Raw genomic sequence first — 144,179 nt, forward strand, 5'->3', positions numbered from 1 at the left:
TGAAGAAAGAGGAGAGGGAAGGAGAAAGAGGGGTAGGGGTGAGGAGGAGGGGGAGAGGGGAGGGGAGGGAGAAGGATGAGAAAAAGAGAGAAGCAAATTAGGGGGAAGGTAGAGGTGAGAATGAGGATTAGACGGAGAAGAAAGAGAAGTAGGAGGAGGAGGGGGTGACCTTGAGGAGGATGAAATGAGAAGAAGAGGGGGAGGACAGTAAAAGATGAAGAGAGGAAGGGAGGAGCAGGAAGGGAGGAGAAGAGAAAAGGGGATGAGGAAGTGAAGTAGTTGAACAGGGGAGAAGGGAAGAAGAAAGAGGAGGGGAGGAGAAAAGAGAGGGAAGGAGAAAGAAGGGTAGGGGTGAGGAGGAGGGGTAAAGGAAGGGAGGGGGAGGATGTGAGGAGGGAGAAGGATGACGAAAAAGAGAGAAGCAAAGTAATGGGAAGGTAGAGGTGAGAATGAGGATTAGAAGGGGAAGAGAAGAAGGAGAAAGAGGAGGAGGAAGAGGGATAAGGAGGAAGAGGGGTGAGATTGAGGAGGAGGAAATGAGAAGAGGATAGAGGGAGGATGGTCAAAGATGAAGAGAGGAAGGAAGGGGAAAGTAGGGAAAGGGAGGAGGGAGGAGAGCGGAAGAGATGAGGAAGTGAGGTGATTTGATTGGGGAGAAGAGGGATGAAGAAAGAGGAGAGGGAAGGAGAAAGAGGGGTAGGGGTGAGGAGGAGGGGTAAAGGAAGGGAGGGAGAAGGATGAGAAAAAGAGAGAAGCAAAGAAGGGGGAAGGTAGGGTAAGAATGAGGATTAGAAGGGGAAGGAGGAGAAAGAGGAGGAAGAGGGATAAGGAGGAAGAGGGGTGAGATTGAGGAGGAGGAAATGAGAAGAGGATAGAGGGAGGATGGCCAAAGATGAAGAGAGGAAGGAAGGGGAAAGTAGGGAAAGGGAGGAGGGAGGAGGAGAGCGGAAGAGATGAGGAAGTGAGGTGATTTGATTGGGGAGAAGGGGGATGAAGTAAGAGGAGGGGGAGGAGAAAAGAGAGGGAAAGAGAAAGAAGGGGTAGGATGTAGAGGAGGGAGAGGAAGAAATGAGTAGAGAAGGAGAGGGGGAGAAGGACAGAAAAATAGGAAAAGAGGAAGGGGAGGAAAAGGGAGGAAGGGGAGCAAAAGAGATGAAGAAGGGAGGTGGTCAAAAGGGGGAGAAGAATAAAGAAAGAGGAGGGCAAAGGAGGGAGCAGGATCTTTAAACAAAAACCTCTATTTTCTTATGTTGATTTCATAAAATCTATGCATAAGGACTCGGAAAATAATGAGTTTGTTTCTCCAACAACATCACTATAAGAGTGGAACTTTGTGCATGTATTATCAAATGCTTGAATCATCAAAACAATTTTCAAAATGGTAGTTAGGTAATTATGAAACTGAAACAACAAAAATATCTTACTGTGCCGTAAAATATGGACTCTTTCACACAAATACAAATGTAAGTCCGTATCTTATATACCAAACGAAAATATGTGTAATGTGAATGGTTTGTGTAATCCTGCTACTCCATACGGGCCTTGGAGCTGTTTAAAAAGCACATGCCATCATAAAAAACAAACAGTAGTTGAGGGGTGATAGAAGGATAATCCTCATGTTTGGATAATATGACATAGATGAAGAAATTTGGCTGTAGGGAGCGACACGAAGCAGGAAGTTGCCGCGGCATACATACATCTTTCGCTCATGATTTTTTCGCAAGATTTCCTTTCATGCCCTCCTCGACTTTTTGTTGAAGTGACAGAATAATAAATAGATGCTCTGAAAAATTATACCTTTTTATTGTGACGCAGATTCTACTTATCCCGTATTGATCATAAAACTTAATTTAAAAAAAAGTTATTTTGATGTGTAATTTAGTGCTCCTACCAATGACAAATCGTTTATTCACAATGCACAAAGATTCAAGGGAACCATTTTTTCATTATTCACTTTATTTTAAGGGCAATATTCTTGACTACTTACTCTGTTGCAAGGATAACATTCTTTACTATTACTCTGTTAAAGGGTAATACTCTAAACTATTTGCCCCGTTTTGAGGTTGATATTCTTGACTAATTATCATGTTTTCAACATTATATTCTTGACTTTAGACCTTCCTTTCAGGGAAATATTCTTGACTATTTACTCTGTTGTAAGGGGTTATAATGTTGAATATTTACCCTAAGGGTAACATCTTAACTATTCATCATGCTTTAATATACCTGACTATCTACTCTGATTTGAGGGTAATATTTTTGACTATTTACCCTCATTGAGGGTAATATTCATAACTATTTACCCTGTCGACTGTCTGTGAAGGAGACGTTTCTGAGACACTGTTTTGGATCCAGAAGAAGGCAACGCAGGAGCACCAGGCTAGAAGATAGGCTAAGATCTCAACTTCAATCTCCAACATGATCAGGGCCAGATAGCGAGCTGACATAACAACGATGGCGCTATTTTATATTTTCACTGCAATGCGAATCGAGTAATACGTTTTTGGAACAGTCTACCAGAAAATGTGGTTTCAACACCTTTCGTGAATTCTTTTAAGAATCGGCTTGATAATCACTGGAAGAACATTGCTTTTGTGTATGACTTTAAGTAATGGATTTTGTCTTGCCACACGCAACTAATAAAAAATAATAGTGTGGAGCATACAGTTTATTCCCTTGGACCGATGAACAGGCATAGTCCTACAAGCATCGTTGAATTAAATAAAGTAACTAAATAAGTATAGGGAATGATTTTCACAAAGTTCGAGTCCTTTTAATTGCATGAAGAACTAGTAAAGTTGAGGACTTCAAACATATGTATAAGAGCAGACATAACAATGACGACGCTATTTCAAATTCTCACTGTGAGAAAGTTTGCCACACACAAAGTCAGAGTCACTTTAATTCCATGAAGAACTTGTAAAGTTGAGGACTTCAAACAAATGTATAAGAGCAGACATACACAACAATGATGGTGCACTTTGAAGTTCTTACTGCGTTCACATATGTTCTTCACAAAGCCAGGGTCACTTTTATGATTCCCCTATTAAAAAGAGCATGATTGATGACTTAATCCATTGTATTCCCTCTGCACACTCTGATTTCGATGTCTTAGGATAAGTTCATAAAATGATCAATTGTGTTTGGTCTCTTACTGCAGCAGAGTTAACTCAGTGGTATATTCCAAAATAGAATTTCCAATGTTTTCTATTCCTATGGCACTGTCAAAACTAAAACAGCTGGAATGCTTATGTAGTAGACTAGCTTTCATCCAGGCCAAATCACCAGAATATTTGAAGCAATCTGTGCATGAGGTTTCTCACTTCGAAAATTTCAACAGAAGTTCAAGGAAGGAAGGCAGTCCGAATATATTTCACAATCTGAAATATGAGATGTCTAAACATAGTAGATCATACAGCACATCTCATCAAATTGCACTGGCTTCAGAGGTTTGTGGCATGTAAATGATGTATACTATTTCCAGTCAATGTGTTAAGATAAAGGTAGGATCCAGTCGCCGCTTCCAAATTCAATGTCACAAAATCATCAAAAATCTACCTCTAGCGATGAACCCGCACACGAATCTCGTATGCAGATTTATAGTATTTGTAAAGAAACAAATCAGATTTGTAATCAGTGAGAGCCGCAAATCACTCAACTTTAATCATGACATAGCTGACAGATGGAACTATGCTGGTGGGGCTCGGAAAAAATTAGTACACAAGTTGAAAATCAATTCAATTTGTTGTTTTCCATATGGATATTTGCGTCTTTCCAAACTATCCCGCCCCTGCGAGTTGAATAGATCCAAAATAGCATGATGAAAGGGAGAACTGTTGTAGGAAATACTGTTGTATTAGTACTGTACACATCTAGAATATAGCATCAATAAGCAAAGATTACTTCCAAAGTTCCAATTGTGCAATTCCATCAGTAATCCATGATTTCGAAGACGTTCAAATTGAGAGGGATATTCAGAGCTTCGCAAGTTTGGAGGAAGGATAAGCAAATGTTCGTTGAGTTTTCGAATATTTTATTTCAAGGTATATGTATTGTATCTATTGCTATCCTCAAGGTATATGAACTATATGTAGTTCATACAGAGATTGTGTGAGAGAGAGAGAGAGAGAGATAAAGTGGCACTGGTCTTGCTGTATACTGCCACTAAATAAAAAGATGGCCAGATTCATGACAAAGTAATGCAAAATTTGTGGTATAGATGTCCAGATTCATGATTCCGAAGTACTTTGCAGGCAATGTTACGTCTCAAAGAATAAGGGTTTCAACTGACAATCTGGAATGTGAACAGATTCACATATCCCTATAAGAGGAGAAAGCAATTATCGATCATGATCCTTTTGTATAATCTGATCTGTTCAGCGCAAATGAGAGAAGAGAGCGGGTAAAAGAATGAGTGAGAGAAAGAGAGAGACAGAGTGAGAGGGAGAAAGAATGACTGATAGAAAGAGAGACAGAGAGATAGAAAGAGAAAGAATAAGAGAAGGAAAAAGAGATAGAAATAGACAGACAGAGAAAAAATATAGAAAGAGACAGAAAAAGGAATGAGATGGAAAAGAAAACAGAGATAGATAGAGAGAGAGGGGGTAAAAATAAGAAGTGGGAGAGAGCTAAAAAGAGATGTGCAAAGATAGACCGGGATCAATTAAGATCAATTAGGCTTTTCCCCGGGGAACAGCCATTCCCATCATCCTAAACAATTAAACTTCGAAGGCAAACAACTGCAAAAAGCCTCATCGGGTTTTGTTTCACTTCTCACGTCCCATCAAAGCCATCGCACTTTATCAAGTTTAATTATTCCCAAATTGGCAACTATCGCAAACACCGCTCGATAGTAGCACACATCCAGCTATTGGGGTACTGGTAATGAGTACTGTCAAGAATTCAACATTTCAAAGACTCCACACTTATCACCTGACGATGATCAATGAAACTGACAGACTGTAAACAGTGTTAACAGGCATGGTGGATGTACTATTCTCATGATTTAAAACCAAAAAATGATCAACCTATAAATGCATATCTTCAAAGATTATCTATGGAGCAGCCTGTTAACCCATTGACTGCCAAATACAACAATTCCATTAGTCTTTGCACAGGGTTCATCTGGTTCCAATAGGCAATGGGTTAATACCACTAATGGGATGTCATCACTGTCCTTGATGGAAAACTAGTACCCACAATGCATTGTGTTCTTTACATCCCGTTCTCTGTACTTCTTGGGAGAGTTCATCAGCTATGCACAGTGTACAAAACAAATCTTCCAATACATGGTGCAGTCATAGTCCTCACTTTACTCGCAAAATTTTCTGTCATTTGGCTTACAGGACAATCGTGGATGGTATATTCCAAAACATCCTGTTCAACAGTTAGACTTCAGAGTGTACAGATCCAAACCGCAGAACAAGTTCTTCATGCTAGGCACCAGTCATGCAGCCTTTTACCCCAACTAACTCAACGGAGAGAAACTCTGAATCGAGTATTCAAATACAGTATTCCAATTCCATAAGTTTATCCCATCAGTCCAATGTGACGGTACTGTTGTTGTCTGGGGTTGTTATGGCTTTCTGGAACGGGCCATCAGATTCCGCCCTGTTAATCTGTACTCCAGTCATAATTCGCCAGTAGGAGAGAATAGAGGGCTTGTCCGGCACGCTTCTAACGTCGCTGAATCAGTGTCTCTATGGTGAGAATATAAACAGTAGACAGTCGTTCATGGTGCAGAAGATTTTCTAAAGCAGGAGCACTGCAGGACTATTCTTGCTTGGGTAAAATGATCCTTCATTCAAAGTTAAGCATCTTCCATTTCTTTTTCAGAGATATATTGAAAGGACTTTAAATTTGTGTTTTATTTCACAAGCAAACTTTTCTTAGTGATGTAATTCTAGGTACCGTGAAGCCTGGTGTTCACTTCTTACAGGTATTCGCACAGAATTATTGCACATACATGTACACGATGTGTTCATACGAGTCTGAACATCACAACAATGTTAAGCCGCACTATGTAATACTTCCTTGGGCAGTTCAGCTTACAGAAACGTTGGATAAACCGCTCACCGTTCCAATATATCTCTCGTCTGAAGATGCTTTTCGTTGTAGCTCTCTGACGTAATAACAAGTCTATCCTAGAGAATGGTCGTGATCACCATGGAGCAAGTGCAAGACAATATCGGTATGTTTACTCGATTGATCTTCATAGGCATTTATACATGAAGATGTCATTCAACAACCTAACAGAAGTCATTCATCATGAACTCCAAACAAAATATATATATACTGCCATCACTTTAGGCTTGGATCCAACCAAGGGCAGCAAATATGATCCCAATAAATAAAGTCTTGTCTTCTAACAAGGCATAGATGAACTTCTTGAAAAGTACCTTATAATAATTTTTTTTTTCACTAAGTCTCATTAACAACTTAAAAACAATTGATCCAGCGCAAAAAACAAGTCAACAGATCTGTTCCAACAAGATAATAGTATATATAAATAAATTGCATGACCTCAAATTGAAATTGCATTCCATTTCTGATGACAGAAGTCCTGTGGCAGTTTTGATGTTACATGCTCTCGGCAGCATTCAAACAGTATGGAACCCCTGAAGTTGGCGATGCCCCGGAGATATAATGTTAGCATCTAGAGAGAAGAATTTAACGTTCATTTGCCATCCCTGCTTGCCTAAATACATCCCAGAGTCTCCTCAGAAAGTATGCTCGAGTAGAGTTTCATTATTTTTGTATATAGCACAAGCCAGACAAATAAACTCAGTCAGAGATACATAAATTATTTTATGAATCCTTTGCATAGAAGAAGTTATCGACGGCGGCGAGAGGGAGAGATATGTTCTTGAGTTAACCTACAGAGAAAAAACCAACGGGACTACTGGACTTGTTTTCGAAGGAAGGAGAGACATGCTCGAGGCGGCGAGGGTGAGGAGCACATGTTTGCACCTCCTGGTATATCCCGCCTGAAGTGGCAGCAAAAATAATTGAAACATAATTTGATTTCAAAAATACCTAAAAACCCAATCAAGATATGAGCACCAAAACGGAGAGTGGAAAATAAAAAGACCTTTGAAAAGTGTGCCGCTTCGGGGCACATATCTCTGTGGATATGCTTCCTTTGTATTCCTTTATTAACATTTTTGTCAGGATGAGAGAAAGGAAACTTGCATTGCATGACTCCGAAGGAAAGCCAGTCAAACAAACTCCGAAGACAATTCTGGAACCAGCTGCCTAGCGCTTGTTTGCTGGTCACCTGAGCGGCTTGGTAGGGTTACTGTTGACAAAAGCATGCTTGGGAATCGCATGTCACCCCGGCCAGAAAGGTATACTTAGCAATTATAGTCGTAACCTCAAATTGGCAACAGAACAGAAGATTAGGCAAAAATTATAATCACCCCTAAACAACAGGAGAATGTTTCATGACTCGAATAGTCAGTGATTTTTACTGACAAACTAGCTCTCAGCCAATCAGATGCATGGATTTCAGTAGCTTATAACAATAGTCGGTGGAACTTTTTTTTCATGAAATTAAATCATCATAAGATATGAAGATAGAGCTCAGGTAATCGAAATATAGGACTATAAATGCTTGGCCCTACAACTTTCAGCTGACTTTTGTCATATTTTGAATGTAAGGGCATCTGACACAACACAATCTTGCAGTGACCCAGCTTCTTATCGTATCGTTTGTAAACAAAATAAAAATACTTGTGTTTTGGGTCTTTAGAAGAAGCTGGTGTGATGATCTCAGGCTATGAGCTGATGTAAAAGGCATGACAAGGTCTTGTAAATATAATGGTAGCATACCGTTTAATTATTTGATCAAACTGATGCTTTTGAAATGAACTAGTTAACATCATAAGATAGAATAAACCTGGTGACATAAAGGATCCTTGAGACACATCAAAAACAAAATGCAAGAACCACAATAACAAGAGATTGATACACAAGAAAGAAGAAAGAAAGACTGGAGAAAGGTCCATCCAATACTGCACACTGGACAGTATAATGTCACACACGAATCACAGATAGAGCAATTTGCTAATCCAACATAAGATTCCTGTCGGGGGGAAAAACTGGACTGGTAGAACAACCCTGTCGGCGTACTCCAATGTTATGGGTCTTCGTTGAAATAAGCTGCATGATATTTCAAGTTTTCAACTTCATTCTGTACACTCAAAACTGTCTCCAGTTTGTGTGGGTGCATGAGAAAAGTCCACTGGTTAACAACATGACAGGTCAAAGTCGGTATTAGTGCAAGAAGGGCATTTGTACTTGTTTTTATCGATTAGGATGTATATATAGTTAAATATTTCAAATTCTGTGACCAGCCACATATAAACTTTATTCATATTTGATCATGTTTGTACCTTGATAGAGGCATATGAGTTCGATTCTATTTCTAGCTCTTGTCACTTTTTATTGAAATCACTGCTTTTGTTCTTGTCTCTATGTCTCATAATGTCACTCTTTAATCTTTGCACACCCCCTCTCTCTCTTAATTTCTATTCTATTATCATATTCCTACTCCATTCACTTCTTCTCATATTCCTGCTCTTCCTTCATTCCATATTCTCCTCCCCTTCTTCATCTCCTCCTCACCCCCTTCTCCTTCCCTTCCTCCTTCTTTGTTTTCTTCTTCTCCTACTTCTTCTTCTTCTTCTCCTTCTCTTCTTTTTATCTTCCTCTCCCTAATTCTCTTCTTCTTCTTCTTCTTCTTCTTCTTCTTCTTCTTCTCTTCTTCTTATCCTCCTCCCCCTCATTCTCTTCTTCTTTTTCTTCTTCTGCTTATCCGCCTCTCCCTCATTCTTTTCTTCTTCTTCTTCTCCTCTTTCTCCTTCATGCAATTTTCAATTCTATAAGCCACACACAGAATTCACAGTAATCTGTCTCCAACCAGCAACATACTTCATCCATTTTTCCCCATGCATCTTCTCTTATGACTGTTTTATACAGAGGTTTTATATGTATCCTCTGCCTCCTTCTCCTCTTCCTCATCCTCATCCCCTTCCCCCTCCTCCTCCTCCTCCTGCTCATTCACCTCATATGTTTGTACAATTTTCAATCTCTCCAACATCCTAACTGAAGTCTGTAGTCTCAAACTGATCACATGCTTCTTATATCCATCCTTTCCAATATTCCTCTCCTACGACCCTTTCCTGCAGAGAAGGTCTGATTTTCTCTAACTCGATTTGGACTGATTGTTTTGGGAGGAGAGAGAGGGGGACTGGAATGGTAAATGGGTCAGTGACTCTGGAGTCATCAACATAGGGGGATGTCCATCACTCCCATACTAGGGGTACAGCCAAGGGGGTACAGACAGGGGCATGTTCCCCTTAAACTCTTTCATGAGTTATTAGGGGGGCACAGAAAGGGGCATGTTCCCCTTAAACTCTGTCAAGAGTTACTATGGGGGGGGGGGGGACAGGGGCGCGTTCCCCTTAAACTCTTTCAAGAGTTACTATGAAGGGGGCACAGAAAGGGGCATGTACCCCTTAAACTCTTTCAAGAGTTATTAAGGGGGGTACAGAAAGGGGCATATTCCCCTTAAACTCTGTCAAAAGTTATTAAGGGGGTACAGAAGGGGGCATGTTCCCCTTAAACTCTTTCAAGTGTTACTAATAGGGGGTACAGACAGGGGTGCATTCCCCCCTTAGACTGTGCACGTTTGCATTTAAGAATGACTCAAAGACAAACTTACTATTCATGAAACAACCCCCCCCCCCTGTTTACTATATGAACTTGAAGACTTTAAAGAGAATTTAAACAAATGCTTCAAAAAAATCAAACAGCGATGTTCAACTTTTAATTCATGAATATTAGAAACTGAACATTATTTGTTTTTTCATAGTTAACACCTTCGTTAAAATTCAAACAATATGTGTGATTAAAATGTATTTTACTGTGTGTGATATAGTGGACCACCCCACCCCACATATGAATGGGCCTTAAATAGCCACAACACAAGCGATGTTACTTCTTCTACACGTCTGGTTGTCCAGTAAAACTAGGCTTGCAGAGTAGGGCATGGATCGCCTCATGAATAGTTGAGTCCTTTTACACAAGTGACTCTGCAATCTCCAAGTACATATATACTTGTCCAAAAAGAGCCGCATCTCAAGTGAGGTTCCAAGAATATGAAATAAGTGGCATCATTAACTTTACCAAGATTTCAATTTTAATCTGAACAGCATTTCGTGAAAACAATATAGTCAGTGATTTTTACTGGCAATTTTGCCCTTATCCAACGAGGTGCAAGGAGTTTGGTAGCTTATGTTGTTTTGGATCATCACTTTATTGTATGAAAATCAATAAAGGAACAGCGTAAAAAGAACAATGAATTTCATACATTGAAAAATTATAATAATAAAAATAATATTCCACTTTTATATAGCCCTTAATACATCGAAACAATGTGTCAAAGCACTTTACAGATATATTATTACCCCGGTAATCGGATTCAATCAGTCATTCCAGCACACAATGTATGCACATCCTCCACTCCCTGGGGAGTATTCCAGTCATTCGCCGGTGAGGCGCACACAGTACTGGACAAGCTACAATGACTTCCACATCCTACCGGGTACCCATTTAGCACCTGGGTCTAGAGTGGCAAAGAATGGATTGATGCCTTGCCAAACCAAGCCAGACAGCAGTGGGATTAGAACACACGACCCTCTGTTTACAAGGCAAGAGTCAGAACCACTACACCACCGCTCCTCCAAGACAAAATAGATCCCAGGACATGCTCACATTACTGACGCAAGTAGGGCAGATTATCATTAAACGTAACGTAACAGTGACATTGAAGTACTAAAATAACACGATGAAAAAATATTTAAGATCAACTAAATAGTCAGTGTAGATCACTGACAATGTGCTACATGTAAATGTACGTGAAGTGCTCCCTAGCATTTAAAGGTCAAGTTCACCCCAATAAAATGTTGATTTGTATAAAACAAGAAAAATCAAACAAGCATAACACTGAAAATTTCACCAAAATCGGATGTAAAATAAGAAAGATATGATATGTTTATATGCACATCCTGGTCGGTGTGCAAATGAGGAGACTGATGACGCCATCCACTCACTATTTCTTTTGTATTCTATTATATGAAATATTCTAATTTTCTCCTCATTGTCAAGTAAAACGATTAATTCCTTCCTGAACATGTGGAATTAGCATTGTTTAATATTATATGGTTCAAACAAGTTGGACCTTATTGTCAAATCTTCAAAAAATTGAATATTGTATAAGTCAAACAATAAAAAACCAAAGTAAAAGTTAGTGAGGGACATCAGTGACTGTCTCATTTGCATGTCACTGAGTTGTGCATATCACTATTTTGTGAAAACTATTAAAGCGAAACATTAAAATGTCATAACTTTCTTATTTTACATCCGATTTTGATGAAATTGTCAGCGTTATACTAGTTTGATTTTTCTCTTTTTATTCCAATAAACATTTTTTTCTGGGGTGGACCTGACCTTTAACTATGAGTGACCAAAGTGCCAACAATGGTGTTATATTAAATATATTATTATCAACTGGAATATTTGTCTAGTAGTTTAATACTTAAGACTTGTTGTACTTAAATAGTTGTTCCCGGAAAACTTAGTTACAGTTTTGAATACCAAAAATGATAACACATATATCTTCTATTTCATAGTTGAGTCACTATTCCAACACTACAAAGATGCTGTTCATTCTTGCACTTCAATGAAAACATTTTATCCACATAGCGATGCTGGCAATAAATTATCCTCATAAACATTGGTAAAGGTTAGAGTAACATCTGAACTATAGTAGCACATGAAATATTGACATGCATCATTTATCATGATTTCAATGACACTATAAGATTCTATCCTCTGTAGTACATCCTTACATATGAAATGAAAAGATGTTGATATTTAAGGTCAAGTCCACCCCAGAAAAATGTTGATTTGAATCAACAGAGAAAAATCAAAGAAGCACAACGCTGAAAAATTCATGTAAGATAAGAAGGTTATGACATTTTACAGTTTTTTTTTTTTGTGGTGACCAATTTTTCTAGAATCGCCCCCAGATCTGCCAAACAGAATATTTAAGAACATTTTCATAAAAATTACTATTCTTTAAACTGTAGAATGATATTATCATTGACAGCACAACTGCTTGTTAGGCGAGAAGTAGCCCTTCGAATGGACTAAATAGCCCTGAAAATTCATCAATTGCCCCAACGTGATAGAACAGCCCCTTGAATTTTTCAATTAATTACTTGATACCCTAGTAAGGTGACTGATTTGGACGGGGAAAGAAAAAATAATTATTTGGAAAGAAATCTCCAGAAATCAAGAAAATCAGTGGAAAAGAAAAGGAAAGAATTTGATAGAGTCACAAGCCAATCAAGTCCAATCTCTAAACCAATATAGGTGGAGGTGCCGTGGCCGAGTGGTCTAAGGCGCTGGTTTGGTGATCCGAGGATCGGAGTTCAATTCCTGGCACGGCACTTATGCCCTTGAGCAAGGCATTTTATCCACATTGCTGTTTTACCGTACATGAAATAAATGAAAATTGTAATATGCATTATGAAAACCAATGTGTGGACTTGTTTTTTAAAAAATAAAAAAAATATAGGTGTCTAAGCAAAGAGGCTGATGATGAAGAAGATAGAGGGTAAAAAAAGTCCAATCATTAACCCATCCAGAAAAATATGAAAATAATGATTAATTCTAAAGATGGACTGCTGATATAAGCACTGGTTTACACAGTCCATGATATTGACTGACAACTGTTACAAGCTACTGAAATCCTTGCATCTGATTGGCTGAGAGCAAATCAGTCAGAGAAAACTCACTGACAAAACCATTCAATGAAATGCTCCACTTGTGACAAGAGCAAATTTAATAAAACCTCATAAATGTTACGTTCCTCCAATGCGATATCTATGCAAATATATTTAAAAAATCACATTTCTATTTTAAAAAAAAGGAAGACATCTGTGATCACCCTTTAAGCCAACTGAGATGCACACACCTGGGTAAACATATCATTGATCATCCAGCTACTATAGTAAGACCATGACAGCTGTATGGTCAGTGAACTGACCATTTAAAAGCAGCTGGATTTGGACTTGCCATCAAACGGGCTGGCTTTACGTCCACCCCTGCGGCGACGATGATCTACATGGTATTCATAGCAAGAGAGGCTTTCATACCAGCAACAAAAATGAATTAAACCCCTCTGCAAAATAAGATCAACTCACAAGTTGATATTAATTGCACGTGTGAATAGTTCACACTGATACAGCGTGTTTATATCTCAGGGTTTTCTATACTATGGTATTCACGTTTAAAGCTGGTTTCTTACGATTTATTTAGTCAAAAAGGTAAAACTAACCCCTAATCCACTTGCAAGTTGAAAAAATTCTGGTATGAATACGTCAAACTGACATATGATGTCTTCATATCTAAGGTTATCTCAATGGTATTCACGTTTAAAGCTACTTTCATACAATTTAATCAAAAAGATAAAACTATTATAACCCCTGAATCAACTTCCAAGTTCAAGAAATTTCTAGTGTGAACATGCCAAACTACCATACGATGTGCTCGTAATATCTAATGGTGAACAATAGGGCCTATGGTATTCATGGCTAAAAGTTCTTTCATACTATCAATAAAAAAATGGATCAAGCTATCCGCTTATCACCTCACAAGTTGATTAATTGCTCATGTGAACGTGCCAAACTGACATATGATGTGTTCATAACTAATGGTGAACTGTATGGCTTTCATGGCTAAAGCTACATGTACTTTCATACCATCAATCAAAATGAACAAAACGAACCCATAATCACCTCACAAGTTGATTAATTGCTCATGTGAACAGGTCATATTAACCTACGGATATAAGTTAAAAAAACAAGACCTATATCTACGTATATGGTATTCATTGCTAAAAAGATATCATGCCATCAATAAAAATGGATAAAACTAACCCCTATGCAAAAGAAAACCAACTCACAAATTGATAAGTTGCATGTGCGTACAGGGGGACATTCCATGAAACAATGATTAGTGAGTGATTTTCACTGATTAATTGTTATAAGCTACTGAAATCCTTGCATCTGATTGGCTCAGAGGAAATTTTTTCAGTGACAGTCAGTAACAAGGTGCTTCGTGAAACATTCTCCAATTCAAGCCAACCTGTGGTATGTTCACATCTAAGGAAGATGGTGAAATGAGAACACATTGGCCCAATTTCACAAAGGTGGTTTTTAAAACCATCTGTTGAACCCGTGGTTTATGCAGATTTCCTGTATAGCTTACAAATGATTTACAGCATATAGTAAAGAAAATGTCCAATACTGATGTGCGCTTTGTCACAGTGCGCCAAATTGATGCCTGTTGCCATGGTTGAGTACGCTATTTTATTCATGAGTCCACTGTGTTGAATTGATGAGTCTACTGTTCAAAACAATGGACTTACACTTCAAATGGTGTCAAGATCAACACAAGTCTGTGGTGACTGGTGACACGGCATTTGCTCCGGCAACAATTGCTACGGGCTTTATTTTATCTAAGATACAGGGTTTGGGTTAGGGTTGCAAACTTACAATAGGGTTTCATGTTTAGGATAGGGCATAGTGATAAATCCAGGGTTGAAGTTGGTCATTCTATTAATGAGTGGAATTTGCAGCAGAGCAATTGTCGCCAGAGCAACTGTCAAGGTACCTCTGTGTTCTGAAAGGACCATGTGTTAAAAATACACCAGGAGTTTGAATTTAAAACCAAAAAGTGTAAACAAAATAACAAACAGAACATGTGATAATCGCACTCATGATATCAAAGTAACATCATTTGTACACCATACTGTATGTGCTGTGCAGGTCACCGTTTTCTGAAACTAGTCAAATCTAAAATTGTCAAATTGTTCTTATTTTACAGATCTGATTTTGACAAAATTTCAGGTTCTTTTATATTTACAGAAATAAATGCGTTATTTACATGGGCTTGGCCTGTAAAGCAGCGTGACAATGCTTTTCGTCAGCAGAGCTAAATCTCAGTCTTACCCTTTTTCAAATTCAAATGATTCTTCCGATGGGGGGGGGGGGGGGGGAAGACAACTGATAATTCTTGCAAAGGAGGACCAAATCTATTCTGAGATTCTTTTCTTGAAAGTTGAGAAGGTTTTACATTTTTATCAATGTCTAGTGAAAGGATTGTCTTTTAAGAGGAGGGCTTTTGGAGGAAGATTATAACGCAAATGCTGAAAATATACATTAAAATGTCACCACTCCCTCTCTCTCTCTCTCTCTCTATTTCCTGCTGTTTCCCCCGAAAACCTTTTATCCTCAATTCCTCACTATGAGGTGCTCTCTCTCTTAAAGTAAAATGGCATCAGTTGAAACTAAAGTACAATTCAAAATTTTTGAAAGTACAACTGCAATTCCATCACCCTTCCTTGGTCTGTTACTCAATTACTGCTTTTATTTATCATTTCTTGTCAGGTTAAACTGTCTCATTTTGAAAACACTTTTTTTGTTCTTCCCAATCTTCATTTTCATTTCCGTTTGTGTGAGATGAATGAATGCTCATTTTCTACAAATCTCTCACTACAATCAAAGCAAGTGTACACAACATACCAATGACCAAATGCATTCTGTTTTATTTAAAGGGACTGAGTAATTTTGTGGAGGTTTTGGAAAAATCTAATGAGCTGTTGGGCCACACATGCAGTTAGTATACACAACAATGTGTCAAGAGGACACCCTGAAAATTTCAAATTCAATTCATAAATATCATTTCATGCTCCAAAATAAGTAAAAAGTGTGCATTTTCCACCTCCAAAGCCTTTAGTGTTAACGCAAGTGCCTATGTGAATGCTTATAACAGCAGTCATCATTGTTACAGCAACTAAGCGACCGATTAGCTGCAAAATCTCAGGTACATGTAACCTGAAGGTTTGCAATTATGATTACAACATTAACTGCAAGGTAAAAACATTTTTAGAATCTGAATGAAGTTAAAGCTGTTCGTATGTGACTTCAAGAACAACTGGTAATCTTTTTTTGTGGTAAATGATACTCACCGTTAAATGTTCATAGACGATTATCAAGCACAAAAGAAAGAATTGAGTTTTCAATCATGATTGATGTTGCTGTCTAAATTTGAAAATCGACATTGAACACACCCTTATTCACCAATTAAAAATCATTATTATCCTGCCGCAAAAAGTTGTCAAAAAATTCATTGAGAGTCATGAAATGGGAAGAGTATGAAAATACAAAAACATTAAGAATTTTAATTCTGAATTAATGGATACGTAATAATTTCCACAAATATGGAAGAAATATTATAAAGCCAGCATTCCATAGAAGTGTGGCTAGGGTTACACCGAGGTTTAATTATCAGAATACACCCTCTAGCCCGTATCCTGAACTCTGGTTTAGATCAAACCCTGGTTTCAAGTTGTGGTTAAACTATCAAGGGCCAATTGGGGCACAAATTCCTGACAGTACATTTGAAGTATTGAAAGCAACAGGAAACAAAATAGTAAACATAAAGAAATATACAATATAAACAGAATTTTTGAATTTTTGGGCTTCCCATAATTTAAACCCGACTTCAGAATACGGGCATCAGGGTTCAATCCAAGGGTGTAGCCTGGAAGGGCATCACTAATATGCATTCCACACTTAACCCTTAAAAAGAAATAACTTTTAGGTGAACACAGGGGACTGTCCACACCCAAACTTTCATAACGTACATCATTGCCACCTAGTGTGAATGCACCCCCTTGTATTAGCTCCCTACCTACACTGACATCTCACTATTGTGGTCCAATTAACTCGACAGGTGAGTCAACACTACCTGAGAATGTCTAGATACTTGATCCTGATCAAACCGACTAACTCTCACCTCACAACCCTTAACCAGGTGTGATGTGCATGAAAAACAGCGCGTTCACATCCAATGGGATGCTATGCAACGATCCCCAAATTCTCTCATTGCTGTACAGTAGCCACATAGTGCCATACACAATAATATAATACACTTGAAGGTTTAACATACAGTGTGAACACATCCTTGGTTTATCATACTATTCAGGTTAGTAGAACGAGGTGTGTTTAACCCAGTGACAATAATACGTGACAGCGCAGATCTCGCATAGGATAACTTTAGGCGTTTGGAATTGGCATCGTTATTGATTGAAATATTTCTACAAGTACATGTATATGCATTGGGTAGTACACAGGCTGAGAGCTCGTACATATCATAAAACATGCGTGCAGGTTAAGTTACGCCTTTATCATTAAGTCTTTCATTCGGATTTAACCAGAGAGAGTGTACTAGACGCAATGCATAATTGATCACTGTTTTATCTTTCAAATAATAATAATGATTATACTTGCTTGGATAGCAATTAACAGTTACTTGGAATGTTAAAGGCTTGCCGGGGGAAGTTTGTTGTAAATACAATTGATGGCTTTCAACCCAGTATCGCATTGATCGATCTATCTGATGAGTCAAAAAAAAAATCTAGGAACCAACAGGATTTTAACCTCTTATCAGGCGAACTGGGGGCTTTGTTCTTATTTCCTTGTGACTGTGCCATGGGACAGTGAAGGCCCGGTGGTACAGTCGCTGACTGGCAATCAGTAGATGAGAGGTTCAAATCCTGCTGGTTCCTAGATTTTTCTGACTTATCAGATATATCGATCAATGCGATATAATTAACCGGGCTGAAAGCCATAAATTGTATTCATAACAGTTACTTTATATTCAGATGTCTCTAAGCACTCTGCAACAATGCAAAGTGATAACAAACCTCACTCAAACACTACAATTTTGCTGCACTCAACCTAGGTCTACTACATAAATCTCCCAACCCCATGAATACAGAGCTGCCGACTCCAATATGAAAAAAATCCTATTCTTTATTTCTTTTTTATCCTATTTTCAAGCCTAAGATCCAATTTTTTTTTCAAATTTTGACAAAAATATATAATTCTTACAAGTTTAAAAATTCAATAATGATTCACAATGGGAAAAGTCCTATTCAGTATAACATTGTCCTAAAAGATCTCTTGGCAGCTCTATAAATAATATCTCATCTGTTTTATTAGAAACAGGTCAAATAAGGTACTGCTGTGTAAAATTGGGTGTTTATTCCAAGGGCAAGCACCAGAAATTTAAAGAAATGATAACAAGGAAGGTACAAGTAAAATTTGGGTTTCATGAACGAGAAGAGGAACATGCAATTACCCTTTGACTGAACTGTCTATCGTTTAGTGTTTGCATCTTTTAGGACACCATCTATACGTTCAGGTATAAGTCAGAAGGGCTATTCATCAAGCATGGTGTAAATGTCACCTGTACCCTCAAAGTATTTGTGTAAGGGATTTGCGAGCAGATGGACGTGAGAAATTTGTAATGAATCCTTCATTCACACCTAATGTATGCTTTCTATTGTGAGCCTCAGAACAGAAGTCTAGACACAGCTTTGTAATTTAATAATTGATATCAATATTTTTCACATCATGAATTCAAGACGTCTTTATCATTTAACTAGGACAGTTCATTTTTGTAAGAACTTGCTTCCATTACAATTCTGTTTTCATATTTGCCTATTCATATTGGTATTTTGAACGTTCAATCACATTTGCTCCAGCGACAATTGCTCCAATGGAAAGTCTGCATGTTAGGCCAAACATACAACCTTATTTCCAAAACTTAATAAATCCTAATCCTTTATTCTTACATTATTCTGAACCAAAAACTTTATTACAATCCTAATTCTAACCCCTATGCCCTCTGAGATATTAAGACCAGAGCAAATGTCGCAGGAGCATGATCGTGTCACCATTTAGAACTGGGTGCTCCCATTTGGAAAATGGCATTACTTCTTCTGACATCATATGCCAAGGTAAATTGCCACTTGGGCTACACCTGCTTGGTCTCATCCTAGTGTGACAACAACCAATTTGTCTACTAACCAAAAACATGGAGAAATCAAGAATAGTGTTTCTGACTTAAAGGTAAAAGAGAGTAGTGGCAGCAAACAATTATTTCATGAAAAAGTCTTTAATTTTCACCATATTATCATATATCTAGATCTGGTACATAAATGTTAAGTTATCTTTTTGAAATCAAGAAATCGTACCTCAAAACCGACAATTCTGATGATCAGTAACACAGAAAAGCATATGTGGGACAGTGTATTAATTTTGCTTGGACAAGTACCCGACATTTCACGGAATTCTGTGCTTTAATTATTTTGCTCATTTCTCAGTAATGACATTTCTTCTAGAGCAATTTGGCACAATTTTTTATTTATTTATACATACAAACACTTTGGTGGTTATTGGATTCTGTTCAAACTCATTTTGGGATCGTTACCACAACTGGCATTTATTATTCGGTTACACTTCGTAATTCCGAAGGTTCGTAATTCTGAAACACGCAAATTGCCTATACCTCGATGTTCGTTAATCCGAAAACGTAAAAGGGTTCGTTAATCCGAACATTTGTGGCGTTATTCCGAAGGTTCGATAATCCGAAAACGAAATAAGGTTCGATGTTCCGAAGGTTTGTTAATCCGAAAACGAAATAAGGTTCATTGTTCCGAAGGTTTGTTTATCCGAAAACGAAATAAGGTTCATTGTTCCGAAGGTTCGTTAGTCCGAAAACGAAATAAGGTTAGTTAATCATTTAGTTTTCGGACAAACGAACCTTCGGAATTACGAACCTCATTTCTTTTTCGGATTAACGAACCTTCGGAATTACGAACCTCACTTTGTTTTCGGACTAACGAACCTTCGGAATTACGAACCTCATTTCGTTTTCGGACCAACGAACCTTCGGAATTACGAACCTTCGGAAATACGAACCTTCGGAATAACGAACCTTCGGAATATCCGAACCTTCGGAATAACGAAGCTTCGGAATTACGAATGTATGCGTATTATTCAACTACTTTTACAATTAAACTGCAAAAGCTAGATCTGGAAATGAGAATGATTTTAAGCTGTGTGGGCAGTGCAAAAAGGACCCTTGAAGAAGAAATTAATCATCTGGTCTGAACTCTAATCCTTTGGTCAAAACTCTTCTACCAAGCCAAATGCAAGGTCGAGGGAAGTCGCAAAAGGTTCGCTGCGCTCAACAGCATGGTTACGAGCTAATATTTCAACTAATTTTACATTAATCCTAGGTTTAACTAGCAAGTATACATCTAGTTCGTAGATAAGTTCTAGAATCTTGTAAAAAAGAGCAAAACACAACACAAAAAAATAATCAATATTCATTTATCAGATGTATAATGTCAACAAAGAAAGAGGAAGTGTGCACGAATGCAGAGCCTTCCATACACCAAGGGAAAAGGGACCCCAGGTGGCAATGGCTTAAAGGTAAAAGCAGCAGTTGCAGCAAACAATTATTACATGAGAAAGTCTTTTAAGTCAAGGTTAATTGTCAAAATATTATCCTACATCTAGATCTGGTACATTAATGTAAACTTATATTTGTAAAATCATGAAGTCTTAGCTCAAAATCGATAATTCTGATGATCACCAACAAAGAAAGGCATATGTGGGGTAGTGTATTAATACTGCTTTAAAAAATATCCAACATTTGATGGAATTCCGTGCTTATTTTGCTAATTTCTCAGCAATTACGCATTTTCTTCCAGAGCTTTTTGGCACATATTTTTTATTTATACATACAAACACTTTGGTGGTAATTTCATTGGATTCTGTTTGAACTCATTTTGAGATTGTTACCACAACTAGTATTTATCCTTAAGATGTTATTTATACAGTTTAACAAACAGATCTATGTTTAGCATCCAAAATCTGGGTGAAATGAAATGATAATCAGATTCTTTGTTTTTATCCAAATTTGTACCTTTCTGGGGGGAAATAAGCCATTACCATGGCAACTGGGAAATTTTAACTATCTTGGTGACCTTAACTATTTGTAAATTTCATTTGTATTTAATTGGAAGCTTGAAATATCAATTTGGTAATTTATACCATGTTTATATACCATTTATAGGGGTGTATATGTCATTGTTCAGAAATTAATCTGTAGTCATGACAACGGCTGAAAACGGCTTTGAAAAATTTACCTCCCATCATTAAAATAAATCTTATATGAAAGTTTCATGCTTTAGTCATAGTTAGTAAAATTGTTTTGGTGATCCGATCTCATAAGAGAAAAGTACATGTAATACTGCTATTTGACAGTAGAGGGCAGTATATCATTTTGAACAAGAGACCTCATGAACTTCTTCTGTCACACACATTGAACACCATAGCAGATACCAGATATGTATTATCCTATCTATCTTCATTTTCACCTCGTCTTCTTTTCTGCCATCTTTCATGACCTACACTTTCTTTCCATATCTCCATCTTGTCCATCCTTTTATCTTTCATCAACCTGTCATCCACAGACACTGAATAGAATAGTAGCACCTACCTTCAGTTTTTCCTCATCCTCCATCCCATCTTTCATCCGTTCATCTACCCCTTCTATCCATCTCTCCATCTGGTCCACTTGTTCCTTGAAGTGACACCACCTTGGAACCACATCTTGGATGGTATCCTTTCTCCTCTCTGCGTCCCTCTTCAGCGTGGACCATCGCTCCTTGAGACCTGTGATCTTGAGCTCCAGCTCCTCGGCCTGGGCTGGATCCTTGGCCAGGGTCATCTGCAGGAGCTGCTCTCCTTGCTGGATCAAGGACTCCACGTCCGGTTCAAGGTTCTCCAAGGCTTCCTCGGTGTCCTGATGAGGAAGAAAGAAAAATATTGAAAAGAACGTGCATCAGATTAAGAATGGAGCTTTTAAAGAAAAATAATCTTTTTTTTTAAATTCTCAAATTCAATTACAAGTCTGGCAATTCATCCAAAGAGGGCACTTTCAAGTAGTCAAAAAATTATGCAAACGATTTTTTTTCTCAAGTACATGTACCCATCACCACCCCCTCCCTTTCTTCACCTCTTCCTCCTTGCCTATCCAAAACCCTACCTTGACATTGGCGTCAACCTCCATATCAAAGTCCTTCTCCCGCAGCTGGCCATCTCGCGTCAACCGATGATCGCAGAGGTCGATGGCGACGTTGGTCTGCTCCAGGATGTCGTTGAACTCCTGCAGGTAGCCCATGGCATTGACATCCATGGTGGGAGAGGGTGTGACATGTTTCTGCCTAACCTGATCCTTCATGTCCTGGAGCATATCCTCAAGGTCGACTGGAGCGGATGCAACGGTTGCTGCATCCCGCTTCTCGATCTGCTCATCAACCTAGGGGGAGTTATCATAATGGTTTTGTTGTACATGTATCTTGGTTTCCACTTTTAGTTCTTGTTTTATTTATCTCATTAATCTTTATGTCAACAAGGCTTTTTCTGACCAGGTTTTTACTCAACTGCCATGGAAAAAAAACAGCCAATCAGAATCAAGTATTCCATGAGAGTTACCATTTGGGATGGCCAAGTTATTTTGATATCTTCTTTTATGAATTGGCCCAAGAACACATTAAAGCCCATTTATGCTTTAAAAATAGTAGGCTATAGCCTGAAAAGGGAAAACTTAAGAATTTATCAAATAATATATTCATTGCAGTTTCCTATACCCATCAAGAATGCTTCAGCAACATCCTATTTCATAAAAATATTCAAGGACAATTAATAGCCTGAGCCTACCTCCATATTGCTAATAGAGGGCGCTGCTTCGTCAAGCTTTGTCAGTTGTACTGGTATGGTCTCTACGACAGCCACTCTCTCTTCTCGAAGCGGAGCCTCGTCGACGATTACATCCGCATTGTTGTTATTGAGGTTGGCGGTAGGTGATGCGGGTAAGATACTCTGATGTTCTGAGTCTATCGCTGTTTCTAGCGGTTGATGCTTGAGTCTTTGAGGTTTTGAGTCAATCACGGTTTCTTGGATCTTGGAGTCTAGGTCGGTTTCCAGCGGTTGCTGCACGAGTCTTTCCTGGAGCTCTTGTTGCCTTTGTTCCCTCTGCTTGGCCTCTGCCTGAGCCTGAAGACGGGATTCTTTGTCAAGCTCCTGAGCTATTTGCTTCTGCTTAACTTGCTGTTCCTGAAAATAAATTGATTGATCGATTGGTTGATTAATTGATGATTGATTGATGATTAACTGACTAACGACTGACTGACTGACTGACTGATTGATTGATTGATTGATTATTTGATTGATTGATTGATTGATCGATTGATTGATTTGCAAATTCTCCAAAACACAACAATGGATCTATATATTGAAGATTTTTCAAATAAATATAAGCATAACGTCGACTTCCCGCAAGAAGGGACTTAGTGCGCAAAACATAAATTTTCAAGAAAACACAAATTATGCTTTGACCTTATTTTTCAAACTTTCTGAAAAAGTAAGATATTTTATTCATCGATATTTTGGGATTTTATTTAAAACACTCTAAATGCTTTCTAATCTTAAGAATGAATACCGAACGCCTTTTTCCGGGAACAAAAATACGCAATCCACTGATCAAGTTCCCAGAGAAAAGAGGCCAATGTGAATGCACAATCCAGTTCCCGAAGAAAGGCGCGAATGGCTCTATGCACGTAAGCATGTTGAATGAAGAATTGTCTTTTTTTCCGGGAATGTAATGCGCAATCCAGTTCCCAGAGAAAGGACGCATCTATGAGCGTAAAGCACTTTGGAATGTTTTTGCTTATAAAATCATAATGCCATCACATTTAGGTTTGAGAATGGTAACAGAAGAAAGTTCATGACAAACTTTTTTCCATTTCAGCAATAAAAAAAAGAAGATTTTTAAAGAAAATGTTGATAAGTCCCTTCTTGCGGGAAGCCACAATATCAGACCACAACTTAATCAATCATCAATGAGAAAATAATCAAACACAAATACGTAAAGTAGAACTCATTATAATGAATTATTGATCAAACAACAAAACAAACAAATAAATGTAAGCGGGTCATTCCATGTCAAATCACCCAATGGGTTTAACCCGACCATTTCTGATTTTGATAAAAATTGGTATACTTGTTTAGTGTGATCCCACAGTACCAAATTTCAAATTTTAGGTCAATCGGGTCAGGGGTTTGCGAGATATGGCCCGTTGAATTTCGAGATTTTCGGCAAAAATGGGCGTGGCCGCCTACCTTTGAACCCTCATATCTAAAAAACACTGGGCCAATCTTCACATAATGGGTATTGATGGAAAGGGAATTAATTAAGGATTTCAAATCTGCCATCACTTTTAAGATTGAAACATTTTGAGGTGTTTTGACACTTTGACCTAAGTTTTGACCTTGAAATTGACCTTGTGGATCACGTGACCTTGACATTATTTGTCATGAACTGTAAGCCCCGACATGTTCTTTACAATATACAAAAGTTTCAGAGATTTGACATGGAATGACCCAAGCCCATAAGAACTCATCTTAATTAAATACTGCTCAAATGAAAAAACAAGCAAATAAAAGCCTCTCATGACTCATCTCAATTATTTATTGGTGATAAAGGTCTTTTAAAAAAGGACGTAAATCAGAAGTCAAATTGTTAAATCATTGATGAAAAGTAATCAAACATACATGAATGCCTATAAGCACTCATCTTAAAGAATTATTGATGAAAAAATAAGCAAACAAATCATATGCCAGTCCATCAGAAACCATAATGAAAACTTGCTGATGAAAAATAAACAAGCAAATAAATGTAAGCCTGCCAGAACTCACCTCACCCAATCATTGATGGAAAATAAACAAACAAACCTGCCAACCCTGAACTCATAATGAATTATTGATCAAGTAAATAAACAACTACATGTAAGAACTGACCTTGATTCCCTTACACACCAGTTCCCATGTCTGGTTGAGGGCGATGAGGTCGGGTTCGGTTGATCGACGGCAATCTCCTCCAAGTTTCATCAGCTCCAGAGCCTGGTCTCTCACTTCCTCGACCTTGTGGGTCAGATCGTCCACCTCGTCTTGTAATCTCTGACGGACGGATTAGATGGAAACAAAAATGATAATCATAATAATATTTCATCAAACTACCGGTAGTATAACTGCTCTACTAGTAGGCCCTGGATGACATGTTATTATCCCCTCTCTTTAATCTAAATGATGAGCCCTAGGCTACACCAGGAAGAATGTTCCATCTTTAAACTTCTCTGGTATGACTTGGCCTTGGATTGAACCTAGGACCTTCCATTCATGGGGCGCGTGCTCTACCACTGAGTAAACATGCCGCAGTGAAACATTGCCCTGAAATGAAATAGCCATAATCTGGAACATCATCACCATCACCACCACCATCATCATCATCATCACCATCATTACCACCATCACCAGCATCATCATTATCATCATCATCATCATCATCATCACCATCATTACCACCATCACCACCATCATCATCATCATCACCATCATCATAATCACCACCATCATCATCATCATCATCACCATCACCATCATTACCACCATAACCATCATCATCATCAACATCAATACCACCATCACTATCGTCATCACTATCGCTCTTAGGTAATATAGCTTATCTCGCAGCTAAAAAGATCTCGGATCTAGTAGCTCGAAATAGGCAGTGAGATGCATCGTTTGTAGAATCTGCCTGACACATTCATACACTCCTACTGTACAGGCACTCCAAAGTAGACTCCACCTCACGCATCATAACACCCAACAATGAAACGTCTGCAAGACTTTAACACCCTTTTTTGTTAGGATTGAGACCACCAACTTCTCAAACTTAAAACACTTTCTCACGGCTTATCCGAAACAGTTTAGGTGGAGGAGGATGAAGGGGAGGAGGAAAAGTGCATTAAGGGACAGAATGTCCTCAGGGTATTCCATTACCATGGTTACAGTGATATGGAATGCAGTAAGGTTTCAAGGTCAATATTTAGGAGCTGAAGTTTAAAACTGCATTCAGACTAACAATAACTTGCACAGACAATTGAAAGAAATGATTTGCTCCTGAATGTATATCTTACTCTCATCAAAGAAATGGAGACAATGACAGTGAAAAAATGCAAGCATTGGGTCACCAAAATAGGCTTTAGAAAAATATAAGTTAAAACTACAATAACTTATTCAAACTTAAGAAATTCCAAAAGATTCCCTGACATCTGGCCATGAATGTATGTCTTATTCTGAAGGAAATGAAGGCAGGGCAATCTTTACAGAATTTACAAGATAGGCTTTAGAATAGGACAGCACTGGGGTGTTAAGACTATGAATTGATATTTACATCATTTAACATAATCATTGTACATAACATAATGAGTGTTTGCCTGACAGTGTGACCGCAATGTTGCTACCACTTGAAAGTGAAATCACAGTGAGTTTACTGTGTCCGAACGATATCTTGCAGGTGGGAGGAAAAACGTTGTAACTGCCAAAAAAAAGACAATTCGGAATACCCCCACCTCAGCAATCACAGAGACATGGGTAAGTTTATAGATATCCTATATCTGTGAGTCACTGCCTTCTGTCACAAATGAGAACTGAGTGTAGTTAGACACTATTATCTTGCCCTTCTAATTATGTGGCTTGTGTATCATTTTATATATCATCGCCTATTTCTAAGGGCTACAAATGCAACTGGATGAAATCATGTTAGGTTTTGCAAAGACAGAGAAAATAGATACCTGTACAAGTACATGTACAAAATCTTGGAAATGAAGCAGATCTACAGTATTAATGTGATGATTTACATGTACATGTAATAATAATCAATTTGTCATTAGAATGAGTGAATTCAAGCGGGAAAGGGCTATTGATCTGCGATGCTGATTGACTTTTATATTGATTTGAGCTGTAGATATACACAAGCCATCCCGTTTTTTGGGGGGGGTGTGCAAAAAGCGTAAATTTGTTAAAGAAACTCGAAAGCGAGGGAGCGAGACGTCCAGCAACCAATTTTTCATGGGGGCACTTTTGTATTTTTGTTTTAAAAAAATTGAAGAATTGAAGTAAAAAAGGATTTCGTGAACATGAACATTTTAAGTAAAAAAATTAAGGTTTCCAAAATTTATGACAGGCAGGGGGGGGGGGGGGCAGTTGTATGTCATACAATTTGTTTAAAAAGGACACTAGTTTATGATGCAACCAGGGTGTTATTTCTAAAAATCCTGAACTTTTATCATTATTGTATTTAATATTGTTCATATGGATTTTTTTTTTTAAGAAACCTAGGAAGAGAAAAAATCAAATTCATGGAGATAGATGTACATGTACTTTCAAAATATCTGTGAATGACAAATCATCATTTAATAAATCTCCTAGGGAGATTTGATTTCAGATGTAAGTAAATAGAATGAAATTTGGAATGGAGTTTTGGGTCATTTTACTTTTCACTTTTTTAAGTACTTATCAGACATAATGGGATCTTGCAGCTCAGATATGTTTAAAACGTTAACCATTGCCCCTTTTTCCTCTTTCCCAATCCTTGCCGATCCTTCTTCCTTCAAATCAGACAAATACCGGAAAATATCCTCACATTTTCAGCTGAACAAGAATTTCACCTTTTTGCGGTTCTTTTCTCTAAATCGAAATCCTACCCTAAATATCATTGTGTCCCCTTACCTTCCTGAGAAACAAAACTAGTTTCAGTTCACTGCCATAAAATAGTCCACAAATTCAAAGTCATGGAGATTACAAGCCCCAAATCCTAATACAAATACATATCCCATGACCTTTGACCCTTGACCTCACAAAGGTCACTAAGTCTCTCAAGTGTGCCCCAATACCCAAGGGCCCAATGAAAATAGAGAGGCCTCAAAAGGTTGTACTCATTGGAAATTTGTCAGAAAGCGAGAGAGAGATTTACAAACTTTACCAATTTGATCTGACTTTGGGTAGATGATTGTACTAAAAAAATGTAGGAATGATTTATCATGTCAAATTAATTTTTATCATGATGATTAATCATTTCTTGAAACAATGGCTTGCATTCAATGCTGATCTAAATAATATGTTTCCTTTAAAGACAAAAACAGTTTAAAAGCAGCAGAGTCTGAAGAGGCGTACTGCCCAAAAATTGACAATTTCAGAGGACAATAAATATAATATCTGATATTGTTTATTAACAATATATCTAATGAATAATAACCACCATTTAAGATAACAATAACCATATGCAAATCATTTCTTCATAAGATACCAGAAATATTCAATTTGTTAGTGCATTATTGTACTCATCTACATGTACGATTCATGCAATAATTAGACCTAACTCTCGGATTATTATGTGGTATCCCGTTATAAACCGTCCAATATAATATGAATATTAAAGCACCTGCAGCAATTCATAAAAATGGATATTGGTGCTGAAAAATCCCTGGCAGTATTACCATAACTGTTAGAATAACAGTTCCATTAAGATCTGTTACAATAATAATAACTGTTATAATAAGTTTAATGCCAGTGGTAAGACTAATACTAATGCCTGATGAAGACGGATGTATGCATCAAAAAAACATGGAAAATGTATTTTCAGTAAGTTCAAAGATTGATTGATGGAGAATAAACTCATCACTAATAACGATCTTACACAAGGATTGTAATAATATTAATAATTCAGGCCCAGATAATAATACCTGATTCATATGGCTTAACTCTTACTTTCACAAGAAGTGCCGTACAGTGATGCACTTAATTACCCTCGCTTTGGCAGAACAGCCGCTGCGCACACTGCGTTTCAAGGAATAAATTCCTACCAGGTACCCATTACCTCACCTGGGACGAGTGCAGCACAATATGTATAAATTCCTTGCTAAAGGAAATCAACATCAGGGTCCCCTAATAAAAAGGTTAGTAATTAATCAGATGCTTGATTTTAAGATTAATTGTAGTCACTGTAGCCAATGCAATCAATTGTAAAAAATATTCTATGATGATTGCCAGGCTTTGTGTTACGAGCCCCAGGCCAGGGCGAGGATTTGAACCCCCAACTCTCTGCTTAAGAGAAACAAGTGCAATTCTTGCAATGCCCCCAAAGGCACAACAAAAACAAATGAACTATTTGTACACACCAATTATATGAACTTTTGTGATTTGATTTGAAACAACATATACATGTATATATATATATATATATATATAAATGTGATCAATCTTGGCGATGTACGTGTACGGGTCTCCTTCATAATTATATTTGAGATCAATTGTATGGAGAGGGCCGTAGCAAGGTCAATACCCGTCTTCTTCAAGCTTTCGGGCACATGCCCTTCATCATTATTTTTGGACTATAATTATATATTGTATTGCATTGTATTTACCATTGTTATTAGTAGGCCTATATTTTGTATTTTATATATTGGTTTAGATCCTGATGAAGGGCATGTGCCCGAAAGCTTGAAGAAGACGGGTATTGACCTTGCTACGGCCCTCTCCATACAATTGATCTCAAATATATATATATATATATATATATATATAAAAGAAGCAAAGAGGTAATGCATTTAATGCACTGTACTGGTTAAACTGAGTTTATTTCCAAATTCAAATTTTCGACGTAAATTTCACGTCTTCTTCAGGGATACAATAAAGCTCACAGTGACAAGATATTGAAATAATAGATGCATATATATATATATATATATACATATATATACATGTATATATATATATTTATATAATAGAAAATATTGTATTCTTACCTGGTAAGCTTGACGCTCCTGTTCACCGACTAGTTCCTCTCTCGATAGTCTCTGCGATTGTTCCAGCTTCGTCTGAGCCTCCCCCATCCATTCCTTGACCCCTGAAAGGTCACCACGGAATGCCATCAATTGATCCTGGTAGGTCTACATCCAAGAAGATGGAGGAGAAAACGTTTAGAGTTTAGGAAGGAATACTTTTAGTGCTCGATTTCTTTACCAGTAGAAAGAGTGTGACATAATGGAAAAATATCTTTTTTTCTTTCATGAAGTAATACTTTCCGATGCTCTCCTTGTTTCTTTAGCAGTAGAGCATCATGGAATAGAGCGTGTGTGCAGCATTGCATCAATAAACAGGCCTACTAAAAATGTGTAAGTAAATATGAAAGAAGATATGAGAAAGGAAATATGAATTATCAAGTATTATTGAGGGAAAGAAAAAAAATGTACAATGAAGGAATGATATCATGAAAGAGAAAAATAGGAGATGTGGGGGAGAGAGGGGGAGAAAGCCATTCAAAGGGAGGGGGGAGACATAGAAGAAGGAATAGAGGAGTGGGATGGAGAAAGAAAAAAAAGGGAGGGAGGGGAAGAAAGAAAGAAAGAAAAAAAGAAAGAAAGAAAAATAGGGAAGAGAGTAAAGAAGGATGGTCGACACAAAACTGAAAGAGCTAAAAAAAAAGAAAAAAAGGGCTGGAAATATTCAGGGAGATGGGGTAATAAGGAAGACTGAAAACAAAACCATACAGGCAGAGAGAGAGAGAGATGGAGTAAAGGAGAGAATGGGAAACATGATGAGATGACAGCATAAGAAGGGAAGAGGAAAAGAAAGAGAGCGAGAGAGAGACAGAGGGAGAGAGAAGAGTGGGGACTATAGGCAGACATTGTAAACACAGAATTTGTGAGAAAGCACCCATACTAGACATAATAATATGAATCCCTCTATGGTTCAAATATGGTATGCGACCTGTAAACAGATCTTGATGTCTCTATCAGACTACAATATTTCATAAAACATGCAAAGTTTCAATTACAATCACATGTTCGTTCCTCTATCAATCAATCTAGATTCTCTCTCTCTCCCCCTCCGCTTCTCTCTCTTTTTCTCTTTCTTTAGAAGGAAAAATGGAATTCAAGGAAAATTTCTAGGAATGCTGAAAAATAAGGTAAGATTTCACTTTTTTATTAAATTACTTTTTATATAAAGGGAGAAGTGGGTTCTAGGTAACATATCGATATCTCACAACCCATATTGTGTTTATCACCTCAAATCGCGCAAATATGTTAGAAATAAAACAGGGAAAGATAATCGCATATTCGTTTGTTGCTGCATTTGTGCTGCGCTGCGATGAACAGGCTAATTGTAACGCGATGATAAACATACCAAATATCAGTTCGCACAAGCGTTCTTTAAGGGGAAGGGGGGGGGATAGAATACTCCCCCTATCACAATTTTGATGACTTTTTTTTGGGGGGGGGAAGGGACAGTGCTTCCAGAAATGATGGTAACCTTACACTTTATTCTTTGTGCTTGTCATTAAGTCATAATTGTTTGTGCCTCTTAACGAGATCATCCAGGTCCGCCAGTCTGTTCCTAACATTATACTATCCTGTCGGACTTTTCTTTAATAATATGCCTTCGACGACATCATACATGCATGACTTCACCATCGAAACCCATTGCTTTCATCAAATACATTTCGGGCCTGCATCAAATGCATCTATTTTATGACTGAATGGTCTCGAGATGATGACAAACAGAGGATATTAGGTGCAACTTGTCATGGTGATGGGGATATAAATGGCATTATAATGGCGACTGTTTAGTCTGGAGGATGCATTATCAAGCCAAGGAGGACACATCTTGGTTTCAAACTGTCATCAGATGGTTATAATGAGGTGTAGATGGAGGGCGGTGGGGGGGGGGGGTACGTGCCCCCCCCCCCACCCCAACCTTCCCCTTACAAGAAACATTTTCATGTCGGAAAACTTTTGGACGGGGAAAGTGTCTTTGATGTTGGTAACTGTTGACATCTTTTGCTTTTGCTTATCAGAAAGCTGTTTTTGCCCCCCCCCCCCTTGGTAGATCGTGTGGATCTGTCCTCTGTCATAATGAGTAAGACTTGATTCTGTCAGCTGTAAGGGGGAATCTAACTGATAGTTCTTGCAAATCATTCCATGTTTGATGAATTCATGCATGCATCGTTTATTCAGTATCTGCCTCCGTCATCAAGGGCATGTTTCATAAATCATATTGTAACAAATTTGCAATAACAGTTCGAAGCTACTGAAATTATTCAATTTGATTGGCTGGTGGTAAAATTGTGGATTTGTAATTGTCACAAAATTGACCCACATCGAACAGAACCAGCATCATTTCTTAAACAAGTGGAATGCCTCTGGCCGTCTCACCTGCATCACGCGATTCAATATAGCAGCAGTGCTGATTTTGAAAACTACTATAACTCACACAAGATGTTCAGTGATACTTGGTTACTCTTATTTCCACGTTTTATGAACTAGACCAATACACTTATAGAGATATGATGGCAATGCAACAAATACCCCCAACGTGGCCAAAGTTCTTTGACCTTACATGACCTTTGACCTTGATCATGTGACCTGAAACTCGCACAGGATGTTCAGTGATACTTGATTACTATTATGTCCAAGTTTTATGAACTAGACCAACACACTTTCAAATTTATGGCTGTAATTCAACAAATACCCCAATTTGGCCAAAGTTCATTGACCCTAAATGACCTTTGACCTTGATCATGTGACCTGAAACTTGCACAGGATGTTCAGTAATACTTGATTACTATTATGTCCAAGTTTCATGAATCAGATCCATAAACTTTCAAAGTTATGATGGTAATTCAACAGATACCCCCAATTCGGCCAAAGTTCATTGACCCTAAATGACCTTTGACCTTGGTCATGTGATGTGAAACTCATGCACGATGTTCAGTGATACTTGATTAACCTTATGTATAAGTTTCATGAACTAGGTCCATATATTTTCTAAGTTATGATGACATTTCAAAAACTTAACCTTAGGTTAAGATTTTGATGTTGACTCCCCCAACATGGTCTAAGTTCATTGACCCTAAATGACCTTTGACCTTGGTCATGTGACATGAAACTCAGGCAGGATGTTCAGTAATACTTGATTAACCTTATGGCCAAGTTTCATGAACTAGGTCCATATACTTTCTAAGTTATGCTGTCATTTCAAAAACTTAACCTCAGGTTAAGATTTGGTGTTGACGCCGCCGCCGCCGCCGCCGCCGTCGCCGTCGCCGCCGCCGTCGGAAAAGCGGCGCCTATAGTCTCACTCTGCTATGCAGGTGAGACAAAAATGACTGTTGCCGTGTCGTGATGATGATCTTCATCGTTATCATCGTTATCACAATCATCGGGTCATTTTTCATCTTAACTATGAACGCATTAATTACATTTGTTTATTGTCACTATTACCATCATCACCATCATCATCACTATCATCATCATCATCATCATCATTACATCATCATCATCACCATCATCATCACTATCATCATCATCATCACCTCATCATCATCATCATCATCATCATCATCATCATCATCACCATCATCACCATCATCATCGTTGCATCACCATAATCATCGCCATCACTACCATCATCACCAGCACTATCACACTCACCTGCATTGCCACTCTGAATTTACTACTCCTACCTCTATTCCTCACCCTTCATCTTCTTCTCCTCCTCCTCATCACCACCACCACCATCAAAATCATCACCCTCATCGTCATCATCATCTTCGTCACCATAATGTTCATCATCATCACCAATACCACCACCATTACCATCATCATCTTCGCCATCACCATCATCATCACCACCTTCATCAAAATTATCATCGTCATTATCATCTTCAACATCAACATCACCATCATCAACACCATCATCAAAATCATCATCTTTAACACCATCATCATCATCTTCAACATCATCATCATCATCTTCAACATCATCATCATCATCTTCAACATCATCAGCATCATCATCATCATCTTCAACATCATCATCATATTCATCATCATCTTCAACATCATCAGCATCATCTTCATCACCATAATTTTCATCATCACTGCTACGAGAACAATCACCACCACCACCATCACCTTTACCATCATTATCACCACCACCACCACCACCATCATCATCATAATCACCACCATCATCATCATCAAAAAGCAAATTGTGATTAGAACTCTTACCTGTATAAGAGCTTTCCTCTTTGCTAGCTTTCCCTCCAACTCCCCTGCTTGAAGCTGCAACGCTTCGGCATCGACTTTCATCGAATCAAGCCCGCCCTCTGGGGACAGCTTAGAAAGCTGCTCAGACAGCACCAGGGCGTCACTCAGCGCCCTCTTGTGTTTATCGATGTCCTGACCCATCAGCTGTAGTTATTTTATAAGTGGGCAAGAATAAATGCAAGGAATGATGAGAATTACAATTGCCAAGATAAGATTGACATTTCTCATGATGTTTGTGACAACATTTCTATATTGGGTCTACATTGTTTATAAATCCATCAAGAGTTACCATTGAAAAAAAAAAGAAATAGAAAATACTGATGTGAGAGAGGTAATATAGTGTGATACACAGAAACAGTGTTTGTTAAGTACCAACTAGTGCTTAGTGCAAGTCCTTTTGGTGGAAATTAAACAACAAAAAAGTTAGTTTCATGTAAGTTATAATAAGAATACAAAGCTGTGCAATCTGTTTTGTACGGTAACATAAGTCTTACAGTATTGTGAAAAGGTCATTTCAGTATATTAATTAGAACTTTAAACTTTTTAACAAAAGTTTAAAGGTATGTTCACAAGATAGAGATATTGCACATCAATTCAAAGTTTTAAAATATAAATGATGTACACATGTACATGTAGTCAAGTAATACGATTTAGGAAGAAAGAGGAAATGAAAGCAACAGAGAGAGTAAGAAAAAAGAGAGAATAAAAGAGAAGGAATGATGAATAAATAAAAGAAATAAAATGAACGTACAGGTAAAGAAAGAAAGAGAGAGAGAAATAGAAATAAGAAATAAAAAGAAAGAAAGAAAGAAGGAAGGAAAGAAGGAAAGAAGGAAAGAAGGAAAGAAGGAAAGAAGGAAAGAAGGAAAGAAGGAAAGAAGGAAAGAAGGAAAGAAGGAAAGAAGGAAAGAAGGAAAGAAGGAAAGAAGGAAAGAAGGAAAGAAAGAAAGAAAGAAAGAAAGAAAGAAAGAAAGAAAGAAAGAAAGAAAGAAAGAAAGAAAGAAAGAAAGAAAGAAAGAAAGAAAGAAAGAAAGAAAGAAAGAAAGAAAGAAAGAAAGAAAGAAAGAAAGAAAAAGAGAGAAAGAAAGAGAAGGCAAAAAGAATGAAAGATGGAGAGAAGAGAAAAGACTGAGGAAAAAAAAAATAAAGGAGAGAGAGAGTGAAAGAAAGAAAGATTGAGATAACAATTCCTCCAGCACCACCTAATGTGGGTGAAGGCATCATAAAAGAGAGAGAAAGAGGACCAAAAAAAAGATAACAAAAGAGAGACAGAAATACAGGGAGACAGAGACGGAAAGAAAGAGACAATAAAAGATAAAGAGACAGAGAGATAAAAAGAGAGTTTTTTGTTAAAACACACACCTTACACCACTCTTGCTCCTCGTTAAGGCTTTGCGGTGCACAACCCGGTCTATCGTCGGCCGAGCGCTTGTCGATGGCCACACCGGACTCCTTCAGCCACTCGCGGTGTACCGTCAGTTCTTTCTTCAGCTTTCGTGAGATTTTGAGTGCTCTATCTAGTTTGCTCTACGATCGGTGAAGGGGTGAAGGAAATACGCACAACACACACACATAGAGTGAAGATACCTTGGAAATATGTTAGGTGCACTATCCCCACATTTGCTTTCATAAAAAAAATTAATATAAAATCAAACACTGTCTTTCAAATTGGCAACTAGAACCTTGTAACCCCCCCCCAAAAAAAAAAGGAAGAAGAAATGTCAAGAATTTCTGGCCTCCCCTTGTCATGATCTCCCTTTCACAATAAAAACAAAACAAACAAAAAAAAACAGAACAAAACTTCAGAAATATTGCATAAAACCTCAAATACATTTGATATATAATTGATGCTTGTAAAAAAAAAAAATACATCTGAAATTCAATAATTTGTAACTTTTTTTTTCTTCAATGGTAAGTCGAAAGCATTAGCATTAGCCAAATACATGTATGCCAAAAAGCTTCACTCATTTAATCTGTACATAGAATTTATTACTTATTCAAAGGGAGTTTGAGTATGCACTTGATTTTCTTTTCATATCTGAACATAAAGATACCAATCATGAGATACACAAGGATTCATCGAATTAATTAATCATGAACTGCTAAAGTGCGAACGGATTGCAAGTCTAAAGATATATGAGGTGTTAGTTGAGTGCAATAAAGCCCTTCATGTATTTGTCTGTCATATGAAAGCTTGTTGATTCATTTGACACCAATACAGAATTCTAATTTATCACAAAATGGTGATATGGATTCTCTTCACATGATTGGCTGAAATCTATCACATGACAAATCATTTAACTTTAAAGATAAATACCAGTTTTAGCAATGATCTCAAAATGAGCTGGAAAAGAATACAATAAAATTACCACCCAAGTGTTTGTATGTATGAATAAAAAATAAGGGCCGAGTGGCTCTGGAAGAAAATGTGTAATTACTGAGAAATGAGCAAAATAAGCACGGAATTCCATCAAATGTCAGGTATTTTTCTGAGCAATATTAATAAACTGTCCCACATATGCTTTCCTGTGTTAGTGATCATCAGAATTATCGGTTTTCAGCTAAAATTTCATGATTTCACAAAGATAAGTTTATTGCAATTTATCATATCTAGATATATGATGGTATTGTAGCGATCGACCTTGATTCATGAGGATTAATTCCTTGACATGCACCAAGCGGTGGAAGGCTGCTTGAGCTAAAGCTGGGGTGATAATAATAACAATGCGCCCTGGAATAGATTATTTCTAGATAGATGGCGCAATATCAATGCCTATTATTATTATTATTATTATCATAGTCACACTTCAAAGCCTACGTGGGATGTTGACCTCGAAGTTAGAAACTGGCCTGTCCACCGCAACCTATAGATGGCGCACCATAGGCCCTACTGTGACTCCACCAAATTTTTATTTATGTTGTTATGTCCATTATATGTATACTGTTGCATTATCATATAAAACCATTTGTGACCTGCCACCCCAAAACCAACAATAAGTCAACCAAAATGAATATTGAGCTTAAAAATTCATTTCCTAAGCTTTAAAATGATATATATGTTAAAATAAGCCAACAATAACCATTAAAAGTACTTGATTTGAATGCAGAGGAAATTCAGCAAGAGCTTAAAAAATAAGGAGAAAACAAGGTTTGAAGGGGTTCACTCAAGCATGAGATGTGCATACTGCGTACTCTCAGTGAAACTTCCAAGCAGTCTGAAAAAGTAGTGTCCAAGAAACTCTTGCATCTTTTCTTTTATTCAACTTCATGACTTCAAATTTTCACAGTTTGAAGAAGAAGAATTGCTCTTTCAGGTAAGCTATTTTTTTAATTTTTGGATTTTAGAGACTAAATTACTATTTTGGCTAGTGACAGAGAACCTTACTTACCTGGCGACTTATTGGTGGTTTTGGGGTGGTACATGTAGGTCTCATTTGAAAAAAAAAGAAACTATCGCGGAAAATGAAAGTAACCACCAATGAACACACAAGAAGAGTAATTTGGCTCTAAAAAGCATTTCATCCACTTGATTTATTAGCTGATTTATTACATGTATGATGGGGTGTCCAAACTTCGTGCACTTTTCAAAAATATTCATCAGGCTTAATTTTGTTCACAAAATATTCATAATTTATACAAAACCAATTCAAGAAATAGTTACCACATTGACTGCAAGATCGTAAACTATAAAATCATGGACGAAAATGTAAAGTAGGTCAAGGGGTTTCGCCGGAATCGCGATCTCAAAATTCTATTCCGATCGGTGAATGCGGGCTGTGCTGGAAAACCGTTCAGAAAAAATGTGACTTAACTTCGCGCACCAAAGTTTTTGTGGAGATTCAAACAAAAACTCAAGCTCAAAAAGTGAAATATTTATATCAGATTGATGGCAAAATGCTATGGAATTGGTTAGTACCACATTTAACTCACATTTTTGATGATTTCTGCTTGCAAAATGGTGATATCGTGATGCTTGTTGATTTCTTCAAAACGGGCGCTAGCGGTGGCAAATTTGCTGATCTTTTGCCAATATTTTCATGAATACTGAACTCATCCTAAAGAAATTTTTACTAAAGGGTAATTTTAGGTCGCTTTTCACGTTGATGATGTCAGATTTTAAGGATATTGGCTAGTTTTTTAGATGACCGTCCGCGAAGTATGGACACGCGCGAAGTTTGGACTCACTGCCATACAGCTTAGCACCTATAGCTGCAGCAATCACTGACTTCATGAAAATCTCTGTTAACTCTTACTGTGCCAGTACGAATACCCCTTGACTGCCAGGGGTATTCGAGGGAATCCTAAATTGACCGAATCGTAAGCAGAGACTGATTTTAAAGCGGTCATAACTCTTTACCCGTACATTGTATAATGAAACCTTCTACACATGAAATCATGCATGGTTCATGGACTTTATGATTGTGTTATTATCTTTCTGATTCGCGTTTTTAAAAAATGAGAAAAAATGTAATATTTTACATTGTTTTTTTTTTAATAAGTAAAACCTAGAAATTATAATTTCATGAACATTTCAACGAGCAAGTAACCTGATGAATTGTAGAGATACCAAGAAATTAAGAAGATAAAATAAAAGTTCAATGTGTACCCTTTGAAATGACATAGATATTGATGAAATTGAACGAACAGAAATAACAAAAATAATGCTCTTTTGAATGAAATACTATTTTGGCTATTTAAGTTGCTTCCTCTGAAGAATACACACACGATTGAAAGCGTTCTTTTCCAAAAAAGGGCATTGTCTTCGATCAAGTGACCAATCACAGAACAGCTTTGATCCCCACGCGAACACACACAGTAATATATCAGAACCCTGCATCTTCAAAGTGTGGCCAACGGTAAACTTTCATTCGTGTAGTCTTCAAAATAAGACCCTGTGTTTTTTTTATTCGTACTGTAACAAACAAAGTTATTGCCAGTCAGGAGACAAAATATAAATTTAAATATGATATATCAAAATATAGACAAAGAGGGATCGGACAGATTCACTACTAACAAGTTTGGGGTATAAAATCCCACAAAATGATATGGGCGTTCTTGGCAAAGTACAAAACAGCAAGAAAAAAAAACGTTTACTTTTCGTGAATCAAAGAAGAGGAAATGCAGATCAGTTACAAACAAAAAATCAATACAAATTTTCAAAAAAGAAAATAAGCCTATTTGTTCTGTATTACTGGTCTGACCAATATAGCCACCTGTTAACATTCTCCGCGACTACATTCTTTTGTTCATGCCACCAAGTCATGAACAATAGATGCCCAGACTCTCTTTCACGAGGAATCTCTAATCCGCGCTCCCTCCTGACCTATTATCTAGGAGAGTAATCAAGCACAGGATGTTCTTAGAAATCGGGACTCACGCTCGTCTTTTGATTTGACTATTCAATACTTTCAAAGGTTCCGATATTTATTTCTTTTTACATTTTCCTTTTTTGTGGGTGACCCAGGTAAAAAGAAAACAATTAGCCCCCCCCCCCTACATAAAAATCCGGCATCCACCAAAGGTCTCCCCGGCTCGTAGCACTATCCGTAGTAAAAAAAGAATAATTTATTCAGATAACATGATGTACAATAAAGGCCTGGTCACACCGCCCAAGCGTTGTTGGAGCGGAGAGAAAAAAATCCTCACCGCTCGCTACTGTTCTCCATTTTCAATTTTTTTTTTTTCGATTCACCAATTTTGTGAGCGAAATTCGACCCTCTCTCCCTACCGCTCCACGACCGCTCCAGCAACGCTCGGGCGGTGTGACCAGGCCTTAAGAAATTTAATATTAAACCCGTTATCGTCATCATTTTCATTTCTACTCTCTAAAGTCGTTTTAAAATCTCCTTGATAGTGAAGTCAATGCAGCAACTAACAGGTCGGTCTGTATGATGATTGTAGTGCGCAGACGAGAGGTGGAAATGACAGCCTTCTTTACTCATATATTCATAGCGAGAACAATTTTTTGAGAATGCTCAAAACAAAGTATAAGACCTTTCCCCCGCCACCCCCCCCCCCCTCCCCAACAAAAAAAAATATTCCACAAATCGTGCACATTTGCAGGCAGAAAAAAGACTTGACACAAGAATACTACCATACCGGCCTGCAAAAGACCCGATCGATAGCTCATGAATATTCATGTGACAATAGCGAATGGGCGAGTAGTGTTGGGTGCGGAACATCGTACCGCTCTGTCATTGGTCAATTCCGAGCTGAATGCCCTCGCACATTTGCCTTTGCTCTGCCCATAGAAGTACGTGTATTGCTACACACAACCGTTATATCACAGGTGTCTATAGGGGAAATCTTGATTCAGATCGCGGCAATATCCGAAATCAACTCTTCAAAATAATGATGCAAAAATACAATTTTACTCAAAAAATGTCTATGTAAACCACTATTTTTTATATGATAAAATGAATTGTGAATTCCTTGCCAGTATAACAACATAAAAAACACAGAACATGGTGTTGATTTTCTGGCTGTAAAATTGGTTAAACCAAAAAAAGTTACTTGGGCACGTATACGTGCCAATGGCATTAGAGGCCTAAGGGCACAAATAGCTGCCAATGGCTCTTAAAGAGTTAAACCAAGGTAGTGTTCTGGTTGAATACATTTATATTTTCTTTGTTTGATGTTCAGTAGTCTGTTTTGGTTGTTACCAACGAACGTAGAGGGCAGCAACACACGACCAGTGTTGCTTTTAGGAAGGTCCACTCCGCTCAGATTTTGTGACCACTTAAGCCCCGCCCCTCACTCAGCGCACTTTTTTGGTAGATTGTAGAGTTGATTTTTTTCGTTTGTTCAATTTTACTATTTTTTATGGATACTGAAAACTCCACGAAATAATGTAAATATTCTTTAATAACTGTTCATTTATTTTTTGAAAAAAGTAAGACAAAACGTAATCATGATTCTTGTAGTTTGCACATCAATAAAATACATAGTCTGATGACATTGAATTACCTCTTTTCTGCTTAATTTCGCTGCCCCTACAAAGCTACACCAGCCAACACGAGAGCCAATACCTTGATCTTCTGGCATAGCCGCGCCGAATCTTCCGGAACACATCGGTGCGCGTACTGCGCAAATGCAATGCTGGCCGCACTAGCAGGACTGGCAGGATATCTAGACGCTACTCGACTTAGCCAGATATGGACTTGAACGATATGGACTTTATAATCTGTCATTGATGTGGCACTAACTGCCAGTTGCAACGATAAATGATCAAGGTTAGGATCCGAATTTTCCCTTACAGTGTAGATCGGAGTCTGAAAGTATAAAAGAATTAATCGATATCCACGAATCTGACCCAACTTTTTTGCAAGACATCACTCATCAGGCAGAGCTCGAATACGGCCACCAGTCAAGCTCAAGCCCAGGTAAAACCTAGTCTAAAGTTATAGACCTAATTAACAGACCAAAATTATCTGGTCCAGTATCGAGCCATATACGGTATGTTTTGACGGGCCTTGACTTGTGAACTATCAAGAGACGAAGGTATATGTCACAGCTACTTTTTTCATTCCATAATTTCATCCTAATTTGTGCAATTAGCATGCACAGATACCAGCCAACCGTATCCTACCTCCGCATCGACCGGCCGGCCGGGGCGCTGGCGCGGTCAGCCATGGCGCTTGCACTCAAGCGATGGCACTGTTGCTGGATTGTGTAGGCGCATTAATGTGGTGCAGCGAAACATAGATGAAGAATGTTCAACCTCACGTATATTTGTTATCATGTTGATATGCGAAAGTCATGAAATTGTTTTCACCACCACGTAATATTTTAGGAAAAATACAGAAATAAATATTGAATATTTTTATGCGTGATATTTGCTGTAAAAGTCTATCAAGTAAAAATGTTGAAAATGAGGAAATAAAAAAAAATCAACTCTACAATTTACTAAAAAAGTGCGCTGAGTGAGGGGCGGAGCTTAATAGCGGTCACAAAATGAGCTTGACTAAATCGGGGTGAAATTAGCAGATTGGTTTATTTGATGGCATAATCAATCCTGTTTACTGAAGAATTAAAAAAAAAAAGACAATAATCTGGTAATATTTTTAATTTTGAAATGTGGTACATTTTTTGTCAATTGTTTTTATATTTTTCTGTTTCTATTATTGGGATTTAGTCTTGTCATAATCTGTTATTTTACCTCTATTTTGTTATTAATCTCTGAATGTATCGCGTCGGTTCATGGTTACGTTGGCATGCCTACCAAATTGTGCGCGCACTTCATTTGTATGCGCGTATCGAGTGGACCTTCCTAAAAGCAACACTGTCGTGTGTTGCTGCCCTCTACGTTCGTTGGTTGTTACTATTAATTTTCATCTACATGTATGGCAGTGAGTCCAAACTTCGCGCGTGTCCATACTTCGCGCATAGTCATTATCTAAAAAACTAACCAGTATCCTTAAAATCTGACATCATCAACGTGAAAAGCGACCTAAAATTACCCTTTGGTGTAAGTTTCTTTAGGATGAGTTAAGTATTCATGAAAATATTGGCAAAAGATCGGCAAATTTGTCACCGTTAGCGCCCGTTTTGAAGAAATCTGATATTCTCAACAAGCATCACGTTATCACCATTTTGCAAGCAGAAATCATCAAAAATGTGAGTTAAATGTGGTACTAACCGATTCAATAGCATTTTGCCGTCAATCTGATATAAATATTTCACTTTTTGAGCTTGAGTTTTTGTTTAAATCTCCACAAAAACTTTGGTCCGCGAAGTTAGGTCACACTTTTTCAGAACAGTTTTCCAGCACAGCGCGCATTCGCCGATCGCAATAGAATTTTGAGATCGCGATACCGGCGAAACCCCTTGACCTACTTTACATTTCCGTCCATGATTTTATAGTTTACAATCTTGCCGTCAATGTGGTAACTATTTTAAAAATTGGTTTTGTATATATTATGAATATTTTGTGAACAAATTTAAGCCTGATGAATATTTTTGAAAAGTCCGCGAAGTTTGGACACCCCATCATACAATTATGTTGTAATTTTTGTAAACATGTTCAGTTCGGTCCTTGGACTTCTGTATCATGTATCTACATGTATGTTTTAAACCCAATAAATGAAATTAATTAATAAAAAATAAACAAATTGCACTATATCATCTTAGATCTAGCCATGGTACAGTTGCATAAACTGAACTTTGTGAAACCGTGAAATCAAAGCTGAAAAACAATCACTCTGAAGATCTCCAACAGAGATAAGCACATGTGGGACAGTGTATTATTATTGCTTGAAAAAAAGACCTGGAAATTCGATGGCATTCAATGCTTATATTGGAAATTTCTCAGCATAAAGACAACATCTCCCACAATCCTTTGGCAAACGCCAGTATGAGTTATTTGTATTTACATGTACCAATAACTCATTTTAGAATCGTTATCACTGGAATTTATTTTTAAATGGTCTCCTTATCATCATCGATTTAAAAAATCTAACAATAAAAGTCCTCATTTTTATCAAAGCACTGAAAGACATATTGGTTTAGCAAATAAAATCTGATTTAACTGACCTTTCCATCCGTGACCTTTGCCCCCAGGTCGTTGTACTGTTTCTTAAGTTTGTTCAGTCGTTCTGTGAGCTGTAGCTGAGCTTCTCCCCGCTCCCTCTCCACCAAGGCTCGTCCTGTTTTGATCACGTACTCCACCTCCGGTTTCACCTCGCTCATCGTCTTGTAGAAACCCTGTGAATAGCCCCAAAAATACTTGATTTGAATTTCATTCTCATACATGTATTTCACAAAATAAAATAACAAAATACTAACAATACAAAACAAAGCATTTGAATGTAATAGTATAGAATACAGTGAGGTCAATTAAGTCAATAAAGCAAATAATGACAGCGGATTATTAACAATGACAATAAATGAGTGTGAAATAAGAAGGAACCTGCATAGATAGCAGAGTTTGTAAAGTCTACAGGTTTCTTTAAAATATTTAAAGGCGGAGTGAACTGTGTGTGGTCTCTCATTGACTGTTATAGTCTTAAAATATAGGTTTTCAGATATCTACTAATACTACAGAGAATGAATTGACCTATAATTGTATTTGTATAGAGAAACAAAAATGATTTGAGAGAAAAAGTAGTTGTTTTGCTACTTGGTTACATAATTATTGCGGTATAAGTGTATTGAGTAGTTAATTAACATGTTATATCATTCAAGTGGGTCTATATTACTAGACTACACTAGCATTATGGGTCAGGAAATGTGCCCAGGATGAGTAGTTGAGGACTCAAGAGGGCGTTATTGGTTCGTTTCTGCTTTAAGAAATCAGCAATCAAGGAGATTGGACCCAAAAAGATCTGATTACATTGCAAGAGCCAAAGATACATTTTTTCCTGGTACATGTACATGTATATCTTTTATGTGTAATATGATAATCGATTGGACGTAATATTCTGCTTACGATGTATCATTATGAATATCGCACTCTGCCTATGTTTACATGTACACTGGATATTTCAGACTTCGGACTGTTTTTCCAATATTCTTGATTGAATAAATACCATTATCCGCACCCGATTACAACAAGTCTCTTATACACCACTATCAACCTGCACGCACACTGCGATCATCCCAATCTAGTCTCTTGCAAATCCCACTATCTAAAAAATCCTGAGGCGATCGAGCCTTTGCTCATGCCGGACCAGCCCTGTGGAATTCACTACCACAGGAGCTGAAGAACTCAAACTCTGCAACATCTTTTAAGGGCAACCTAAAATTTCATTTGTTCACCAGCAGGTACTAGGTTTTTCTCTTAGTTCTCTTTACTTTTATGTTTCGCTCTCCTAAAGCGCCTTGAGCATTTAATCAAAATGGAAAAGACGCTATATAAATCCTATGTATTATTATTATTATTATTATACCACCATACCAGAAATTGTGGGGCATAGAATGAGAGGAAAAGTAGAGAAATAATCATAAGTGAGAAAGGGGGTAAAATAAGAAAGGAGATAGAGAAAAATGATAAACTAAGGCAGTATGAGACATAAAGCAATAAATGTTCAGCCGGGCCCCATTTCAGGAAGACTATACCATTACTTTGCCATTACTGTAAACCTTGATTTTGATTGGCTGTTGAGCCATGTTCCAGGACCTCGTTTCATAAAAACCAACACTTGTGGTATTAAACTTTGTAATTATTGTACCTACCATCGAAAGCATGATTTAAAAATGCTTAACTTGATTGATTGGGAAACAATGTTACTATGGTAAACTTTCAGAAAAAAGTACTTGTATAAAATGTCCGACAAGTCCTCTTTATAATTACACCTATGTATTACTACCAAAAGATTTGAACCCAGGACTCACCATACAAGCATCAAGCTGGGTCTGGATCACCTCTGGTTCCCCATTGCGCAGTTCCAGGACTCCAATACCCTCCATGACTGAGTCCAAGATCTCCTTGACGTGGGCCATCTTGGGCTCAAAGTCGGCCGGCTTCTGGAACCTACGGAACTTGCTGTGGACGTCGTCCAGGTTTTTCTGCAGAAGGAGAAGAGACGTCAAGAAAATCTTTGCCATCAACAGAATATTACTGTGTGAAATATCCATTTTACACCTTTTAAGTAATGAATCCTTACCCTACTTATAATAATAATTTCCACCACTTAGTATTCAATGCCTTATACAATGTTTCAAAATGTTCCATGCTCAGGCATGCACAGACATCCTTCCTACTAGTTGGGTACCCATTTAATACAACTCTGTGCCTGTAACTTTGCCTCTTTCTGCATCAGGAGGAGAAAGAACTTCCAACAGGGTAGTGAATGGGTACCCGGATGGAGAGAGGCAAATGTAGATAAATGACTTGCCTAAGGACATTGAGCATTACAGTGGGATAGTATAATGAAATTAAATTGAACGGAGAAGGAGGAGGAGGAAGAAGAGGAGGAGGAGGAAGGGGTGGAGAAGAAGGAGAAGAAGAAGGAGGAGGAGGAGAAGGAGAAGGAGAAGAAGAACAACAAGAACAAGAACAAGAAGAGGAGGAGGAAGAGCTGGATTTATAGAGCACTTTTTGCATGATGATGTAAAGCGCTGCTATTACTATCCCGGCTTTAGCTGCGCTGCCTATATAGGCACTCTGGCATTCAAGAAATTTCTTCCTACTGGGTACCCATTCACCTCACCTGGGTTGAGTGCAGCACAATGTAGGTTAATTTCTTGTTGAAGGAAAACATGCCATGGCTGGGAATCAAACCCACGTCCCTCGGATTGAAAGACGAGAGTCATAACCACTAGACCATGTTGCCCCCCCATAAGTCTCAGTGAAAAGTTCTTACCCTAAGAATCTCCACTTGTTGCTGTAGTCTCTGATTTGCAGATGAAGCGGTTTGTTCCATCAGGGCTCGCGCCCTCGTGTTGATATTAATGAATTCAGTTTCTCTCATGTCCAGTTCAACCTTCCATTGCTGTCAGGAAAGAAAACAATATCTTCAATTCTCTTCTACAAGTACCATCGCTTAGATAGATAATCCCTAGTGCGCTAGTGCCCTTTGGTAAGGCATTAATCCTCATTACCAGGTCCTTCGGAGAGGACCTTAAGCCGTCGGTCCTCTGGTTGCTTGCTTACAAGCATTCATGCTTTCTTAGCAATCAGGTAAAAATCCCCACCAATCACCAATAGTTAAAGAATATTTTTCTCCCTAATCAATATAGTGCCAATTTTTACTTCGTTTTTACAGAACAGCATTTGATTGACCAAGTGAGTTAGATCATACATGTACAATTAAAGAAGGCCGTGATTTATTTGTAATTAAGAAGTTACTTGTGTTTTTTGTACTCCTAACTACAACTTATTGTACATGTGTCAATCAGGAATTCTGACAATAGAATGCCACTATTTGAAAAAACATACTTCAGCAATTTTCATAAAAATCATTACCTATTCGACAACATAAAAACTTAAAACAAATGCAATGTGCACTATGCAATACAGAAAGAATGGTCATCCTTACCTCATACTCATCAGGCAGATCGATGGCTGATAGTCTAGCGGTCAGACGAGCATTGAGGGTACGGTCAGCTGAAGATATCCAATTCTGAAGGGTCAGCATGTCCTTCTCAAGCCGCTGAAGAAGCTGGACATTGTTTTCTAGTTTCTCTTGTCTTGTCTTGGCCTGGGGTGGGCAAAGGATAAGAGAATGAAAGTGAAAAATGTGTTTCATTAATTAGGATTGAAATGATGGTTTGTTTGACTTTTCTAGAGACAAGATGGCAGTCAGAGTCAAACACACGTTTTATCAATAAGCAATGGGATGATGTAATATAATCAAAGCAGAATTATTCTCTTTTTATTAGCATCATCAATATGATTGTCAGCATCATCATTACAATAATCGTTGATGTCATAATCACCACCATCATCGTTGCTACTATCATCAACATTGTAATCACCATCATGATCACAATCACCATCGCCATCATCATCACCATCATCATCATCACCATCATCATCATCATCACCATCATCATCATCACCATCATCATCATCATCACCATCATCATCATCATCATCATCATCATCACCATCATTATCACCATCAACATCACCATCAACATCACCATCATCATCATCCTCATCATCATCACCATCATCATCATCATCATCACCACCATCATTATCACCATCAAGAATATTCATCTTACCTGCTGAGAGATTTCTTCAGTCCTTTCTTTGAACTGCTTGACTTCTCTTTCGATGGTGACAGTCATTATGCCCTGGGCAATCAGGTTATCAGCAAGCTCTGTGATGAGGTCTTTGTTGTCTCCAACATGCTTCATAACGGTGGATTCCAGAGCCTGAAAGAATAGAAAAGATTTGTTTGTGATCATCATTAAATTATCATCAGTCAGACAGGTAATTGTTATTTGTAGTATTTTCCCTAATACCCATCAACCAAAAAATTACTTTTTTTCTTTCCAGGGCTCTTTTTGGAGAAACTTAAAAATTTTCCAGGGCTACTTTTTCATTTTCCAGGGCTCTTTTACCACTTTCCAGGGCTACAATTTCTGGAGCTATTTCGCGGCTTTTTTGCGTTTGTGTGTGTGTGAGGGTGTGTATGGGTGTGTGTGTGTGTGTGTGTGTGTGTGTGTGTGTGTGTGTGCCACATTGAAGGGATGCTGGTCAGCAGTGCAGGGCTGCTCTGCTGCAGGCTCTGCTTTAACAAGATGTACTGATTTATTCTAATAATTCTAGTGAATTTTGTCTACTACTCTACTGTCTCTTCTTCCAGTATAATTTAACATCAGTTACATTTTCATTATTTACAAACAAAATTGAGGGGGAGATGTGATAGTATCATTAGTATGACATATTTCCTTGTCTCCCCCTCAATTTACACACTACACACTGTAGGCTTGGGCGGTTCTAGTCTTGGCGAGAGTCGACTCCGATTCTTGCCCCAGGCGTCGGTTCCAGAGAGAGTCGACTCCCAGCGCCGATAATGAGCTTTGAGACAACGCCTCAATTATGCCCCTACACTAGATACCTTTATCTCGGTGTACGCTTGTTTCGGTTCTTCTCCCAACTCCCTGGTCATTTCCCCAGTCATCACAAGATCCAACTCACTGCATTGCAAACATAAACCACACACACAAAGATCAACTCACTGCAAAGATAACACACACAGCACATGTTTCACCGTGGTTTGACCTTCGCATTGTTTCTTCAAAGTGATTGTTTATGATTTTAGTGTTGTGATGATAGATTGATTTTGGTGCTTGAACGATATCTGAGTTGATTCATGGACCTAATACGGACCTATTAAGATTAAATCATGGAGGTAGAACCTCCATGATTTAATCCAAGTTTGAATGTTTGATACTTGGTTGACGTGCATGAGCTTTGCGTGTTTACTAATTAGTGTTTTAGCCCATTATTTGTCAAATTAATCTAGAAAGTTCTGTATTCGTGTCTTAAGACAATGTAAAAGAAAAAGAAAGTTCTGAATTTGTACAATTCTGAGGTAATTTATTTTATCATACAATATACCTGCAAGTGTTATGAAGTTGAACAAATATCCTTCGTACATATTTGACTGAAAGTTATTTAAATGACACATTAAAAAAAAGACTTAAAATTATTCATACAAAATAATGATATATGTCATGAAGGTCATTGAATTGTTAAGCGTTCGTATCAGTTTCACAGATTCATGACAAAAAGGCCTACCAGAACCAAAACTGGCAATTTCGACCCAATTCCTCCACACAGTGAGAGAGGCCATGTGGCAGCCAAACCAAGACAGAATGAAAAGGGCGGCAACTCCCTTCCAAACATGTGCTTCTCAAGATTGTGCAATACATGACGGAGACAAAGAAAGTTGTGTAAACAAATTGTGGAGGGTTCGATGTCCCTGAATTAAGGGACTAGTCTACGTTTTCAGTCACTTAAGAAAATGGCGAACTGGCCAAAGGTGAAATACATCATTGAAAAAAAAAATGAATGTTTGGATTAAAATAACTAAGATTAAATGAAATATGACTGAAAAATATCCATAGTTGAATCTCTACTTTTATTACTGACAGAACAATAACATAATTTTTTTTATTAACTTCTCGCCAATATTCCAATAGGCAAGACTCCCATTTAAGACTAGCAAGCCAACGTTATCAATGGGATTTTGGAATGAAAGAAAAAAAAATCAAAGCGTGATTTTTTTATAAGGGATAGACGAGACTCTTGTTTTGAACAGAGATATACAAATATTTAAAAACAAACAAGAGGTGATAAACACTTCATTAAAATTATAATGAAATTCGTAGTGAATTACTTGTAAAAGGAGAAATTAACAAGAATAATAGGGAAATAAAGTTTGGAAAAAAAGAAGGAATGAGGAAAGACAAGCTTTGGGGGGAAGGATCAAGATAGGTGGCTGCAGCTCGACGCTAGAGAGTGTACATAAATGGGAGGGGGGGGAGCAATCATCTATCCAGTCGCCCAAAATCTTACACCTTCACCAAACTTCTCACACAATCCACACACAAATCCCAGTACACTAACTTTCATGATACAAATCACAAGTGTCGCTGAACACAACGCACGTGGTCTCGACTGGCATTTTACAGTCACACACACAGAAATACACACTACACACAATGCACACGATGCATCCCCATACCACATGCAGTCATGCACACTGAGCCTAATGTACACGGTATAAATACTGCAGGCTCCAAGCAGAGAAACGTTCTGCTCGAAGTATACACTCTTCAGCTAGCTAGCTCCAAATTCTACATTTATTTTAATATCTCAGTGCTTGGATTCGGCGCTGAGAGTCGACGCTGGGGCCGATTTTCGTCCATGAATGAGAGAGCATGGCAAAGACTCGAGTCCTTTTATCTCAGAACCGCCGCCGCTTGGTACTCGAGTCTCCAGAGATCAGGGTCGACTCCCCGACTCTGGCATTGAGAATCGGGTAGACTCGATTACCCAGCGCTGGCTCCCAATGTTGACGGGGGCGATTATGAGTTTTGCAGTCGCCCTCGTGTGAATGTTTTTAGCCCTTTTCCGGGGCTCTTTTTGGACTTTTCGGGGCGAATTCGCCCGCCGCCCCCGTGTAATTTTTTGGTTGATACCCATACTTTTTTATTAAAGAACATTAGGGTTTTGATGACTACTACTATTTAGGCCCACCTCAAAGATGTTCATGAATGAGATAAACAACTCCCAAATAGTATTCCTAAACTACTCATCACAGAAGTCATCCATCATCATAATGATCACATTTACTAATGATATCGTCAATCTACATGTAACTATCAACATCAGCAGCAGCAGCATCACTGACATCATTATCATTACTGCAATCTCCACCATCATCATCACTATCATTATCATCAACATCATTGTCACCATCATCATCATCCGCATCATCGTCAACATTTTTATTGTCATCATCATCATTATCATCATCATCATCACCCTCATCATCAGCATAATCATCACCACCACCATAGCTACCACCACCATCACCATCGTCATCATCATCACCATCATCATCATCACCATCATCATCACTACCACCACCATCATCATCATCATCGTCACCACCATCATCTCCATCTTCAGCGTACTCATCACTACAGTTCCTTTACTCACATCAATCTCCTCCGATATCTCCTCTGCATCCAGACTGCTGGACGGGTTCCCAAGTTTCTTTTCAAAGCCGTCCATCCAGATCACTTCCTCCGTCAGCATCTGCTTCAGTTTCTTCCAACTCCCGGAGGCATCGGACAGGATACTGTGCTTTGTAGCCACCTGGGATTTCATCACCGTCCACCTGTCGACCGAGGACATGACCTCTGAACTTTGGTTGATTTTTTCAGCGACCTCCTGAAGGTCGGTGACGACCTTCTCTTTGAGTTGAAGCTCCTCCAAGGCACTCTAGAGAAAGAAACATGGTGAAGACTCATAAGACTCATGATGGTACATAGGCCTTGACAGAACGGTTAGATGATATATGCTACGGCGACAATTGCTCCGCATTAAATTCCACACACTAATCAAATGACCAACTTCAACCCTGGGTTTAACACTATACCCTACCCTACCCTAAACCTAACATAAACCCTATTGCAATTTTAACCCTAACCCCACATCTTAGACGAAATTAAGCCCGGAGCAATTATCGCAGGAGCAAATGTTGGGTCTTTGATAGAACGGGGCAAGGGGGTCAAAATATTCAAGGATAACTAAAGAACACACCTGAATTATGACTGCATTGGTTAGAACATGGTTAAAGGACTCCCTCTACCACACATCAATCAATGAGTTAAAGCATTTTAGTGACAAAGGACATTTGACTGGGGTGGAAGTAGAACACGTGAAGCTCTGATTACAAGGCAAGTGTCTTCTTCTGTATTACATGTCAGCAAACTTGTTGGTCCTTGTAAAGACACAGGAACTGAATTTGTGGTCATGGACTAGAGCCATCTTTCATAAATATTGAAGTATGGGATCCAAAAAGACATCAGTCTGGTTACAGATCAGATCACTGGTCTTAGCACTGGTCAATTTGGTGAGACCACTTCACCAGGAAGCTTTGAAATTTCAAGTCTCTTTGTAACAAAGTCACTGAATACATGGCTAAAAATAACAGCATTAAAAACATCCCTTTCTCAACTTTAATTGTAGAAGAGCCACCTAAAATTCATTCAACAAACAATAAAGATAAGGAAAATGCCTTGTTAAATCCATCAACTTACGGAATATTTCTTAAGCTGTGTTTGGATCTCGGCTGGATCCTGGATGGAGAGCTTCTTGCTGGGACCGAGGTCCGCTTCACAACGATCTAAACAGCCTGTCAACTCTTGCATGTAAGCTAGCGAGGGAAAAAAGTATAGAAAAAGTCCCATAAAATACAATATTGTCATCATCAATCCAGTTTTAAATCCAGATTTTTCACCGTGAACGGGCGTGGCCTGATTCACCTCACACTCGCAGCAATCCCTCCTGTCCCCTCCCTCCACTTTGCAAGATTCGGTGCATCCTCCATCTTACCCCCAACCCTTCTACTCTCCTCCACGACTTCTCTTCCATGTCTTCTTTGAAAAAAAAAAAAATGAAAATCCATAATTTATTGTTCGAAATAGACATGAAATGAAATACTCCGAAAATTTGCTTTGCCCAATTGATCGTGGGCCCGCGGCAGCCGCTGTGCAGCGCCAGATCGACGAGGCTCTATCCCTTTAATCGTTGAACGCCAAACAGGGTAGCAGCAACTCCCATCTTTTAACGTCTTTTGGTCTGACGCGGCCGGGGTTTGAACCCCCGACCTCCCGGTTGTGAGACGGACGCTCTACCAACTGAGCCAACACACCGGTTTTTTTGTCCATCCCCTCCTCCTCCTCAAACAAGCAATTTAGAGTTTACAATCTTATTCATCATCAAAGGGCAAGTCCATCAAACAAACAAAAAAGTTGATTTCAATGAAAAGAAGTGAGAAAACATACACAGCAAATTTTATTGAAATTAGATGAGAAATAAAAAAAGATGGCATTTTACATACTATTTTAGAAAACTTCCAGCATTTTGATCAACTGATATTTTGCTGTTTATTCAAATCTATAACTTTGTTAGGGTGGACTTGCCTTTTGAATATAATTTTTTTGGGGGGGTATATTGAGTAATCTAAATCCAAATTTACAATATTTGGGAGTAGTATTTGTCATTTTCTGTAGCTCTTTGTCTCTATCTCTCTCCCTTCCTCCTTCCTTCCTTCTCTATTTTCTTTCTCATAATATTCAGTATTTAGGTAATAAAAATTGCCTGTTTATGTAGCTTGTCTCTCCTCTCCCCACTGCTCCCTTCCCAAGCCCCCCCCCCCCCCGCCTCCCTCCCTCCCTAATTCTCTTCCTGTCTCATTTTGTTGGACCAGCAAATCAGAATGCAGAAACACACTCACCTTTCAGAGTTTGACATCTTTGGTATGCTTCAGTGAGGTTCGTCCGATGCTCCGCGGCGAGGCCCGTGACCCGCTTCCATCTCTGGTGGAGGTCATCGAGCTCTCCTCGGGTGCGGGACGAGAAGGCCGGGTCACCGTCCCGAATCAGTCGCTCTCCCGTCTCAAGGATGTTATCCATGTTGGACTGCAAGGTTTTGATATCATCTTCAAGGCACTGGGAAATGAAAGACATTGGTGTACATTACTAAGGTCTCATCAAATATATCATGAACATCACTAGAAAAAAAATCATTTGAGCCAATCACAGCTCACCATTTAGCATCCATTGTCTCTTTCGGTTCAATTATATATTGTTTCGCTCTAGCTTTCTGGTCATCCATGTGATTTTATTGCGACAAGTGCATGTCGAAAAGCTTCAGTATGTCCGTTTTAAGGCTATTTTACGAAAAATCACTCACTATGACATATAAGCACTACATACCTTGCTCTGATCTAGTTGGTCTTTGAGAACATCCATATCACCAAGGGCAACCTCTTCCGCTGAGAAGAACACGTCAAGGTCATCCATCCAACTGGTTAGACCGCTCACTTCATCCTAGAAGAATGAGGAAGAAAAAAAACATAATAATATTGTGGAGGCTTGTGGCCCAGTGGATTAGTCTTCGGACTTTGAAACAGAGGGTCGTGGGTTCGAATCCCAGGCATGGCGTGATTTTCTTCAGCAAAAAATTGATCCACACTGTGCTGCACTCAACCCAGGTGAGATGAATGGGTACCAGCAGGAAGCAATTCCTCGAAAAATCTGGGAGCACCGGAAAAAATAGACTAGCTTAGCCAGGGTAATAAAGGAGCACCTTGAACACATAAGGTGGATATGAGTGCTAAATATATTGATTTTATTCAGAACTGCTAATAAAGCACTTAAGACTTGTGAATCTTTTCCTTCCCCCCCCCCCCATTTCTGGGGGGGTTAGGGTTCAGACCATTTTCATGTTTATCATTATTTTAAGATTGATGATGACATGGAATACTATGAATGGGACTTCACTTACCAACCACAGTCTTAGCTCATTGATAGACCTATCAAGTAACGCCTTTCTGTCCTCACACAGCCTGGTCACATCTTCCCAGTTTCTATTCAGTTGAGTTACGTCCTTCTGGATGTTTTCAGCTTGTTTAGAAGTCCTGGCAGCCACTACAAGCTCCTTGCCCGTCCTATTAACATAGTCGTAGCTGGAACGCTGCTCACCGATGGTTGTTTCAACCTCCTGTATGGATAAAGTGAAGGTACAGAGGAGGAATTATGTAATGTAACTTATAATTTGTGTTATTTATTAATTGATATGCACATTTTATTGCCTGTACTATCAGTACGCTTAGATATTGTTTTGTAAGTAGCTATGTAAATTCACATTCTTTGAACACGTTTCATTCAGCCTCTTGCTGCAACACAACTTTCCCCAATTGCCAATAAACCATTTTTAATCAATTTTTTTACTGACCCTTTACCAAAATTATTAGACAGTTTCTAAATGGATTCACTTATGAAGAGGAATGTTGATTATACATGTAGCATAACTTTTGAGCTGTTGGCATTCACTCTGTAAACTAGGGTCAACAAACACGCATCAATACTCCATACCTTGTATCTTTGCAACTGGTCCTCCAGTTCGTCCAGATCGGAGACAAAGACCTCTTCCTCCTTCAGCGCCTCCTGGACGCTGGCCAACCACTGGGTGAGTGCCCTCAGCGCTTCAAGATACCGCGCAGGCGGGGCGCTGTTCATCGCCTCCGTCAGGAGTTTCTCCCGCTCATCGAGGCGCTCCCGGATGCTGTCCCAGAGGTGGCGGAACTCCTTGAGGTCTCGGCTGGTGGAGCGCGAGAGGGTGGAGTCGAAGGTGACCAGGGCCGCGGCGGAGGTGGACAGTCGCTCCATGTGGCTGGCGTTGATGGACAGTTCAGTCTGTTTGGCCTGGATGGATGAATGAATGTTGACAGGGTGAGAGGACACAATTAATTTCTTCAGAACAACACTCTTTATTTATCTCTGGCTAATAAAAGAAAGTTTCAGATGATGTTGTTGGGTATAACAGTGGGAAACCTGTGCAATAGATCATAAAAAACAATGATTTATCATGGTATTTATTGGTTTTATTGTTTGCCTTCTAATAACACGTCTGTTTGTGGGAATGTTCAATAGAAATGCCCCCAATCATCCCTTTTCTCCTATCAGGTAACCAAACTGATCACAAGAACAGTTATAACCTAATCCTCTGCTAGCGATTTATGACACATGCACACATTTATATCAATAATGCATAAAGAAATTTCAATTTATTTGATGCAAGATAAAAGAGCAATGAATACAAAAATGTCTTGATCAAGGGCCGTACCGAGAATCGAACCCCTGACTTTCATGGTGAAGTTGGGCGCCTTAGACCACTCAGCCACGGCATCTCGCCAGACCATGACAGAATTGGATGTGATGAAGCCATAGGCCTGGCCCACACATTTGCGTCTTTGGTCAAACAGAATGCAATGAAACAAGCTAATATGATGTAGATATGGAGACTAACACAAATGCAAATACAAATGAAAATCGACACGGCCTAACAACACTAACCCTGCACTGGTCTAGTTGCATCTTGATCCTCTGCAAATCATCGGCGACTGGTCCCAGGTCCTCGTCAAGCCACTGCTGGATGGGTTCCACGGCCTTCTGCAATCGCTTCAGCTCCGTTTCAAACTCCTGGTGGCGCACCGCCTGGTCCAGCTTGCGCTTCCGGTCCTCCAGCATCAGGTGGATGTCGTTCCAGCGATTCTGGAAACTCTTCACCGAATGCTGGATTTGCTCTGGTGAGGTGCCATCTACAGATTGAGGAAAGGTGTTTTATGTCAGAATAAGATTCAAGTTTAATGACTTTTGTAAAATACATTCCGTCCAAGCAATTGCTCGCATAGATGCAAAGATATGACACATACATGAGCCAAGTTTGAAGTTGAACCCTCAAATGGTCCATTTATTTACCACAAGAAAAATATATTCATTGATCTTCATGACCTTTAACCTCATGATCATCACCACTCCCATATACAACCATGAGCCAAGGTGAATTCTCAAATGGTCTTTTGGTTATAGTGAGAACAAGATACTTTTGGGTTATGTTATGACTTCTGTCATCTTTGACCTTTAACCTTGATACCCAGAAACTAATCAAATCATTGTCTCTTTTGTAAGCACAGTTGGACCAAGTTTGAAGTTGATCTGTCAAATGGTTCTTGAGTTGTCGCGAGAACAAGAAACAGATGGGAGAATGAACAGATGGATGGAAGGAAGGAAAGGCAGACGTACAGACAGCCGGACAAACAGTTGGATGAAAAGACAGATGGATAGATGGACGTACACCCAATCTTACATCTTACCTTCATTGGTGAGATCTATCAGCTTATCAGCAAGCTCTGATACTGTCTTCGCCCTACTTTTCCTTTCCTCCCAATCATGGTCAAGGTTCTGACATAATAAGAACAAAACAGAGGAAAAGATGCAAGAAAATTAGAAGAGAAATTGAGAAATGACATATGATTTCAGTTCATTTCAGGTCATTTCACATCGGTTTAATCATATTTGCTTCATTTACATACATTCAGATCAAATGAAATTACATGTAGTAAAGTTCAGTTAGCACTGCAGAGATCAGGGAAGCATTTCATGAACAAACTTGCTGGATGTTTTCTCTGACAGTTACCATGGTAACAGTGACTCTGAGCCAATCAAAAGCAAGAAAGGATGTCAGATAATGATAATAAGAGGGTGTTTGTATAGCACTCATTTCACCTTGTCAGGTGCTCAAGGCACTCCTTTATTACCCTGGCTAATGAATTTTGAATCTCTCAATATAATTGTATTACATCTAGTCTTATCTGGAGGTTTAAACATGACCCACTACCTTTAACCGATTGGCTTATTTGTTTGATTCATTTCTGGTTGATGTATTGATTCACTTTCGATTTTTGTACGATCATTGTTTTCATGTTATAAAATCATGAAAATCAATAAAAACTAAGATTGTTATTTTTCCATTCATTTTTAATCTCACCTCCTAAATTGTCTTGCACAGATCAAGGTCGAGAGTATCACTTGCTCAGGTAATTTTAAATCAAATTCAACTCTTAACTTACCTCATAAATTGTCTTGCACAGATCGAGGTCGGGAGTGTCCGGGGTCGGTTCATCCTCGGACATGATCTTCTGCTCGGTGTCCTCCACCCACGCCACCAGACTGCCCAGCTCCCCGTCGAACCGCTGCCTCAACTCGCTGTCCTCACTGGTCCTCTTCTTGGCCAGGCCAAGCAGGGGAGGAGTCACCGAGGAGTCGGGGGAAGGAGAGGATACATGGACGGTCTGGTGGATGGTCTTGGTGACGAGGGTTTCCGTGACGACCGCATCGTTCTGAGCATAGGTGGTGGTCATGGCGGTGGAGTTGATCTCATCGGTGATGGGCACGGCGTTGAGGCTGAAGCCACTGTCGGCAACCTGCAGAGATGTGTTACAATCATTATGAAGCTGCCTAAACGCTTTAGAAAGGCATAGGGCATGAGCAAGAGGAACAAGTCAAGCAAATAAGGGCATAAACTAGGAGTGGATGAAGGCAGAGATGACAATGAAGGATTCAGAGAAGGAGAAGAAGGAGGAGGAGGAAAAGAAGGAGGAGGTGGAGAAGATGAAGAAGGTGGAGGAGAAGGAGAAAGAGGTGGAGGAAAGGGAGGAGGTGGAGGAGAAGAAGGAAGAGGAGGTGAAGAAGAAGAAGGTGGAGGAGAGGGAGAAGAACGAGGAGGTGGAGGAGGAGGAGGTGGAGGAGAAGAAGAAGGAGAAGAATGAGGATGAGTAGGAGACAGAGAGAAAAGACAAAGAAGAGGAAGAGGGCAGAAAGGGAAATTATGAAAAGCAGAGAAAGAAGGCAGGGAAAGGGAAGAGGAAATGGAAGCGGAAGAAGGCAGCAGAGTAAAGGCAGACCACAAACAAAAACAAGAAGCAAGAGAACAAGAAGAAGAAGAACAGGAAGAACATGAACAAGAAGTGATTAGAACACTCACCACTTTGGACTGGTTCTCCATCTGCTGGACGATGCTGTCCCATCGCTGTGAGAACTCCTCTAAGGCAGTCTGGATGTTGGACACTCCAGGATGGTCTTCATCAAGGTGTTGTACAATGTTCTGAGCCAGTGTGTTCAGACGACCAAACTCACCGTGCTGCAGCTCAAGCTCCTGTTCCAGGGCCTTAAGTGTGGAAACAAAACAGATCACAAACTCAAAGAATAGGAACTCCTGGATGAGCTACTTCCCTATGATAAAATACTGTATCAAATAAGGCATTACTGCCTCACCATGCAAAAGTCCAAGCTCTTGTCATTGTAAAATCTCACTAAGAACTTTGATAGATCAAGAACCCAAATTACATACAGAAGGTCATGTGTGAACTAGTGCCCTTTGAGAAGACATTAATGTTCATTACCAAGTCTCTTGTCCAAGTCCCTTTTCTGTATCCTTCAAAGCACTTTCAACCATTAGTAATAATTTGTAAAAAAAATGATCTTAAAGGCATTTATAGACATCATCCTTATGCATTCAGCAATATATAAAAGCAAAATATTTTTATTTCATTATTAAGAGCTTAAGTTCGCTACCTACATAAATGGAGATGCTCTGACATCATTTCTTAGGTAGAAGAAACGATCAAACTTTTCAACAATATGGTGGAAATTCATGAATGTTATTAATTTTATTCAATTCTGTATCGGTATAAAAACTGCCTCTGAAGCTTCATAAACATCCATTAGATTCACTTCTAAGGAGTGTTTCACAAACATATAATCAGAGATTTTACTGGCAAATTTTCTCTGAGCCAATCAGATGCAAGGATTTCAGTAGCTTATAACGAGTCAGTAAGAATCACTGACTATGTGTTACATGAAACACTCCTAGGGTATCTATGGAAGAACTGTACCTTGATCTTCTTGAGCATCTCCATGGCATCGGTGTCCGAGTGCGGCTGGGTCAGTCTCATGATGGCCAAGGAGGATTCGGCCTTGCTCAACCAGGCCTCAAACTGCCTCTGGGCATCCACGTACCGCTGCCACTGAAGCTGGACATCCTGGAGTACTGACCACTGCTGCTCTGTCCACTGGCAGACGCTGGCCCAACGCTCTCCAAGACTGGTCAGCTGTTCCTCTAGAACTGCCGTTGCTGCCATGAAAAGATAGAAGATTGAACTTGGGGCGATAAAATATGTATCTACATGTAAGAGTGTACAGTGAATATCAGTATCCATATTGCCGCATTTGTGCAAGATGCACCCTCAGAACCAGCATTTTCAGGTACCACATTCATTCGATAACGCCTTCATGATTCTCAAATAAGAGTTCTTACAAGGATTTACAATAGATCCAAATCACTATCCAAGCGATGGATTGAACAACCCCATCTCTTAACCATACAACTGTAGATCAATTACAATTTGAGATTGATTCTAAGGACAGGGCATAGGTCCGCACTAATCTGATCCGCCCAGAGTCCGTACTAATTTGAGGGGATGAATCCATTGGAAACCTACCATTTTCTGGGCTGCTCTCATCGACCACGACCACCATGTGAGATAGGGAATTAACCTGTCTCTGTTGTTTCTCCAGGTCCTCTTGGAGATCCTGTTAATAACAATAGTAAAGAAAGAATTATTATAAACATATACAAGCCCCTTTTCGAAACAATAAAATCTTGTATCAATTACCTTCCTGAGAGGTGATTCACAAAGTTTTGGGTGTAAAGTCACACTTACATTCCAAGTTGCGTGCGGTATAAAAAGCATCATCGTTTTAAAGAATTATTATAAACATATACAAGCCCCTTTTCGATACAATAAAATCTTGTATCAATTACCTTCCTGAGAGGTGATTCACAAAGTTTTGAGTGTAAAGTCACACTTACATTCCAAGTTGCGTGCGGTATAAAAAGCATCATCGTTTTAAAGAATTATTATAAACATATACAAGCCCCTTTTCGATACAATAAAATCTTGTATCAATTACCTTCCTGAGAGGTGATTCACAAAGTTTTGAGTGTAAAGTCACACTTACATTCCAAGTTGCGTGCGGTATAAAAAGCATCATCGTTTTAAAGAATTATTATAAACATATACAAGCCCCTTTTCGATACAATAAAATATTGTATCAATTACCTTCCTGAGAGGTGATTCACAAAGTTTTGAGTGTAAAGTCACACTTACATTCCAAGTTGCGTGCGGTATAAAAAGCATCATCGTTTTAAAGAATTATTATAAACATATACAAGCCCCTTTTCGAAACAATAAAATCTTGTATCAATTACCTTCCTGAGAGGTGATTCACAAAGTTTTGAGTGTAAAGTCACACTTACATTCCAAGTTGCGTGCGGTATAAAAAGCATCATCGTTTTAAAGAATTATTATAAACGTATACAAGCCCCTTTTCGATACAATAAAATCTTGTATCAATTACCTTCCTGAGAGGTGTGATTCACAAAGTTTTGAGTGTAAAGTCACACTTACATTCCAAGTTGCGTGCGGTATAAAAAGCATCATCGTTTTAAAGAATTATTATAAACGTATACAAGCCCCTTTTCGATACAATAAAATCTTGTATCAATTACCTTCCTGAGAGGTGATTCACAAAGTTTTGAGTGTAAAGTCTCACTTAAATTCCCATTTGCCTGCAGTATAAAAGGCATCACCGCATTGGTCAAATCATGCCAAGAGGACACACACTACTGCATATTAATCAATAAGATTGCGTGTTACATATCACGCATGCTGGCATTTAAGTATGACTCTAAGTCAAACTGAACTCTTTGTTCAACATCCTCCCCCCCCCCCCCCCTCCCACAGCTCTACATGTTGGTATGCAATATTTTAGCATATTACCTGTCCTATACATTTTACATATTCATTCAATGGAGAAAAAGAGTGCAATATTAAGACTATATTCAACTCTGCAAGACCATTATCCAAGTCATATCTTTCCTCATATGCATGTGGTTTTTTTCTTCTTAATTTTCATTTGGAAGTGGCATACTTTCCATACACTTTAAGAAATGTTTCCCAGAGTTTTCAAGCACACAAGAGACGTCAAGTATCATATGAACTCACCCGCAGATCATTGATCTGTTTATCGACGGCTTCCAAGCAATCGCCGATGAAGCTTCTGTCGTCGATGAACTGTTCTGTCTTTGTGAGCCAATCCCTCAGGTCTTTGAGTTGCTTCTGCTGTAGCTGCATAAGTACTTCATGTAATCTATGTCAACATTCGAAAAGAGAAGATAATTATGATACATGAAAATTATAGATCTACACATATATAAGCCTCAGTAACAAATAAAGCAACATAGTTCATCAACATCAGTGTTCTGAAATGTGAGGCAGAACTCACATCACTAATTCTAATATGTTGTTATCATTTTAACAATCAGTGTTGTTGGTATTATTGCTCTTATGACTGCTGCTGTTAGCGTTGCTAGGATTAATTACTCTTTCCATAGCTGATAATTCAATAGCGTCCCATCAGATTACAAATTACTGATGTTGATGTTGTTGTTCTTTTGGTGATATCATTTAAACTGTCAATGGTTTTACTGTTATTGGTGCTTATATCATTGTTGTTGTTTTGTTTATATTGTTTTAACTGTCAATGTTGTTGTTGTTGCTGTAAGGATTGTTGTTGATGTTCTTTTGTTGACATTGTTTGAAATGTCAATGTGTATTGCTGCTGTTATCATTGTTTTGATATTCTTTGTTGATATTGTTTTAACTGACAATTTCATTGTTATCCTTCTTATTGATATTCTATTGTTGATATCATTGGAACTGTTGTTGAAGTTAAATGTAAATTGCAAAATCTTGTTTTTATCTTAGTACAATAATAATAATAATGATATGCATTTATATAGCACAAAAACTATTTCTATATATTCTATTGCGCTAGAGCAAGATCTTCCCAGATGCTGTACTTACTATTGGAATAGATAGGTTTTTAATTTTAATCAAGTATATACATGTACTTGTGCATGTTTTATGCAAATAACGAGAACACTGAATTGCTTGAGTTATCATTGAAAATGTTACTGTTGTAGGTATTGTTAGGTTTATATGGTTGTATAAAATGTTGCTACTGTCATAATCATATTACTCACAGTGACTGTCTTTCCATAGCTGATAACCTGAGGGCTTCCCAGCGGCTGTTGAGCAGGGTCATCTGCTCTCGTATCTCGCTCTCCTCCTCCTCGTTGACCTTTCCTTCTATGATGAGGTGGTTCCCCTCCTGTAGGGCATTCCCAACGCTATTCTGATGGGTCATCAGCTCCACCATGAATTTCTGAAGGGTGAACAAGTTTGTCATCATCATCATCATCGTCACCCCTATCATCGTCATCCCTATCATCATCATCATCCTCAACATTATCATCAACAACATCATCATCATCATCACCACCATCATCATCATCATCATCACCATCATCATTATCACCATCATCACCACCATCATCATCACCATCACCATCATCATCATCATCATCATCATCATAATCATCATCATCATCACCATCATCATCATTATCAACATTATCTTCATTACATCATCTTCATCATCATCATCATCATCATCATCATCACCATTAATAATCTTCGTCATCTCCATCATCATCATCATCACCATTATCATCATCATCATCATCATCATCCCTATCATCATCATCATCATTTTCACCACCATCACCATCATCATCCCTGAAAATCACCCATCTTCTCCGTACCTCATGTACATGGAACTGCTCCTTGACCTCATCCACATTGCTGGAGACCTCCTCCTCGTGCTCCAGGTGGCTCTCTGCATTCAGGAGCCAGGCCAGGACTGTCTCCATGTTCCCCTGGTAACTCTCTATATCTATCTCACTCATGTCGGATAAGGACTGCACAAAATAACAATGGGGTAGAGAAGAGTTTTTTTTAGAAACATCATGGAGGCTCGATATGAGACTGCTCTCTCTTTAAGTCAATATCTCCTTTAACATAAAGGCTAGGACAGTCTCTATGTTCTCCTGGTAAGTCTCTATGGCCCGAATTCACAAAGGTGGTTTTGAAAACCCATGGTTGATTCCATGGCTTATGCAGATTTCCTGTATAAATTACGCTTATTTTACTGCGTAAATACAAAAATATCCAATGCTGATGCACGCTTTTGTCCCAGTGCGCCAAATTGACGCCTGTTGCCATGGTTATGGGTTATCCATGCTATTTCATTCATGAGTCCAGTGTTTTAAATTAATGGGTCCACTCTTCAAATAGTGGACTCATGAATAAAATAGCGTATCTAACCATGGTAACAGGTGTCAATTTGGCGCACTGTGACAAAAGCGCGCATTAGCATTGGACATTTTTAGTCACGCGCCCAATACGTGCTAAATTAAGTGTAATTTACACAGGAAATCTGCATAAACCATGGAGTCAATCGTGGGTTTTCAAAACTACCTTTGTGAATTCGGGCCCATATTCTGAAGTCGGGTTTAATTCAAACTCCGGTTTTAAGTTGTGGTTTTACTATGGAAAGCCAGTTGTTACATTCAGTAAATCTATAACAGTAGAGGTTCAATGTATCAGCTCAATTGACTCCCAAAACATTTTCAACTGCCTGGGAAGGACAAGTACCGTAAGTAACGGTCTATTAACCGCACCTTTTTCTCGGCGGGATAGAAGCAAAAGTCGGGGGTGCGGTTTATCCACGGTGACGGGTCTGAGCCAGCCCGCCGTAACCCCTCCCGAACATGTAAGACGTCTGCCAGTTCACAACACATCGAGTGGGCAATGTCGTTTAGAGGGGTATGAGCCGCGGGTAATGGGAAGATACCATGTACACTACGCACGAGCTAAGACTCGAGACGGCACGAAGCCGTAAAAACAAATGGAAAAAATGTCAATTTCTTTGTTTCTTGAACCTTCCTGTAATCCCGTATCCAAAATTCATGCTAAGACATCGAATGCTAGACAAATTCTGAAAGTGATTGTGAGGTTGTGATGCAAGAAATGTGAATGTTTCTTCCTCCTACGCCGGGAAAGACACATCATAATTTGATAAGATGTACTGCTGGTACCATATCGTAGTTTGCAATGTAAGAACAGCAGTGCTGTGTGTGTGTACACTGTGACTGTGAGGTGAGTGTGTGTGTAAGTGGCCAATATTGTCGGGACTTTTCTTTCTTGCTAACATTTCGATGAATTGATCAAGAACAGCAGATTTCCGCATACCAGCAATCTCTTTGGGTACCTTGAAATCTTTAACTGAGTTTTGTTTCTTCGTACATGTACCTCAAATATGCATGTAAATGTGAGAAGGATTTTTTATTTTTTATTTTTTAGTCCAAAGTTGGGGGTGCGGTTAATCCACGGGTGCGGTTTATAGTCCGTTACTTACGGTATGACAGTTGTCTTCACCATTAAAGAATTAGTACAGAGCACAGTTAACATGAGAAGCATTCACTGTAAACAAAATTTTGAAACGTTTGGCTTCCAATAATTTTAGCACAGAGTTAGACCATGGTCTAAGTTAAACCCGACTTCAGAATACGGGCCTGAGTCTTTCAATTCAAACAGAATTGCATGTACCATTGATGAAACTTGGTTTGTGAATTTCTGTATATGCATGTACATGAATTCATTGTAATGGACATTTTATTATAATTGGAAAACTGGAATCATTTGAAGCATACTGGATTGCTTTTGCTTCTTCACAACATATTTGTGGCATTAATTTTCTTAAAAGAAGCAAAAAAAAAGTTTGTCAAAAGAGGAATCAATCAATATTAATGATTCCGCATTGCTCCAAATCTAAATCAATTAGTCAATAATAATTACCTCCTAAATATTATCACATGACTATCAGTCAGTTTTACTCGATTAATAAATTAGGATAGTCAGATTAAATCAATCAAAATTAATCAAAGAATCAGTATAACTCTAAATGAATTAATCAGTCTCAGACAATATTATTCATTTGTCTGTTAATCTGAGCCGATAATTAGTCACTTTGCATACTAAAGTCAATATCATTCACCGAGTCGGCATTAATGATTCAGGTCCGCCAAATGTATTGGTAAATTATTCATTTATTACTCTATCAATGCCAATATCATTCAGTAACTACATGTAGATGATCAGCATTACCCTTCAACATAAATGAGTCAGTCAGTCACTATTACCAAATCAAAATCAATGAAATAGATTATTTTCATACCAACATTACAATTTGTGCGTTTTATAATAAATTTGCGCAAGATATTGTAATGTTGCTCATTCACGTACTGTGTATCCTGAAAGATTGGATGATGACAGTGAAGTTAGCGCTTTCAAACCTCATTTTAAACATTGTAGTTTTCCATGGATCTCACTGAAGTTCTACTACATTATTTAATCCTTATTCTTTCCCATGCACCGGATTCATCATTCATTTAAAGACCTTTAAACATTCTCACTCGTGTTCTGTGCTGTCTTGGATGTCTTCCAAAAATTTTGTTGACCCTCAAACCACTCATGAAAACGAATGCCGCTGGTGCATGTATTATGAAATGCACAAAGTAGTTAATTTGTCTACCAATGTAGTAATTAATCGACTCACCAGGTCTGGCGATGCAGTGTTAAAACTCTCCTGCGCTGAACTGCGACTGAGATTGAGCGAAGTTTGTGAACCGACTACACGGTCAGTCTCTTGTATCAAGGTGCTTTGTGTCGATAGTACTTTATAAAGGGACGTTACATACATTAACACAGACTTCTTATCAGGTACACCGACATTGATGTCTGAAATCAAGAGAGAATACAAAATAATTAATACTACTAATATCCTACTACTCGATCAGTCTCTTGTATCAAGAAGCTTTGTGTCGATAGTACTTTATAAAGGGATGTCAAATACATTAAAACAGACTTCTTATTTGGTACACCGACATTGACGTCTGAAATCAACAAGAAAGGACACAAAATAATAATAATGATACTAATAAACAGTGTACATGTATTGACTGCTCAGGAGGGCATTGGCAAAAACTATCGCCCTGAAGTGAAAATATTAGGCCTATAGGCTGAAGATCATTGAGGGACAAGAATTATTTATATTTCTAGAATATATATTTATGTTATATAACAATCATTTTTTCTATCAAGGCAAGAGTAAAACTATTGCCCTGCTCAAACTATGCTAATTGGTAGTAATATCCAACTACATTATCAGTCTTGTTCATATTATACAGAAGCACTTAATACATCTGAACGACATGAAGCACTTTAAAAATATATTACTATCCCGGTCATTGGATCCTGACATGCCGACACAAAATGTACATGCCTTTCATAATAACTTATTAATTTTAACATATTAGTGTGGAATCTGTTTCATTGGTGTAACTGAAGAATCTTAATGGGTTCTAATCATACTTTCCTATAAGTGATATCATTGTATAAACCATTCAAGTCCATTTTCTGACTTAAAAATAAAGATTAAAAGATTATGCAAACCTTCTGGATCAAGGAGTCTATCTACGTTGAAATGACTATGTGCGACTGTAAAGGCATGCTCTAGCCTCGCTTCAGGCTCTTCCTTGAATAGGTCGTGATAAACAAAAAGGTCAGGTCTGTATACAGAAGGAGATAGGAGAAGATGCAGCGGGAATTAAACACAAGTATCCGGTTATCTTATCACAAACAGGCTACTATATAGGGACGTCAGGAGACTTGAGTTAGAGCGCGTTGGAAGGGAAAAGTTTATATCATGATAGAAGCCAGAAGCAATTCATATCGGTTGTCAACCAAGTTAAAGGGAACAGTCAAACGAGATAATACACTGGAAAGCATTTCATAAAACAAACAGTCAGCGATTTTCACTGACAATGGTTATAAGCTACTGAAATCATTGCATCTGATTGGCTCAGAACAAATTAGTTTGTGAAAGTCACCGGCTATTTGTTTCACAATTTCTCGAGTTGTCGGTTGCTTGAATACGAAAGGGGGAGGGGTACAAGGGATCGTTTTGTGACAGTTGTCAGTACTGACATGTAGTTACATATCGGCAGACAACATTTAAAAAAACACCTACATGTAAGCATCTTGGCCAACCCAACCAAAATAAGACTTCCACATCTGGCAACTTTTAGGGGGAGCATTTCACGATACAAAAGTCAGTGATTTTCACCAACTATTATTGTTTATAAGTTACTACAAATCGTTGCATCAGACTGGCAGAGAACAAGTTTTTTTAGTTGCAAATCTATGAGTAATTCATCAACGAAGAATTATCTAAAGCAATAAATAATCATTTTAGGGGATGAATCTTAATGAAGTTCCTCATCCTCATATTTATTTTCCTTCTTATTTCTTCAATTTTCATTCATCCATGAAAATTGTTTCTGGTCAGTCTAACTCCACATAACAAAACCTCAAACAATCTCTATATGTAGGACTATAGCCAAGGATAAAGCTTAGAATTGTTATATAAAGTACGAAAATTGTCCAGCGCTGGTACTTTGGCATAGCTAATAGTCATAAATTTGGCAAATCAAAGAGATTTTGGGTCAAAAATAATTTTAAAAAGTCTACTACTTGACGACGATACTGACCTATATCTATGCAAGATGGCGTTGAAAGCTAAACCATCTCTCCAGCTACTTGTAAAGTTTTTCACATCTACACGCTCATATCTGAAAAGAAAATATAACACAATAGAGTTAGATGAATCTGAATTAAAAGTAAATGGCCCAAATTCACAAAGGTGGTTTTGAAAACTCATGGTTGAATCCATGGTTTATGCAGATTTCCTGTATAAATTACGCTTAATTTAGCGCGTATCGGGCGCGTGTATAAAAAATTCCACTGCTGATGCGCGCTTTTATCACAGTGCGCCAAATTGACGCCTGTTACCATGGTTAGATACGCTATTTTATTCATGAGTCCACTGTTTGAAGAGTGGACCCATTAATTCAAAACAGTGGACTCATGAATGAAATAGCATGGATAACCACAGCAAGGCGTCAATTTGGCGCACTGTGACAAAAATGCGCGTCAGAATTGGACATTTTTTAATACATGCAGTAAAAATAAGCGTAATTTATACAGGAAATGTGCATAAACCATGGACTCAAACGTGGGTTTTAAAAACCACCTTTGTGAATTCGGGCCTATATGATTGAATAAATGTAGCAGAGTAATCATCGATTCAAGAGACTAAGCTTTCAGAAAAGATTCACTTTTTAATTCCATTTTATTTGATCCTCTGAAATTACCCAGTCCAAATGTGAGCTGGATGTTTACTACTTTCATACTACCAAATGATTGTCTCTCTTTATAATTTTATATCAGATATGCTATTATAAAGAGACAAACAATCACTATATCCGTGTCTCATAGAATTTTGGGGGTCTGTTTGGTATTTACTCACCCGCACATTGTTTCTTTTACACCATAATAATACAATCCTTCTATACAACCCAATGTTTATTTGTCTCTATGTCTCAGGGAATCTCTTTATCTCATAGTCAATGTTTCAGTCTCTTAATTACTCATTCCTATGTTTTTTAATTCTTTCCATCGTGTTCATAAAGTCTGTTCGTACTGTTGTTCCGTGCTACCAAATGTATCTTTGTCTCTTTGTCTCGAAGTATCTCTTTGCGTATCGATACTCACCCCTGCGTTGTTTCTTTACACCATGTTAATACAGTCCGTTCGTACTGTTGTTCCATACTACTATCAGTGTCTTTCAGGACAGCTTTGGCCTATCAAAATGAAAAAATATATATATTATGTAAACAAATGGAAATATTTCAATCAACATTTGATTTAAAGGGGAATCCAACCCAAATAAAGACTTGTTTTTATAAGGAAAAGAAAAATCAGACAAGTTGATAGGTGAAAGTTTGAACAATATTTGACAAACAACAAGAAAGTTATGAATTTTTAAATGTTGTAAATATTGGTGATCACTATACCCATGGAGACTTCAAATTGGCTGCATATGGGATGTCATAGTGATGTAAGGCAAGGACTACTCTTCCATGTACTCCAATACATATTATGTCTAAAATGTCATTTTTCCCAAAAGTTTTATTTCAAATTATATTTTTCTTTCATGAGGACATACAACAATATACTACATGGGTTATATTTAGATTACTGCCCCAGGGGAATGGGTACTTAGGAGAAAACCACAAATCCCTGATAATAAAGTACATAGCCTATGGGAAAATTGTCCTTGCCCCTTGTCATAATTTTCTTACTCAGTTGCCAATTTGAAATCTACATAGTATTAGTGATCTCAATTTTAAAGCAGCTATAACTTTCTTATTGCTTGTCCGATTTCTTTCAAACTTTCACCATTCTGTTTAATTTATTTTTCTCCTTCCTAACACATTTTATGGCCAAGGCTGGATTCCCCTTTAACAAAGGAAAAACAAAACAGTGAAAGACATACACATAACTTTTACTGGGTCAAATGAGTTAGGACCACAGAAAACTGTTTGACTTTAAGAGGAGGAATTCAACCTAGGAGAGGTATATGACACTAAATTTTTTTTCCATTATTTGAATTATAGAGGGTCGACTTATCCTAGTTTACCTGTACCTTATATTCATACTATTACTAAGAGAGGAAAACAATATCAACAAAGCCGACAGGAATCATAGAATTCAGGGCCCCGTCTTGCAAAGAGTTACAATTGATCCGATCAATCGCAACTACGGACGGCCAGCAACGTCAACATCCCTTATGCATGTTTGTTCAAAATATTTTCTAGCTAGATGCATATTCATGCATTCATTGTTTTCTTGAAAATTCACTGCGCTTCTCTTTGCATACAAAGGACATTATGCAAATTTTTCATAGAAAAAAATTATGACACTGATGGATTTCCATAGAGTTACGATTGATCGGATCAATCGTAACTCTTTGTAAGACGGGGCTCAGTAGTTCCAGGTTAACCCATTGACGACTACATGAAGCCTATGGAATATTACAAAATTCAGTTACTGTAGTCAACGGGTAAAACCCATTGCTTATTTGAACAGGGTGATCCTGTCCTGAACAAAGTCAATGGGAATTACAGAATTCAGTAGTCAACAGGTTAACCCATTGCCTACTGGAACCAGGTGATCCATGTACAAAGTCTATGGAAATTACAGTATTCGGTAGCCAAGAGGTTAATCAAGTAAGGTTTGGATACTGACCTCCCAGTGAGCGATGATGCTCCAGACGAGACCGAGGGTTAGCTTTGGGTTGCCATCAACGATGTCATTACTGCTAATATTTACCAATCGAACCTGAAAGAAAAAAATTTATTTTGGATATTCAGAGAATATAGCCAAACTGCTGATAAAGCACTATTCACCTGGAATAAAAGCAGTTTAGTCTACTTCTCATATACTTGAACTCATAGACCCGTATTCTTAAGTCGGGTTTAACTTAAACTCAGGTTTAAAGTTGTGGTTTAAGTATGGATAGCCAATTGTTACATAAATCACTAACAGTAGAGATATCATATTTCAGCTCATTTGGCTCTCAAATCATTCATAATTGTCTAGGAAGTATAAATAGATGATTGTCTTCACCACTGAAGAATCATGAAAAAGTAAAGTAAACATAAGAATAATACAACTTACTAAAAATTTTGACACTTTTGGCTTCCCATAACTTTAGCACAGAGTTAGACCATGGTCTAAGTTAAACCCGACTTCAGAATACGGGCTATATGGTCTACAATTAATTAGGTCTAATTGCCATTTGGTCTACATCATCCTTGGTCTAGTTCCCATTTAGTCTAATTGTCATGTAGCCTAATGCCCAGTTGGTCTAACATGATTTCTTATTTTTTTACTTCGACAAATGAAAATATAGTTCATAAAGTGTTCATCTATATACACTAAGTAAGTGGATATTAGACAGATCTGGTGAAGCCTATCTGGAAATTTCAAACTGGAAAATGGGCTAAATGGCAATTAGACCTAGTGGTTAGAAGATAAACTAAGATTAGACCAACTGGAATGAGACCAAATGGAAAGTAGACAAAGTGGGGGTAGACCAAGTGGCGATTTACTGTGAAGACATTCTTCACCAAGGGACACCATTTCTAGACAGTTCTTAGACGAACTGGTTGAAGATAAACTAGGATTAGACCATGTGGGATGAGACCAAATGGAAAGTAGACCAAGTGGGGGTAGACCAATTACAATTTATCCTCAATATATAGCAAATTGACTCTGAAACAGAGTATTCAGCAATTGAAACACACCAACAGAATGGGGACCCATTCTGTTGGGTGGGGTGTGGCAAATATCAATCAATGCTTAGTTTACCAGTACAGAGCCTATCGTAGAGAAAGTGAGAAAAAAAAGAGAGTAAAAGATAGCGAATGATGGAGAAATACAGAGAGATAGACAGAGAGAGGGGAAGAAAAGGAGAGATGGAGAAAGAAGAGAGAATATGAGAGGATGGGAGCGTCAGAGAGACAGGCCCGTATTCTGAAGTCGGGTTTAACTTAGACCATGGTCTAACTCTGTGCTAAAATTATGGGAAGCCAAAAAGTGTCAATTTTGTATGTTTCTTCACAAACCATTTATTACTCTGTTTTTTCTTATTTTTTTGTCTTAATTGTACAACTGTCATTGTTGTTTTTACTCTATCAAATTAATGCACTATGTATTGTACCCTGTTTTTTAAGAGATGTGAAATAAATGAATTTGAATTTGAAGTTGAATTTATGTTTACTGTGCTCTTTCCTGATTCATCGATGGTGACGACAATCATCTATTTACACTTCCTAGACAATTATGAATGATTTGAGAGCCAAATGAGCTGGAATGTCATATCTCTACTGTTAGTGATTTAGGTAACGATTGGCTATCCATACTTAAACCACAACTTTAAACCCGAGTGAAAGTTAAACCCGACTTCAGAATACGGGCCATTGAGAAAAAGAGAACGAAAAGTAGAGAGGGGGGAGAGAGACAAAGAAAGAGAAAGAGAAACAGTAGGTGGTTTCAAACCGCCTCGATCACAAAAATCCCCGTTAAATTACGAGAACTTTTTTAGGCTGAAAAATACCCATTAATTATTCCTGCATTCACACCGCCCTGAAACATACCCTTCGGGATAAATTCCTGAAGTTACGAGCATGCGCAGTATGGTCTGATAAGCAGCAAGGCGCGAAATTCAAAATCACTATTTAGCCCAGCAGCAACCCATGCACGGCGCCGCACCCAACGACACGCTGGGCTAAAAGTTCCCGTAATTTGCTTTCAGACCGCCAAAATACCCACGACCTTGGAAAAATCCCCGCGAAAGTTCTCGTAATTTCGCCAAGTACCTACTATTCATCGGGTATTTTCTTTCGGGGATATTACGCGTAGTTTGCTTTCACACCGCCAAAATACCTGGTATTTTCTGATCGGGGTAAATTTCCCGATCAGAGAATACCTGGAACTGGCGAACTTCGAGGCGGTCTGAAACCACCTAAAGAGAGAAGCCTATAGAAGTCCAATCTCAGCATGATGGATTATAGAAGGTTATAGAATGGGTCTGTGTTTACTAAACATTGCATCAAAGCATGACGTTAATCAGTATAGTGATGGCTACAGTCACACCTACTGGACACATCCACACTACAAAACAAAACCAGTGGCAATCGAGCAAAGCGAGAGTGTGAAATTTTTAAAATATAAAACCAAAATCTTATTTCATGGTAAATTATTTAAAAAATATTCAAAATATGAATCCTTTTTCCTTTTGTTTCCTTTATTTTCCTTTCATCCCTCTTTTTCATTTTTTTTTCCACCATAGTTGTAGAATTTTTTTTTTTTTTTTGGGGGGGTCCAGTGTACCTATCTATACACCAGTGAAACAAAGCAATTTTGATTAAAAAACAGTGACTGAATTCTCTTTGTAATGTCATCACAGTAGAATTGGTACAAGAAGTAGGAGTCAAAAGTAGTCATAATGGTAGTCATAATAACAGCAGTATAATGTTAGTGGTAGAAGAAGTATTACTACTACTACTGTTTTTTTATTTATTTATTTATTTATTTCTGATATTTTGACAGGGTAGCCCATTCACCAATAAGTAGTGGTCTTCCATGGGGCCCTGAATAACAATAAACATATTTACAAAATGCATAACGTATGTACAGAATGTTACAGCATTAAGATTCACATTAGGATTTGAATGTAAAACGAAACATTAACAAACTTAGCAGCAAACAAAACGCAGACGGGCACTCGTTTGACGTATAATAAAATATCAATAAATCAAGAAGAAGTAGTAGTAGTGGTAGTAGTAGCAGTAGCAGCAGCAGCATTAGTAGTAGTTGTGGTAGTAGTAGTGGTGTTGGTAGTAGTAGTAGTTGTAGTAGTAGTAGTAGTAGTAGTAGTAGTAGTAGTAGTAGTAGTAGTAGTAGTAGTAGTAGTAGTAGTAGTAGTAGTAGTAGTAGTAGTAGTAGTAGTAATAGTAGTAGTAGTAGTGGTGGTGGTGGTGGTGGTGGTGGTGGTGGTGGTGGTGGTGGTGGTAGTAGTAGTAGTAGTAGTAGTAGTAGTAGTAGTAGTAGTAGTAGTAGTAGTAGTAGTAGTAGTAGTAGTAGTAGTAGTAGTAGTAGTAGTAGTAGTAGCAGTAGCAGCAGCAGCAGCAGCAGCAGCAGCAGCAGCTGCAGCAGTAGTAATAGTACATGTAGTAGAATAAGTAGTTGTTGTTATTGTTGTTAGACGTAGTAATAGACCTCAAGTAATAGCAGTAGTCCCATTTGTTGCGGTACGCGTAGTCGCAGTATATATGTAGTATTTGTACCGATGAGTAAGCTTTTTGGCACAGGAACACATTTGTTGATTTAAAATCTCATTATGATGACATAAATCCTAATGGTTAATTATTCATTAATCAACCTTCACTATTCTTCACTCTCTAGAGTATCCCTCTCCCTGATCAAATTTCTGTGTTCTGCAGAGAAAGCGCAAGGCTGATAATGGAAACAAGACAGAGGGATAATGAGGACAGGGCTACTGGCTTGCCCCATGTGGTGACAGATCCATTCTCATCCTGCTGCTTCTGTGCATGCTTGATGAAGCTAGATTAAGAAAGTCTATTTGATTGAATAAATGTAGCAGAGTGATCAATTCAACAGAACAATGCTTCGGGGAAAGATTCACTTTTTGACGTAATCCAATTGCATCCTCTAAAAATAAGCAGTCCATTTAAAATGTCAGCTGGAGAAAGTTCTGTTTTCTTTTTTTTTCAAATTGAAGAAGCAAACAAAAGTAATATTTCAAAGGTTTCTCAAATCTATCAGAGGTGTAGAGGTGTTGTGGCTTAGAGGATAAGTCGCTAGACTTTGAACCACAAGGTCCGGGGTTCAAATTCCACCGCAGCACTCGTGTCCGTTGTCACTCTCCACCCAGGTGTAGTAAATGGGTACCCGGTAGGAAGTAATTCCTTGAATGTTCGATCGTCCAATCAGGATAGCCGTGCTAAAGCTGGGGTAATAGTATGCAGCGCTTAATACAAATTTGTATGAAGCGCTTTATAAATGCTGCATATTATTATTAGTAGTAGTAGTAGTAGTAGTATTATCATTATTATTATTATTATTATTATTACTATTACTATTACTATCATTATCATTATTATTATTGTTATAATCATTGCTATTATTATTACTTTTATTATTATCATTATTATTATAATCATCATCATCATCATTAATATTGTTATCATTTCCTATCACAAATCTATTACAGACACAATAATGATGGAAAATGTATTCCATTTCCATTCTTGCCAGACATAATTAATCTTGAAAGCGGAAACTCTGAAGTTACTCTTCTTTTTAAACCATGGCAATTCCAACATACAGCTTTATCACCTCGAGGCTGGAAAACGTTTTTCTTCAAAAGCAGCTCGCTCAGGGCCTCTCTGTCTGCATGTTGATATAAGATGTACAAATCTGCGCTAGAATAAATATACCTCCCACAACGACGGCTGACCAGCATATTATTAGCTTATCACACCGAGCTAGCAGCCTGAAGACATCAGTTTATGACCAAACAAAAAAATCCTCTCAATATATATATCTCACCTAGCATGGTTTATTACATGCAAGAATAGGCTTAGAGACAGAAAAGGTTTGTAATATGCTGTCAAATCTACAATATGGACAGAATAAAAGAAACCTTGCAGGATTCTAATTCAAAGCCAAAAGATTTCAATTCAGAGCAAAAAGATTTCAATAAATGTTTTGAGATTTAAAAGTTAATCCTTGGGTTTAAAAATAAATCTAATGGCTGGTCACTAGTCATACCCAATTTGGATTGATTTTTAATTCTTGAAATTTAGAGTGGAAAATGAAATAAAGATTCTCTTTTTTTCTGTTTTCACCTAGAACACATATCTCTGGTAATTCTCATTCATTCTTTAATACCCCGCGATGCTCATATTTCTTTTTTTAATCAATAGACCTGCGTTGAAGACCTTTTCTACAAAATTCACCTTTTATGGCTTCCCGTTGCATAGAGATCCTTCCAGACATCATTAAGAAAGAACGATAGCGAGAAGGGAAGCGGACACACGACAAAAACATACCTACTCCCTTGAGATTGTAGAATCGAGTTCAAGTCTTTTCAAAGCTACCCTTATGGGCTTGGAAGGGATCGAGTTGAGGCTTGGCGATGCTTAGCAATGGCAGCATAAAAAAGTTGCATGTTTTAATAGCCCAGATACCCCAGGTAGGATATTTACATTCTACTATGGGTGCATTCATGCTCCACTTTTTTTTACCCTAGAATCAAGATTTGAACGATGATTAGAAAAATGTTTCTGCAGACTCATGGTTAATAGAAAATAATATAGGTTTGTATAGCACACATATCCACCTTGCTAGGTGCTCACGGCGCTCCTATATTGCCCCGGCTAAGCTAGTCTACCGATTCTGGTGCGCACAGCTTTTTATGGAATTACTTCCTGCCGGTACCTATTTACCTCACCTGGGTTGAGTGCAGCAGTGTGGATAAATTTCTTGCTGAAGGAAAACACGCCATGTCTAGGATTCGAACCCACGACCCTCTGTTTGAAATGCGAGAGTCAGAACCACTAGACCACGATGCACCCATGGTTGCGTTTAGTCAGAAGTAGAAGTAAACCAACCTGAAATCTCAAATCTCAAACTTGAAACACGGGAAAGGGGCGTTTGGAAAGACGTTTCTGCAGAATCACTTTCGAAATTGGTCGCATAAACGTAGCAGTGATTTGAATCAAGATACCATAACGTCATTGTATCAGACTACATTTGTGTTCATGCCATACTCCTTTGTATTCTTTGCCTTTTTTCTATAACTTATCTCTAAATGAGAGTGGATTCCAAATTAAAACAATGGAGATTCTTTGCAAATCGTTTCTAAAAGTCATTCAGTATCTATTCTTTGTAATCTGTCATGAGTGAACACGTCTCAGAACTATTTGGTCTTAAATCAAAGGAGACATTTATTTCACGATTACTATTGGTGTTGAATTGAAAACAGGCTTCATTTTGCTGGTGCACTCTGTATACACACGACTATACTTATGAACCCTTTGCATTTTCAAGCTACACACACAACTTTTAACATTTACAAACCATCGCTCGGCATAAATTGAAGTTTTAATCACAGAAACGGACAATATCAGAACCAAGCATGCATTTTCCGGCTCTAAACCAAATTCCTATACTCTTTCAAGTGCAGAAATGCCAAAGGCTTATTATATTTCTCCATGAAGTTTAAAACCTGGCATAAAATAAAAAAGATGGAGATGGAGGATTTACTAAGGACGCTGATTATTCAAAGGTTTTCGTAATTAAAAGTAGAGCTCTAGGAAGCTCAGTATTCAAAAGCAGGGGGGGAGGCATTTCATGAAACCAACAGTCAGTAATTCCCATAGACTATCGTTATAAGCTACTACAAATCCTTGCATCTGATTGGCTGAGAGCAAGTTAGGGGGTGGAAATCGATGACAAAACTGTTCATGAAATGCTCCCCATTTACAACCTACTTTATGATTTCTCAGCGTTGTAACGATCAACTATATCAATCCGTTTCTACAGATGAGGGCAAGCAGCCATTTTCAACGTCAAAACTTGTTTTCAAGTGTCAGTCGTATAGTTTCAGATATGGTTGCATTCAAGCGAATTTTCATCCAAGAAGTGCATTTTCTAGTGATGGTTGCATAGTTGAAAACATGCATCCATTCAATAGACCAAGGCTCCACACTATTTTTCTTGGTGGCCCGAATGGTCCACCTTTTTTGGTGGCCTGAATGGTCCACCACCAGAATTATCAATTTCACACTCTCGGTGGCCCGCAAGGCAAATTTGGTGTCCCTAAAACAATAGAAAACATTACAATTTATCAAAACTTTGGTGAGCCAAACTGGACAACCAAGTGTGGGCTTTTGTAGAGTTGTGGTGGCCCTACTCTCAATTTTGGTTGCCCCGGGCCACTGCTAATGTCGAGCCCTGAATAAACTAAATCAAACGATGCTTACTTTGTTCTGATGCAACACCTGAAGAGCTCTATTGACGTTGTTCAGTTGATGCACTCGCATAAGACCCCGCTCTCGTTTCTGCAGAAAATGAAATAAAAGAATTGCTGACATTTACAAAGTGGCCATCAATATTACTTTTAAATGCAAGGGCGGGAATTTTAACATTGGCAAACACAAGAAACATCAGAAACATATTTGTTAAACATGTACTCAAACGCAATATCAAATTTAAAAAATATTAAGTGCAAATTACATGAGGCAGCATGTTAGCAATTATTATAGATGACATACTTTCGAGTGCAATCAATTACATGACTTGATTGCTCATTCCTGAAATGCCTCCCTGGAAGTGGAGAATGTGTATACAATATGCATTTTATTAAGAGGCAATATATCCATCTACTGAAGCTCCTACAGGTGTATTTAAATGTTTATTTCAAAATCAAGTCCATTGTCTGACTTGATTCCTCTTTATAGTTAAAATGCTCCCTAGGGAGTGGAGGTTGCCCATACAAATAATGTGCATAGGCCTGTATCAATGAGTGAGCATTTTCACATCTACTATAGATCTCTTTTTTGTAGAATCCAATCTTTAAAACAAATTGATTCCTTTTGCAGGAATACTTCCCATGGAGTGGAGGCTGTGTATACAAATAATGAGCATGGGACTCTATCAATAAGTTAAAATCTTCACATCTACTGTAGATCACATATATTTCTTCAGAATCCAATCTTTAAAACGACTTGACTCCTTTTGCAAGAATACTCCCCAGGGAGTGGAGGTTGTAATAATACACATAGGCATAAATCAATGAGGTAGCATTTTCACATCTAATACAGATCACATATATTTTTCAGAATCCCAATTCCAATCTTTAAAACAATTTGATTCCTTTTAAGGTATTATTTTCACATCTACTACAGATCACATATATTTTACAGAATCCGAATTCCAATCTTTAAAACGACTCGATTCCCTTGCTGAAATATTCCCCAGGGAGTGGAGATTGCGCATCCAACGTCTATATAATATCTAAGGGAGCATCTTCACATCGACTGCAGATCACATAATATTCTTTTCACAATTTCAGCTATGAAAATTTGATGGTTCATCGCCAAACTGCTCCCCAAGGGGGGGAGGGTGTGCATACATTCATGAGGTACATGTATATGTTCACGTCTATGGGGTGGGTGCATTCTCGCCAGGGTTTGGGCAGGTTTACCCATTTAGTTTAATATCCACTTGGTCCAACGACACTTACTCTATGTTAGATGAACTTTCTATAAACCAAATTTTCAGAACTTTACAAAGTGCAAAATAATTTTAATAGGCCTATTGTAGATGAAGGAAAAATTATACCAACTGGGAATTAGACTAAATGATAATTAGGCTAATTTGGAATTATACCAAGTGTGGTGTACACATTGATTGCAAATTAATAGTAGACCAAATGGGTGGTATTCTGATGATCAAACCTAGGTTTAACCCTACCCTAAACTTGAATTTTAAACCATACTTCTATAGAATGCTTGGCTTTATAATATTTATTCCAGTTTTGTAGCAATTATAATGTATCAATAAATTCATTAAAATTCATGATTTGTATCTTCCTTTTCTCCCCATTTTGTGGCTCAATTGATTTTAATGACCACTTTTTGCAACAGGATAATAAGTTATTAAATGGTGAATTAGTTGGCAACTGGCGCCCCATAAAAGTGTGGTCTAAGTTAACCCAGGTTTAACTAGATCTAAACCATGGCTATTGGAATTCCACCCAATGCGCTAAGCGCAAGTGGTATACTATTTAACCTGAAAAAATATTCCAACTGCTTGTAGTTAGACTAGTCTGCAGGCACAGACCCTGATTGAAACATTGATCGACAAGTGGGTCTCCACGCAAAGACTAGCACCTATATAGAGGGCCTTCAGTTACGCAAAGCATTATAGGCTGCACATTCAGACCCCGTTACTCGGGTGAAGGGTTTGCACATCAGACTATAGTTAGACCGAGCGAAAAATAAACCCACCCACTGGATGAAATTATTGCACTTTTGTGCTGGTACATATCGCATTCTTCATGAAAGCACCTGTGTGGATGTAAAATGATTGATTGGTTCAAGTTGGTACTTTTCTTATCCCTCCGTCATTTCACAACTGATTTGATTTCTCAACTGTAAACAAAACCCTTCACAAGAAAAAAATCCATAAAAATGAGAAAACGTGATATATGTGCATGCAATATGGATACCTTGGATACTAATTGAAAGTGTTATTCAATCTGTAAGTCATTGTTAATGTAATTGATTATTAAAATAAAGGGATTTTCACCTGCTTAGAATTATTCTGGCAACGTTAAAATGTGACTTGTCTGCAGTGTAAATTGGCCTCCTAATTTTTTGGGGGGGGAGTTTAAGCTTGCTTGATACATATAGCACATGCATGAAATAGGAAAGGAAGCAGGTGGTTTCTGTTTCTGTTTTTCTCTCAATTATAATTTCATTTACACTTCAGCCTCCACGTCTATGAAATTTAACAACACTCACCATTAAGTCTATTTAGGGATCAGTTTATCACTGTGATTTCAAATCAGAACCGAGGTTACAAAATCTTCATTTCCTGGAATATTCGCCCTAACTCTTATACCCCTTTCAAACTGGCCTCTTCATTTTTCCCCGGCAAACTTCTCCGGCACGCATTCGGTCACTTCCCCGGCAAAGAAAAAAATGTACCCTTTCGCACTGACATATCTCTCCCCTGGCGAAATTCGATGGGTGATTAGAATGGTAGTGAGAACGGTGTCATAGTTACAGTCCTAACATATCATGAGCAAATAAAAAGGGCGTTTATACCAGTTTACAGACCTGCCAACCTCTGGGAATTAAAAATTGTATTCTGTGATTAAATAAACTGCATTTTTCTCCCCAAAAAAGTATTTCATAATAACATGCGTGGCGCACTCGCTCATCGCGGCGCTCAAGCTGCATGCAAGCTAAAATGCGCACTGCTCTTGCAGATGAAAAAAAACACATTGAAACATGTCTCACCCTGGTTTTAACAAAATGATTGAAAAAAAAACAAGTTACCTGAAATAACATTGATCTAATGACCATATTTGTGCAAGTTTTATGAAATAGATGATTTTTCTCAATAAATTACGATTTTGTAAAAAAAAAATTAAAAAAATTATTTCATTTTTTACAAAAACGTATTTTTAAAAGAAAAAACGTACTGCCGTATTTTGGTTGCAAAAACATACTGGTTGGTAGGTCTGAGTTTAGTTCACATTAGCTCTGAATCTCTTTTGAATCTTAGTCCATTGACTAAATATAATTCTGTGGATATGGGACCACTTGGTTCAAGCAGAAAATGAGCTAACTGGTGGCTTGTGACTTTTGTGATTCCAACAAAGGCTATGTGTGGGACAATGGGTTAACCCGTTGATAACTGACTTCTGTGATTCCCATAGGCTTTGTACAGGAATGATCCTGGTCTCATAGACAAAAGGGTTAAGAACTGAACATGATATTCAGTCAGAGTTTGGTTTGATTTTGTCAGGTGACGATGATACCACACCCACGACAGGAAAAGCTAATTTGATTTTACTATAATATAAATGTTGTTGGAAAGCAATCAATAGTTCAGATTAATCATAAAACCACAGCTCCTATTAGGAAACTTTGGAATGCATACCAACAGTTCATATTCACTAGGTCAAACTGCAAATTACAGAACCCAAAAGAAGCAAGGGACATTGAATGACAAGCTACGATTGGCTGTCAAGGTAAACAAATCAAGACTTAGTAAACGTCTGTTTGGTTGGTTAATTATTATTTTCAAAATGCTCTCCTGAGCAAACAAAATTTTTGTGGATAACTGACAGAAATCAAACTAACAGTTCAGTAAGGGGAACAAGCTTGGGATGAATCCAGGAAAAATGTGACATATGTTGGTTTCAACCCATCTCGGTGCACCAGGGAAGCATTTCACAAAACAAATAGTCAGGGATTTACAATGAGTATTGTTATAAGCTACTGAAATCCACGCATCTGATTGGCTGAGAGCTAAATTGTCAGTGAAAATCATTGACTGTTTGCCTCATGAAACACGCCCCAGGAGAAGAAATGACATATGTTGATGGTAACCCATCCCGGTGCACCAGGGGTAATCCAATTGATGAGGAAATGTTCGAACATCAGGAGCGGGAGCATTCCCACCTTCCCATTCAAGAGGGATTGCGAATACATGGGTGGAGCATTCGCACTTTCCCATTTAAGGGAAATACCTGGAGGTTTTTCCTAATCAATACATGTAATTCCACCTGGATCATTTTGACCCGGAAACCTACAAAAAAAAACAATATTTATTTCAAATTGCAAAATTTTTCTAGATAATTTCATTTCTATTTTACATCACTCCACCTCAGGGGCCCGTAAAACATTTAGTTTAATACATGTAGCAATGATTGTAGAAGATTTATAAATAATTGATTGCATTAACAACAATGATCAATGAAATGTGAAAATCAAGCGTACAATTAATCACTAACTTTCGCGCTACCAGACCCGGAACTCCTTTAGGGCATATAACAGGGGTTTGAGTGGTCACAAATAAAAAGATCAGAAAAAAAAAAGAGTGATGATGATGATGGGTTCTTGTAAAGCGCCGGTATCCGCCTCAGCTGGGCGCTCATGTTGAAAAAGTCGTAAATAGAAAGAGCTCCCACAATTTTTGTAGAGAAGAAAGCCTAAAATAAGCTGAAATTAAGCTATACACAAACAAAAAATGAAATCAGCTAAAAAATCTTAACTCTCACACTCCTGATATAATCTAAGAATGAATCGGCATGGTGATATGCTCATTGGGGCAGAATTCACCAAAACTGAATAGGATTCAATCAATACTCTCATCATCATTTGAGGTTTGAAAATGTTTTTCACAGTTAGAGTTTACGGAAATTTTCCTGATAGGGTAGGTGTGAATGCATGATTTTGGGGCAAGATTCTAACCAGCTCAACCCAAACCAGCTGAGAATGCTGGATGACAGATGGAATCTGAGATGAAAATGGGGATCAGGACCAGCAGGATTTGGAATGGAAGATGATGGGATAAAGGAACATATAGAGGTAGTATGAATGGTTGAAAATAATACATACATATATACATATACATGTACATATAGTACATTCCATCTTTAATAGATAGTTAGGTAAAGACTAGAAATATTACATATTCAAATTATCCTATTTTAATCATTTATTATGTAATTGGCACTTAAAATACAAAATAATAATATATCAATATCATTACATAAAATTACATCTATAGACGTAAGAAATATTTGATAGCAGTCCCCCCACAGCATCAGCTGGTGGCCAGAGAAGAGAACAAATTCAGTCAATTTTACAATCAACATATTAATGGATGTCTGTTAAAAAGCACCATGTAACGAATGTCTTCTGGTCTTCAAAAAAGATCATGAGTTACAGATATATTTTGGTTATTTGAAAAAAAAAGTTTTACTAGAACCGTTTAGAGTCACATTCACTTGACGTAGAAATTAATGTATGAGACTACACACAAAATATTGGCTCAACTATTTCACAAAAAAATTAATGACTGTGAGAATATTGATGAGCGATAATTTACAATGGACTATTGTATTTGATATTCTCCCTGAATAAAATAATCTGAAAAATGAAAGCTCATAAACCTGTCACATAAGGTGGTTTCAGACTGCCTCAAAGTATTTTCAGTTCCAGGTATTTTCTGATCGGGAAATTTACCCCGATCAGAAAATACCAGGTTATATTGGCAATGTGAAAGTAAATTACGCGTTATCTCCCCGAAAGAAAATACCCACTAAATAGTAGGTACTTGTCAAAATTACGAGAACTTTCGCAGGGATTTTTCCAAGGTCACATGTATTTTGGCAATGTGAAAGCAATTTACGGGAACTTTTAGCCCAGTATGTAGTTGGGCACGGGTGCCTTGGGTGGCTGCTGAGCTAGTGATTTTGAATCTCGCTTATCAGACCATACTGCGCATGCTCGTAACTTCAGGAACTTATCCTGAAGGGTATGTTTTGGGGCGGTGTGAATGCAGGAACAATTAATAGGTATTTTTTAGCCTTAAAAGTTCTCATAATTTAACAGGGATTCTTGTAATCGAGGCGGTTGGAAACCACCTACCGTATGGGTACTAGTATTCAACCCGGCATAATTCAAAGATTTTGACATATTCCCCAAAATATTTAGAAATAGGGAATTTATCTTAATTTCATACCTTTGTTATTTCCAGGGTAATCTGTTGTCGATATTTTCTTTGTCAATCTGTCGACTGTATGTGCGGAGGATCGAATTATGCGGCGATGGCCTTTTGCACTGAATGGTACTAGTATTCAACCTAGTGAGGATTAATAGCAAATCTCAAAAGGGTTTAGATTGCTAAATTAGATCTAGATCTATGTAAGTCTCTGGCTTTGATTAATTCCCTGTTTGGTCTCATCTCAAATGGTCTAGTCCATAGTCGGATGGGACAAGGGCAGATTGAGAGACAGGGCCATCTTTCATCGCTAGGTTGAATACTAGTGCCGACGGGTTGAATACTAGTACCAAAATCCGTCGCCATATAATTCGATCGCCCGCGCACACAGTCAACTGGTTGAAGAAAAAAATAACGGAAAAAGAATAACCAGCATTTGCTCTTGGAAATAAGACGGGTTTGACAGGCGCGTAGCCAGGGGGGGGCGGTGGGGGCGGTCGCCCCCCCCCCAAAACGTCCCCAAAAAGACAAAAAAAGAAGGGAAAAAAGAGAGGAAAAAAGGAAAAGGGAAGGGAGGAAAGGGAAGAAAGGTAGCTTTGTCGGTTTTTTTTTCTTTTTATTCTTTATTTTTTTTCTCAAAAGAGAAACTCCTTCACTCTTGCTTTAAATTTCTATATGAATTTTGCTTCCCGCGGTTAAATGACAATATTGAAGTTCTCCATTGTTTCCCCACCCTTTCTCTAACTCTGCTTTTCCACCTCAGCTATATGTGTTTCTTGCCAGTTAAAGTTCAAATGTATAGATTAGGGCATGGAATTAGAGTAAGGTTAGGCCGAAGTATATGAAGTTATCTTTTTTTTTTATTGATCGCGCAACTCCGGGCGGGTAAAATCTTTATATCAATTTCTGCCGTCACCTCCATAAAGTCAACTTCTCCCGCTTTTCAGGTCATTACTAAACAACCATAATTTGGGGCAAACAGGTTCCTAATTTAAAAAGAGGAATGTATAAAATTCGTGTCGTATTAAATAAAAAAGTACAATATTTTTTTCAAATTCTATTAATCTTCATGTTATTTCCCTGCACATTCATCTCCTGTCCTGTTTTGCGCCCTCAGTTTGAAATTTTGAATGACACTTAGGTTTCTTTATAATTCAAAATGAAGCGCTTCAGGATAAGTCAAAGAAATTAGGCATCCTTTTTTATATTATTTTAATAAATCACAGAAGTTTCAACTTTTTGCGCACTATTTTCCTTGTAATGAAGTTCAATAATCTTAGGAAATCAATTGAATTAGAGCCGATGGGGTATTAGATATATCTGCATTTGATGAAACGTCCGCCCTTTGAAATTTCAGAGTTTTATTGCTCTGCGCGGGGAGGAATGTCTTCCTCCCGGCATATACAATTCTTCTCCTCTGTTTTGCGAGTTAAAGATATGCACTATCGCTAAATTGTTTGTAATCAAATCTGATATTTCCAAGGGAAGTATTCAATATATCTTTGAGAATTCCCTTTTCTCGGGACCCTTTTCATGGCAAAAAAAATTGATAAAACGCTTTAGCTTCCGCGCTTCGCGCGGGGTTATAATGATTTTAATTTCCTCCATTGTATTCCTTTTTGTGCGTTCACAATCACTTTTGAAAACAAGGTTCAAAATCACAATAAAGTCAACTGAATTGGAGCTGATATAGGTACTAGAGACAAGAGAGACGGCTCCTTTTCATTTTAATTTATGAAACACCAAAAGCTTCGCGCGGGAGGGGGGAACTCCCCCTCCCTGCACCCACCCCCTAGGGAGCGCGCTTCGCGCGCTCTGTAACTGTTGGCACGCTTCGCGTGCATTTACCGCCCCCTCCAAAATGAAATCCTGGCTACGCGGTTGGGGTCTGAAATTCAGGTAAATTCTATATTTCTATATATTTGAGGAAACTCTCTAAACGGGTTGAATACTAGTGCCCTTACCGTACTGTATGCAAAATGGTTCATTACTTTCCATAGACCTTAGCAAAAATTATCCCAAAGGGCTCACTAGTTTGACAGGAAATACATAAAATTAACCCAAAAGGAAAAACAGAAATTAACAGACAAGGCAATTGGCAATAGAGTGAAAGAACAGTCAATGAAAGAGATTAAAGTTGGGAAGTCCATTGATTGCAAACAAAGGACGAAGTTGGGGTAAAGGAGCAAATGGATGGAAGAATGAGAAATGAAAGGAATGATGAGTTGGAGATGCAGATCAAGTAAGAATGCCAGGTGGCGAAAGGAATTCAAAAAAGAGATGATGAGGGAGACGAGAGGAGTAGATATTGGGTTTTGGCTTGAGAAGTTCAGAGAATCACAGTTGAAGGAATTCTAATGCTGATGGACAAAACTTGGACAGATATCACCAAATCACCAAGGACATAGTTACTAATCCCTAGTACCAACTGTCACGATTTGCACCACGATTTAAACAGCGTTCTTAATCGTGGGGTATTCGTAGTGATCTTATCAGATCATATCAGATCAGTCGTGGCAATTGTATTGATCGTAAGAAATTTTTTAATGGTTAAAAGATTTTCGCGATCAGTTACGATAGGCCAATCATGGCGTTCGTAAAGGATCGCAAGACAGTGGGAGCAGGGTATTAGTGTTTACAAATTATAATTATCACTCCGCTCATTGGAGTTGACCAGTCTTGCCTGCATACATAGTCAATGCATGCACATGCCCCACACCCTGGGTGATGATTTGGAGCCAATTGCTATATGAGGTGTGCACTACTAGTACTAATATTTCTACTTATAGATTGAGTGACACAGAACTAGCCTCTGCCAACTCAGGAGTGTGCATAATACTGAGCAAATACAATGACTTTCAGATTCTCCACTCCCTGGGGAGTACTCAAGGCAGTCATCATGTGACACACTGACAATGCACAGATGGGAAATATATTAAGGACTTTCACACCTTCACAACCTGGGGAGTATTCCAGGCAGTTGTCATGTGATATGACTGAGGCATTCACAATGAGATAGTCTACAGTGACTTTCACATTCTCCACTCCCTGAGGAGTGATCCAGCTAGTCGCTGTGTGAGAGGTGCACAGTGCTGGGGAATATAATGGCCTTTGCATCCTTCCTGTTGTACCCATTTAAAGGACAAGTCAACCCCAACACAAACTTCATTTGAATAAAAAGAGAAAATCCAACAAGCATAACACTGAAAACTTCATCAAAATCGGATGTAAAATAAGAAAGTTACATGTATGACATTTTAAAGTTTTCACTTAATTTCACAAAACAGTTATATGCACATCATGGTCGGTATGCAAATGAGGAGACTGATGACTTCATCTACTCACTATTTCTTTTGTATTTTATTGTATGAAACATGAAATATTCTAATTTTCTCCTCGTTGTCAAGTGAAACAACTATTAATTCCTCCCTTAACATGTGGAATTAGCACTGTTTAATGCTATATGGTACAGTGAAGTTGGTCCTTATTGTCAAATCTGTAAAAAAAAATGAAAAAATTGTATAATTCAAACAATAAAAAACTAAAGAAATAGTGAGGGACATCATCAACTGTCTCATTTCCATATCACTGAGTTGTGCATATCACTATTTTGTGCAAAAAATAAGCAAAAGTTTAAAATGTCATAATTTTCTTATTTTACATCCAATTAAGATGAAATTTTCAGCGTTATGCTAGTTTTATTTTTCTCTTTTTATTCAAATCAACATTTTCCTGGAGTGGATTTGACCTTTAAGACCTGGGTGAAGAGTGGAATGACATCAGAGAATGCTCATGCTGTTGTGGGATTTGAACACCTGACTGAGTGAAAGGTGAGTGTCATAACCACCTAACCATATCACTTCCTCATTTCTTTTCTCATTTTGAACAAATTGGGGGATGTACAAGTACACTATGACACAAGGCCCATGCAACCAACATTATGGAAATGCCCCTGGTTAACAAACATACATTATTATTGCCCAAATTTGTATGATCACTAAATTTACTATTATTATCATCATTAACGAGCATATTTCCTGATTACTTTCAACTGCTGGGGCTTTAGTTTGAAGTCTCCAGTTTTCAGTTTTCTAAAATGCAGATTCTGTTTTCTTCTTAATTTTCCATTTTCCAAAACGCAGATACATGTAGGCTATAATTTCTCTCATGATAGACTCTTATCTGAACTCACGGCTCTATAGTAACTGTAAAGTGGACTGATGAAGAAAACTGTTATCTTAACACACTCTGTAGTATCTGTAAAGTCGACCGATGAAGAAAACTGTTATCTGAACACACTCTGTAGTATCTGTAAAGTCGACTGATGAAAAAAAAATGTTGACCTGAACACACTCTGTAGTATCTGTAAAGTGGACTGATGAAGAAAACTGTTATCTTAACACACTCTGTAGTATCTGTAAAGTCGACCGATGAAGAAAACTGTTATCTGAACACACTCTGTAGTATCTGTAAAGTGGACTGATGAAGAAAACTGTTATATGAACACACTCTGTAGTATCTGTAAAGTGGACTGATGAAAAAAAAATGTTGACCTGAACACACTCTGTAGTATCTGTAAAGTGGACTGATGAAGAAAACTGTTATCTGAACATACTCTGTAGTATCTGTAAAGTCGACCAATGAAGAAAACTGTTATCTGAACACAGCTCTATAGTCACTGTAATGTGGACTGCTGAAGAGAACTTTTCTTTCATCTGAACACAGCTTTGTAGTATCTGTAAAGTGGACCACGTAAGAAAACTTTTATCTGAACACAGCTCTATATTAACTGTAAAGTCAACTGCTGAAGAAAACTCTCATCTGAACACAGCTCTATAGTAACTGTAAGTGGTCCGCTGAAGAAAACTCAACTTGACCTCCCAAATAAATTGATAATTTGAAACAGCACATGGTGGAAGCCATCAGACAGCAGCCGTGACAGAAACTGATCTGAGAGAAATACCCATAGATTACCGGTGTCAGACGCCATTCCCTCAAGCCAGATGTACACCACAGATCGGGTTAAGAGAATATAGATTTGAAGATTGTAACCAGAAAGAGTCACAGTCCGACAATTTACCAAAGTGTCAATACCACAGGTTTTTCTGCAGATTTGGTGAAACGAGCTCATGACATTCAGGTTATGAAGAGAGGTGGTACTGAGCTAAGGGATTATTGGCATTAATCGAATGAAAAAAAATGGTCAAGAATTATTTCATTTCTATGAAATTAAGTTTGGTCAACTTTATTTTATTTTATTTCTTTCTTCATCTTCTTCCTCCTCATCTTCCCCACCCTTGTCAGCCTCCTCCTCCCCTCATCCTCTCTCCTTTCTCCTTCTATACCTTCTCCATCTCCCTCTCCCCTCTGCCTCCTTTTCCTCCTCCTATACCTCCTCCACCTTCTCCTCCTCTCCTTCCACCTCCTTCTCCTCTCCTCTCCCCTTTTCCTCTCCCCTCCCCTTCCCCCTCCTCCTCCTCCTATACCTCCTCCACCTTCTCCTCTCCTTCCCCCTCCTCCTTCTTCTCCTCTCCTTCCCCCTCCTCCTTCTCCTCTCCTTCCCCCTCCTCCTTCTCCCCCTCCTCCTCTCTCATCACTCCTGCTCCCCCCTCTCTTTCTCCCCCTCTCCCCTCCCCTTCTCCTCTGTCCTTCTCCTCCTCGATTACAATAATAATAGTCAGTCTACAGTACATAGAGCATATCCGACATATCGCATAACTATGTCTGCATGTGTACACTTCAGAAAATAAAGAAAAGAACATGATGCGTTACTGAGGTGAAATGAGGTGCATTTTCAGGTCAGAGCTCCTCCTTAGTCCTTCCAAGAGGCCGTTCTCATTACGCTTTCTAAAACTAGTTTACTGGAAACCGATTCAGGAAACCACTTTGGAAGATCGCTTTGCTAGTGTTCTCACTTGATCACACGAAAGTGGTTTTCAAAATCACTTCACGTAAAGCGCTCTTGTTGCTATGGAAACGCTCTCAGTGGGGTGTCACGTTTCGCGCGAAATTCAAAACCGCAGCATAGGCATTCTACACCTGTCGTGTGGAGTAGCGCGCTCAAAATGTGCGAAGATCGCTTCCCGAAGAACAGTTGTGTCCTCACTTACGCTAAAACCACTTTAACGAGGCAAAGCGATCTTGAAATCTACATCGCGAGGTGGTTTTCCAAACTGGTTTGGAAGATTGCTTCCAAGACCGCTTTGACCGTTCTCACTACGCGTTAAACTAGTTTCCACTAAACTAGTTTCCAGTAAACTAGTTTTAGGAACGTAGTGAGAACAGCCTCTATGTCTAAGGACATCATTGATGCTTGGTAGGTGGCCATCTAATGAACCAGCATGATGTGATGTTTACTTGATGGACTATGAAATGAAGTGTGATGCTACATGATGAGATAGACCTTCATAGGTGACACGACAATTGCTCTTGCAACAATTGCACCGGGCTTAATTTCGTTTAAGATGTAGGGTTAGTTTTAGGGTTGCAATAAGATTTTATGTTAGGTTTAGGCTTTGGGTTGGTAGGGTACAGTGTTGAACCCAGAGTTAAAGTTGGTCATTCGATTAGTGAGTGGAATTTGGAGCGGAGCAATTTTCACCGGAGAAAATGTCATGAAACCTCAAAATATATCTACAGGCAGGAATCCATGAATATGGGAATACAACTCCAATCATGAGTAAAAGGCTTAGCACAGCTTTGTATAAGGGGATCAACAATACACAATGGTAATTAAGGGGGTATAATTCAAAAAATTAAAAAAACAGAAGAAATAGTGAGAGACATCATCGACTGTCTCATTTGCATGTCATTGAGTTGTGCATATCATCGCTTTGTGAAAAATAAGCAAAACTATTAAGTGTCATCTTTCTTATTTTGCATTCGATGTTGATGAAATTTTCAGTGTTATGCTAGTTTGATTTTTCTCTTTTTATTCAAATCAACATTTTTCTGGGGTGGGCTTGTCCTTTGAGTTCCCCTTGTTGCAAGAATCTGATCAACAATCATTTCCAAGATATGCAGACCTGCCAACCTCTGGGAATGAAAAAGTGTATTTTTCTCCCAAAAAGTGTATTTCATAATAAAATGCGTGGCGCACTCGCTCATCGCGGTGCTCAAGCTGCATGCAAGCTAAAATGCACACTGCTCTTGCAGATGAAAAAAAAAACATTTAAAAATGTGTATATCTAATCCTGGTTTTAACAAAATGATTGAAAAAAAAACAAGTTAGCTGAAATTACATTGATCTAATAACCATATTTGTGTAAGTTTTATGAAATAGAGACATATAGCGACAATTTTTCTCAATAAATTACGATTTTGAAAAAAAAAAAAATTAAATAAATTTTTTTACAAAAACATATATTTTAAAGAAAAAAATGTACTGCCGTATTTTGGTTGCAAATACGTACTAAATACGCCCAAAACGTACTGGTTGGCAGGTCTGGATATGGGCTTTTGCAATCAATCGCAAGATTCTAACAACACCCCATTGGATATAAATAATGAAGAAATATATTATTTGGCGTTATATTCACTTTCAAGGTAATCTTTTTTCATATTTCATCTTCAAAGCTCTATCGCAGGAACAATGTCTTCAGATAAATGAAAACTCAGGTATTTTACTCATACATTTTCATCTAATATTAGATAGCGGGAGAAAGAACTTGAGTCCGTTACATATTCTATGCATCAAAAAATGCATTCGAATGGTGTTCTACATTGATCAGCCTGATATTGAGATCTTAACATGATCAGCCCATCTCAAGAAAACAAAAAAACAACCTGCAGTTTAAAAACCCGTTTCCATCAGGCAAAGTTTGAGATTCTCACATGAGCATGAGGATTAAAACTCCATTCCAAGCAAAAGTGGACATTTTCTAAAAATTTATATTGGCTCTATATCATTTGGTCTACCATGGGTTCGCCCACTATCCACATGGTCTAATTGCCATTTCGTCCACTCACCAGTTGGTCCAATATCCATTTGGTCCAATCATTACGTCTATGACGTCTATTACGTCTAAAGAGAGCGGTGTTGGCTCAGTCGGTAACGCGTCTGCCCGTTGAACCAAAGATCGTGGGTTCGAGTCCACCCCGGGCAGATGACTGAAGTCAGTGCGTTGTGTGTAAACGTCTCTCCCATGTTTCATAGATGCAGGCTATGTTACAATGGAAAACACTCTGTCCCTCGGATAGGACGTTAAATGGAGGCCCCGTGTAGAGGAGAGTCACCACCTTTGCACGTTAAGAACCCACTGCACTATTCGTATAAGGGTATAGGGTTAAACCCCGGTGTAGTGGTCCACCTGCATTCCCCCCAATCAGTTATATCGGGAGGAGAGACCTGCGGGTCATAGTGATTCAGTTCGCTTTTCGCCTCCCAGGCACAGGTAACGCCAAACAAATAATAATAATAATATGACCATTTCGTCTCATAACCAGTTACTCTAATATTTATTTCATTTTCATTCATTTTGCACATTTAACACTAGTCCAATTTAATAGACCAAATGGTATATGGACTAAATAGATATTGGACAAAATGGTAATTAGACCATGTGGATAGAGGACGAAACGATGGTAGACCAAATGATAGTAGACGAGATGGCGATTGGACGAATCGGAATTAGACCAATTGGAAATAAACTGGTTCAATGATAAAACGTAAGGCCAGCGATGAAAAGGTGATTGGAGGCTTCCTGCCAGATGACACAGATTTTAATTTTGCTAAGGCGCTGAAGGTGGCCAATTTAATTTTTTTTTAAAATAAGGGTGCATGAGTTGAATCAACTTTGAAAATTCAGGATTAGAACCATGAAACTGCCTGCTACTTGTCTTCATTATTAATCATCTCAAGCACGGTAAAATTGCAATACTTTTGTAAAACGCATAGAGATTCTGTCGAATATTATGCGCTATATAAGCATCTATTATTATTATTATTATTATGGGGGAGTTGGGGTAATTTTACCGACAGAGTGCTCAAAAGAGCCCTGGAACATAATGAAACCCGCCTCAGAAAATCCCCATTGTTCAAAATCATATCCAATGTTTTAGAGTTAGGCAGTACATGTACGTGTAGGTTGTAAAAAGTCCATGTCACCCCCAAAAATATAAGAATAAATTTTGCCTGATCTCAAGAAAAATCTGGCCAGGACAATTCCAGATCTTGCTGGAAATCAGAGATGTGTCTTTCCCCCACAGGTATCCTCCAGCCGGATTTTCCATAGCAATCCTTCACTACATAAGGTGGTTTCAGACCGCCTCGAAGTTCGCCAGTTCCAGGTATTCTCTGATCGGGAAATTTACCCCGATCAGAAAATACCAGGTATTTTGGCGGTGCGAAAGCAAACTACGCGTAATATCCCCGAAAGAAAATACCCGATAAATAGTAGGTACTTGGCGAAATTACGAGAACTTTCGCGGGGATTTTTCCAAGGTCGTGGGTATTTTGGCGGTCTGAAAGCAAATTACGGGAACTTTTAGCCCAGCGTGTCGTTGGGTGCGGCGCCGTGCATGGGTTGCTGCTGGGCTAGTGATTTTGAATTTCGCGCCTTGCTGCTTATCAGACCATACTGCGCATGCTCGTAACTTCAGGAACTTATCCCAAAGGGTATGTTTCAGGGCGGTGTGAATGCAGGAATAATTAATGGGTATTTTTCAGCCTAAAAAAGTTCTCGTAATTTAACGGGGATTCTTGTGATCGAGGCAGTTTGAAACCACCTATAGACAATTTATTGGAGAGTGAGGGAAATCTGCCAAGAAAAGAAGCATGGCGCCTTTATAGCTGGAATCCTGATAGAAGACCTTATGCAGACTGTTGACAAGCTGCGTTAGCTGAACCAGAAATGACAGGCCAAATTTCAAAACGTGGGCTGATGAAAACAGGACATTGGTTACCCATGTAGAAGATGCTCGGAGTAAAAAAAAAAGGATCCTTTGTGTATTTTGAGGATGTTCATAGCCCGAAGCCATGTATCAACTCACATACAGGTGCACGCGTGCTCAACAGGGAAAGGAAAGATAGAACGAGTGAGGAAAAGAGGAGATTAGAGAGAATCGACAGGGAGGGAAGATAGAAAGAAGGGAATATTCAGTATTAAAAGCAAGACCCTTGGTAAATTATGAGGATGTTCGTAGCCCTAAACCATGTATCAACTCACATACAGGTGCACGCGTGCTACATAGGGAAAGGAAAGAGAGAACGAGTGAGAAAAAGAAGAGGTGATGAAGGAAAAGGTAAAAGATAGAAAGAATGGAATATTCAGTATTAAAAGCAAGATCCTTGGTAAATTCTGAGGATGTTCGTAACCCATATATCAACTCACATACAGGTGCACACATGCTCCCAAGGGAAAGGAAAGAGAGAACGAGTGAGGAAAAGAAGAGATTGGAGAAAATAGAGGGGAGGGAAGACAGAAAGGGAAGGGAGGATTTTTTTATTTTCAGTATTATAAGCAAGATCCCTGGTAAATTCAGAGGATGTTTGTATCCCTAAGCCATGTATCAACTCACATACAGGTGCACGCGTGCTCCATAGGGAAAGGAAAGAGAGAACGGGAGAGGAAGCGAAGAGATGATGAACGAAGAAAAGAGGTATAAAGAAAGGAAGGTAGAAATAAGAGGAGGGAGGAGTAACGACTCTGATCAGTCTGGGACCCATCTTAAAAAAGAGTTACCATAGATTAAAAATCAATCTCTAATTAACATTGATCTAAAAGTCACATCTCTTAACTACACAAACAGATTTATCACAATTTGAGATTAATTTGAATATTTTGTAAAACTCTTTATACGTCGTCGGGCACATGGAGTTGGTTTGGATTGCATTGAATTTCAGTGTTTATATACATGATAGCCTTGTACTGTAGCCATGTACATGTACCATTTAAGTTTACAATTGTACCATAAAGCACTTCTGTGAATATTGGCCTTAAGTTGTGCATGCTGTTCAATTGTGTTGGTTTATGCTCTTTTTTTATTTATTTGAAATTGTCTGTTTTAAATTGATTTTTTTTTTATATGTTTTTTATATGTTTGTAATATTTGTATATAATTTATAAATCAGGGTCTCTAAGGACAACAGTATAGATGTTACTGATGGAGCCACCCTTCTAAAAGAAGATTGATTGAATTGATTGAAATATATTTATTCAGGAAAAAAACAAAAGATCAGTATAAAAGCACTGTTTTACATGGTTACACTTCGTAATTCCGAAGGTTCGTAATTCCGAAACACGTAAATTGCCTATACCTCGATGTTCGTTAATCCAAAAACGTAAAAGGGTTCGTTAATCCGAACATTTGTGGCGTTATTCCGAAGGTTCATTTTTCCAAAGGTTCGATAAGCCGAAAACGAAATAAGGTTTGTTGTTCCGAAGGTTCGTTAGTCCGAAAACGAAATAAGGTTTAAATAGTTAATCATTTAGTTTTCGGACTAACGAACCTTCGGAATTACGAACCTCATTTCTTTTTCGGATTAACGAACCTTCGGAATTACGAACCTCACTTCGTTTTCGGACTAACGAACCTTCGGAATTACGAACCTCATTTCGTTTTCGGACTAACGAACCTTCGGAATAACGAACCTTCGGAAATACGAACCTTCGGAAATACGAACCTTCGGAATATCCGAACTTTCGGAATAACGAAGCTTCGGAATTACGAATGTATGCGGTTTTACATAAAGGTCCTGAAAAGACTCATAAATAAAATAAATAGATATAAATCACATTGGAGATAAATCCGCTCCTACTTCACAATATTCAGGCTATCTTAAAACAGCCAACAAAAGTTCAGGAGAGCATTCCACAAACAAACTTAAGTGATTTTTTAACTGTTCATTGTTATAAGCTACCAAAATCCTTGCATCTGATTGGCTCAGAGCAAATTTGTCAGTGATTGTAATGCTTCGTGAAAACTACCCTGGCGAAATAGGGGTGCACGCTTAGGAAATCTTGAATTTATATTACTGACTATTGTTATAAGCTAGCGAAATCCTTGCATCTGATTGGCTCAGAACAAATTGGTTTGTGATCTTAATCTTCATGAAACTATCCCCTGGCGAGAGAGGGATGCGGAGGAAATCTTGAATTTATTTATATCTCCGAGGCTGAATGTCAAGGCTGCTTCGTGCCTCTCATGAATAAATCATTGTATTTTATTGCACTGCTGGTAAACAAGGACCACATGAATTGCTCCACCTACATGGGGAAATTCATAATCGAAGGACAAAGACTTTTATTCCAAATTGTATAGAATGTAGACTCCCAAAAAAATCTCAATTTCATAAAATAGATACATGCACTGTGGATTAACAGTGACCGCATGCAGGAACTACATGTATTTCACATACATGGGACATTTATATAATACACAATGTAATTGAAGGAGGAAGATATTTATTCCACATTGTATAGATTACAGACTCCCAAAATTCTTAATTTTGCAAAACAGATACATGCACTGCAGACAAACAGGGACCACATGCAGGAATTATTTCACATTATTGAAGGAGGAAGATACATGAATTTATTCTGAATCATGATGTCTAAATTTTGCTCTTTCACAAAACAGATACATGTATGCACTGTGAATCAACAAGGACCACAGGACTAATGTTGTAACCCGCAAGTGAAAACCCGAACCGTACCGTCCCGCATAATCCAATAATTTGCAAGCGGGACCCGCTGACCCGTCGGGTTTTAACCCGCAAGTACGGTAAATTTATCTTTGAAAAATTAAAATTATTTCTGCAATCCCCACACTATACAGGCTCAAATCACGAAAATATATGCCAACTACTAACCTAGCCTAGAGTGTATTTACTTACAATTTGCAAATTCGCCTTTTATTCCGGAGAGAAAATGTTTTTTTGGGTTACTTTGTACCCGAAATGGGTTGGCTCTGATCTCGTAATCGAAAGCATTGCGCAATTAACTCCTCGGATCGGAGCCGCAGCTCAGCGCACTAGCTACATGTAGCCCAGGCTGCCCAGCAAATTCGATGTTCAGTTTCCCGTCGCCCGCCCGCGTTATGAAATTTGGACCGCGTTTAAAAATCAAATTCTGAAAATAATTCATTATTTTACTATTTTGACATAGATCTAGATTCAGAACTGATATAAAACATTAATATAAGCTTTTCAGTCACAATTACTTGTATATCATGTAAATACCTGTAATTCTTTTCTTGTTTTTTTCTTGTGAATGGAATGACACTGCATGCTCAACCACACCTCGAGCGATGTTCGTGCAGGCTCCACTCAACTTCACTTCTGCTACACTACGCTCTACCTACCCGATGTAGCGGTAGTGAAGTGGAGTGGAGCCTGCACGAACATCGCTCGAGGTTTGGTCGAGCTACCTCAATAAATACCATAGTCTAGTAACCTTGCATTGATGAGTTGTCATACGGCATATCAGACAAGAAAATCATCAAACAAAACTCAATCTGTTTTACAGGGCCGACGGGAGGCTCACGCACGTACGCATTGGCGCTTGTACTAGCTAGCCAGTCTGAGCTCTGTCTCTCTGCCAGAGCTCTGGGGGACAATTCGCTCTGTAAAGGCCTCAATGATGGTGATTTTATGTTTCAGACAGAGTTTATATTTCGGGAATATTATTCAAAACTGCCAATAAAGTTAGATGATTTCTTCATTGTCATGTATATTTAAGTTATTAATGAGTTCATTCTCACCAAATTTAGACTCCCCCATAGAGAAATGCAATTTTCGTGGAGATCTGCGTTTTCAAAGAACATCAGGAAAAGTTAGGGTATGTGGGCCTTTATTACATGGCCAAGTACTGGAATTAGATGGAGTAGAAATTAGATATTGAATTCATTTATATCCAAGTTCAACTCATAGTCACACCCACACAAACACACCCACATCCAAGATTCTAAGCATGAAAAAAATAACTTTAAAATCATGCAATATTAAACAATAAGTAATAATTAATTTAATAAGTGAACAGGGATTCCTCAAAATACAAAAACGTAGCATTTGAAAAGAGCCCCCGAAATGAAAAAAGTAGCCTCCAAAACGGTAGAAATGGAGACCCTGAAATATTACCCAAAAAATGAAAATGGAACCCCCGAAAAAAAATGATTGATTTGCTCCCTGGCTTCAAGACAGTTCCACAGAATAAAAGTGCGTTCAAAGGTTACAAAAGGTCAAACTTTCATCTTCTGGAAAATAATGAATAATGAAATCCTCATTATGAGCTGGAAAAAATGGGACGGGAAACTCGACATCGAGTTTCATTGGCCTATGCGATTGCTTTTGACTAGACTGTGCTGCGCTGCACTGGCGCGCGCTCCTTCTTCGAAAGAGCAACTGATGTATATTTATGTCGAACTGTCTCAGTCCTGTTCACTGTTCACAAGACAAAAATACGCCAGCATTTTTTAAAAAGGAAATATCTACGTCTCTAAAAGAATCCGCCACGTAAGAAGCACATGATCCTAACTCAATTTTCATTGTTAATGTTTTTATTATGCGTCGTTACTTCTCCCTTTTTTTCGCATGACGGTCTGCGGGTTTGAGAATGAACTCGGCCCGGCCCGCAACCCGCGATCGGGGGCATACCGGCAGGTTAACCCGTACCGCAACGGGTGCGGGTTACAACATTACACAGGACTGTTTCACAATTCACATACTAATGCACGGGAAATTTATAATTGAAGGAGGAATGGTAGGCCTACAGATTACATGCTCCCTAAAATTTGCAATTTTCACAAAAAGATACATATAAATGGACAAAAATTACGCTATACACTCCATAACAAAAAAAAGCCCCCTCATGGGTCAATTTTCAGGATACAGCCTGTTTACCTCATATATTCATATTCAGCATAAAAAACTGGTCTAGAAGCATCATACGAAAGTTTCTCCTTCTCCGAGTGGCACCTTGCTCAATTATAACCAAGACTATATAGGGACCAATCCTTTTGAAGTGAGATTTCCATTACTTTTTGGAGAGAGAAAATATTAAACCATGCACATTTTGCTCTAGAACGAGCAATAATGCTCTTTATAAAGATGTACATTTAGGCCCGTATTCTGAAGTCAGGTTTAACTTAGACCATGGTCTAACTCTGAGCTAAAATTATGGGAAGCCAAACGTTTCAAAGCTTTTATCAAGTATATGTTTCTTATGTTTACTGTGCTCTTTCCTGATTCATCGTTGGTGAAGACAATCATCTATTTATACTTCCTAGACAATTATGAATGATTTGAGAGCCAAATGAGCTGAAATATGACATCTCTACCGTTAGTGATTTATGTAACAATCGGCTATCCATACTTAAACCACAACTTTAAACCCGAGTTTAAGTTAAACCCACCTTCAGAATACGGGCCTTAGAGTTTACTCTAAAGGGATAGGTCCCCAATATCTCTCCGAGGGGAGAGTAATTAAACACTAGACTACCTCATGCGTTTAGAGAGTATCTATTCACAATAAATACAACCAGAATTTTTAAACACCAAATCAAATCAAACTTACTAATTTTTGTCCGCTTAGTACTTCGAGTAAAGCAAGGAGGTGTGTTCCATCTCGTAGGTCTGAATATAAATCCTGAATAGGTGGTTTGGATTCCTAGAAGAGAGAACAAAAATGTTCAATTTACTACCAGATTATCATTTCATATCAATCATCAACTCTTAAAAAAGGGAAGTTCCAGGGTGCTACATAAGCACTTGCCCGATTGCCCGGGGTAAGTAAAAGTAAGAGTCGGGCAAGTGTTTTGAAGTAAAGACCAAAACTTCTTGCCTGAATTGGGCAAGCAAAATCTCACAGTAGAATGACCAAGATTAGGGTCTATATGATATGCTGACCTTCATTTTGGACATGGCAGGCAAGATAAAATCACTTAGGAAAAAGAAATGCAATTTAACAAAATAGATCATGTCAAAAGAGAGTAAAAGGTCAATGGTTTATAAAACCGCAAAACTTTCTTTTGAAGAGGTAAAACTTTTTTTTTCAACAATTTTTTCGGGCAAGTGAAATAGATTTTTGGCCAAGTATATTCCAACTTTTTAAAAATTTACTTGCCCGACTGGGCAAGTGCTTCTAAAAAGTTATGTAGCACCCTGCAGTTCATCCTGACAAACAGTTTATTGTAAAAATGGTAGAAAAAAAATAATGAAAAATATTGGTGATGGTTTGAGGAAAATCCATCAAAGATTTAAAAAGTTATTAGAATTTTAATTTGTTGATTTGTGAAGTTATATGCAAGCAGCTTCCCAAATTATCGTGTAGTAAACAAAGAGTACATAATGAAATGTGATTTTCTCCAAAAATTAAAAAGAAAAACATCAACAGAAAAATACATCACACCAGTTCCCGAAAGAGAAATACAATAAGTCATCATGGACCATTAAAAAATTGAAATTTATGCATTTTATATTACACAACATATGGGGCAGATGCTCATACAGTATATGACGTCACAAATCAAACAAAAACTTCAGATTTTTATCATTCTAATAACTTGTTCAATCTTTGATGGATTTTCCTTAAACCTTCACCTATTTTTTTTCTGGTATTTTTTACATCAGACTTTTCTTCAGGGTGAACTTCCCCTTTAAAGCAGATCAATATGTACTTGTATCTTAAAGAAAACTGGGGAGTATTCATGAAGCTCCAATTCTGTGATTTCTACTGACTAATTTGTTCAGAGCCAATCAGATGCAAGGATTTCAATAGCTTATAACAGCCATCAGTAAAAAATCACAGACTATCTGTTTAGTGACAAGCTCCCAAGGAGCATGTGACATGTTGACTCCAACATTTGCAACAGCAGTCATCTACATGTACGCGTATACTGCTTTAGCTGTACATGAATGACTACTGCTTTTTCCAAATCTGACCCAAAGGCCGACTGATTTTGAACCAATTTTTCAAATACAATCATAAAAAACTCCTTAACCTCCCACTATTACAAAACGTGGGTGATTAAATGACAGAATCTGTGTAATTTGATTCTTCTACAATTCTCTTCCAAATAGTGTCTTCAGATCTACTGTAGATAAACACGATGTAAGCTAATATACAGTGCATCCTAGAGAAAAGAAAACCACAAAAACGCCCGTAGCAGCATGCATAAGTACATTGCAGAAGGGCGTTTCGGCACCCACACTGTGCATAAAGATGTTTTGCTCAGGCGTTCTTGCAACGACACAGCAAATTGGCAACATACCAATCTTTCAAGTATTGCTACATGTACTTGACTTTACTCAGCTGAATTTTCAGTCCCTGGGTATAAATGAATTAAACAAAGCTTTAAGTGATGCAATAAATCCCTGAGATACGTCGAGAAATCTTGATCTTGGCAACAACAAAAAACTCTTCTCAAATCGTTAATTGCAAATTCAAGAGCTATTTCATGAATTTGATCTGAAAATTCTGATTCACAGACTGCATGGTGAAAAGGATTGGAGCCGAGATGGGGGAAAAGGGGGAGTAATATGACGTGAGCAAAATTTAGTTCAAGTACCGGTAACAATACTTGTATGTATACATTGTTGACCGCAGTGGTACAACTGCTCTATTAAAGCTTTCACTATATGACAAGAATATAACCATCATATTGAAAAATAAACCCTTGTATTGTTACCATGATAAAGACCATCATTGACCATCCCACATATGCATTTTTGTGTTAGTGATCATCAGAATTATCTGTTTCAGCGAAGATTTCCTGATTCCACAAAAATAGGTTAATTTCAATGTACCAGAAGTAGATGTACATTTGTATGATCATATGGTGGCATTTAACCTTGATTTTAAAGACTTTTTCATGAAATAAATTGTTTGCTGCAGTTACTTTCTTTTACCTTCAAGCTTTATAATGTGTACAGTACAAGAGAGGTAGAGATTCGTGTGAGGGAACAAATAGGCCCAATCTTAACTCCAACTTCCCCGTGTTCTTTATACCATCGTGTACTCAGAGACATGTTTGGGACACATTTAATCTTCTAATTGAGTTACAGAGTGCTTGCTATGATTAAATCGACTCTGACAATACTGACACTTAAGGTATCTGCATGCTCATCTCTTTTTACATCTATACTCTCTCTCTCTCCTTGCATGTCCTAACAATTAAAGATCAATCCTTATCTTTCAAAAATGAATGTGAATGTCATGTGTAAAATAAGGCTCCTGACATCACATCGGGTTATCACGTCCAGATGGGCAATCGCGAAACCCGACCATTCGAGAAAAGGGCTCCTTCAATTCCCAAAACGTCGGATCCAGTTTACCCGACCATTCAAGAATTTGGCTATAATTTTCAAGAAACATCGGGTAGATTATACCCTTCCATTCGGGAAGTTGGGGGCCCTTTTCTCGAATAGTCGGGTTACGCGTTTGCCAGACCATGCAGACGCGATAACCCGACGTGATGGGACAAGCCTGAAATAATCTCTTTTTATATAGGCGTGCTATTATTATCATATTATTTGTATCAATACATGCACCAGCAATGTTCATTATCATGAGAAGCGTGTGGGTCAACCACCATTTCCCAAGAGATGCAAGATAACATAGGCCGTGCATGAAAATTGAAAAAATATAAATATCTGAGTCTGACTGAAGAACAAGTGAGATCCCAGTTATTTTTCACCGACTATTGTTATAAGCTACCGAAATCCTTGCATCTGATTGGCTCAGAGCAAATTTGCCAGTGACTATCACCGACTGCTTGCATCATGAAAGGCTCTCCATCCCTCCCCCTTCTCTCTGCTCCCGTTCTGACAGTCCGACACAACTGTTTGAGTGACTACATGAGCGGTTTCATAATAAGGAGGAAATCATGATTACAAGCGAGTGCTCACGTCTGGAGCATGCCTACACATACAGTGAAGGCGTGCCTCACATTCTTTCCCCCGTACAATAGTACATGTTTACTCAACAACGGCATTCTGCTGTGTCAATCTTATTAACTTAGCTAATGATATCTTCAACGCTGTTTCAGGCCCACGAATGCCTATTGTAAAAAAAAAAAAAGACTGCTTAAAAACGATACTTGCTTAATTATTTCAAATGTTTACAGTCTGACTTTGCTTAAATGCTGCCACGAAATACCTTATTCCAAGGCACATATCACAAAGAGTTAGAACTATGGTATCTTTGCCTTTATTAAAACTACAGTTTATGTCTGGTTTTCTCCCCTATTTCCTTTTGAGGCCTACATGTACATGTACATCAATTTCAAGCTCCATGGCTGTCTCCACATTTCAATTGATAATATTATATGTTTTATATACATTTTTAATAGTTCATATACATGTATATGGTTCAACAATCTAAAAAAAAATCAAAGTAGGGCCTATAATATAGATTTTACTTAGAATAATATTATGTTTGTTAATCATTGTTGTGAAATGTCTGCTTGTTATGTTGAAAAATAAATCCTTGGATATTCTACTTTGGAAATCAAATCAAATGTACCATAGATACCCTGATGGTTATTGGCTGCTGTTTCAGATCTCCATTAAGAAAGACCTTTAATTTTCAACAACAACAAAATCACTAGATTGCAAATTCGCAACTGTGGTTTGAGCTGAACATCTCTGAAAACCATGGGAGCATTTCATGACACAAATAATCTGTGATTTTCACCAACACTTGTTAAAAGCTACTGAAATCCGTGCACCTGATTGGCTGAGAGTAAATGAATCAGTGAAAGTCACATTTGCTTCATGAAATGCACTCCCAGGTTTCAAAGGTAAGGAAATATTGATTGTTTAGTCTGACTGCCCTTTCACACAGTAAAAAAATTGTAATTTGAATGATGATTCCAGTGAAAAATAAGGCTAATGACGAATTTTTAGCACGAGTGAAACCAAATTAGAATCACGAATTGCTAATCACAAATCACAAATTCAAATTCTACTCTGGAGGTGAATTCCAGTTAAGTTTCATTCAAATTACGATACAAAATGTCCGTGTGAAATGTCCGATGATTGTAAAGACGATATGCAACCAGCAATACAATGATGATTCAAGATTCATGTGTAAAAAGGCCCCTAATCTCCCTGCCACATTTGATTTTTAATTTTTTCATCTTATTCACCTAAAACACTTAATTTTCCATTCCATGTCAGTGTCTTTAATTTGCTTCACATTTACATGCATTAATTGATTCAACATTTCTACATGTACCTTAAATTTAAATATTCTTATTAAGAAAAATGAGTATATATTCAAAGGCTAATTTCCATTCATAACCTTTCTGGCCAAAATGTCTTGAATTTCTTTACACTAGGACACTTTACACTGGGAACAAATTGTTAGAAAACAATGAGAACGGTATTAAAATGCAAGCTAATCTTAAAAACCTGTGTTTTTGTCCATGCTATATGTTTGTCTCACATGACAGCATCAGACCATTGCTAAAAGCCCTACTGTCAATGTAAGACAATCTTTGCTCTTCCTCATTCTGATTGCATGAGGTAGTTTTACACCAACCTGATCACCAGAAAATATCCGGTAATTTGTTAGTGTGAAAAAAAAAACACTTTTGATTAGCCTCAAAGAAAAAATATGTCATTTACGTTAGTCGGTAAAAATAACAAATTTTCCAGCGATTTCTTCCAAGGTGGCGCCAAAGCTCATTTGGAAAAGTGGAGATCTCAAAATCTAATGCAGGTCCTCTCAACCTGATCGCAAAATGATGCCTGGTATTTTGCCAGTGTGAAAACAAAGTTCTCGTAATAATCACAAAAGAAAATACATGAAGTGAAGTTTGAGCTACACTTTAAATCTTTATGGATTACTACCTCATGCATTATTTCGAGCGTTTCAACAATATTTTTTGTACGACAAGTTGTCCGATCTGACAACTTTCCTTGAGTTTGATTATCTGAGAAGCAAATGTTACTATGGTAACTGATGGATGAAATGGGACTTGTTGGATAAAATGTCCAACAAGTCCATTAATGAAATGCTCCTCATAAGTTCCTGCAATTTACGGATATATTCCGTTCGGGGCAAATATGAATACCCCCTCTTGTCGAAGATGTTGCTGATTGCTATAAATAAACTCCGTGGAGGGTTTGGGGGTACTGCAATTACAGCTGGATGCATCCAATTCAAATCAGTTGGCTGAATTCAGAATTGACTTCTGCTCGGAAAAACATTTTCCTCTGCATAATACCATCCTATATTGACGTTATCTCGTCTGCCCGCACAGAGCATGCATTGGGATTGCCGTTTGAGTAGGTTATGGAGCAAATGAATGTAATTCAATTTGGGAAGAAGACAGATGCTAGATTCTGAAATAAATTGTTCTTTTTTTTCTTCATATCAAGATTAGCTATCAAAGATCAAGTTGAGAATAATGTTCAAAAGAGTGTTTATAAATATATTTTTGGGATTGATAGTGCATCCTATTCAGTGAATATATTCACATATTCCGTACATATGATACACGATCAATTACAAAATTCTAACACTAAAAGGACGTTACAACTAACTCAGAATTAATTACAAGTCAATCCCAAGTCTTGTAATGAGTCATACATTTAATTCTTAAAAACATAGGTTTACATTAATTTGACTTTGAAAATTCTAAGCGGCAAGATCTCCTGCCGCCTGTGTCTGTGACATGTTATGAAAATGAAAACCACCCCCCCCAAAAAAAAAAAGGTGGAGCGCCTCTGGCAGTCTCACCTGCATGAAGCGATTCAATGTAGTAGCAGTGCTGACTTTGAAAATTACTAAAAAATAATTATTCACAAAAAACACCATTCTTATGATACAATACTATGTTCACAGACAATAAATGACATTTGACCTTGATCACGTGACCTAAGACTTGTCAGTGATACTTGATTACCTCTATGTCAACGATTCATTAACTACTAGTATATCCATAAAATTTTAAAGTTATGACAGCAATTTAATAATTACCTCCAACATGGCCAAAGTTCATTGACCTTAATGACCTTTGACCTCGGTCATGTGACCTAAAACTCAGGCAGTACGTTCAGTAGTACCTGATTACTCTTATGTCCAAGTTTTATAAATCAAATCCATAAACTTTCAAAGCTATGATGGTAATTCAACAAATACCCCCAACTTGGCCAAAGTTCATTGACCCTTAAATGACCCTTGACCTTGGACATGTGACCTGAAACTCAGGCAGGATGTTCAGTAATACTTGATTAACCGTATGTCCAAGTTTCATGAACTAGGTCCATATACTTCCTAAGTTGTGCTGTCATTTTGAAAACTTAACCTTCGGTTAAGATTTGATGTTGACGCCGCCGTCGGAAAAGGGGCGCCTATAGTATAGTCTCACTCTGTTATGCAGGTAAGACATAAAAATGTGCTTCAAACAAGTGAAATATAAAGTGACCGGAACACAATCTTAATTTCATTCCATACATACATCTCCCCAGGGATCTTAGTAAATCGTAATTTTTCAGTCACAAATAGATTCTATAAGTGTCTGCACAAATTTGATTTATTTTCTCTTCCTGGGTGTTTTTCATTCATATGAACAATATTACATACAACATGAATCAAAGTTCGGTATTTTGGGTTTTTTTTTAATATTAAGGCCTTTGTAATGATAGCCTTTGCCTTTAAACCAAATGCAAATTTGCGATAGATTACTGGTCTACTTGACAAGTCAAAATTGAAAATATAAACTTACCTGGACTAATTGTGCATTGACCCACTTGCTGAATGTTTTCTTTTGGATATCTCCTCGTTCATCTGAGAAATAGAGAAGAAAAAAAGGAGAATATGAATAATTAAGAGTAATCACATCATATAACAGAGGTTTTCCATTATTTATCCCATGTTTCTCAATCATTCTCTGTTGGTATGATCACAGTCTATTCCACATTGGGTTCCACAGTGTATCCTAAAGTGTGTTCATTGTGTGGAGCATGATATAAAATCATCTTCACTTTGTTAACAAAAGGCATTCTCACACTGTTTAATCTGAGGATCAAACAGTATGAATCACATTTTTACCAAGTCCACCACATGAACACAATGCAACACTTACAGTACACTGTACAGATGTCCACAGTTTCAAATCATCTTCATATAGTCCACCATATGAACACACCGCATCACTCACACTGTACAGGGAACCGTTTCATCAACATTTTTGTCTGACAAGTTGTCAGATCTGACATCTCTCCTTGATTCTGATTGGCTGAGAGCCACTGCTACTATGGCAACTGTCGGATAAAATGGGACTTGTCGGATAAAACGTCTGTCAAGTCAATCATGAAATGCTCCCCAGATGTCCACAGTTTTAAATTATCTTCACATATTCCACCATATGAACACACTGCTAACACTAACACTATACAGATGTCCACAATTTTAAATTATCTTCACATTGTCCACTATATGAACACACACTAACACTCACACAGTTAATACGGTGTAGTGTGAAATTATCCACACAATGTTAAATATGAATACTTTATAGTTTGAATCATATCTTCAATAGTCTTCGATGTGAATACACTGTGAAAACTCACACTGCGTAGATGTCCAGTGTGAAATTATCTTCATAATGTTAGCTTTGAGCATTTTCACAGTGAGCATCACATCTTCACATAGGTGTGTAGTCTACAATTTGAACACATAGTTAACATTCACACTGCTAGGTGTCCACGATGTGAAAACACCGTTAAATTTGAGCATATTCAAGCATGAATCATACTCTGTGAACACACTCTATGAACACTCATAGTGAAGAGATGTCCACAGTGCACCTACATAACTTTAACAGTATGCATCACATCTTCACTATAATAGTCAACATAGTCCACCATTTGAACACACGGTGAACATTCACACTGTAGAAATGTCCACAGTACAAAGTCATCTTCATAATGTTAACTGAGCATTTTAAAAGTGTAAAACACGCACTCACATAGTACACTACATGTATATGAACACACTGTGAATGTCCACAGGTTTAAGTTTTCTTCATAATGTTAAATCTGAACATTTTAGCAGTGTGAATGACTATAAAGTAGTATTATGCACACACTGTGAACACTCACATGGGGTGCGCAAATTAAAGGGGGAGTGAACTGTGTGTGGTCTCTCATTGACTGTGTGTTATAAATACATAGTCTTAAAATATGTTTTCAGATATCTAATATTCTACAGAGAATAAATTGACCTATAATTGTATTTGTATAGAGAAACTAAAATGTTTTGAGAGGAAAAGTAAATTGTTTTGCTACTTGGTAACATAATTATTGCGGTATACATGTATTGAGTAGTTAATTAGCATGTTACCATTCAAGTGGGTCTACATCACTAGACTACACTAGCATTATGGGTCAGGAAACTGGCCAGGTATGAGTAGTTGAGAACTCGAGATGGCGCTATTGCTTTGTAGAATTTTTAGTCAACCCGAAATCAATCTTTAAGAAACACCATGTCGCCGACCTAAAATTAATCTTGGAAGGAACAAGCAGTCATGCAGACATGTGACTTGCGGGGCTTTAGAAAATGAAAAAGCTATAAAGTCTGATTCAAGTGGTCAGTTTCCTGACCACTTGTGAAAGCACAGGGTCCACCATTGTCCAGACAAATATACTTTTCACACCTCCTTCGGCAAACAAGCCCTCTTCAACTGGCACTTCAAGGTTTATTAGATGGATTAACTAGAGAATCTTTGACACTGTTCTCACTACGTTCCTAAAACTAATTTACTGGAAACTAGTTTAACGCATAGTGAAAACGGTGGAAGCGGTCTTGGGAGCGATCTTCCTAACCAGTTCGGAAAACCACCTCCCGATGTAGTTTTCAAGATCGCTTTGCCTCTATAAACTGGTTACAGCGTGAGGACACAACCGTTCTTCGGGGAAGCTCTCTTCACACATTTTGAGCGTGCTACTCCACATGACAGGTGTAGAATGCCTACGCTGCGGTTTCGAATTTCACGGGAAACGTGTCACCCCACTGAGAGCGTTTTAAATAGCAACAAGTTCACTTTACCGGTACATGAAGTAATTTTGAAAACCATTTTCGAGTGATCAAGTGGGAACGCTATTAAAGCGGTCTTCCAAACTGGTTTCCTGAATCGGTTTCCAGTAAACTAGTTTTAGAAAGCGTAATGAGAACGGCATCTTTTTTTCCCGTTGGGCTGGTTGCTGAATTTTTTTTTTGGGGGGGAGGTATTTCTTTCATATCAAAGGCTCCCTTTGCATGCAATGAACAATTTTGCGGTTAATAAATGAAAATATAATTTTTCCACTGTTAATGTAGAATAATGATTTTCTGAATATTGAATAATGCCTGTTCCACATCTTGAGGCAACTCTAGAAAAAAGGGTTACCCAAAAGCATACTACATGTATTTGAAGAATGATTTGGTGCGATTCAGGCTATCATGTTTTCCTACACTGTCATCAAACCTTTATACACAGCATTAAAATATTAATCCCCATATTAAAAGGGAAAGGGCCATGGTCAAATTGTGAACATTTTAGTATAGTTCGAGTCAGCAGGGGGGGGGGGCGTATCATGAGGTATCATAAAATTGTTTTTGGGGGGTATAGAAGATACACAATATAAATAAATTTACACAAAAGACAAGAAGAATAAAAAGTACGCTCAAGCCCCCACCCCCTCCCCCTTCCACATACACCCTTACACACACATACTCGCACCCCCACAAGTATACATTTTAAGAATGATATGCTACATTCCAATTTGTTCATGCTCATAATTATTGCACAACATGCAAAAGCGGTTTATGTGCACTGCGATGGATGTGTGAATACAAAGTTTGGTGCTCTCAATCAAAGGTACTGCTGCACATACCAAATAGAAGAGGGGTTTTATTCCTCTGGTCCACAATAAAAAAAAGAGATTGACTAGTTTACCACCAACCAGAAATCTATCAAGTCAGGACAAAAGAAAGTCTGAAGAGACCTCAAATTGACCAGACAAAATTTGAAAAAAGGGAGAGAAAGGGAAATGGGGAGAGAGAAGAATAGATGTATTGTAAAGAATTGGGATGTATAGGAGTGAATAGAAAAACTATTTCACGCACTATAGACATGACTAACACACATTGAAAGACAGAGTGGTGATTTATGTGGAGTTGATACATTCACGCACAAAAATGTGGTTTTACCTGCATGTAATAAAGTTAAAACGAAATTATACTTGTATGTATACTTGTTTTGGGACCTGTAAATTGTAAAAAGAACTTGTAATATTCCTTTAAAAAACATCTGTAATGTAGTAGGTCCTTTTCAAAATTGTCAACTTTGATTCTTCCAATAATTTTCTTCTGGCAGTTTTAGATGGATCTGACAGCAATTTGGACATGTTCAAATTACATGTATCTCCGCAGTCATCTATCTCTGTATGAAAAAAAATCAATTCGAAGGGAGCAGACAGAACTGTAACATACTTATTTTTAATGCAAAATTGTTCCCAACTTTGATGGTGATTAACAAATGTTACGTACATGTATACATATAGATCCAAACACAAAATGGTGTGAAACCAACTCCTAACACACTGATTGTATGTCAATGGTGATAACATGATAGCATTTATCGCGTTCACAGGTCTGACTAAAGTATTATGTTGATGGCAGCCACTGGCAGCGATCCAGGGGGGGGGGGGATGTCTCCCCCTTGATTTTGGAGTTTCGTATAAGGGGCTTCTGGGAGAGGGTAGTCTCCCACCCCCCCCCCCATAAATGCAGCTTAAATCTTATAAAATCACCATCTTTGGTGGCAGCGGTGGGATAAACAATTTTATCTAACTTAAGTCAGTGGCCTCCTTGTATTATAATTCAATAGGTGGTTTCAAACCACCTCGATCACAAGAATCCCCGTTAAATTACAAGAACATTTCTAGGCTAAAAAATACCCATTAATTATTCCTGCATTTACACCGCCCCGAAACATACCCTTCGGGATAAATTCCTGAAGTTAGGAGCATGCGCATTATGGTCTAATAAGCCGGCAAGGCGCGAGATTCAAAACCACTAGCCCAGCAGCCACCCACGGCGCCCGCACCCAACGACACACGCTGGGCTAAAAGTTCCCGTAAATTGCATTCACATTGCCAAAATACCTGCGAACTTGGAAAAATCCCCGCGAAAGTTCTCGTAATTTCGCCAAGTACCTACCAATTAGCGGGTATTTTCTTTCGGGGAAATTACGCGTAGTTTGCTTTCACATTACCAAAATACCTGGAACTGACGAACTTCGAGGCGGTCTGAAACCACCTAATGATACTGTTTTAAAATGATACTGATCATTTTAAAGGGGAAGTTCACCCTAAAGAAAAGTTTGTTGTAAAAATGCCAGAAAAACAAATAAAAATATTGATGAAGGTTTCAGGAAAATTCATTCAAGATTAAGAAAGTCATTAGAGTTTTAGCTTTTTGATTTGTGACGTCATATACGAGCAGCTGTCCCATATGTTATATGTAATATAAAATGCATAAATTTCAATTTTGTAATGGTTCAAGATGACTAAAAATTTTCTTCTTTCAGTAGGTGTGAAATAATTTGTATGTTGATATACATATATGTCTTGACGGAAGAATAAAGCCCATTTTCAAGTTTTGAGAAATTTACATTTCATTGTTTTTTAATCTTTGATGGATTTTCCTAAAACCTTCAATATTTTTATTTCTGTGATTTTTTACAATAAACGTTTTGTCAAGGTGAGCTACCCATTTAACTCTGAATAGTATTGTACATCAGTAGGGTCTTACAAAGGAGGTTAGATCAGGGAAGTGAGAGTTTAGAAGCCCCCACTTCCTTGGTCAGATGGAACCTCTTTTTTTGTCCAACTCGTCTACTATCATTTGGTCTACCATCAGTTTGTCTGCTCACCACATGGTCTACTTTCATTTAGTCTAATGCCTTTCCATCTAATAACCAGTTGGTCCAATAGCCATTTAGTCCATATACCATTTGGTCTAATTAAACTAAAATGTTAATTGTGCAAAATAAATGAAAAGAAAATGAGTATTAGACCAACTGGTTATTAGACGAAATGGTAATAGACGAACTGATGATTAGACGAAGTGTTGATTGGACCAAATGGTTATTGGACCAAATGGTTGTTAGACGAAATGCTGGACAGAATGGCATTAGAGTAAATGAAGGTAGACCATGTGGTGAGTGGACGAGTTGGCAGTGGACGAATTGGCAATTTACGTTCATTATAACCATGGAACATGGTTCTATTTCTGTGATCTCATTACATCACAAATGTTTGCTCAAGTCAGTCTTAGGAAGGAGAAAATAAACATTGTATCACCTAATGAGCTGCTTTACCATGTTTGTCATTCGGATATTACTACAATGTACTCTCTTTTCCCCTCTCTCTCTCTCTCTCTCTCTAGAGTTCTCTCTTGGTATACACTGGTGCTAAAATAGTGAACACACCAGATAAATCCTGCCATGTTTTAGATATTTAATTGTGAAGTCAGGTGATAAAATATTACATTTAATAGTTTGTTTCTCTGGGCTTGCTAAACATTGTAGTGTTATTGTCTACATTCAACACTCAGCATGAAGGAGTGCATTTTCTGGTGGGGTTCACTAAAATTTTTTTTAGAACCACTAGACTATCCTCCTGCATATCGGTAGAAAAAATTATGACACTGATGGATTTCCATAGAGTTACGATTGATCGGATCAATCACAACTCTTTGTGAGACGGGCCCCGTCTTACAAAGAGTTGCGATTGATCCGATCAATCGCAATTCTATGGAAATCCAGTATTGTCATAAAATTTTCTGCAAGAAATTTCAAAATGTCCTTTTTAAACAAAAAGAAGCACACTGAATTGTCAAGAAGTCAATGAATTTATGAATATACAATTCTAGAAAAAAAATTGAACATGCATTTTATATGTTGACTTTGCTGGCTTTCCATAGTTGCGATTGATCGGATCAATGCAAGTCTTTGTAAGACAGGCCCCTGGAGTTCTGATTGACACCTTTAAGTACGAGATGGGAAATAGATAGTTTAGATAGTAAGAAGAGAGACGTTGCTCTGAGTGTTGGACCAGCTGCCATACCTTCACACCCTGGTCGTGCGATACCATTTCCCCTTCACAATTATAAATCCATCTCAAACCAATACTCCTGTGAGCTTCTCATAGCAACCGAGAAATGACCGAGATACATGTATCGTGATACAGGGTAAACAAGCTGCCTCCCTCAGTGAGCAGAGATGTACTGGAAGATATTATGAATTGAATGGTCGGGTAATAATGAGTTTGCAAGGATTTCTGAATATTTATAATGCAAGAAAGGACATTTGTTTGGTCCAGAGGATCATTATAGAGGTCACAGTGTCACTGTAAACATCATCATCATCGTCCTTATAATAGTCATCCTAATCCGTTATCACTCAGTTTCTCAATAGGTGGTTTCAAACCGCCTCGATCACAAGAATCCCCGTTAAATAACGAGAACATTTTCAGGCTAAAAAATACCCATTAATTATTCCTGCATTCAGACCGTCCCGAAACATACACTTCGGGATAAATTCCTGAAGTTAGGAGCATGCGCAGTATGGTCTAATAAGCAGGCAAGGCGCGATATTCAAAACTACTAGCCCAGCAGCCACCCACGGCGCCGCACCCAACGACACGCTGGGCTAAAAGTTCCCGTAATTTGCTTTCACATCGCCAAAATACCTGCGACCTTGGAAAAATCCCCGCGAAAGTTCTCGTAATTTCGCCAAGTACCTACTATTTAGCGGGTATTTTCTTTCGGGGAAATTACGCGTAGTTTGCTTTCACATTACCAAAATACCTGGTATTTTCTGATCGGGGTAAATTTCCCGATCAGAGAATACCTGGAACTGACGAACTTCGAGGCGGTCTGAAACCACCTAATATCATCATCATCATCATCAACATGATCATCACCATCATCATCACCATCACCATCATCATTATCATCATCATCATCAACATCATCATCATTATCATCATCATCATCATTATCATCATCACCATCAACACCATCATCATTATCATCATCATCACCATCAACATCGTTATCATCATTATGAGCATCATTATCATCATCACCATCAACATCATTATCATCATCATCATCACCATCACCATTATCATCATCATCATCACCTACTATTTGTCATCATTGTCATCTTTGATATCATCAGTCGTCATCTTGATAGTCATGTTATCATCATCCTCAATATCATCGATCTTCATCATCACCATCGCCAATTCACCATCATAACCAAAGTCCAAAATCATAATACAAATGTACATCCATCCAAATCATCATCATTTATATCAAAGTCAACATCACCCTCTCCTCATCACCACCAGCAACACTACTACCAAACATGCCACACCCTACACAAATTCAATGAAACTACTCTAGATCAGCTGCGATACATTTGAAGTGTCCAGTTGAATTCTGGATTCGATCCCAACTAAACTACAGATTTCTTTTTCAATCTCAAAGGATTTCGATTCAAACCCTTGAATCTCTAAGCTTTAAATTCAAATCTTTAACTTCTACATGTACATATCTGAATCCAGCATCAGGGTGGTCAACCTGTCCCGTTGGTTTATTTTCATTATTTGGTCTAATGCCAATTCGTCCAATTGCCAACTCGTCTACTATCATTTGGTCTACTATCAGTTCGTCCAATATCCACATGGTCTAATTGCCATTTCATCCACTCAACATTTCGTCTAATAACCAGTTGGTCTAATAGCCATTTAGTCCATATACCATTTGGTCTAATTAGTCTAAAAGTGTTAATTTGGTAAAATGAATGAAAATAAAGCAGATATTAGACCAACTGGTTATGAGACGAAATGGTCATAGACGAACTGGTGATTAGACAAATTGATTATTGGACCAAATGGTTGTTGGACCAAACGGTTGTTAGACAAAAATGTTGATGGATGGAATGGCATTAGACTAAATGAAGGTAGAACATGTGGCGAGTGGATGAGTTGGCAGTAGACGAATTGGCAATTTACCGTCCCGTCAATCATATTTGATATAAAATCCATATATATGTAGTTTCTAGAATGCATGGTCAGAGCTTGAAATCGCAATTTTCCTTGGAGGATTTCATCTCCAATTGCTTCCCTCTTCCAACCAGACATCTTACATCGGCATCAAGGGCCTCTGCTAAGGTAGGCCAAAATACTGTACGCAACGCAACTCCTATTTCTCGCCTTAAGTATCGACACCTGTGCCTCTCTGGCTCTCTCCGTGCACTGTACGGAGGGCAAACACAGTTCAATACGTTGTACCCTCATCATAATACTCATCTCATACGAGATACATGTACATGCAAGTTGGAAGTACTCCTAAAGACCTATAGTATTACTATCTCTTTCGTATGCATCTCTCTATCAGTATCATGTCTAAAAAGCCTACAGCAAGAGAGTTTGTTCAAGATTGCAAGTCTAAAAAGATGTTACTTCTTCTTAGATTTCAATATAATATAAGAGGGATCAAACTTCATTGTTAATTTCTTTGCATCGATAAAAAGCAGTAGTGTATCTTCATTTTACATCACAAAGAGGATTTGAGAAATAATAAAAATATTAAAAGCCACATTCACTCTTTTTATTATATAAAATTTGAAAAGATAATAAGTGCATGTTGTGAGCTCAGTGTATTAATCTCAAAAGCAAGCATTAGCAAACCATACATTGTACGTACAGTGCAGATCATTTACATGTGTTTTTGTATGATACATGTACACTCATAGACCCAGCTGACCAAGTAAAAGGGCATGTGATTAAAAGCGTAATGACATTTATATATATGGTTCATATATTTATTTCAATGAACACATTTCATGCTTGATGAGTTCTTTCAATACATATAGGTCCAATTCTTTCTATTCTTCTCTCTTTGATTCTATCTTGCGCACGCTCTCTCTCTCTCTCTCTGTGCTTTTCCTATTAATGACATTATATCGTCACTCTAATATGCTGTTTGTTTGTTTTTGGATGGTTTATATACACTAGAATTCAATGCAGTCGAGGAGCAGCACATTTACCTCATTCATATATATCAGGTGGATAATTTTGACACTCTGTATAATATATCATGACCTTGTAAATACTCTACACGAGGCCTATACAAGAAAATCAATATACAAACAACGAGTGATTACTGCTCGTCAAATGATCGTATGTAAATTACATGTATAACCTGAGAACAGTAATTCACCAGTGTACATACATGAACAGTCAAAACCTAGGCCCTGTTGCATCAAAGTTACTATTATAGTCACTTTCACATCCAATGGTAAACACCATGGTTACCCTGAGCAACAGCCAATCAGAATCAAGGATTTCAGAGAAGTTACTGTTGGATGGCAAAGTTACCACAATAGTAACTTTTACACGTTACGAGTGACTTTACGAACGACTGTTGATCCTTTCTTGTGGTAAATGATATCCTGCAAGTTTTCATAGGTGATGATTGAGCATAGAGCTCCTACAAATTGATAGCCCCATGGAATGAGCATGAATATGCATGGGTAGATCAAATTCAGAGGAAATCATAACAAAAACTATATAAACTTTCATAGAACTATCATCATGTGTCATATTTCATGCAAAAAAAAGACATCTTCTTTAACTTGCAAAGACATATTTCCTGTATCAAATGCGTATATGCCCACGATCATATTAAATTTTTTTTCATACAATCATATAAGATGATAATGAAATGCAAATGGTAGTGCTAGGGAGTAGGAGGGGGCAAAAGCAGATTTTTCTACTTTCAACAAAGTTTAAGGTTTCTTTTAACATGAACCTGGGTCTGTGACAACAAGCTAAGAAATTAATGGACAGTTGGATTTATTGATTGCATATAATGGCCAATACAATCAATCATAAATTCAACCCTGTAATCAATCAAAAACCTTTTTTGTTACTGGACCCTGAATACATATAGTAATCTGGCAAAGATCAAGTCTTAATGACAAACACAAACACAGATACAATTGTAATACTGTATGCATAGTTTGACTTCAGTCCCACTGCTTGCTTTTCATGTACAGTGCACAACGTACTTTAATGTTGAATCAATACTGATGACCCCAATGTGCTTGTACAGTGAATACATGAATTATCCACCGTACATTCCATCACATGCACGTTATCAGGTAAAGAAAAGGAATGAACATTGCTCTTTGCTCCTTACCGCAGAAGCATACTCTACAGGTATTACATGTACAGTACATACATGTATATGCTGGGAACTGTGTTCCCTCCATGTACCCTATGGATGTGTTAAAAATTATTTAAAAAAAAGAAGTGTTTGCCTACATTGGAGTTTGATATTCTACTGTAAAGCAAGGAACATGTAGACCAGGGGTTCTCAAACTACGGCCCGCGGGCCGGATCCAGCCCGCGGAGCTTCTCAATCCGGCCCGTGAGACTCTGCTGGGTTTTTTTAATCACTTTTAAGTCACAATATGAAACATAGCTCAATATGATTACATTGTGCATCCATGTAGACCTAACCGTAATAAAAGTAATGGCAGTCAAATTAATTTGATTTTTAAACAAAGTTTAGTGGAGCCTTTTCGGTCTGTTCGATCTACTTTCTTATTAGATGACCAGCACTGTTCTCACCATGTTTAGATCTACATACAGGTGCGAAAGTGCATTTTCCACAATGAACATTATAAAGAACTAACTCATACCGAAGTACCTTGACAGGGGCCGTGGAACGGTTTTCAAAGTGGGGGGGGGGGGCTGGCCATGCAAAAATCACAATCATATGGCCATTTTTACGTTTTTGTACATGGTTTTGGAACCCCCCCCCCCCCGCTGCCGCGGCTCCATTGCACCAGTGCCTTCTGGCAATTACACCTTTTGTGCCAAGGTTCAAGCAACTTGTTGCTGACAGACTGTCACGTTTCCCATATTGAAAGTGATTAGGAGACTGACACCCTTGTTAGAGTATTCAACAGACATGCTCTATTATTCATTTTACTTTGACTACAAAAAATATTGATACAAAACATTATCTGTCTCCCCTATACCAGGTATGTATAGGTACAATCTAGATTCCTTTTAACAAAGTACTACAATTTTGTTATCATTAATATTGCTCTCGCTGTATTTTGAAATCTTTTCTAATTTTGCCTGCGTTCCATATGAAACTTTTATAAATTTGTTGGATTAAATGCTCCCAAAGTAAGGGCCAGATTGCACAAGAGAGCATCTAGGACCCCAACCGCAAGGGTCTTTGCGCTTCGCACACATTTTCTTCTTCTAAGTATCCACTTCACCCTGGCCCTTTCAGGTTTACTTGGAGTCCTATCTGGCCCTTCAAGGAAAAAGTTTGAGAACCCCTGATGTAGACTGTACATGTAGGCAGCCTGAAGAGATTTGTCTGTTACCTGTGCAAAATGGATGTTATACAAAATACCTCTTTTCACAGTGAAACTTTGAAATTGATTCATGTGTGCTTTATATATTCACTTTTTCCCCCATATCCTGTAGATGCAGAGATTAACAACCAAACAAATTAATTATGATTTTATGAAAAACACTTTTTTATACTATGCTTTTCAAACATCAAAAGGATGCTGAGCTCAATGCTGAGCTCAATGCCATCCAAGCCAACAAACCATACATGTATGGCATGCACAATCAGGGGTGGATCCAGGATTTTCAAAAAGGGGGGAAGGGGGGGGGGCACATTTTCCTGAAGAAAATTTGACAACCAAAAAAAAAGGGTTCTCGCTTTCAAAGGGGGAGGGCACACTTGTGTTAGAACGGCAAATTTACAATACAAATTTTGATTATGCCTCTCAAAAGGGGGGTGGCATGGGCCGGATCCCCCCCCCCCCCCACACACACACACACACCCTGGGGACTATTCCAGCAAAAGAGCAGTTAGGCTGATCCTTCAAAATTCTAAACCAGCATTTAAGGATCATAGTAGCACAAAAAAATACATTCCTGAAAGCACGATGAATTTCTGTTGATATTTACATGTATTGCTACTGTAAAGTAATTTGTAATAAAACTTCATAATGTCATTATAAAAATTCAACCTCTTATTTAAAAATGGAAATCACGGATGTAAACAAAGGAGCGAGAGACCATACATGTACATGTAGAAATATACAAGTGTTCAGAAAAGAGAAAAACTCTTTAATAGTTGGAGCAACAAAATTTAATTGCCTCATAAATTAGCTCATAATGAGACATATAATCCTCAAACTGACACTTTCAGATTAACCAATTAGTAAAGAAATCTCAAGTCATAAAACCCAATCCCTTAGACACAGATCTGGTTACAACTTTAAATTTAATATCCTGTCGATCATGACATTAAGTCACTCTACAAACTGGTACAAAAAGATCAGGAAAATAAGGAAATAAATGAAGAAATCTTTTGATAAAAATCTTTCATTCAATTAATGATTAAACAAACTAAAGTTAAACAATATTTTTAAAAAGAAAGGTACAGGTTTCCCCTAATATTGTAAAATGAACTTATTTGGGGAAGTACACAAATTTGTATCAATGTATTAAACTCATAATACAGAAAATTTATGAATGAAATAACATTGTATTATTAAGGGATGTAAAAACAATAAACTATTAATTATTCATAAACTAAAGTTTTTACCTTTTGTTACCTTTAATGTCTTGAGGTGATAACAGGAACTATGTACAGGACATGTAGTGATATTGGTGATGGTGATAAATATACATGTAAATGATGACGATGACGGTGATGATGATGTTGGTGATGATGATGATGATGATGTTGGTGATGATGATAATGGTGAATGATGATGATGGTGGTGGTGGTTGTGGTGGTGGTGGTGGTGGTGGTGATGGTGATGATGAGGATGGTGATGATGATGATGAGGATGGTGATAATGATATGATAATGATGATGATTTTGGAGATGGAGATATAATAATAATGATGATCATGATGATGGTGGTGGTGATGATGAAGATAATGTAAATTAGGATTATGATAATAATAATATGGTGGTGGTGGTTGTGGTGGTTGTGGTGGTGGTGGTGATGATGATGATGATGACGATGATGATGATGATAATGATAATGGTGATGGTGATGATGATGATGATGATGATGATGATGAAGATGATGATGATGATGATGGTGGTGGTGGTGGATTATTATAATGATGAACATTTACGATACAGTGTAAAATAAGAACTGGGATACTTTGTTAGGTCCATGTTTTATTCATCTCGACCACCCAAAGTACCCTTCACTTCACTGTTCCATGCACTCCGTTCATTGACACAGCTGCTTTGTACGTGCGTAAATGTACTCATGTAGGCCTGCATTATCAGCAGTAATTGATTACCAGCCATCCGATTGTCTACACACCTTAACACAAGCATGATGTCATAATTAATTAAATACACACAGATTAGACACCCCATCAAACGCTCTGTTTCCAAACCAGACAGTGCGTGCGTGCGTGGACCCCGTGAGTCCCGGTCGAGCGTGGTAAAAGCTTACACGCGGTGGCGTCAACATCACCTGCCCTCCGAACCGTGATGGAACGCTTCCCTGATGAGCCGCAAACGGTTGTAAGCCAACGCATTATTGGAACGTGAGCGCCACGCAAGCGTGAAGACACTCCATGACGAGCATGAAATTCACATAGATTGGCGCCTAATCACCTTATAAATAACCAGCGACAGTGAACTGTGTATACATGTATCAGCATCGAGCAATGGCATTAGAGGCGATATTCTGAGTAATATTTCTTGAAAGGTCAAGCAATTGAAAGTTCATGGTAGTATGCAATGCTGATACATACATACATGTAGGTACATGTACAGAGGTGCTCAAAAGTTAGTGAACCCCAAAAGAGAATGAACATATAATAATAATAATAATATTATGTCCATTTATACAGCGCAGTTACTACTGTACATGTATATATGCATAATACACTCAACTGCGCTTTGATACTGTAATACTTCAATACCATTACCCACAACATAAAATGGGAATTTTTTTTATTATAAAGGCCAAAAAATGTATAAAGCTAAACAATACAAGCTCTGTATCAAAAATAGATTTTGGACAGTATTTCAATTCAATCCATTTGCTCCTGATATTTTTCTTCTTTTGAATGATCTTGATCTCCTCTATGTACAACATTTGTCCTATCGAGTAAACTGAATCTCATTTTAATATACAATCTCTTTTTTGTCTCTCTTTTTTTAAACAAAAATTCACTTAAACAGAGCTTTACTTTTCTCATTTTATTCATTCATTCTTTCAATATTTCTAATTTTCTAATTTTAACTTTGGCAGGTGGTACTATTTGAACATGAATACCAAACGAGGCATGACACTGCCGAGTGTTCCCCGAGAGTGTGAATATGCACTTCTCCGATGATGGATGCATTGGATGGTGACCATTTTTCCTAGCTCGCGGCGCAGTGCGTATCAAGCCAAAGTACACCCAGTCGAAGTACACCAGTCCAGGAAAAGGTCAAATTATGTGCCCAAATTGAAAAGCATGCACACACACAAGTCATAATTCATCTTTAAAGGAATACATACTTATGTGGGCCTGCATTCTTAATGTTATTCAGCATCTTTATGAAATATATTCAAAGGATGAATTCCAGTAAGTGGGAAACACTCGCAAAGGGAATTTTAAAGGGGAAGTTCACCCGGACAAAAAGTTCATTGTAAAAATAACAGAAAATAATAGGAAATATTGCAGAAGGTTTGATAAAAATCCATCAAAAAATAAAAAAAGTTAGTAGAATTTTAATTACAGTATTTGATTTGTGACGTCATATGCGAGCAACTTTCTTACATCATGTGGTCAATGAAATGTCATTTTCTCATAAAATTGAAAAATGTTGTTTACTACCCAAGTCAAATTTGACTCCAGAAAATACATACGTAAGCAAGGAAGGGGGGGGGGGATACTGCAAGATAATATTAGACTGGTTTTTGCCAATGACCCCAAACGATAGATCATTGACCACTGGACAGCTAGATCAGCTGGTAAGGCTCTTTAGGCTATCAATCAATTAGTTATCATGACATAATCTACTTGAGTGGTTGAAGTGAGCTACATGTATAGACAATGCATCAAAATCCTACCAATAAGCCAGCACATTTATAGGACAAGTCCACCCAAACAAAAAGTTGATTTCAATAAAAGGAGAAAAATTCGACAAGCATAACACTGAAAACTTCATCAAAATCGGACGTAAAATGAGAAAGTTATGACATTTTGAAATTTCGCTTTCACAACATGGTCGGTATGCAAATAATGGGACTGATGACATCACTCACTCACTCTTTCTTTTGTATTCTATTATATGAAATATGAAATTTTCTGATTTTCTCCCACTTGTCATGTGAAATCAAGTTTTATTCCTCCCTGAACATGTGGACTAAACATTGTTTAACATTAAATGAGTGGTTCAGTCAAGTTTTACATATCGTCGATTCTGTAAAAATTGAGATGTAGTATATTTCAAACAATAAAAACAAAAGAAAAATTGAGTGATGGACATCACCGACTCTCTCATTTGCATTATCCATATCACTGAGTTGTGCATATGTATTACTGTTTTGAGAAAAATAAGCGAAACTTTAAAACGTCATAACTTTCTTATTTTACATCCGATTTTGATGAAATTTTCAGCGTTATGCTAGTTTGATTTTTCTCTATTTCAATTTGGTCAAATCAATATTTTTCTGAGGTTGAATTTAACAACTGCACCAAGCAAATAGTTTGATGTGGGCCTAGTGCACTAAAAGTATTTTTGATGGTTTTTATTTACTCGACATATTCAGGACTGAATTATCATTTTCAGGAATCTGAGGCTTTCATATTATAAATAATAAGAACAGGCAAAGTATGTATCGAAGTGCTTACAAATAGTACCCTGATCATTGGATTCAATCACAGTCATCCCCACACATGGTGTATGCACATCCTCCACTCCCTGGGGAGCACATGTATTCCAGCCAGGCAACAACCATTGGCAAACTCTGTAAACAAATTCTGGCAATAGACAAGTCCTTTTGTTGTTCCACAACTGTAAAACCACTTCATTGAACAGAGACAGCTACATAATCTACAACTTATAGTACAACTTTATTTAATACTTAAAGAGTCTTTAAGCTACAACTTAAGTACCTTATACTCCTTCCTGTGTGTATGAAAGTCTGACTTCTTTTTTTCGACTTAATAGTAAAACCCTTGTATTGTTGTCTTTACAAATCGATTTCTGCCTCATTTAACAGACAATATCCCCATTCAAGCGACCCCCATTGACCCTATCCGCACCCCGAAATTGTAAGGGAAGGCCTACCTTGTCAAAAGCTATTTGGGATTACAGAAGAATGATTTTCAAGCAGTCAAGTTTACACAGTGAAAAAGCTGTTTAAAATTTCGTACTATGCTGGATGCTGTCAACTATGAACCTTTCAGTAGTTGTTTATTACAACCATACTTAAATGTAATTTAATGAGAATTAAGCATGAAAAAATTAAATTTTGATTGTCAAGATCTTATACACTTGTTTAAACTGTTTGAACGACTGTGAAGCAAACAAAATTGTATAAATATTTCAAACAACGTTACTGTACATGGTCTTGTTACTTGGTTGATTTCATCCATGGATATATTCCTGAGAGGTTGGTCTTTCAGGGAAGGAAGGGGAGGGGTGCCCTCTACAGGCCCTACTGAGTACTCAGATGGTCTAATGCAGTTCTTCAAAATAAAGTACTCCATGTTTTTATTCACTTATTTTAGTTTTATATATACATATAGGCCTACATATCGGTATACTAATTGAATATACTACGGTAATTACATGCAGGATAAACTGTAGAACAGCTGGCAATTATGAAATTCAAGTGATAGCTAGGTCAGGTGTTACAGGTTAATAATAAAAAGGATCTCAATATTATTATTCTAAAAAAAATGTCATCAATCATCACCATTGCACTTTACAATTAACAACCATTTACATATGTACAGTACTATAGGCCATGCAACTTTAACCCTGCGTGTACTGTATCTATCAAATAATACATGAGACTTGTATCTATAGCACACTTTCCAACTTGATTAGATGCCCAAGGCGCTTCAAAGCAGAACAACAACAAAAACAAATGTCATGCAAAACTGACAAAAAATTGGACTTTATGATTATGCGCAGCTCAATGACTCAGAGTTGTATTTTTTAATCAAAACCATGTACATGTACTATCTATAGTATGGCGCAAATATTCACTACTGAATGATACGTGCCTGCCGTATAAGCTAAAACAACAACAACATACATAAAACATCAAGTCAAGCACAACTGTGCAAGATATTAAACGTGTATTGTATACAAGGTTGATTTTTCAACATATGAGCATATGAGCATGGACCTAGTAGGTCCATGATATGAGTAACATCATAATAATGTTTTGATTCATTCATTCTTTGGGAGATATTATACTGGTTGGTATAGAGGGGTAAAAGGTGTACCCTATCAGGGGTGCATTCCACTCCCAGCAGGGGTGCAAAGAGTTTGAACAAGGGTAATACCAGTGAGAGCAGGATAGTCAATGGTTTCATGTACAATGTACATGTACATGGACATTCTATACCAGTATCATCATTCATCATTATTAAAGATAACCTCCAGGGGGAGGAAACACCATGATAATTGACGCATTTAATCAAGTTGACGACTTGTCGTATAAATACCAAAAAAAAGCTGAAGACTTGATTGGCAATTTACTCTCTTTTTTTCAGAAGGGTTTAGTTTAGGAGGCAAACTTTAAAGGAGAATGAAACCTTTGGAACAAGATAGCTTGTGTGAAAACAGAAAAATCAAAGAAACAGATCAACGAAAGTTTGAGAAAAATCGGACAAATAATGAGAAAGTTATGAGCATTTGAATATTGCGATCACTAATGCTATGGAGATCCTCACATTGGCAATGCGACAAATATGTGTGATGTCACTTGTGAACAACTCTCCCCATTACTGTAGTACAGTACATGTATATGCACTTAAACTGCCTCTTTTATCACATCTATCAGTAGATCATGTATTCTTTTTATAGGAGGGCATGTAACACAGATTTTTCAAGAATACATCATAGATAAAGAGTTTGTATCACCATAAAAAAAAGCAAAAAGAGACATTTTGGGGGTATTTTATAGTCCATCAAAGGGAAAGTTATTCACATGTGACATCACACATCCTTGTTGCATTGCCAATGTGAGGATCTCCATAGCATTAGTGATTGCAATATTCAATTGCTCATACAGTAACTTTATTATTTGTCCGATTTTTCTCAAACTTTCTTTATTCTTATTCTTTTATTTTCTGTTTCGACAGAAGCCTACTTTTTCCAAAGGTTTCATTCCCATTTAAACACAGTCAAGATATATACTATATACAGTATATGGGCCTACACATCATAAATTCCATGATTTCATCATTATACATGTAGGGCCTAACGGTATATGTTACATTTTCTATTGTACTAGCATTTATATAGGCCTAATACTCCAATATTTGATGTGTCTAGGGTGTGTTCAATGTCGATTTTCAAATTTAAACAGCAACATGAATCATGATTGAAAACTCAATTCCAAACCACCGAACACAAACACGATCACTGGTGCGCCGTTCAATGTAAAAAATATAAAGCCGTTTATATGTTGATCTTCTTTCAATTTCCCGCTTTCATTATTAGCGCAGCTTTAGCGCTCAGTTTGACCCATCACAAGAAAGGTCAGTTCTGGCACCTGTTTGTGTACATGTACAGGTGTAGGCTTCCAATGCGAGAGCAAATTTAAAGACATTTCAAAACGTACATGTAGTTGTGTTCAATGTCACATTAGCGATGCTCATGGTCGTAAATTTGAACTTATCGCATTTACAAACGCATCTTTTTCAACGTTTAAATTTTCCTCTGAATCGTAATTTGAAAGACGTTTACTTTTACGACCGGGACTAATAGTGGACATTGAACACACCCTTTGTTTCTCATTATATCTGCGTTGTGTAATCACGTTTTCAATCATGATCCATGTTTCCGTTTCAATTTGGAAATTCGACAATGAACACACCCTAGGTCTAACATACATGTAGTGGGGGAGCAGGATGTGGGATGTACAAATAGGCCTATCAAGCCTAGCCTATTATGTTTTGACTTTCAAATACACCAACAAATATTCAATAAAAGAATGTCTTTCAGTTCCCCCAGTGGAAGCCCTCCTTTTATTTTATAATATCAAAGCTTCACGTATTTGTAAGTACATACATGTACATGTAGCAAACCAGGTAAACACCTATACCTACATGTATTCCTACATGTCCTTGTTCACTACACTTGTTGGGATTCAGATGTTAGTAGTCAATAATCAAGCAGTGAATGACAGTTTGTCCTTTACTGAGCTAAAGCCTTTAATAATTTGAATTGTTATGGATTACTGTGTAAATGTAAAAGGAATTATTGTAGACTAGCATTCTTGAACTGGTCTTTGGCTTTGCCTGTCTGACCAGCCCATCAGTGAAATACATACAGGGCTAATACAGGTATGATGAAGACTACAACAATAATCCCCCCTCTAAAAATAAATGAATAATAATAATAATAAATACTGGATTAATTAGTAAGTAAATAAATAAAGCAATTGACTAATCAATTAAATAATAACATTTTTTCAATCACAGCACCAATTCATTCAACGAATCAATGATATAAACAAATTATTAAATAATGTGTTTCCATTCAAAGCACCACTTCCACAAATATTGAAAATCTCGCATACATGTAGGTCTACATATCAGGGTGCTACATAAGCACTTGCCCGATTGCCCGCGGCAATTAAGAGTTATAATCAGGCAAGTGTTTTGAAGTACATGTAAAGACCAAAACTACTTGCCCAAATTGGGCAAGCAAAATTCTCACAGTAGAATTACCAAAATTAGAGTAGATATGATATACCGACCCTAAATTTGGTCATGGCGGGCAAGATTAAATCACTTTGTAAAAAAAATGCAAGAACGAGGTACATCAGTTCATGTCAAAAGAGAAAAATAGGTCAATGGTTTCTAAAACCATATCTTCTTTTGAAGAAGTAAAGCTTTTTTTAAAGGATTTTTTCGGGCAAGTGAAATAGATTTCAGGCAAGTATATTCCAACTATTCAAAAATTTACTTGCCCAACAGGGCAAGTTCATCTAAAAAGTTATGTAGCACCATGTAGACCAGGGTGAAAATGCACAAACTTGTAGGACAGAGTATCGCAATTAAGCCTTAGCTCAGTCTGATTCTAGCCTGTTGACAGGGCCTTAATTCATAATAGTTAGGCTATAATACACACTTGTAAGCCCACATATTAAATAGGCAAAAAATAATTTTTCATTTTCAAAGACTACAACCTACTGTACTGCCCAAATCTATGTACAACATTGAAAAGCTTTAACATTGCAGTGAATGGGAGTTTCCTTGGGCTCTTGAGCATTCCAGGGGGGGGGGGGGCAAGAATCACCCTGAGCCCCCCCCCCCCTGTAATTTTTTTGCACCTGATATAATATACTGAACAACTTTGGCAAAAGGAAGCAAGTGACACATCAGTCAAATTTTAGTTACTGTTGTTTACGAAAACACCCTTTAGTATGTTGCACGTTCAGGCAAAATTTGGGAAAGAAATGATCGTTCTTTGGAAAGATATTGAAGAAAATATGCTGTTAAATTGCATTGATGCCTACATGTACATTTATGTAAATGACGAACACACATTGCTCATTTACAACAAATGATACTTTTGTAACTTGCTTCCTTTTGCCAAAGTATGGCAGTATAGTTCCCTTGTGTGAACAACTTCCTTATTACTTTTTCATTTCCCCTTCTTTTGTTTCCTCTGTTATTGGACTAGCCCTGGTATTGAACCAGGTGACAGGATTAGTTGACCTCGGATGACCTTCTTCCCAGCATTCCCTGGGGGGCACTGACCCCAGCCTGTCTGCCTGCCTGCCAAATCCTCCGATTTCAAAGGATCAAATTCTTCCCGTCAACCTTCTCCTCAATAGCTGCACTTGATTTGCGATGGTAATTAGATTTTTTTTTCAATGAAGTTGCATGGATCTGGAGCTGGGGTATTGAATATATTTCATATGAGGTCATAATATAACAGTAGCTGTCATCCCGGAATTGATAAAGTGTGTACCAGATTGAATGGGTTGTTTCTCAAAGTGATCTCTCTACGCATGGTGGCCTGCAACAAGAAGGACTTATGAAACTCTTTTAGGGCAAAGAATTCTGCATTTTTAAAGGAGAATGAAACCCTTGAAACCAGCTGGATCCATATCAAAGAGAAAAATCAAAGAAACATATTGTTGAAAGTTTGAGGAAGATTGAATGAATAATAAGAAAGTTATGAGCATTTGAATATTGAGATCACTAATGCCATGTAGATCCTCCCATTGGCAATGCGACCAAGATCTGTGATGTCACACACGTACAACTCCCTCATTACTTTAGTTCTTATTTTACTTATATTCTCACTTTTATAGAGTCTATCACAAGGTGAGGTGTTCTCTTTATGAGAGGACAAGTACAGAGGTTTCACAACATTATATCATTGAAGAATCGTTTGTCATATGATTAGAATGAGCAAAAAGAGATGTTTTGGGGTACATTTTCAGTGTCCAAAAGGGGAGAGTTGTTCATCTGTGGGGCACATGAGAGTAATTCAACCGCGCGCAAAGCATGTCGGACAGGCGTAAGTAAAGATCACATGACTTTTTTGATTAAAATAATTCAGTAAAAATAGATCAAATGTTTGTATATCAAAAGAAAAACGATAGAGATAATGCTATGTTCATACTCTTTCATAATTAAGGCGTTTGGGGAGGCTAGACTGCATTTTTGTATTTCATTTGAATTATTATTACCCACAATGCAGTTCGGGGTTTTCTGGCGATGAACTGGCCGAAATTATGGTTAGTCTTATTTCAGGCCACTTAACTTTTGATTGAGCTGGGCAAGTACCCGATTAACATATCAGGTCTTAATGTACCGTTAATTGTGACTAATGTCAGAGAATTAAAGCAAAATCTATCGTGGGATTGATTTTTGATGATTTTTTGATGAGCTATGATTTAACACGTGAGTCAATGGGGGTCTGTAATACTCATGTGTGCCCTATACTGCGACTACACTTCTACACAGTCGTTGCTAAGGCTGAGCGTCGTCTGCTAGAAATCAGTGATGGAATGTTTTAAACAGTTTTATACAATGAAATAGGTTATGTTTGACAACAGTTGATCGGTATATAACTCGGCATTTAGTGCATTTATCGCTTACTATGATGAAATGACGCTTTCAAATGCATATTCAATGCTTATTATCATTTATCATGCAGAAATGCGAGTTTCTACTGCCAACAGGAGATCAGATCTGGTTGGTTTGAGAGTGTGAAATGACATAAGTAGGGATTTAAAAATGATAAATAACTACTAATTATCATCAAGGATTCCCATTTTTAGTGTTTAGAGCACGCCGAGAAAGAAAGATGAACAAAACATTAAAATACATAAACTTGTCTCAGTCAGATATAGATTGCGCACTTGAATACTATTCACTTCGTTGAAAGCTAAGCGGGGGGGGGGGGGGGGGGGGCTGAGTCGGGGTACATACCTCATCCTCCTGTCTTGTAAGCAGGGCGGGGTTGATGGTATATATCTATAGCACCCCCCCCTCCAGCTTGTGAGTTATAATGAGGAAGAGAGGCGATATGAGCACAAGAATTGCTTACACTCTTTGTTTGTTATCAATTTTCTTTTATTTACTTTGTTTATTTTTATGCGAATAAAAAAGGTAATAAATCACTTCGAACAAAATTAAACATGCTAACAAGAAGTTTTGACTCCACACAATATATATTTTAGCCCATTGATGGACATCAAACAAGTAGAACTTGTAGCTGCAATACTGTACCATAACCTATAGGAAGCGCACAAATTATATGAATGGAACACTGTATTTTTACATTAAAATGAGGGGCGTCTAATGAGACGTTTTCTTTTCTTTTAACGCGTTTAGTCAGATTAGGTATTGAATGCAATATATCAATCTCTTCAGGAGAACCCACTCTTTCTTTTGAGACCAAAATGTTCAACTTTTCGTTGTTTGACCCTCAGTATAGGGCACATGAGAGTAATTCAACCGCGCGCAAAGCATGTCGGACAGGCGTAAGTAAAGATCACATGACTTTTTTTATTAAAATAATTCAGTAAAAATAGATCAAATGTTTGTATATCAAAAGAAAAACGATAGAGATAATGCTATGTTCATACTCTTTCATAATTAAGGCGTTTGGGGAGGCTAGACTGCATTTTTGTATTTCATTTGAATTATTATTACCCACAATGCAGTTCGGGGTTTTCTGGCGATGAACTGGCCGAAATTATGGTTAGTCTTATTTCAGGCCACTTAACTTTTGATTGAGCTGGGCAAGTACCCGATTAACATATCAGGTCTTAATGTACCGTTAATTGTGACTAATGTCAGAGAATTAAAGCAAAATCTATCGTGGGATTGATTTTTGATGATTTTTTGATGAGCTATGATTTAACACGTGAGTCAATGGGGGTCTGTAATACTCATGTGTGCCCTGTGACATCATAGATCTTGGTCGCATTGCCAATGGGAGGATCTCCATAGCATTTAGTGATCTCGACATTCAAATGCTCATAACTCTTCTATTGCTAGTCCTATTCTACTCAAACTTTTGTTGATCTTATTCTTTGATTATTCTGCTTTCACAAAAGCTAACTTGCTCCAAGAGTTTCATTCTCCTTTAATATTATACATGAAGCAAGGAATCCAATTAAGAATTGTCCCTTATTTCTCTGCATGCTGATGACAGAGCTGCTAGCTAGAAGTGGCTGGCTTGAAATTTCTTTGAGGATAAAAGGATGATTGTAAAACATTCACAAGAATTTTCTTATACCCCTTTCATAAACCCAATAAAACCCAATTATGCGGCTAATAGCAGCATAATTTGGTCGTAAAATCAGAGGAGGACAAGAGTTATCCGCATTATTCTGATGCTGCTATTATCCGCATAGTAGCGGCATCGGGACAAGATTTTGAGTTTATGAACGTATTTCCAAATGATGCGGATAATTGCCATGGTGCGGTCACAAGGTCACCCTTTTCCAACACAACCGCATCGGAGGGGGCGTTTCCAGTTGTCATGACGATTATCCGCCTTTTTCAGGACGGGCGCTCGTAAAAATAATGCGGATAATTTTCGGAGTTTGTGAACGCAATTTTTATTGAATTATCCGCATTACTCTTAGGCGGCTAATTGGAGGATAGGTTTTATTGGGTTTATGAAAGGGGTATCAAATGAAAATCAGGTGAAATACCCACTTCAATTAATTTGTGGGCAGCTGTTTGTTGGCATGGACTATCTACATGTGTGTAGATGGACTTTTTTCTCCAAAAAAAATGAACGACAAATTTATCTCCAGCAGTTACCATAAAATCAGGACAATTTCCTCGCTTCACTCATAAAACACAGTGCAGACTAGGTGGAAATGATGAGTACAATTTTTATTGCTGGGTTCAAACTCTTCTGATCCACTCTGCTTGATGGTGAAGTAATGAATGCATGGGCGGAAATCCCAGGGGGACGGGGGCACGCATCCCCCCTACCAATTGGAAAGGGGGGGACACAATATCAAATGTCACCCCTAGTGACGGTCTGTCCCTACTATTTGTGGTCTCTTATGATGTGAAAAAAGCCGGCTCGTGCCCCCCCCCCCCCTTTGAGAGCCATTATAAAAATTATGTTAGAAAAAAAGTTTTTTCCCCAAGTGTGCCCCCTCCCCTTTGAAGGTGATAACCTTTAATTTTTTACTTTTTGATTGTCAAATTTATTTAGGAAAAAATTATCTTACATTTTGGGTGATAACCATTTTTTGTTTTTGCTTGTCAAATTTTTCGCCCCTGGTCCCCCCTACCTTTGGAGAGAGATTTCCGCCCATGAATGCAAATGGTATGTGAGAGACCCTATCCCCTCCCCCCCCCCTTTTTTTCTAAAAACCACCCAAGAGACCAGAGCCACTTAAAGATAAATTCCAGTTTTGGTAACGATCTAAAAATGACTTTTTACAGAATCTAATAATAATGACCACCCAAGTGTCTGTTTGTATGAATAAAAAATATGTGCCAAAGGATTCTGGAAGAAATTGTGTAATTGCTGAGAAATAAGCAAAATAAGCGCGGATTTGGTCACTTCCGTCGGGTCTTTATTTTAGCAATAATAATACACTGTCCCACGTGTGCCTATCTGTGTTGGTGATCTTCAGTGTGAACATTTTTCAGCGTAGATTTCAAGATTTCACAAAGTTCAGTTTATGTAACTGTACCAGATCTAGATCCTCGATGATATACTGACAATTAAGCCTTGTTTTACAGACTTTCTCATGAAATCAGTGTTTACTGCAAATACTGGAATTTCTCTTTAAATTCCAAGGCCTGGCCAGCATCTTCTTTTCATGCACACATAATTCGTGAAGCCTCTCTGCTTCGATATCTCTACAGCCATATAGAATGAAGCCATTTTCTTCTCTCAATGTTTACTCAAAGTCCTAACTCAGAGAGATAAAAAGCTGTCATAAGTAGATTGGAGCAGACATAAAAGCAAAGTTTATCTTGTCTAGGTTTAAATCAATTCTTCCTTTCCCCTGTCCACCATTACTTTTACCAGGGATGTGAGAGGTCCCTGCTTTTAACATGTACTGCAGATGGTAGAATCGTTTTACTAGTGTAGAGTTTATTACAACCCCCCCCCCCCTTTCCTAAAGAAAATAATTTGATGTTTTGTCAAAAGTTCATCATTCCACTATCGAACTTTATGACCTTTAACCTCTCTGTGACAAACATTCCACATTTTGGTGGCATGGATTCATGAATATATTCTATTCAAGCCAAACATTATATAAGGCCTATAGATGCAATCATAGAAATGGCTAAAATTTGTACACTCTAAATTCCAAGGATTTGAAATAAATCCAGATCGGCTGTGAATGGTGACCAGCCAAAATTAATTTTTAATCTTTAGGATTACCTTTTAAATCTCAAATGATTTTGATTCAAATATTTTAATAGCTTTATTTTAAAATCCTAATGGTTTGAATCTTTATCTAACTGGTAATTCTTTCGCAATAAACCAGTATTTCATTTAAAATCTGCAATCAAGAGATGAAATTTCATACATCTGCCGATTTTACTTTTGTTGTCCTTTTCTGTTAAAATGTAGAGCTCTAATGGGACGTTGCAAAAAACTTGTGATCAATTGCAAACTGTCTATTTTCGTTCCCGAAATCAAGCACATGCCATGCAATTAATTGCAAATTTGCGATTGATTGCTAATCTGCTCCATGAAACAAGGAGTGTGATCTGATTTGCTAAAGTTAAAAGTGATCAATCAACCGTAAAATTGCAACAGAATATTTGCGATTGGTTGCAAATATTTTCTTGCAACACCAAGTACTTGTAGGTCTAATAATCTCTTTTATAAGCATTGCAGCTTCATTTGTACTGCATCTAGCAATTCAAATCAGATTTTTATCTTTCATATTGAAAGTGAATAATTTCATTCAGGTTTCCTTTTTTTCCTCTTTGGTAACAAGAAAATCTTCATATTGAAACTGAATAATTTCATTCAGGTTTCCTTTTTTTTCCTCTTCGGTAACAAGGCAATCTAAACTTTATATATCAGATTTTTATCCTTCATATTGGAAACTTGAATAATTTCATTCAGGTGTCTTTTTTTTTTCCTCTTTGGTAACAAGAAAATCTCAACTTTATATCAGATTTTTACCCTTCATATTGGAAACTTGAATAATTTCATTCAGGTGTCTTTTTTTTTTCCTCTTTGGTAACAAGAAAATCTCAACTTTGTCCAAATTTATTAACTGCAACATGATACAATTATTACAAGAAACAGATAACAAGAAAATCTTCATATTGAAACTGAATAATTTCATTCATGTTTCTTTTTTTTCCTCTTCGGTAACAAGACAATCTAAACTTTATATATCAGATTTTTATCCTTCATATTGGAAACTTGAATAATTTCATTCAGGTGTCTTTTTTTCCTCTTTGGTAACAAGAAAATCTCAACTTTGTCCAAATTTATTAACTGTAACATGATACAATTATTACTCTAATTCTCAAAACAGTAGGCTGGACTATCTGGGGTAAAAATACTTTTTATAAAATCACTACACTATTTAATATGAAATACATGTAGTTCAAAAGAATTACTCTGGACAATCTGTAAAGATCGACATTTAGAAATAATTACTACAAATATTGGAACAATAAATCAATGCATACAGTTTTTAAAAATACTGGTCTCTGGACATCCTATTAATGGGGTAAAAAACAAAAATATGGAACAAATTATTCTGGGCATTCTTATTTCCAAAAAGCTGAGCCCTGGATAAGTTTGTGAATGACTGACTGCACACGAGCTATTAAATGACGTCTCAATTCCGTAAATTTCAGGCAAGCCAGATATCCCCCATCCATTGACAAATTACCAGCGAGAAACGACTTAATCCCTAATGTGTATCCCATACATACCGCACATAATTCAATTACAGGGCATGTTTGGAATTTTCACCTCTAATATTCTGTAAATATCATTGTCAAATCTATAGATCTCACAATTAGTGAACCCTTTGGACTCATGTTGACGATTTTGATGGATCAGTTTGCTTCCAAATGAAAGCAGTTGCAGTAAACACGGATTTAACAAGAAATTCTGTAAAAGCAAGATTAATTGTCACTTTATCCTTGTGGATCTGGTATACTAAACTTTATGAATTCATGAAATCTAAGCTGATAAAAACAATCACAGTGTATATACACTATAGATCGCCAACAAAGAAAAGCACGTGTGGGACAGTGTAATTTTATTATTATTGCTTAAAAAAAGACCCAACATTTCGCTTGCATCCCATGCTTATTTTCCAAAATTTCTCAGCATTTGCACAATTTATTCCAGAATCCTTTGGCACATATTTCTTATGAACAGAGTAGACACTAATACATGTAGGTGGTCATTGTATTGGATTCTGTACAAACTAATTTTGAAATTGTTACCACAGTTGTCATTTTCTTTAAGGTAGACTGTAACTTCGTTCAAGATGACAATTATTTTTAAAATAATGATAATAGACCTGATAATAAGTTCCTCCACTGTTCCGAGAGATCGGCAGGTAACACTGCAGAAGTTAGTGCCATTTTTATGTATTACATATGTTGTGCCCTAAAGAAAAGCGGTCTGTGGTCCATAAAGTTTATAAGGCCTGCAAAATCACATAAGTTGCATAACTTGCATTGTTGTTGTCATGATCATCATTTATTATTAAATAATGTATCAAGGATCCAGGCACAAGTACATATACACATAGTACACGTACAAGTACATCATGTACAGTGTGTACAAATACCAATATCCCAGACAAAGCTAAAACCTTGAAGGGTAACGTCTACTTTATACCCCTTTCATAAACCCAATAAAACATATCCTCCAATTAGCCGCCTAAGAGTAATGCGGATAATTCAATAAAAATTGCGTTCACAAACTCCGAAAATTATCCGCATTATTTTTACGAGCGCCCGTCCTGAAAAAGGCGGATAATCGTCATGACAACTGGACACGCCCCCTCCAATGCGGTTGTGTTGGAAAAGGGTGACCTTGTGACCGCACCATGGCAATTATCCGCATTATTTGGAAATACGTTCATAAACTCAAAATCTTGTCCCGATGCCGCTATTATGCGGATAATAGCAGCATCAGAATAATGCGGATAACTCTTGTCCTCCTCTGATTTTACGACCAAATTATGCTGCTATTAGCCGCATAATTGTGTTTTATTGGGTTTATGAAAGGGGTATTAGACACAGGTCTCAGTCAAAACCTATCTGATCCCTTGTGTTTATTCAAGACATAATGAGGGGCACTACAGTCATAAAGTGTGTCTCTTATTCAATTACACCTCCCTGATTAGATTCGGGGCTCAAAGGAGCACTGCAAATGTGCAGCACAATACAGGGGCACACATGGGATTACGCATGGATTATAACTCTGATGAATCATTTTCACGCATGAAGGGACATTCATAGTTTTGTTTTTATGTAAAGATTAAAGTTGTGTGTTCTTTTGATTGTCAAATGTAAATGAAGAATAGATATAGCCAGTCAAGTTTATAACGACAGAAGTCTATGAGACACAACTTAGGAGTACTTGATTGATCTGTTTATCACACGAAAATCATATCAGAGGCCTACAGTATATGCAAGTTGAGCAAAACTGCAAATCTTTTCTAAAGAAAGGTACAAATCCGTTACATAATTTAAGGAAAAGAATACATGTAGAAATGTTGTTGGTTTCATTTTATTGAGAACTTGCACCCCAAAAAAAAAGAATCTTTGGTCTTTCATTTTCTTATTTCACAGAAAAATTCATCCAGGATACTGATCGACATCACAATAAGATTATTTTCTTCTGCCTGTTTTCTTATGTAGATTAAATAATGTAGCAAATCATATCTTCATCACTTTGATCAGTACCATTTCCATGACTTCCACAATATAACAGCATTATTTAAATATTCCACTACCATTTTTATCATCATCCTCGTCAGTACCATTATCACCATCACCATTGCCATCATCATCTTCTACATCGCTCTTCCATCAAAATCAGCATCTTCATCTATTATCATCATCATTATTCTTCATCATTGTCATCACTGATCATTATCATCATCATTATTCATCATCATTACAATCATCATTATCATCATACAAGTAATAATTCATCATCATGATTACTCGTCATCGTCATCACTGATCATTATCAAAATTATCATATCATCACCATTATCATCATCGTCATCATCATTAGTATCATCATCATTAGTATCATCATCATTAGTACCATCATCATTTTCATATGTCATTACAATCATCATCATTATCATCATAATTCATCATCATCATCATTAGTACCATCATCGTCATCATCATCAGTACCATCATCATCTTCTCCATTATCATCCTCAATCGTCATTGATCACCAGCATCAGTCACCATCAACACTAGTACATATGATCAACATCATCCTTCCTCATCAGATTCAGTACTGCATATACATCTTCATCATATTATTAATCATCATTACTTCATCATATCATGATAAATGATAATGATCTTTCATTTCAAATGCTAATACTAAAATTTAACTATCTTTGTCTTGAATTTGATCAATTTACTCATGAGAAATAGGCCTATTACTACTTACCAAGAACAAGTGCCAAATACTAGGCTGCTCAGATGAAATTATTCCAAATTTTGGCGAAGTTATTCCTCAAAGTTATCCTAACCACTGGTGACCGTGATTGATTAAAATTCACCAACATAAAAGGGTTTTTTTGCTCACAAGATGCAGGAGAATAAGATTGAAATGAAAGTGAAGGTTAACCCCTCTTTCAATAAGAAAATACTCACAAATTCAACAGTTGAGGATGCAACTATGATCAAAGTAAAGACAAGACGTTCAGAGACGTATAGCAAGATGTATTCCGAATGTAAATCCAAAGAAATCCTTTCACAAGATGTTGTCAAGATGTAGTCCAAGTTGTTGTCATGCAGTCATTGCCAAATTGGTAGAAAGATCTTCTTTATATTTTACACATTGTTTATCCAACATAATTATGATTAGATATATATTCCAACTTAGTGAACTTTAACTAAAAATGAATTTAGCCCCTCTGTTGAGTAGCAAGGTTCTACACTTGTCTAAGTTGTGGCATTCACAAAACAGCGTTTTCTCCTACCTACTCGTTGTTGTTTTTTTTGGGGGGTAGACAAGCGATAAAATGTACGACAGACGAATATTCCAAAACGTGGGCATGCACTGGTTTGATTATGTAGGGACTGAGTCGGTTCGACAAGTGCAGCTCGTGCCAAGAAGTTGATATATTGCTGCTCCCCGTGCGTGACTGTGCTGCATAACAACGCAGACTGGTTGGTCAGCTTAGCTTAGCAAGCCCGATGCAACAGGGTGATATTCCTAGGGTTTCGTACCCCCACTGTCTTTGGGGAGCTGTCCATGCAATAAAGGGGGTAGTTGCTCCTCCAAATAATACCTAGCCAATGCTCACTCAATGTGCATTCAATGAGGTAAAGCTCTGCAAGCTTTTCACATGGACCTTCAAACACACTCCCAACACACACTCCTCAAAAGTATTCAGTCTTCTATGCAGACCCTATTTATAATCAACTCCTATAATTATCCTAATCATATGCTTATAAGCCTTATGATATCAGTTTCATAGCATAAATAACAAAATCGACAGATCAATCAATAATATCAACATTTGACTGGCAGTTCAAATTTTATATTTTTACAAAAAATCTAACATGAAATACCAATTAATAGTGTCATAATCTAATTAAGGTCTGATTCATATAAACTACTCACTTGTTTTTCATCCTACCATTCATTCATTCCCTGCAGCCAGGCACATACACACAATATTGTACACAGCTCCAGTAATTCCCAATGCATTACACACAGATGGAGAATATATTTTGAGCTGGATGATGAAATGCCAAATATGCAAGGTTTTCTTTACATTGTGGAGTAAATTTGGTTTCATGTGAACTGTGTACAATTCATAGTTTTGTATACATGAAAGAAATTGTTAGGTGACTGTGTGAGATCATTTGCCTCAAAAAGATTTTAAGCTATTATACATACCATTTGTACCTAACATGAAAATAGCAATCACACAAAACTGAAATGGGTCTATATCACAAGCATAATAATAGGTCCTTTCTCCTTTTTCTTATTTTTCTTTTTTTAGGGGGTGGGGGGGCATGGACTTTTGCTATATTTCATTCATTATAATTTAGATATATATTATGTACCTAGAACCAAATAAATGCTAGGGCTCTTTTTTATTTTACTTTTTTTGTTCTGACATATGTTCGGAGATCGAATTGATATGAATTTAACCGTTGTTAGTTTAAATAAAAACCTGATGGGGCAGTGGTGCCCCCGCCCCCACCCAGCCAACCAACAGAATTTTGAGGATTTCTTTTTTTTTACTTGTCAGAATTAGATGGGAAATTGCTTCCAGAAATAGCAATTACATTTATTTTTTTAAGTTTACAACAAATTTGTGCCCCTGATCCTCCTGACAAGGATTTCCACATATGACACTGATCCTCACCCCGATCATAATAAAGATATATTGACTTTACCCCCCTGCTTTACTTAATGCAACAATTTTATTGATTCTTGTTTGAAAAAATATTTCCTACTTCAAAAGGGTAATCCATTATGCCTCTATATGTATAAGCCTAATAATTATTTTGAAAAAATAGGGTTTATTAAAAAAAAGAGAGAGAAAGAAATACCAATGAATATAATAACTTATTTCAATTCATGAAACAGTAACTAACATGCACAAAATAGATTCATTCCATATGATCGCATTAGCATACATTTATTAGACCTGCATGGGGTTTTTTTTGGGGGGGGGGTTAAAACATAATTATCATTCCACATAATTAATATTCAAGCTATTCATATGATTTTCTAGAACATAAATATGCATGATGATTTTTAAATCAGGTTCCACCATGGTTCCACAAAATGTTACATGATTGTGAAATTTCAAATCTCATACTCACCCCCCCCCCCTCTCTCTCTCTCTCTCTCTCTCTCTCTCTGCATGCATACATGGATAATAACCTTTTCAACTATACTGGCTCATCTCTGAGTGCCTCCATTCCTCCATCCTGTTTTTTAGTATAAAAAATGTACAAAAAATTGAAAATTACCATCAAATAGTGATTTCATGCCTCCTCCCCCCTCCCCCCGAAAAAAAATAAAAAATAAAAAATAAAATATTCCACCAACCCTGCCCTATCTATATATGCCTACAAAAACATAAGCCTATAACACCCTTGTAACCACAAGCTGAATCCGTAAGCTTTTGTTTTGAAAGAACAATTGTCTAGTAGGTGAATCGCCAACATACCACTAGTATAGGCATTACTAATACCACCCTCTCCAAAATCTACCACTGGAAATATTGATCAGCTTTTATTGTGTAAAGCTTATACAGGATTATGTGCTTGTTTAATCATGCATCTATCCATCAGGCATTGGTAGGCAGCCTATATATTCTGATTCACTATTAAACAAGGTCACTTTGCAGATTGGTATACACCTGTTCCTCCTACTTTCCGTTTCGTCAAATCACTTAGGTCCGAATTCACAAAGGTGGTTTTGAAATTTGAAAACCATCGGTTGAACCCATGGTTTATGTAGATTTTCTGCATACGTTTACGTTTAATTTATGGTGTAATATTAAAAAGTGTCCAATATACTGATGCCCACCTCTGTCACGTTGCGCCTAATTGACGCCTGTTGCCATGGTTAATTACGCTATTTTATTCACGAATCCACTGATTAAAGAGTGGACTCATTAATTCAAAACTGTGGACTCATGAATAAAATAGCGTACTTAACCATGGCAACAGGCGTCAATTTGGCGCAACGTGACAAAATTGGTCTCATCTTAACGGTTAGTCTACATGCAACCAGTACGTCTACTAATCTTTTGCTCTACATGTACACCTGAAGTACATGTTCAGCTACTTTCAATTTGATCATCAAAGTACAATTCATCGAAAACCAGTTCATCTACTGACCACTTGGTCTAAACCCACATTGGTCTAATCCCAGCTTGTCTACAGCCAGTTCTAACAATTTGGTCTATATAAATAAATATATGCGCTCGATCCACTTTCTATTGGCCTCATCCCACATGGGTTGCGTTTATCCGCCACTTTTTTACCCTAGAATCATGATCTGAATCATGATTCAAATCACGATTCTGCAGAATCACGATTGCGTTTAGTCGAAATTGAATATAATCATGATTAGAATCACAAACATGAAACACGAAAAAAGGGGCGTTTGGAAAGTCGTTTCTGCAGAATCACGTACGAAAATGTTCGAATAAACGATATCGTGATTACAATCATGATTCTATGACCTCACTGTTGTGTCGGGCTATTTTTGGTTTGACTCTTGCCAAGCTCAAGGCGCTCTATATGTTCATTGTATGTACATGATTATGTACTACGCATGCATTTTTTGTCATGTTCAAGTTCTGTGTTGGTCATCGCATCGTCCACTACTTTTCATTTTTTGGTCATGTCTTCAACTTCAAGTTCTAGTAAATGAATTATCTGGACAGACAATGATCTCAGTTGTTGTTGAGTATACAGTATCAATATTAAATTGGATCTACGCTGAAATTCACTTCCGAACACCATTTTGGATAAACTAACAAGATGAATAGAAGCATAGAGAAGTAAACAAAATGAGGTATAGACTGAATTCTGGAAGCAAAAGATTTTTCGAGAGCCGAAACAGGTGCGAAAAACTTCCTCTGTCAAACTGCGCACTAGTGATGCGCACTGGATTGGCCCGAATCTGAGGAGAAACGGCATTGGAATGAAGGTCGTCTAAACGCTGATTCTGTGATATTGTGATTCATGTTTGTGTTTTGAATCATGATTCAAATCATGATTCTGGCTTGAGGTCGCATAAACGCAGCCATGGTCTAATCCTATCTTGTAACATACAGTTCTAACCATTTGGTCTAAACCCGCTTATCAGCTTTTCATCCGTAACTAGTTCGTCTACCGCCAATTCGATCCACATCCGCTTCATCTACTTTCTATATGGTCTCATCCCATCTTGTCTAATACCAGTTTGTCTACTAACCAATTAATTTAGTTTAATTGTCATTTAGCTCATCAGCCTTTTTGTATTGTATCAATTAAGGCTATACCCATTTCACCTATCATCCACTTGGTCCAGCTTTGGCGGATCCAGGTAGAGGCACATCCGGCCCGCCCCCCTCACCTTTGAGAGGCACTAAAAATATTTTTAGGGAAATATTTAATGGCACACATACGGCAAGTTAGGACCCTTTTGGGGGTTGTCACATTTTTCCTGCAAGAAAATGACTTCAATTTTGTAGTGAAAACCTTTTTTTTGCTTGTAAAATTTTTCCTGTGCAAAAATGCTCCACCCCCCTCGGAAAAGATCTGCCCCTGTGGTCCATCGTTATACAAAAATGGCCATTGAGATTGTTACAGTGTATGAAATCCGATTGAGAAATCTTTCCTGAGCAGTAAGCATTGATAGCAAAGCCACAAGTGACAGAACCAGAAAAGCGTGAGTTTATAAACCAGATGAACGTATGCCTGACAGCTTCTTGATTGGCTAAACAGACTACAAACACACAGTGGCAAATGGCGCAACTTTAGGTGGTTTCAGACCGCCTCAAAGTTTGTCAGTTCAAAGTATTTTCTGATCAGGAAATTTACCCCGATCAGAAAATACCAGGTAATTTTGGCGGTGTGAAAGCAAATTGCACATAATCTCCCCGAAAAAAAACCCCGCTAAATAATAGGTACTTGTCAGAATTACGAGAACTTTCGCAAGGTTTTTTCCAAGGTCACAGGTATTTTGGCAGTGTGAAAGCAAATTACGGGAACTTTAAGCCCAGTTGGGTGCGGGCGCCATAGGTGGCTGCTGAGCTCGCGATTTTGAATCTCGCGCCTTGATTGAATATCAGACCATATTGTGCATGCTAGTAACTTCAGGAACTTATCTCGAAGGGTATGTTTCAGGGCGGAGTGAATGAGAGAATAATTAACGGGTATATTTTAGCCTGAAAAAAGTTCTTGTAGTTTAACGGGGATTCTTGTGATCAGGGTGGTTTGAAACCGCCTATTCGCAGTAATGGCAACTATGCGAACACAATTGTGTCAGGTATAGGAAATGCCGGATGACCCAAATAGCGCAGGGTATAAGAGTGCCTGCCCACTCTCATCAAGGAGGCATCACTTTGGCAACAAATTGCTTCTCCTTGCTTGAGCAGGGTTCGCTATTTATTCCTTCTTCGTCTCAATCATAGATTAAAGTTGTGGATTGATGGCGATTGGAATCTATACATGTTGATTTTGTGAGTTTGTTTTTCCCTCTAAAACATGAAAGTATCCTATTTTCATGGAAGGAGTGTTGTTCACATTGGCCATCCATGTTATTCAGATTCAGATATTTTTATTGCCCAATTGCAATCGAGTACAAATGGAAATTCAATTTGTTCGCACAAAATAATTTAGAATATCACATGATCCACACAAAATATTACACGATACATATAGTAAACATTATACAAATCATGTTTGCAGCTTAGATGCAGAAGTGCTATAACAGTGCACAGAAAACTGTTTTTTGCTTCGGTGAAAAAGCATCAAATACAGATATCTACAAAAAAAGTACAACAGGCCTTATTTCATTTCCGAGGGGGGGTGCACTATCATTACGAGATGGGCACCATTGGTCATACATGGACTTTCAAAATGGATCCTAAACAAGAAATCAACCACATGACAATAAACAGATATGATTTCTGCTTAAAGGGATGGTCCAGGCTGGAGATATTTATATCTCAATAAATAGAGTACAATTCACAGAGCAAAATGCTGAAAATGTGATCAAAATCGGATAACAAATAATAAAGTTATTGAATTTTAAAGATTTGCATTATTCCGGTGAAACAGTTCTAGGCATGTCTTCATGAATATTCATTAGGTGGGCTGATGATGTCATATCCCCACGTGTTCTTTTGTATTTTATTATATGAAATTAGGTTTATTCAAAAATTTTCTACCA

General features: G+C 37.7%; 1 protein-coding gene across 1 annotated transcript; it reads right to left on the minus strand.

The window, feature by feature from the left end:
* Positions 1 to 19,350: 19,350 nt before the first annotated feature.
* LOC129258797 (dystrophin-like) lies at positions 19,351 to 107,136 on the minus strand. The gene is made up of 35 exons (XM_064097994.1): positions 106,975 to 107,136; positions 99,816 to 99,908; positions 78,042 to 78,119; positions 70,714 to 70,806; positions 69,178 to 69,266; positions 68,115 to 68,195; positions 67,018 to 67,133; positions 66,122 to 66,303; positions 63,267 to 63,422; positions 62,646 to 62,827; positions 61,606 to 61,750; positions 60,040 to 60,130; positions 59,434 to 59,672; positions 58,524 to 58,706; positions 57,610 to 57,963; positions 56,854 to 56,941; positions 56,054 to 56,298; positions 55,073 to 55,402; positions 54,483 to 54,698; positions 53,912 to 54,025; positions 53,431 to 53,644; positions 52,232 to 52,347; positions 51,126 to 51,410; positions 47,672 to 47,824; positions 46,981 to 47,142; positions 46,306 to 46,434; positions 45,335 to 45,508; positions 43,535 to 43,705; positions 35,366 to 35,530; positions 33,965 to 34,147; positions 29,699 to 29,842; positions 24,852 to 25,010; positions 22,713 to 23,108; positions 22,039 to 22,311; positions 19,351 to 21,795 (listed from the first exon to the last, which is right to left on the minus strand). Exons 1-35 carry the CDS (start codon positions 107,134 to 107,136, stop codon positions 21,454 to 21,456), a joined length of 6,303 nt encoding a protein of 2,100 aa, XP_063954064.1. The 3' UTR covers positions 19,351 to 21,453.
* Positions 107,137 to 144,179: the final 37,043 nt, after the last annotated feature.

The sequence above is a fragment of the Lytechinus pictus genome, chromosome 4 (assembly GCF_037042905.1).
Source record: "Lytechinus pictus isolate F3 Inbred chromosome 4, Lp3.0, whole genome shotgun sequence".
Classification (NCBI taxonomy): Eukaryota; Metazoa; Echinodermata; class Echinoidea; order Temnopleuroida; family Toxopneustidae; genus Lytechinus; species Lytechinus pictus.

Coding starts and splice junctions, on each gene's coding strand:
- LOC129258797 (XM_064097994.1), bottom strand. CDS start 107,136: ATGATTGAGAAACATGGGATAAATAATGGAAAACCTCTGTTATATGAT. Junction 62,828..63,266: donor AGCAGTTCCATGTACATGAG/GTACGGAGAAGA, acceptor TTCACCCTTCAG/AAATTCATGGTGGAGCTGAT. Junction 51,411..52,231: donor CACAGCTTAAGAAATATTCC/GTAAGTTGATGG, acceptor TTCTTTCTCTAG/AGTGCCTTGGAGGAGCTTCA.